Genomic DNA, 129,402 nt, shown 5'->3' with positions numbered 1-129,402 from the left:
CAAACTGTGAGTGACCACACCCCAAGATCCATCACGGTTAAAGCTCATTTACCCAATGTAAGACTCTGAAAGGTAGCTAGCACCGGACCTCAGACATCCACACAGAACAGGGTAGCACAACATTAATGCTTAACAAAATGACTTTTGTACAGAAGGCTTGTAATGAAATAGCTCCCTAACATGTGTAAGTGTCTGGTCTTGTGGAAATCTCAGCCATTTCTAAAAGCTATTTCCGCAAACCTATTAGATCAGAGGCCAATCTAAAATTGCAGAATATTCCCCAACAGAGGCACTAACTCTCTAGCTGGCTTTAAATCAAAAGTACTGAAGCAAACTATTACCAATAAGAATTATACCAAGTTCTTAAAGCGCTTCACGTTTCTAAAGCACTGTGTGAACGAGAACAGACTGATACCAGGGTGATCAAAAATGACAAAAGCTGGGGGGAGGAGGGGGTGCGCGCGCTCCGGCTGGCTCCGGGGAAATGTACACACCCCTTCGTTCCTGCGGGTGCCCCTGCACAGGGCTTCCTTTCTTGCCTCCAATAAGGCTCCCCTACCCCTTGGGTAATGTCCTTTTAGTAATATCCCTGGCATGAAGGAAACAGTTTCTCACCTAAAGGCAGGTCCTTCCTTAGGTGCCCTGCTAGGGGGAGAAGCCGAGCTGCTGCCCCTTTTGTTGAATAGCTTCTGCAGCAGAGTAGGAGCCATGCTGCTGCTTGCTGTTACCGCCGCCCGTACTCACAGGAGCCCCAGTGGGTAGCGCAAGCTCAGCTGGCTGGCGATAGTAAGAGCGGCGGGGGCAGCATCCCCGCTGCAGCGTGGCCGCCCGGCATTGCACGCAGGAGGGAACGGAGGCTACGGCTGGCTCAGCGTCCCCACTCCCAGCAAGGGAGGACACAGCCAATCATATGACTAAACCCCTCGCCCAGAGGCGCTGACAGCTCCCTCTCGCAGGACAAGCCCCTCTCAGCCCGGAATCCTGGGATCCGAACGCGCAACATCCATGGAACGTTCTCCATTGGATACTCGGGATTCCAAGCCTTCCCCCGACACGTGGTCAAGAGCCAGAGTTAAAGGGACACGAGCCCTGTTTCCCAGTCCTCTGAGGTTGGGGTGTTTGAATAAGGGGTTGGGCGGAAGAGGAGTAAGGATAGGATTTCTGATTCTTTTCAACAAATATTTTATCAGATTTCTCTCCCTTCCCAGTTCCCAGGGAGGTTTCCTCTCAGTGAAGTAAATTATTAAAAATTATGCACAAACTGACCTAACAAAAGAGAGGGTTTTTTGTTTTTGTTTTTTGTTGCTATTGAAAAATCTCTGGTTTATTGGGCGGATTTGCACATGTTCCCTAAAATCAGAGATAGCCCAAACCAAATCCCTGGATCCAAGAAGTCCATTGAATTTTGTGAATGTTCAGATCCAAGCTTTGCCATTGGGCCCTTTCTCTGTAACAGAACAAGTCCAGATCCTGAATTTGGAGACTTTGGGATTATTTTTTTCTTCTAGCCCTTCTCTCTGTAACAGACTGACAGAGATCGCTGATCCAAAGACTGAGGAAATGCCAGCTTATCTGTTTATCAAGGATCCAAACTTTGGCCCTCATTTGTTCATTAGGCATATACTTAATTTTACCATTTGAGTATTCCCATTGGGACTCTGCAGGATGGGGGCCTTTGTTGCTTTATTCATTTCTGCTTTTTCATGGTTTGTTTTGTTCACAGGTGAAATAATCTGATTACCTGATGCCACCATTCTGTTGGGGGTTATGGTGGGAGGGTTGTTTTGGGTGGTTTTGTTTGGCACACGTCTTATTGCCCACATTCTTTTAATTACTTATCCTTCAAAAATGGGTTAGAAAGGTGTGATATGCTACCTTTTTTGCATATAGCCAGCTCCACAGTTTACTACAGGAAAAGACATGGGGCTGATTTTTGGGGGGCAGTTTGGCCCAGTGTGGGCAATTGAAGTAAACAGTCCCTGCACTTCCCCAAAGAGAGGGACTGGGCCCTGGTGCAGTCTTGCACCTTCCTCCTCTTTGCACCCATGATGAGGCCACAGGCTAATTCTTGTCCTGACTGGTTTTCAGAGAGGTGAAGAGCCTTGTAGAAGGACTAGTGGTATGTGCATATGGGGTTGGGAAAAGCTTTTGAAGAGGATCCAGAAACATCTTCCCCATTTTTTGGAAACCTCATGCCGTTTAGTGCTATTCCAAAAGCAAAACAAAGTTAAATAATACAGGAGAACCTTTTCAGAAATGTCTATATGAGCCCAAGATGAAAGTCATTGTGGCTGACAGGGATATTTAATAGAACTGAGAGAGAAATAAGATGTTCCACAGAAAAGGAAATGAGATTTCTTTCTCTTGCCAACTAACTCTACCCCAATCAGTTCAAACTCTGTATATATACAGTTATGATATCTCAAGATACTAGGGCACGTAAGCAGCTGCTCCCATAGCCAACAATAGGCACTACTTGGATGATCTTTAATGTAGGCATCTAATCCCTGAATAGCGGACTATGTCTCTTCCATAAAGTTCTCAAGCAACTTTTGCTGTTGCAAAGACTGCGGGCTCTAGTCTATATGAGGGTTGATGCTTGGTACAAAACTGTTTCACAGTAGTTTGTGTTTGTATGTGTGACAGTGACGGCCATCTCAGTTTGGTACCAACATATACAGACACTGCTGGGCCCTTTCAAACTTCCAATGGCAATTTCTGAATAATTATGAAGTAAATGAAGCTGCACACTGAGCACCGGATTGGGGACCAACTTCCACAACCATCGTGCACTGTCACATGCTTTTCAGGCAAGGTGGACAGAGTTAGGAAGTAAAGTATAAGTGGCAAGAAAGATGGGTAGCTTCTTCACATACATATAGGTGCAAAACATGAGCAAGTAAAGTGGAACAAAAAATAGGCCACTTGCTGATAAAATTTAACAGGTTGTGAAGCAGAAGGGCTTTTCCAGAGACCAGGAGAATACGTAAATAGAAATGTGATAGATTAAAAATAAACACATATCCATAGAATCTATCTAGAGTTTACTATACACTCTGTTTACTATAAGAGACTATCTGATGACACTCTTCCGTCAGAAGAGAAGCTAGTCTTTCTGGAGGTAGCATCTGTGTCCCCATCAGTAAACTATGGCGCTGATAGGTTGTCACCCAAAACTTTTCGATAACTGGAGGCTTGGATAATCAAAAACCTGTTAAACTCTGCAGAGCTCCTAAGTTTCACAGGAGAGTAACTCTTCAGAACCTCCATTCCTACAAAGCTTAGGAGCTAGGTTCTGCACCTAGGACAGCGCAGGGAAGGAACCATGTCCCCTGAAATACATACCTGTCTTTCCCAGCCTGAAGCCTGGCACGTAAGAAACTTCCAGTTCTATTAGGGCTGATGCCTTTGGCTGCTGTCTCTGAATCCTGAGTACACCACTTAGGTTTCAGCTCTGCAGAGCTTCTAAACTATTCACAGTCAAAGCTAAGCTTTGCAGGATCTACGGAGGAGCTTAGGAGCTTCACAAAAGCTCAACCTATGAGTAAACTCAGAAGATATCTTTATCTTTAGTTAGTCCAGAGTTTCAATTAACCAGAGAAGAGTTTACAAAAAGCAATCTAATTGTTTGATATGGTGATGTATATTTTATAAAAGACTTTGAGGATGGGGCCATATCTTTTTATGTGTTCTGTAAAGCATACAGCACATTTTGGGCACTGTAAAAATAATGAAATACAATTTTTCTTGGCACTTCAAAAATACTGAATAAAATATGATCAATTTAGGAAATATCACCGCCACAAAGAATGTATTATATCATGCAAGCAGCTAGACAAGCTGCCAGCAGCAAAGAGCTGGGGACTGTAGAAAATAACTCCCCCCTTCCCGCTACAAAGTAGCTTACTCACTCTTGGTTGAATGGAGTATTATATAACATGCTGTTGCTGCAGCAACCTTTCCCACCCTCTTGGCTAATGTGGTAGCAAGGTGTGTTGCTATGATATAGATGAACAGTTTCACTGTCTTTTACGTAAAGAACATACCCAGTTAAAAGTGAAAGAATTTTTAAAGGGATATGATCCTCTGAAGTAATTATCTTAGCAGAGTGGTTCTGAAACACCAATGATGTATAGAATAAAGCACTTGTTCATTAACAGTCTCTAATATTAAAAATCAACAAAAAGGTTTATTAGATATGTCTTCTTTTAATCACTGCAATCTAAATATTGAATAGTGTGGTGGGGGTGGAGGAGAAAGAAACTAAGAAAATGCATAGCTGTAAAAGGTGAGCATTTATAATCTTCTGAAAGCCATCCCATCATTTATACACATTATCAGGCAGTCTCATTTTTTCTTGCACCTTTTTTTCTCTAGAGGTCAGGGCATCTGAAAACTGGTAGAGGATAAATGCATAACTTTCCCTTTAACCTTTTTAGCCCATCCTTCCTCTTTGAGTTTTACTCCAACATGCCATAGGGGGTTTTCTTTTTTAAATTACCTCACAAGTTTAGGATGTACCAGATACATCTGAATTCAGTTTAATGACAGTTTCTCTAAATCCTGCTAGGAGCCAAACAACCCCCTTTGTCAGTGAACTGCAAGGCAAGATTTTCAAAGATGTTTCCTTTTTAAAATCCATCTAGAAATGTCTTTCTCTCTTTTAGCACTTGAGTTCACATGGTACTCTCCTGAACCACTACATATTTTTCAGTTAGGGTTCACTCCCGCATCCTGCTAAGTGCTCTGCCTCAATCAAATGAGACACTTAAGCATGTGCTTAACTTTAAGAATGATTAATCCTATTAAAGTCAATAAAACTACTCACATTCTTAAAGTTAAACATGTGCTTAGGTGCTTTGCTGAACTGGGCCAGAGAGCTCAGCCTCTTGCAGAATCAAGCCCTTACAGCTTAAACTTTTCTTCCCTATATCAAATGCAGGTTCACAGTCTAATAAAGAATAAAGGAATGAAAAAAAAAACCTATATTTAATAGACAGAAATCCTAGTGTGTAACAATTTCATCATGATCAAAGACCCGTGGAGAAGAAGAGGAAAAATGCTAGGGTTATTCCTGAACTCTGATATTTTGTACAAGTTAGCTGTACCAACCAAGACAATGAGAGAGAATCTGTCTTATACAGCTTTTTTCCCCTGAATGCTTTTTGACAAGAAAGATTAATGAAATGTTTATTATAGAGGGCATTGTGTTCTTTCATCAGTTAAAGTGATGGTGCCCAACTGTAGAGTCTGAATGTAAAGTTTTAAACAGAGTTCAACTTTATATATTCTGTACAAAATGTTATCAACTAAAGAGAACACTAATTCCTTGAAATGTGTTTGTTTTTCTCTCGATGTAAATACCTAGTTCCACTCTAGGAAATTCATGGTTTATATAAGACTCTTACTGGTGTGAAAAATTCAGTCACAGTTAGTATCATGCCAGCTTTCATCTCCAAAAAACTGTGTGACAGGAAGTATCACCTTTGCTCCCTTTTTCAGGATGTGGAGGCTGATATTGAAATGCTTTCCCTTTTTAATGGAAAATTAGTATAAAACAAAGGAAAAATAGACACAATATGCAAGAAAAATAAGCAAGCCAAATAGTGTCCAGATTAAATCCCTTTCACCATAATTTTGACTATCTCGCCTACAGAAAGAGATTGATTCTGCTCACACTCCAGGAGGTTCATCACAACAGTACTTCCAGTTTGCTGGGGCAGGAACTGTCCTGCTTTATGGGGCCCGTACTGGGGTCTTATGGAGGTATTTGCTGGGAGGGGAGAAAGGAAGTTTGGGGATATATTATTAGAGGAACATGCATGGCAATGTAGCAATAACACTCATAACCTCTCTCCTGAAGTGGGGGGATATGGTGGGAGCTGGGATATTGAATGGGGAACAGGGCAAAGAGCTGGTTGGGGGGGAAATATGGTCAGAAATGAGACAGAGGGGGCTGCATATTTGTTTCCCTTTGCTGAATGCCTTCCCTTTGATACCTCCCATCCTCTGCATTGGGGTAGCCCTAACAGGCCTCCTACAGCTCAGAGCTCCCTAACTCTATCACAGCCACTTTCTTTCTGATGAAGTTCAAGAAATATTATGTAGGAGGTTAGACTAGTTGATCATAATAATGGTCCCTTCCAGCCCTAAAATGTATGGTCTATAATGAGGATTATTGTGATTAAATTATATATTTATATCCATCCCAAGTACAGATTCCTTAGTCAAGGAGGGTAGAAGAGCAGGATTTTTTTTAATTGGGTTGGTTGATGTATAAATTCTACGTGATGTAAAGAGGGCTCTTCTCTGACTGATCTTATGAGACCCATCAGAGCAAGACTTCTCTTCTTCAGATGTTAGCAATAATTGACTTGCTCAGGTGGAGAAAGAGTTACACCTGGATGAGAAAGGAAGGGCAAGAGGTTGTGGACAGTGGAGGGGAAGATTTTTAATACATATTGAAAATTTTAAGTGCTTATCCAATAGAAAGACTCTGATTTACTGCAGTGAGAGTTGGATTGGTCCCTTATTGCTATACATACAGAAAATTAAGCATTTGAAGTTAAACATGGATAAAGCACCTCAGCAAGTAAATCAGCTACTGCTTCATCTTCAAAATACTTCCAATAATTAATTTCACTAATCAACAGAGCTAATGAATATGGGCCTAGAGATGTAGTTCCTAAATTCTTATTTCAAATTAAAATAAGGCTCACAAAGGTCAATAGTTTTACTACTTGGAGACACCTTATGTCAATTTAAAATAATTATTTACTTGTAAATTTCATGTAGAATCTCATGCATTCATTTAATCAGAACATAATTCAGTATTCTTCCCAGAATCTATTTACCAATGTTCCACTATCTGTCAATGCATATAAACCGATATCCTAAGAGGTGGTGATCATACAATCACTGTACTGAGTAAGGATGATCTTGTGGTTAAGTTACTTGACTAGACCTTCAGATATCTTAATTCAAATCCCAGATCTACCTCCAGTCTTCCTGTATGACTATGGGAAAGACATTTAATTTCTCTTGTCTTTGGTTCTCCATCTGTAAAAATAAGGGCTATAATACTTCCTTTCTACCACTCTTTGTTTGTCTTGTCTATTAAGAATCTTAGATTATAGGCTTTTTGAGGCAGTGATTGTCTTTTTCTATGTCTGTACAGCGCCTAGCACATTGTGACCTATAGACACTATGGTAATATAAATTATAGTAACGTAATAATAAAGTATTGACCACATGCTAACTGGACCCACTCCCTCCCTTCCACCAGCTAGTGAAATACTGCAGGGACTGCCTAAATGCTCTCCTGGAAGACATTGTTAATGACTCTTCCAGAGGAAAAGTTACCAGCACCTCTCAGAAAAACTTTAGTCAGACCTCTGCTCAAAAAAATCTGTTCTGCACACAAGCATGTTGGCCAACTACTGCCTGGTTGAGATCATTTCTGGGAAAGATAAATGAGAAGTTGTTGCCATCATCACAAACAGCTAACCACTCACCTACCTGGACCTGAACATCACCTAGTTAGGTTTCAGCCCAGGTCGTGACATAGAAACAATATTAATTGTAATGGTCGGATATCTCCTTAGGCCAATGGATTGAGGCCAGATATCTGATGACTCAAGGTTTTGGTGTCCTTTGAGCATGTGAAATTACTGACACAGCTGCATGACCTGGCTTAGAAAGATGGAGTTGTCTTAGACTGGTTCCACTCACTCCTTTCCAATTGTTCCCAAATGGTGAAGGATGACTGTTCTTTCTTCCAGCTGTATGGTCCTTGTGGAGCTCAATACTCTTCTGTTCAACATTTATATAAAGGCACTCAAAATTATCATGACCCAGAGTCAACAGTACACCAGTGACAGACCGCTCTACTTCGTTTTATCTTTTGATCTTGGAACTACTGTCCCCACACTCTATTAGTGTCTGGCTGGCACATATTAAGAGATGGATGAGAGCCAGCTTGATGCAGCTCAAACCAGACAACATAGAGGTGATACTAATTAGTGGGGAAAGTGCTCTAAGGACCTGGTGAAATGTGAATGCTGATCTATAGCTATCTGTCCAGCCATTACAATGTGCTCTGCATTTAAGGGGTTTCACTAGAACATCAATGTCTACCCTGTATTAAGAAGAAAATTTGTACACCAGGTCCTCAAAGTTCTTTCCCAATCAGTATCACTTCCATCTTGTTTTATATTGAAAATATGTTCCCCAAGCCATGCCCCAGGATTTTAAAACTGGTAATAAATAATAAGATAACAAAAATGACTTTCCCCTCAAGCATTTTGATGTTAGGGTTGATTTTTTGGGGGCTCAGAACTCAAAGCATTGTTACTGTACAGACTTCACAAGAGACTGTCAAAGGGTGCAGCAAAAGACATTTTATCTAGTTAATTTTAATTTGGAAACAGTAAAAAAAATTAAACCCAATATAAAGTTAAATACTTCAATATACAACCACCCAAAGGTTTCCTAGTATATTGCTTACTAGAAATTTGCAGTCTTACAATTTAAAGTCCATCAAGCTGCCCAAAACTGGAGAAAGGATCAAGGGCTAAAAAGTTGTCTCCAACTCCAGTCCTGCTTCCAGAAGAGGAGGAGGGAAATTTAGCCATGAATTGTGAGATACCCCCAACCACTTGCTTGTCATGTGCATGCTTACATTTGGTTCTTGTTTGGACTTTTTGTGTAGAAATCCCCTCCTGGCCTTTTAGATGTGACACAGTTTCAGTAGCATCTCTGTGTCCATGCAGGATATTAATATTGTTAGGAGTGCATATCTTTACACTAGACTACTTTGTGACCTGGGGGCACCAAGGTGTCAATTGCCCCATGCTGGCAGAGAAATCAGGGACTGGTGGTCTCCTCAAACTGGCACAAGGGCCCAGATCCAAAAAGCCTAAATATCTTCGAGGCTGTGGGCCAATGTGACTGGCAGGAAATCTCAATGATTCAGTGAGCCAACGCACAAAAAGCAAAATCCTCTATCAGCAGAGGACGAGAAGCGCATCTACACGGGACGGGGTCCCCACGTCTCCCCCCGTTACTCAGACTTAAGCAAGCGTGAGAAACGAAGGACAGAGGGCACCCAGTGCAACGTTTGGTGTGTCCCGTCATGAGGTTGCCCCCACGCCCTCCCTAAAATAGGGGGCTAGGAGCAGCAGCTGCCAAGATAGACGGACGCTGCTCGTCTGCACCCCCGGTGCATCGGACAGGGAAGCCGCGTGTGCGGTCACATGGGCCCCTCTGGCTGCACGCTTCTCTGCGCCGACTAGCCTGGGAGAGGCTTACAGGCGGCAGCAGGGGGCGGGCCCGAGCCCAACGCCCAGCGGCCGCCGCTATTCTCCCGATCCCGGCGAAACGGAAGCCAAGTCAGTGCACGTGGCCGGGCGGGGAGGAGCGACCAGCGGAGCCGCCGGTAGCTGGAGCATGGCGCCCCCGTCCCCGGTCGCCAACCCCAGGGTCTTCTTCGATGTGGACGCCGGAGGCGAACGAGGTGCGTGAGGGCGTGGAAGGTTCCCGGGCAGGGAGGGCGGGAGGGGCGGCGGCGGCAGGTTGCCCTGGAGAACGGGCGCGAGACCCCGCGGAAGGCAGCTGGGCGGCCGCGGGGGCGGAGGGTTCTCGGCGGGCAGCCCCGCGACAGCGCCCCCGGGGCTGCGGCTCGCCAGCCCCCTCCCCCGGAGGGCGGGGTAGGCGGGAAGGGGCAGCGGCCGCGGTCCCTCCGCGCCTGGCCCGGGCACCCCGGCGGCCCTTGTGCCGCCCCCGAGCTGCTTTGTGCCTGTAGCGCGTCGGGCGGGGAGTCCCGGTTCGGGGAGCGGAGGGGGGCTGGTCCCGCGAGCTTGCCGGGGGCTCCTGTAGGGCAGCCCCCTCGCCTCCGAGAAGGGGTTTGTGGCTGTCACTGTGCAGGGCCTGAGCGCTGCCAGCCCAGCCCCCGGTCGCGGCCTGCGTGCTCCGGGGACAGCCCCGAGGGTCTCAAAATGTTCGGCTACGTGTGGCGCCCTATCTGGCTACAGGCTTAAGGAAGGCAGGTTGACTTACGGCCGCCGCAGTAATTATTGTGGTGGTGGCGGATGGCCATGTTACCCTCCCTTCTTCTGGCCTTGGTGCGCAGCCTCACCAGGAGCGCTTCCAGTGACTGAAGAGGGGAGCCCAGCTGCCCCCCGCCGGTGCGGGCTTCTCACCTTTCCGCGCCCAGCTGGGAGTGGAGGGGCGCGCAGCTTAGCGCTGAGACCCAGCAGCAGCCCAGCTGGGGAGCCGGGAGCCTGCTTTCTTGTCAGTTTCAGGGCTCCCCGAACCCCGAAATGGACAAGACAGCCAGTGTAAGGAATGCATAAATGACACAGATACTGTGTCACCCTAACTACAGTGTACCAACATAGACCTCTTGTGGAGGTCTTGGTGTAGTAGGGCACTTGCATTGGTGGGAGCAAGCCTGCAGTGTAGACACTTGACATAGGCCAGCATAAGCTGCGTTATGTCAGCCTAACTTGGGGTGGCCAACCTGTGGGTCCAGAGCCACGTGCGGCTCTTCAGAAGTTAATATGTATCTGCTTGTATAGGCACCGACTTGGGGGCTGGAGCGACAGGCGCCAACTTTCCAATGTGCCGGGGGGTGCTCACTGCTCAACCCCTGGTTCTGCCACAGGCCCTGCCCCCACTCCACCTCTTCCTGCCCCCTCCTCTGAGCCTGCCCTGTCCTTGCTCCTCCTCCCCCACCCGCTTACAGGCCACGAAACAGCTGATCAGCGGGGCTGCTGGTGGCGGGAGGCGCTGGGAGTGCGGTTGGAGGAGGTGATGGGGGGCTGCTGACATATTACTGTGGCTCTTTGGCAACGTACATTGGTAAATTCTGGCTCCTTCTCAGGCTCAGGTTGGCCACCCCTGACCTAACTCTTTAGTGTAGACCAAGCCTGGGCCACACAGGCAGCCAGCCAGCACTTACATTCTGTACAGCTCTGAGTGAGCCACATTGAATCCAGCAGCTTGCCAGCCATGATCTCAGACTGCTCTTCTCTGTACCAGACTTGGCTGATGTGACCCCTCATGCCTCCTGTCCTGAACTTTCCCAAGCCCCTGTGCTGTGCAGCATTGAGAGGAATACAATGATCTGTTTGCTCCTTTAAAGAGACAAATCCCACCAGCTTGCCATATTCACTGGCATTAACGTTTACTGTCATTTAAACACCTTGCCGTTGGTTTAGATCAATAGTAAAACATGTTTATTAACAAAAGAAGATAGGCTTTTAAGTGAGTTCAAGAATAAAAGTTGGAAATGGTTATAAGCAAATAAAAGTGAAAACACACATCTAAAAGTCTAAACCATAATTTAGCAAGGTACAGGCTTTGTTCAAGCAGGTACTTCATCTATAGTGAGATTCTAGAGACTTCAGTGCCCACGTTGGTTGAAGGACCTCTTTCCCAGCTTCCAAGAGCTGTGCTCCCATGTGTCTATCTAACGATGGACACAAAGATGGTTTCTGTCCTTGCTTATATCTTCCAGAGTGGCTGAAAACCAACCCTGCATGGCCACCCTGGTTTTCAGCCAAAATATTTTTGTTTTGATATGTCAGCAAAAGTAGTTATCTTCAATGACAATAAAAAAGAAAAAGCAGTTGAAATTTTCCATGGAAGCAAAACTCTATTTTCCCAACATGTTCTAACAAGAATACATGCTGCACAAATATGGTGCACTTTTAAGTCTATGTGAGTCCTGTGAGCATGTCCAAGGGCAGAATTTGAGTCATATATACGTGTGGATTGTTTTCTAATAGTTTTTAGACACATCTGTCATGGTCTCCCCCTTAACCAGTTCATGGTGCCAGTTTTTCACTGACTGTATCTATGGCAGGAGTGGGCAAACTTTTTGGCCTGAGGGCCACATTTGGGTGGAGAAATTGCATGCAGGGCCGGGGCAGGGGGTTGGAGTGCGGGAGTGAGTGAGGGGTGTGTGTGGGGGGTGTGGTGTGCAGGAAGGGGCTCGGGGCAAGGGGTTGGGGCAGAGGAGGATTGCAGGAGGTATGAGGGGGCTCAGGCAGGGGGTTGGGGTGCAGAAGTGGTGCGGGTTGCGGCAGGGGGCTCAGGGCAGGGAGTTGGGGTACAGGAGGGGTGAGGGGTGCAGCAGGGGGCTCAGGGCAGGGAGTTGTGGTGCCAGGTGCAGGAGGGGCTTGGGCTCCAGTCCAGCGCTGCTTACCTGGAGTGGCTCCGGGGTGGCAATGGCACGCACTGGTGCCAGGGCAGGCTCCCTGCCTGCCCTGGCCCTGCGCTGCTCCCAGAAGCGGCCGGCACCATGTCCCTATGGCCCCTTAGTGCGCAGCCCTTGCCTGTGGGTACCTCCCCCGAAGCTCCCATTGGCCACGGTTCCCCATTCCCAGCCAGTGGGAGCTGCGGTGGGCAGTACCTGGAAGCGAGAGCAGTGCACGGAGCCCTCTCCTTCTCCCCCCCCCCCCCCCCCCCGCCTTGGGGCCGCAGGGACATGGTGCTGGCTGCTTCTGGGAATGGTGCGAGGCCCACGGCGCCACAGGGGTGGCAATGCCGCAGGCCATAGTTTGCCCACCCCAATCTATGATAACAAACATTGTAGCTGTAATTCACTAGCTCTATCCATGGTAGCAGTAGGAGGGATATGGAAAATTGTATATTTTAAGGATTAGGTTAGTTTTAACAATGGCTTAAATACTGTTAATTCAATCATTAATTCCCCCCCTGCTCTCCACTCCTCTTCCACACTTACAGATCTGCTATATAAACATGTTTGTCTTGAGATGCTGGGCTCCTCCACTTGTTTTTCAGGATTGGACTGAAATGTGTGCGCACTCTTTCTCTCTCATATTCCAGTTGGTCGAATTGTCTTAGAATTGTTTGCAGATGTTGTGCCCAAAACTGCTGAAAATTTTCGTGCACTATGTACAGGAGAAAAAGGGATAGGGCCTACAACTGGAAAGCCTCTTCATTATAAAGGATGCCCTTTCCATAGAAGTAAGTTTGAATCATCTTTATTTTGTTGTTTTTTCCCATTTTCTGTTTAAGTTGCATAATATTAACAGTTGACTTCAAGTATTTTAAAACCAGTTTGATTTCAATATTGGGCGGATAGGGATGTGTGTGGATTTCTAACAGTGATCAATACTTAAGTTATGGGCTGATCTGGCTTTCATGGAACTCAGGGAGAGTTTTCTTGGACTTTCAATATTTAAATCCTTTTGAGTTAGTGATTTAGAAAGGAAAAAAAGAAAACGCAGAGCCAAGCTACAGTAGAAATATATTAAAAGTGATTTAGCATAACATATGGTATTTCTAAAATGAACTCATTAGCTATTTTGGTTTAATATAAGAGTTTTCAGTTCAGAAAAGTAATGGATTCGAGAATAGTAGAAATGCATTATTTATCCCTCTTTATTTTATCTTCTGTCTACCTTGACCATGTTTTTGTAGAGAGTGCATCAATAGCTGGTCGTAGGCTTGCTCCAATGGCAGTAGTACAGCTGTGGGAGTCTTTCCACTGACTTCATTGGGCTTTGGGTACGACCCAGTGTGAGCAAGGGATTTTCTTTGCTGCTGCTTACTCGTGTTTTTCTCCACAACAGCTGGTAGTGGAGGATATTAGGAAGGATTTTTATCTGTGGACTTTTTGTGGGTTTTGTGTGTACATGTTATGCTTTTCTAGGACATCCCACAGTCAATGCTGTAGGCTTCCTAATATGAAACTGCATTATAATAAATAAGAAATCATTAGTTGATGTGAAAAAAAATTTTTTTTATCCCAGCTTGCTCTGTTGTAATTGTGGACTTTTCTTCATATGTTGAGGAACTAGACTATTAAAGCTTTGGAAAATACATTGCTCTAAAACAATTATTATACTCTGGGACATAAGATTTTTGAAGTTATTAATTTTATTTTTTAACTGTCATCCAAGAATCTCAAAGTGCTTTATGAAAATGGGATAATAATTCTTTACTCATGTTACAGATGGAGAAATTGAGACTCAGGGAAGTAAAATAGCTCACCCAAAGTCACGCTATCCATGACAATCTGGAATAGAAACTAGGCCTTCTGACACCCTGACCCTTGTACTTTCACTTAGGTGATGCTGTTTGACCTTTGCAGATATAAATGATTCATTTAATGAACTGTTTTATTGAGAGTGATAAATAAGTTAAATGGTTTTCCTGTTGAGGTGTGAGAGTCAAGTGTTGTTCAAAAAGCTGAAAATGGATAATTCGAGGGAATCTGATAACTAAGAAATCTTGTTCACTTTTGTTTGGGTATAACTGACTCGCCTGACTGTTTTGCTGATCATGATTCCCTCTCTACGGTACCCTCAAGATTACTTCTGTTGCCCGTCCTTCTCTTGCATAAAATAATTGTAAAAATATGTAGATGCAAGTTATCATCAAACCATGCTATATACTAAGGATATATGGCTTATTTCTGGTATTGCACAATTATGTGCCCAGTAAGAAATTTGATTGATTGTTAGCCATTTTGCTTTTTCTATATTAAGCCACAAGAAGTTGTGAATTTCTGGTTGTAACTATGGAAGTGTTCAGGGGATTCTTGCTCATATAAGAAAGGAATTAAGGCTCATGTTGATGAAGTGGGGTTGGTCTTCACCCTTGAATGTAGTCCTGCTTAACATTCTTCCTGCTTTGACACCATCTCTTATGACTCATTTTCTACTTAATAGTTATTAAGAAATTCATGATCCAGGGTGGAGACTTCTCAAATCAAAATGGCACAGGTGGAGAAAGTATATATGGAGAAAAATTCGAAGATGAAAACTTTCATTACAAGGTAAAGTAGTTAAAAATGCTAAATGGAATCAGGTTTTGAAATTAGGGTGGTTTGGTTCTTATTACTCCAGTGGAATCTTACTACACGTATTATGATCCATGATGATGATGTCGGTCTATGAGGAGGTGAAGAAAGTTGTAGTAGCTTTACCTGTAAAATATTTCAGTTTTAGGGGAAAGACTATCACTCCTACAAAACAAGGGCAGCAGCACTTTAAATTCTCTTCATAATTTTAAAAATCATGAACAAAATGACATAATTAAATTGTGCATTGTGTACCTTGGCTGAAGGAGAGGAAATATTCCATAATAAAATTATTGCATTGAATATTAGAGGAACTTTATTTCTGGAGCAAAATTTCATATACAGTGGTTTTGAATTAAATAAATTCTATGGGTTTTGTCATCATATATTTGTGATTTTAAAACAAGGGATTTCTCGCATTTAATGTTGTAAATTCAGAAGGAGGAATCTGTTGCATCACATCTTTTCCATTTTTCCGTAAATACTGGATTAATGTCGTCTTTGCAGAATCCAGCAGAAGCAAAATTTAGGCAGGTTGAGAGAAAGTATTTACTTCCATGCAAATATCTTCCATAACAGGAAAATAAACATTAATAAAGACTATTTTATATTCATGTTTTTGCACTCCTAAGTTTGCGTTAGTTGGAAAGTCTTGCTGTAAAGAAAACTTTAAGTGTCTGAGGGTGTGGATTCCATTATAGGTGCACCTGCAGCTCATGCATGCAAGATGGGATTTTTTTAAATAGAAGTTTCCATGGGGGACCATGGTTACACCCAGTGTCTTCTCATGCTCCTGTGCAAGAACATAAAGGGTAGCATGACCATGACCCTCACTCAACTCCTTCTTACTACCTGTGACAAAGAGATGGAAGTCAGCAAGTGTCTGCCCCACTATTCCTAAGCTTCAAACTCGTTCCTTTTCAAACTTTTTGGTGAAGAAAAAGAGAAGAAGAGACCCCATCTACACCTCCCCATACAGCAGGGCTAGGCACCCTGAATCTACTGGTCTGGTGGATTCCAAATCATCCAGTTGAAACCCTTCCTGGCCTGTGACAGACTTACCTTACTGGTCGAAGGACACATTGAGGGGAAAGTCACATCCCCAATAAGTATGTGCCATGCTAATTTTTCTCCTCAAGGACTTGCAAGTTGAGGGATGTACAGCTGTAACTGCACCTACTCGAACAATTGATAAATGCCACCGTGGAGCCTACCACAGTTCCAAAGAATGGGAAGGTTCATCTTCAGCGAGTGCTCCATTGGGTAGACACTACTCCACAGCATCAAGCAGCGACAGGAAAGAAAACAGTCAAAAACTGTGCCAACCACATTGGCATTAGGGCCATCGACATTGGCACCAATAACTTTATTGGACTGCGGCTGGTTGACTCAGCACTGCCAAATAGAAGAGTTTCTCAATATGGGCAGCTCAACCCCAGTCTTGATACCAGAGATCCATGATACTTACTGCACCTCAGATAAGCCAGTCTTTCTCTCAGCTCCTTTAAAATCCACCTTAGTGATTTCAGCTTGTCACCTGCTGGAGCAAATCCTCCTCTGTCTTCTCTCACCCCATGGTATCAGTTCCTTAAAGGGCTACTATGCAATTCCCCACCAAACAGAGGATGCATTTGAGCATCTGTCAGTATTCTCCCTATGTTACCTCACTCTGAAGATGATCTTCCTAGTCGCTATCACTTGAGCCAGCAAAGTGACTGGTGCTTCAGGCTGAATCTCCCTGTATAACATTCCATAGGGACAAGGTGGTGCTAAAACCTCATCTGAAATTCATCCTTAAGGTGATGTCAGAATTTCCATCTGAACCAATTCTATCAAGCTACTTGTCTTCTTCCTGAAAGCACATTTGGCACCAGTTGAAAAGAATTGCACCTACTGGATGTGTCCAGGACTCTGCTTTTTTCACTGACAGGACCAAAGCATTCAGACATCCCCCTCCTGGTATGTTTCTGGTTAGAGGTGTTCCAAAGGCCAAGCCATTTCATCACAAGATATTAAAATGGATTACTCAGTGCATTTCTTTGTATTACCAGTCAACTGTTGTACCTCTCCCACCAAACATACAAACTCACTCCATCAGAACTCAAGTGACATCTTCTGCCTGTTTCAGAAGTGTGCCAGTATCAGAGATCTACAAAGCAGCAACATGGACCTTTGTCAAACACTGTGCTTCAAACTTAGCTACTAGGTCAGTTGCCAAGTTCAGGAGGATAGTCAGTATTCTACTGAGGCAGCTGAAACTCCTAATTTCCACCATCCTGAAGGGATACTGCTTGCCAGCCACCTACTGTTGGACCCATATTGACACATACTCCAAGAAGAAAGAATTGGTACTTACCCTACAGTAACTGTGATTCTTTGAGGATGTTCTTTTGAGGCCAGTGTGGATCCCATGACGTGCTTTCCATTCCTGCTTTCCAGAGTCCTCGTCTACCATGGGCTTTGAAGCGTGAGGAACTTGAGGGAGGGTTGCGGATGTCCAACCCTTTTTGTCCTCATACTGGAGCACAAGGAGCCACAGGTCACATGTATAACTTTGCAAGACAGTGGTATAAAAATCAATCTTACATACATGAAGTGCACATGCACCTACTGTGAGATCCAGAGCAACTATGACTTCTTGAAGAAGCACGGCTTCTGTAGGGTAAGCATCCATTCTTTTGTAGAAGACTTGAGTAAAGCCTATATTTCCAAAAAACATGAAACTTTTTGGCTGTGATTTAGAAAAAAGTATTAAAGAGAAAAAATCTGGATGGTGAAGCAAAATAATCCATGTGTTTACTTACAAGGAGTCAAAAGAATTGTAGGGGAAAAGTGTGTGATTATACAGCAATAAGTTTTAAATTATAAGGCCTCAGTCTTGCAAACAGCATGGAAGTAACTCAATTCACGTGAATAGGTGCATTAAGGTTAATGAGACTACTCATGTAAAATAAGTAATGCACAAGTGTTTGATGGATAGGGTTTCAGAAAGTATTTAACAATTTCCTATTAATTGCATTATTACTGAGTCAGTTACTGTATCTTGTTTTTTCAAATGGGACACAGAGAGCTGGTTTTAATGTCAGGAGATCACATCAGGCACCCCTCAACTGATTTCTCAAGTTTTGGTGTTTAGACAGCATGGAACTGACTGATGCAGTTAAACAGCCAATGCAACATTTCTTGTTAACTGATTGGGTAGTGTCAAGTCACTAAGCTTGCTTGCCACCAACTATGGGAAATACAATAAAGACAACTGTCCTCTGATGTCAGGGAAGATGAAGCCAGTTGCAAATTATGTGTGGTCCTCAGGCCCCTTGCAGATTGTCAATGTGGGCTTATTTGGGGTACATTGGATGTCCTGGTAGTATATCACTGTAACCTTGTAGAATAATCATATCTTACTTATATTTGCTTTGATGGCATTTTCTCGTACAGCATGATCGGGCAGGGCTGCTGAGCATGGCAAATGCAGGACCCAATACAAATGGCTCTCAGTTCTTTATCACAACAGTGCCAACCCCTCACCTGGATGGGAAACATGTGGTGTTTGGCCAAGTGATCAAAGGAATGGGTGTTGCTAAAATACTAGAAAATGTTGACGTGAATGGAGAAAAACCTGCAAAGGTAAGATCAGGACATCTAGGAGGACACTTGTTTCATTATATGGTGCCTTCTGTGAGAACTGTTTTAGTATTCTGTGAGAATTAATTTTAGTTGTGTTTTTCAGTATGATTCAAAATTGGTTTGCTTTTGTTAGAGCAAAACTAGAAAAAGTTTTTCTGAGCTTTGTCTCGCAGAACATATAACATTTTCAGATTAGCTTTTGTCTTCCATTGTGAAAATGACTTCCAGGCTAAAAGTCACAGGATTGGTAAAGCCGTTTACTAATCCTAAATAAAATATTTAGATCAAAGAAAGTATTAAAAACTGGGAAAGGGGAAAAAAATATTTTGTAGTTAATTATTCTTGATACTCTACATGTGTAAAACTCCTACAAATGTTAACTAGTTATTACTAATCAATTTTCACACCGCCTTTGGAAATGAGGGAGGAATGTAATGTCTCTGCACATTGAAGGTATGAGAAACTGAAACCTGTATAAATGAAGTTGTGACTTGCCAAAGGTTGCAAAAGGAGTTAGTGTTAGAGCTGGGTAGAACTGGAGTTCTTGGTTCCCATCCTGTGCTTAGAGGACAGGTACGGGGGGTGTCTAGCACAGGTCTAACACAGGAGCAGGCAAACTTTTTGGCCTGAGGGCTGTATTGGGTTTCTGAAATGGTATGGCGGGCTGGTTAGGGGAGGCTGTGCCTCCCTAAACAGCCAGGCATGGCCCGGCCCCTTGGGACTCCTGCCCCATCCAACCCACCCTATTCTCTGACGGCCCCCTGGGGATCCCTGCCCCAAACTGCCCCCCACCGCCCCATCCAACTCCCCGCTCTCCTTCCTGACTGCTTTCCTGGGACCCCTGACCGCCCTGACCCTTATCCGCAAGCTGGTCCCTGACCACCCCCTGAACTCCCCTCCTCTCTATCCAACTCCCGCCTGACCCCTTACCGCGCTGCCTGGAGCACCGATGGCTGCCGGTGTGGCTGCACCAGGACAGGCAGCCGTGCTGCACAGCACAGAGCACCGGTCAGGCTGCAGCTCTGCAGCTGCACTGTCACAGGAGCTCGCGGCCCTGCTGCCCAGAGCATTGCACCTGCGGTGCACTAAGCTGAGGCTGCGGGGAAGGGGGAACCATGGGGGAGGGGCTAGGGACTAGCCTCTTGGGCCAGGAGCTCAGGGGCCGGGAAGGACAGGCCCACGGGCCATAGTTTGCCCACTTCTGGTCTAACAGTATTGAGCAAACAGTTTAATTAGTACATTTAACATGGCTATGTTAGAAGATTAATGGCTCTTTGTCAAACATAAAATATGACCAAATCATAAAATATGACCAATTATTTTTCATCATCAATATCTCCTCCATAATATCTGAAAAATTACCCTTGTTGTTGGAAAGGAAAGCATGTATTTTGCTTCATTTTGCTACCACGCTATACAACCTAAAAACACACATGCTTTTCCTTTCATGTGTGGTAGCAAAGATGAGCAATTCAGTCATTCCTAGTGTAATGGCTTCTTGTGGTGTGATCTTGCTAGATTTTTACAAGCTAAGTGGTCTAAGCTTTGGATGATGCTTCCAAGAAACAGAGAGCAGCAACAGGAAGCGGTAGTGAATCAATGTGTGTGTCACCCTTCCACATATGGCCTTGTCGTCTTCACTGCTATAATAGGTGGGTTTTTCTACCTCAGTATCTAACATGCATGAGCTATCCTGAGGTAAAAACACAGTGAAAATTAGGCAATTTAGTTTTACTATGGGGTAAATAGCCCTATACTCCCTCCAATCCAGTGGTTGAACTTGATGAGTTTACCTTGCAGTAAAGCTGAAAATGAAGTTTCATAAGGATAGTTAGAAGCAGCTGAAGTAGGCTTCTGAAATCTGTAGTTTGGGAGTGACAGGAAGACACTTTCACCGATCTTTTGGCAATACAAAAGAACTAAAGCTTTCCGATTAGTGAATAGCAACATTGCATATTGTACGCCTCCTGTTTTTTTACAGTTGTGCATTATTGCAGAATGTGGAGAGCTGAAGGAAGGCGATAACTGGGGGATCTCCCCAATGGATGGCTCTGGTGATACTCACCCAGATTTCCCTGAAGATTCAGATGTAGATTTAAAAGATGTAAGTCGTTTTCCTTTGAAGATAATTATTTTTCCTGTGCAATGATGACATTTACATAACCTGAGATATATGGTGGTTGTTGTCAGGTTCACCAGACTTGAGTTTATTTTTAAGAAGTCTGTTAGGGCAGGTTAGAGGTAATAATGAGGAATTTTGTGATACTTCTTTTAGCTGCTCTTGTTAATGCTAACTATGATTTATTTTTTCCAGTGCACATAAGGCTAAAAACAAAACCTTCCACTTAAAAGGGTTTTTTTCTGTTCTTCCTTTACATCTGCTACTCAGTTCTTCATTGTGGTGCTGTAGTGACAAGTTTCCAGAGGCATAATTTACATAGGATTTCATAGTATTAATAGCATACTCTGGAGCTTATTTAAAGGTTTATTTAGTTCCTTTCCATAGTTAGAAAATCATCTCATTACCACATTTTTCACCCACAAAGCAATTTCTAGGCATGCCCTGTGTAGACAGACAACACTGCCATCGTATTTGGCAGGCAGTTAACTATCAGCCTTACTTTATGGATCTAGAAGTGGTATGAGGGAAAGACAGAAGTGTGTTAGTTGTTGATTGTTAGTTGGAAGGCCGATGCAGATCAAGTATCTATCTGTGTCTTGAACTGTGGGAAATAAAAGACAAAATACTCTCGGGAATGAGAAGTTCTTGGTTATATACCTACATCACTAACAAATCTCTGATTTTTTTATGGGTACAGCCAAAGCTTCTGTTTACCTGATCCTGGATTAAGGAGGAAGGAATGTTCATTCATGTAACTGCATTTAGGGGGAAACAATTAGATTAGTGATCGCATGTTCTCTATTGCTGTTATGTTTTGTTCTCTTGAAGTCAGTCCCCCTGATCCTAGAGGATAGGTCCACTAATGGCTATTAGACAAGATGGTCTGGGACGCAATCCCATGCTCTGGGTGTCCCTAAAGCCCTAACTGCCAGAAGCTGGGACTAGCCGACAAGAGATGGATCACTCAATAATTGCCCTGTTCTGTTCATTCCCTCTGAAGCATCTGGCACTGGCCACTGTCAGACGACAGACCAATGGTCTATCCGGACCAATATCCTGACCCAGAATGGCCATTCTTATGTTCTTATCCTCATGTACAACTCAATGGGAGTTTCATACCATTGATCAAGGAGAATGTGTTGCTCATATAATAGAATATTATAACAGTTGTTTGAATATAGTTTAATTTCAAAATTTGTGTTGTTTGGTGCATTCTGGCAATCTTTGAAAGAGAATTGACTTGGGATCCTACTGTTAAATATTAAGCAGTCCAAAGACTTGTTGCAACTTGGTATAAATTACATAATTTAATACTGACATTATATAGGATTTTTTTCTCTTCTTCTCAATAGATTGACAAGATTGTTTCCATAGCAGAAGATATAAAGAATATAGGAAATACTTTCTTCAAAACACAGAACTGGGCAATGGCAACTAAAAAGTACACTAAAGGCTTAAGGTAAGAGTTCCTGCTGCAGAAACCAAGGTGAGGCATTCTAATTAAATGTCCCTAGATTTGAATATTGACAGGGGGCTTAACGGTTGGCATAAGAACATAAGAGCTTCCATACTGGGTCAGACCGTGGTATATCTTGTCACAGTGATCCCTACCAGAGCTTTGGTGGGAGTATACCAGAACAGGACAATTATGGAGCGATCTACCCCTGGCGTCTACTCCCGGCTTCTTGGTAGTCAGAGGTTTAGGGTTGTCCCGAGCATACAGTTGTATCCCTGATCGTTTTGGCTAATAGCCATTGATGGGCCTATCCTCCGTGAACGTATCCAGTTCTTTTTTTAATCCAGTTATGCTTTTAGGCATCACAACATCCCATGATAATGAGTTCCACGATTTAATCGTGCGTTGTGTGAAATGTAATTCCTCGTTTTTATTAAAGCTGCAGCCTATTAATTTCATTGGGTGACACATATTTTTGTATTGTAAGAAAGGGTAAATAACACTTCCCTATTCATACTTTCCATGATTTTATAGACTTCTCTCTTATCTCCTTTAGTTGTCTCTCTTGTAAGGTGAACAGTCCTTATCTTTCTTGGTCTCCATACCCACTGTTTCATACCCTCCATAGCCGTTCCATACCCTTGATCATCTTTGTTGTTCTTCCCTGAACCTTGTCAGTTCCACTATTTTTTTTGTTTTGAGATGAGATGACCAGGACTGGACACAGCATTCATGGTGTGGGAGCATCATGCATTTATATGGTGGCATTGTGATATTTACTGTCTTATTTTCTATCCTTTCCCTATTACTTCTTAATATACTGTTAGCCTTTTTGACTGTGGCTGTGTATTGAGTGGAAGTTTTCAGAGAACTATCCAGAGTGACTCCAAGATCTCTTTCTTCAGTGGTAACAGCTAATTTAGAACCCACTGTATATGAATAGTTGGGATTATTTTTTGCATTTATCAGAGTTGAATTTCATCTGCCATTTTGTTGCCCAGTCACCCAGTTTTGTGAGATCTCTCTAGCTCCTTGCACTCTACTTTGGACTTAACTATGTTGAATAATTTTGTATCATCCTTACACTTTTGCCACTTTGTTGTTCACTCCTCTTTTCCAGATCATTAATGAACATGTTGAACAGAACAGGTTCCGGTACAGATCCTTTGGGGAGCCCCACTGTTCACCTCTCCATTGTGAAAACTGACCACATATTCCTACCATTTGTTTCCTCTCTTTCAGCCAGTTACTGATCCATGAGAACATTGTCCCTCTTATCCCATGGCTTCTTAATTTCCTTAAGAGCCTTTGGTGCCGGACATTGTCAAAGGCTTTCTGAAAAGCAAGAACACTGTATTGACTGGATCAACCTTATCCGTGCTTGTTGACTCCCTCCAAGAATTCTAATAGATTGAGGCATGATTTCCCTTTACAAAAGCCATGTTGACTCTTTCCCAACAAACCATGTTTGTGTGTCTGATAATTCTGTTCTTTACTATCGTTTCTACCAATTTATCTGCTACTGAATTTAGGCTCATCAACCTGTAATTACTGGGATTGCCTCTGCAGCCCTTTTTAAAAAGTGGTGTTGCATGAGCTACTACCTTCCAGTCATCTGGTACAGAGGCTGATTTCAAGATAGTTGACATAGTATAGTTAGTAGTTCTGCATATTCATGTTTGAGTTCCTTCAGAACTCTTCAGGGAATACCATCTCTTCCAGGTGACTTATTCCTGTTTATCAGGTTGTTCTAAAACCTTTTTTATTGACACATCAATTTGGGGCAGAGCATTCAACTGCAGAATTAATTTCCTTCCCCATCTCCAGCATGCTGGGTTTTTTTAGTGTTTTGTATAGCATCCATTGCTGCAGTATTCAAACATTTCACAACTAAACTGGATCTGCTTAGCTAAGTCCCTAATGAATTTCAGTGATCTCTGCTCTCTTCTGTTCTTTGATTACAGGAAGCTCTGACTGAATTGAACATATGTGAAATCATGTTTTGTTTTTTAAAAAGTAAATCTTGTGATGATGGAAACACTGTTCCAAAGAGGAAGGTCTTAGAATGTGTGTCTTAGAAATAGACGAATGGTGGAGTAGTCAGATTTCTTCTGTAGGATTATTTTATTGCCAGGCTGATCTCCTTACGTCATCTGATTATGCTTCCACCTTGCCTTTGTCAACTGCATTATCCCAGAAGATCTCAACTATCTTTGTGGTTCGTGCATAGAGATGAAGTCACTGATGTAGTTGAGTCCTGACTTTGAAGTTCAAAAACCGAGCCTTGAACTGGCTATGACAAGCGTTGCAACTGCATGCAGTATCTTGAGGGGAAACGTATTGTATTAGGCTCATGTATCACTGTGGGCCAGGGTTTGTATTTATGATTGCATTTTACTCCAAGAAGAAGGCTGCCACAGCTCTTCAGGAACTAAAACAGTGGGGGTCATTAAGGAGAATCACTCAAGTTGTAATTACCTCCAGAGAGGTACTACATCCTTTGGAGGTTTGCATATTTTGATTCAATCTGGGTTTCCAGTCTTGGAAGACAGGGCTTTTGGCATAAAAAGGCTGTGTTTAAACTGATGCATGGCCTTCTTTCTGATCCAGCAAACGGACAGGATCATCTGTCCAAGGGAGGCCCCACAACCCTTGCAGAAGGGTTGGAAGGACTTTGACTCGCTAAGGCCCCATAAGACTGATGGGTGACCTCCGGTAAGCTTTTAGCATGCACATAGGCATTTTCACTTTTTGTCTTCTCTGTAATGCTTTTACCTTAAGAATAAATGTGCTTGCTTCAAAAGAAACATGTGGTAACTTGTAACTGCTGGCAAATACAATGTGTAGAGCCAGTGGAGAGAAAGAAATAGCCTTTAGGTAGACTGGCTTGCTTGCCCTGAACTGTGATATCCCAGGGAGCTGAGCAGCCTTAAAACCCCAGTCAGAAGAGAGTGAAACAAGGGTTCCTGCCCAGGGACTGGTGCTGGCTGGAGACCTCAGACTTGGCTGGGAATTCCTGGAGTGGACTACGGAGCTGGGTGGGAGAGATGCAGGTGCAGTTTCTTCAAAACTATGACACTAGCATCACAAGGAAATGGGAATTATACCCCTCCTCTTTTCTCTCCACTTATTTTCTTATGGCAGTCTTGTTTGTTGGAGGTAAATGACTGCATTTTGCAAACTCTACAGCTTATATTGTTTACCTATACAGTTTCAAGTACAACGAGTTAAAATAATTCAGGCAGTGTAGCCAAATACTTGGAGAGGAGGAAGGGACAATGTTGTGTAAAAGATGATTATTTAAAATTGTGGTGTGTTGTTTTTTTTTTTGTACAGCCAATTGTAAGAAGCATAAGTTCAGTTTAATTTTTATATAACCATATAATGGGCATGGATGTTTAGAAATAGTAAACTAAGGTGGATAAGAGTTCATGTGACTGGTAGTTCTTGATATACTTTCAGCAAGATAGCAAAGGGCAGAAAAAAGTTAAATGTTGCAAGTTACAGTATATACACTAATACATACAATTTGTAAATTTGTTTTGTGCAGGTATGTGGAAGCTTCTAAAGCCATAGTGGAGGAATCAAATACAGCAAAGTTTAATCCTACTGTCTTGATCTGCCTTTTAAATATTGCTGCTTGTAAACTGAAGGTGTCAGACTGGCAGGGAGCTATTGAAAATTGTTGTGAGGTAAGCTAAATTTCATCTTTTGATTAGTAGAAAGTAATTTGGAAAATAAAGACAAGACTAAAAGCCTTTTTTTCAAAATCAGGTTTGTCGAGGCTCATTTTCCTATAATAAATTAAAGGAAGATAGGCAAGGCTTTAGTGCAAACCACTTTTAATATACAAATTAACTCATTTTTGGCAGGCTGTTTACTTGTTCAGAAAAAATAGTAGTGGAGTCACATCAGTAATATTTCAGAATACAAGTTGTTATTTATTGGAGCTAAATGCAAGCTGTGCATTTTCTGGGAGCACTCTTACTTTGTATAGAACAATAGATTACATTATCTTTCAGAAACAAGGAACCTTTTTATAAGTGTGTAGCATTCAGCAAGCTTTACCCTCACTCTTTGAATCAGATTTCTAGTTTTATTTTACAGGTTAATTGTAATGAATGGATAACTTTGGCTAAATGATAAAGGGAAGGCAGCAATTAGAAATGAAAAGGCAATATAACCAATTGAAAAAGGGGAAAATAGCAAACTGATGTAAACTGGAAGCGAAGTGCAGACATTAGACAAGAGAGAACGGAGGAATTCAAAGGCTAAGGCCAAATAGGAGTTAAGTTTTAGGAACAAAGGAACACCTAGCAACAGTTATAAGCCCATAACTATTTGGAGCTCAAATTGATGATGATGATGAAAAAAGGCAGAAGTGTTCAGTAACTGTTACATATTTGGAGAAAAAAGCAGAATGATGTACTCCTCACATAAAGATGAGGTATTTTCCAGACCATTAATAATTGAGGGTGTTAGACAAATTTTAGTAGGTTATTTTTATTGGTCCAATAAAAGATATTCCCTCACCCACCTTTTCTCTAACATTACTGCAGATAAACACTTTGAAATCAGCAGGCCCAGATAACTTGCACTCAAGCTGAAAGAGTCAGCTGAGGCAATCTCTGGTCAGCTGATCACTTTTGATAAATCTTGGATTGCCAGGGAAATTCCAGAAGATTGGAAGAATGCCAATATTTAAAACAGGCAAACAGGATGAGCCAGGTAACTGTAAGCCAGCTTGTCTGACATCAGTCCTGCACAAAAGAATGGAAGAGCTGATAAAGGATTCAATTGATAATAAATTTAAAGGATAGAAGTAGAATTAATGCCAGTCAGTATGGTTTTCTTGTCAAACAAATCTGATTTCATGCTTTGAGATTACAAATTTGGTTGATAAATGTAACTACATAAATGTAAAAAACTTTTGTAAGGCATTTGACTTAATACCACATGACATTCTGGTTTAAGAATTAGCAATTTAAAAATCAAAGCAAACATTAAACAGACTAAACTGTCGAGCTAACACGTCTCAAAGTAGCTGTCAATAGGGAATCATCATCAAAGGAGGGAGTTTCTAGTGGGATTCCATATGGCTTGGTGCTAAGCCTGATGCTAGTCAATATTTCCATCAATGATCTGGAAGTTAATATAAAATTGTTGCTGATTAAAATTTGCAGATGAGACAGATTAGCAAAATGGTAAATGATGAGGACAGGGTAGTCCTACAGAGCAATTTGGATTGCTTGTAAGCTATCCCCATTAAAAATTTAATATTGCCAAATGAAAAACTATACATCAAGAAATAAAGAATGAGGGGCTGTATCCTGGAAAGAGACTCTGGAACAGATTTTAGGTGTTACAGGGAACAAACAATGCAGCACTGAGCTCCTGGTATGATGCAGTGGCAAAAAGAACTAATGTGATCCTTCGATGGTACAAACAGGAGCAGTCGGAGTAAAAAGGGGTTTTACTTTTGTATGTGGCATTGGTGAGAATGATACTGGAATATTTCACTCAGTTCTGCAGTCCACATTTTTAAAAAACACTGAAAAATTGGAGGGGGTGCAGAAAAGAGACGAGAATGATTTGAGGATGTGAGTTTTGTTTATCAAAATGATTGAGAGGTGATTTGATTAGTGTACAAGTAGCTTGCGGGGGAGAAAATAATGAGTACTAAAGTGAGTACTTTAATCTAGCTGAGAAAAGCTGAAAGATTAAACCAGACAAATACAAATGAGAAATAAGGTCCAAATTATTAATAGAAGATGATTAACCATTAAAACAAACTACCAAGGGAATTGGTGGATTCTCCATCCTTTGTCTTAAAAATAAAAACTGTATACCTTTCTAGCCAATCAAGTAATTAGACTCACTGCAGGGGTAACTGGGTGGAATTTAGTGGCCTGAATTATTCAGGAGATCAGACTGGATGGTTTAATGGTCCTTTTTGTCATTAAATAATGGATTCATTGAGTATTTAAGTGGTTAGAAAATTTGCAGTAATCATACATATCTATCCTTTATCCCACCATCCCTGAATCTGTTGGGGTAGAAGGAGAATCTGCACCTGCTTATGGGCTCATTTCTGTAGACAGGGAATTAGCACTATTAATACTCAACAACATGCTAGATCAGAGGTAGGCAAACTGCGGGCTACATCTGGCCTGCAGGACGTCCTGCCCAGCCCTTGAGCTCCTGGCTGGGGAGCCTAGCCCCAGCCCCTCCCCTGCTGTCTCCCCTCCCCCGCAGCCTCACCTCATTGTGCTGCCAGTGCTCTGGCCCACTGCTCCTGCCAGGCAACGTGGCTGGCTCTGGCTGCTCTCAGCAGCATGGTAAGGGGGCGGGGGTTGGATAACGGGCAGGGGATCCTGGGGAGGCAGACAGGGAGCAGCTGGATGGAGTGGGGGGCACGGTCAGGGAGCAGGGGGGATTGGATAGGGGTCAGGGGTCCTGTCAGGGGGTGGGGGTGTGGATGGGGCTGGAGCAGTCAGGGGCCAGGCTGTCTGGGGAGGCACAGCCTCCCCTACCCAGCCGTCAATACAGTTTTGCAACCTCGATGTGGCCCTTGAGCCAAAAAGTTTGCCCACCCCCGTGCTAGATAAACCCTGGATAGTAATACTGCACTCTATTGATTGATTGTGCTTTCATTTAAAAGTTGATTTGTTTTCAGGCAGCTTACCCTTAAAATAGATGGGTTCATAGAATATCAGGGTTGGAAGGGACCTCAGGAGGTCATCTAGTCCAAGCCCCTGCTCAAAGCAGGACCAATCCCCAATTAAATCATCCCAGCCAGGACTGTGTCAAGCCTGACCTTAAAAACTTCGAAGGAAGGAGATTCCACCACCTCCCTAGGTAACGCATTCCAATGCTTCACCACCCTCCCAGTGAAAAAGTTTTTCCTAATATCCAACTTAAATCTCCCCCACTGCAACTTGAGACCATTACTCCTTGTTCTGTCATCTGCTACCACTGAGAACAGTCTAGAGCCACCCTCTCTGGAACCAACCCCCTTTCAGGTAGCTGAAAGCAGCTATCAAATCCCCCCTCATTCTTCTCTTCCGTAGACTAAACATCCCCAGTTCCCTCAGCCTCTCCTCATAAGTCATGTGTTCCAGTCCCCTAATCATTTTTGTTGCCCTCCGCTGGACTCTTTCCAATTTTTCTGCATCCTTCTTGTAGTGTGGGGCCCAAAACTGGACACAGTACTCCAGATGAGGCCTCACCAGTGTCGAATAGAGGGGAACGATCACGTCCCTCAATCTGCTGGCAATGCCCCTACTTATACATCCCAAAATGCTATTGCCCTTCTCGGCAACAAGGGCACACTGTTGACTCATATCCAGCTTCTCATCCACTGTAACCCCTAGGTCCTTTTCTGCAGAACTGCTGCCGAGCCATTCGGTCCCTAGTCTGTAGCGGTGCACTGGATTCTTCCATCCTAAGTGCAGGATTCTGCACTTGTCCTTGTTGAACCTCATAAGATTTCTTTTGGCCCAATCCTCCAATTTGTCTAGGTCCCTCTGTATCCTATCCCTACCCTCCAGCGTATCTACCTCTCCTCCCAGTTTAGTGTCATCTGCAAACTTGCTGAGGGTGCAATCCACACCATCCTCCAGATCATTTATGAAGATATTGAACAAAACCGGCCCCAGGACCGACCCTTGGGGCACTCCACTTGATACTGGCTGTCAACTAGACATGCAGCCATTGATCACTACCCGTTGAGCCCGACAATCTAGCCAGCTTTCTATCCACCTTATAGTCCATTCATCCAGCCCGTACTTCTTTAACTTGCTGGCAAGAATACTGTAGGAGACAGTGTCAGAAGCTTTACTAAAGTCAAGGAACACCACGTCCACTGCTTTCCCTTCATCCACAAAACCAGTTATCTCATCATAGAAGGCAATTAGATTAGTCAGGCATGACTTGCCCTTGGTGAATCCATGCTGACTGTTCCTCGTCAGTTTCCTCTCCTCTAAGTGCTTCAGAATTGATTCCTTGAGGACCTGCTCCATGATTTTTCCAGGGACTGAGGTGAGGCTGACTGGCCTATAGTTCCCAGGATCCTCCTCCTTCCCTTTTTTAAAGATGGGCACTACATTAGCCTTTTTCCAGTCGTCTGGGACTTCCCCTGATCGCCATGAGTTTTCAGAGATAATGGCCAGTGGCTCTGCAATCACATCTGCCAACTCCTTTAGCAGTCTCGGATGCAACGCATCCGGCCCCATGGACTTGTGCTCCTCCAACTTTTCTAAATAGTCCCAAACCACTTCTTTCTCCACAGAGGGCTGGTCACCTCCTCCCCATGCTGTGCTGCCCAGTGCAGTAGTCTGGGAGCTGACCTTGTTCATGAAGACAAAGGCAAAAAAAGCATTGAGTACAATAGCTTTTTCCACATCCTCTGTCACTAGGTTGCCTCCCTCATTCAGTAAGGGGCCCACACTTTCCTTGACTTTCTTCTTGTTGCTAACATACCTGAAGAAACCCTTCTTGTTACTCTTAACATCCCTTGCTAGCTGCAACTCCAGGTGTGATTTGGCCTTCCTGATTTCACTCCTGCATGCCCGAGCAATATTTTTATACTCATCCCTAGTCATTTGTCCAATCTTCCGCTTCTTTTTTGTATTTAAGATCAGCAAGGATTTCACTGTTAAGCCAAGCTGGTCGCCTGCCATATTTATTATTTTTTCTACACATTGGGATGGTTTGTCCCTGTAACCTCAATAAGGATTCTTTAAAATACAGCAAGCTCTCCTGGACTCCTTTCGCCCTCATGTTATTCTCCTAGGGGCTCTTGCCCATTGGCTAATTGTGTGTGTTTTGGCGCTCTTCATATTAGCGGAAGGCTTTAGAGCAGTGGTTCTCAAAGCCGGTCCACCGCTTGTTGAGGGAGAGCCCCTGGCGCGCCGGACTGGTTTGTTTACTAGCCGCATCCGCAGGTTCGGCTGATTGTGGCTCCCCCTGGCTGCGGTTTGCTGCTCCAGGCCAATGGGGGCTGCAGGAAGGGTGGCCATCATGTCCCTTGGCCTGTGCTGCTTCCCACAGCCCCCATTGGCCTGGAATGGCATACCGTGGCTAGTGGGAGCCGCGATCTGCTGAACCTGCAGACGCAGCAGATAAACTGGTCCAGCGCTCCGGGGCTTTCCCTCAACAAGCAGTGGACTAGCTTTGAGAACCACTGCTTTAGAGTACACTGATGAATACTAAACCACTTTTATTCATTTTGCAGGCACTTGCAATAGATCCAGCAAACACCAAAGCACTTTACAGACGGGCTCAAGGCTGGCAGGGAATAAGAGATTTTGATCAGGCACTGGTAACTACTTTTGTTGCTGTTTTTTTTTAAAAGGATCAATAAAGCATCTACTTATTTTTGTTTTTTTTATTGAAGGCTGATCTTAAGAAGGCTCAAGAGATAACACCTGAAGATAAAGGTAAACTGTCAAGCGAATTTTAGCAATGTGGCATATACTCTTTTAGGGCATGGCTACACTTGCAGTTGTAGAGCACTGGGAGTTAAACCAGCCTTCGGTGACCACAGCAGGGAAAACACTGCTGAGTGTTCGCACTCTCAGCTGGAAGCACACTGGCGTGGCCACATTAGTGGTTCTTGCAATGCCACAAAGAGCAGCGCATTGTCATCACTATCTCAGTGTGCAAGTGGCTGCACATGCTTTTCAAATGTGGGGCATGAGGTGCAGTGTGTATATGGAGGGAGAATGAGTGGGTTGGGGTTGGGAAATGACAGCATGCTGACATGCTCTCTTGTAAGTTCAGACAGCAGCTGACCTCCTCTCTCACTCACTCAAAGCAAGCAGTGTCTCTCAGTAATGGTTCCTTTGTCCTGGAGCAGATAAGTAGCCAGCTGTCAGAAAGCCAATCCCTCCATGTTTGAAAGGGCATATCAGCGAGTTCAAAACAATGACAAGAGTGGCCACTTGGTGTAAGGGGATTATGGGACATTTCCGGAGGTCAATCAGAGCACAGTAACATAACACCTCTTTCACACTTGTGCTGCAGTGCAGCATACATTATTCCACTTGCCGAGGTGGAGTACCAGCAGCGCTCTATGTGCCTTGCGTGTGAGCTAATGCGCTGTAACTTGCAAGGGTAGCCGCGCCCTAACAGGCTTTTACATAGTATTATGTTAGTTCTGCAAGAGATGAACTAAGACTCAGAATTTTTCATTTTGTGAGGTCCCTACTTCCTAGACATTGACAAAATATGAGGACATAGAATTAGTGCTGAAGTAACTCTCTTTCACACAGAGTCTGCTGCTGATAGCTGTCAATCTTCCACTTGTGTGTGTGGAGAAGTGTCTTCTACCTCCCTTGTTATAGAGGAAGAGGCATGCATCTCCTTGGGTCAGGGAGTTCTACTTCAGCAAGAACTAAGTGGGGTTTGTGCATCCTTTATCCTAAAAAATCTGAAGTTGCTTTCTGGTTTGATTCCATTCTCTGCTGCTTAACTGAATGTTACTCTTTGGATCAGGAATTCAGGCTCACTACTGTTTCCTACATCCATTTCTCTGAGCCTATTTATCCTATTTTGCAATTGAATGGAAAAAACAGTTGGGGAGGATTTTTCACTAGTACCCAGCTTGATAACTACCCCCTATGACTAGAATCCAGGCAGACACAGTTTAGCCTATGTAAAGCATAAAATAAAAATGGGTTATTGATATAGTGCTGTGGGACAACTATAGGAGGTGGAAAGTCATGTGTGTTTTTTTTTTTTAAACAGCTATCCAAACTGAAGCACTCAAGGTGAAACAGAAGATAAAGGCCCAAAAGGAAAAGGAAAAAGCAGCTTATGCTAAAATGTTTGCTTAAGTGAAGGTTTTTTCCTGTTAAAGTTTAGGCACTGAATGACTGACCCATACACTATTGTAAGCACTCCTACTATATGAGACAAGACACCGTAGAGGCAAGTGTTACTTCTGTTATCTGTCCTATACTGCAATCAATTGATTATTTCCAATGTTTACTATTTAAACTGGAGTTTCATACTAAAAGTAAAAATTTTGGTTTTCAATTGTTTTTATAGCTAAAGTGACTCTCGGAAAACAATAAGACACATACTTAACCATATTAGTTATTCTTAAGTTTACCAGATCATCAGTTTTAACACCCAGGAAGCAAGTTGAAGTACAGTATTCTCCCATTAGTTCCTTCACTAGAGCAGCAAGTCAGCATGTATACATCAGTACCACTATAAGTAGTTCTGTCTAAGACAAACAGTTTGTAAACACTATTCATAAACTCAGTTGTTCACTCAAAACCACGTTTTATGGCAAACTAGCTTTATTAAAAGTTTCTTCCTTTGAAACAGGAAGCTTGCTAAATATTTGCCTGTCTACTTAATGTAACCTTTGAAAGCAGTGATACAGTATTCCCTTGCTTGACTCATTTTCCCTAATGCAACTGAAAATTAACCAAAATTGCATTGATAGAACATGGTAGGAAGGAGCAGAAAACGTGAATTCACCATATTTTTACAGCTGTGGTTCAGGGTGTTTCCACTGAACTTTGGCAAGAGATCTAACATCAAGTTGTAAGTCACAGAAAACAGCACTTGGGAAAGCTGCACCACCGTCTTTGATCCAGTAAAAAGGCATATTCTTTCATAACTAAGGCTAAGGTCTGTCTGACTGCCTTGACTTTGCATTCACTATTTAACATAGTGGTTAATGAAATTTCTTACCACATAGTGGTATGAAATTCAGCTGGCTCAGTAACCTCACCCAATTAACGTTCAGTCAGCGATAGGCTTAGTTACACCATAGCATATATTTGTGTGAGGTTAAGACATGTCTGGGAAGAACATTAGATAGTTTTGATCAAATTTACATTCCATTATAAGCTGGCCCTCCTCCCCCTTCAGGTACTACCCAGTTAATATTCTGGCTTGGGTCTTTAATATCACATGTTTTGCAGTGGACACAATTCTGAGCATTTATCTGCAACCGTAACCCTTCTCCTGTTTCCAGGGGAACATATTCATAAACACCTGCAAAAGATGAGAATGATGTGTCACTGCAGTGGACAGATGAGTAAACAATTGAATGCTAAGACCTAGATTTAAAAGATTCTATTACAAACTCTTGCACTCTTCAATAACCATTACCTTACAAATGCTGTGACTACCATCTGGTAACTTCATTATGTAGTTCAGTTGTCTCTTGTACACTTGTATTGACAACTGCTTTGTCAAGAAATGCATTTTCCCCAAAAAATTAGTTCAGGAAGGACCTTGGGTCCAGTGTACCCCAGAAGGCCAACCCCCACAACTCTTCCCCTAGGCAGCGGAACCAGTGGAGTGTCTCCAGAGCATATGCAGGGCAGGGACAGGCTCCAGCTGCTGCTTCTGGACTGTTGATGCTGCCTGGTGCACAGAGGAAGGGGTCAGTGAACACACAGAAAACAGCCTGGATATGCCCTAGCAGCATGTGGAGTGAGTTTTGGGTAGAGAGTCAGCAGCTTGGTAACTATCACAGCCCAATCATGGGGAGTGTATAGCTAGCTGGGGGAGTGGGCAGGGGAGAAGCCAACCATGCTGCTGGAGAGGGACAAGCAGGGATATGGGTGGGTCCCCAAGAAAGACAAAATGCAGTTGGTAGTTATCTTAAATTGTTTGGGAACCACTGCCTAAAGGAACTAAAAGGCCTACTAGGCCAGGTCATTTCCCCTTCTGAAACATTTCAGTAAAAATATGTAAGTACCTTTCCCTTCACTTTGCAAAGCTGTTAGTTTATTCAACCATTGTTCATTTTAATTACCTACCTGCAGGACAGAATCTCTGTTCTGGCCCATCGTATATAGCTAAATTTTTGTTCACAGGGACACTGTCATCCTTCAGAGTCAAATGAGGAGGCTGGTCATGTTCATGATTTGTCCCACTTAGAGCCACAGAGGACAGGAGATCAAAACTGATTTTTCCATCAGGCTTTGGATATTCAATAGGAGTACAATCTTTGGCTGGCTTTAGCTGATCAGAGTCTGGCCCTAAAGTAATTTTGAATGAAACCATTAAGTTTCCTAGTGTGCAAATATTTAGTTGAAATTAATTTACAGTTATCCAAATCAAAAACTGTAATTTACAGTAAGGCAACTGGAGCTGAGACTCCCATTACCTTTGCAAAATGTTCTGTAGAATTCTTAGCCACAAATGGTCATGTTAGCTGTGTCTCAACAGAAAGATTATCTCCAGTAGTGTGGTGCCCCCAATCCCTCTATTGAACTACAGCAGGTCACTGATTCCATAGGACACACAAAACCACCACCTACAGACACTTACTTTCTACATCCTCCCTTTTAACATGACTTGAGTACTGACCCAATCCAACCTTGCTTAATGCGAAACCACAAGAGACCATAAGACAGATACAAAATGTACATGTGTATTTTCTCAAAGAAAATTACCTGGATGTTTTAATGTCCATGGTTCCATTCCTCTCAGTATCCAATAAAATATACCAGTATAAATCATTCCTCCATAGACACCCAGTACTCCATGGCAGGAAGGTCGGATATTCCTAACAGAATAGAGCTCTTTCCACACCCAGGATTTCTTCAAGTTTTCTTCATATTCAGGCACATCAAGTCCTAGTGGTAACATACATTATTTGTTAAATGCTTATAGCATGATTTCAGGGAAGATTAGGTCCTTGAAATAAGAATTTGTTGCAAGTTGAGAAGTGGTTATTAGCAATGGATTAAATCATTTTCAAAGCACAAAGATCAGGTTTTTTTTTAAAACTAGATTTAGACCCATTTATAATATAGTGAACCTAAATTCCTTTATTACCACGGAAGAAAATGAGAGCTTGTAATGAAAGCCAACTGTACACTTAAATGCTTCAAATGGGGATTCTTTTCTGAAATACAGCTCTAACTTTCTCAGACACTTTTTCCAGGAGTTTCTAGTATATTTGTACGTAAAATTATCAAAGCAGGTATGCTTAAATTCAGTTTTCAAATATTTATAAAACGAAGTGGTGCTACAGGTTCTTGTGTTCAGGAATGGGACCCCTTAAGTCCTTAAAACTTCTCTTGCCTGGTGATAGGAGAAAAGGGACTTTGGAATGGAAAGCAAGAATACACGAGACTATAGTGGTTCACCATGATGTTTGGATGGCAGATTTCTGTAGAGGCCTGTGATTTACAGGAGGTCAGACTAAATGATCTAATGGTTCTTTCTGGCTTTGAGCACAACTCTATGAATACTCTGAGAAATGTTAAACTTCCAGACAGAGGCAGTTTATCAAAATCATTTTGCCTCTGAAAATGCAAAATGACTGAACAAATGACAATGAAGACACAAATGACAATGAGGATGCCAGTGCTGTAAGTTCACTTTAGACTCTGCTAAGCTGTAAGCTAACTAGAGTAACCCACCTATTATCCGACCACCAAGCTTCAAAAGATTATATATACAAAACTTACAGCTATGCAACCATGAGCACTGTGATTTGAAAACTCCATCCTCAATGCAAGAAGTCTAATATTTTATTGTACTATGCTAAATGTAATTTCACTATAGCAGACCATCTTTTAAGTAAGGCCTGGAGAAGACAACTTATTAAAGCAAAACTCCATGAGGAGACATTTCCCCCAATTAGTAATTTTATATGGGAATGGATTCTGAAATACACGAAATAGAATTTACAGAACCATCTATACTAAAAGAGCCATTAATATACTGTGCAGTGTTCTGCCATAGGTTAGGGTGTCTGTTAAACAATTTATTACATGCATGGGAAAGCAGTTCTGTACCCACATTAGGAAACACTATTTTCCTGTCCACATTGACAGGAGGTCTACTATAAAACAGATCCCCATGACCATGGAAGAAAACAGTGCACTAAAATACTGGACTTGTTAGTGTAGATCAGGGGTGGGCAAACTTTTTGGCCGGAGGGCCACATTGGGGTTGCAAAACTGTATGGAGAGCCAGGTAGGGAAGGCTGTCTCCCCCCAAACAGCCTGGCCCCTGCCCCCTGGAACCCCACCCCCTATCCACACACCCCTGCTCCTCATCCCCTGACTGCCCCCCGGGGACCCCTGCCCCTTATCCAACCCCACCATGCCACTCAGAGCAGCAGGAGTGCTGGCAGCGCAGCACACTGAGGCTGCGGGGGAGGAGCTCAGGGGCTGATCAGGATGTGGCTCGCAGGCCATAGTTTGCCCACCTCTGGTGTAGATAGTCCCTAAATATCTTTTTTTGCCTGCTGTATTAAGGAAAAGCTGGAGAGTCCAGTTGCTAAAGATGCAGCAATAGTTTCTCACACTACATCTCTACTTACCACGTAATACATTTTTAAAATGAATAAGAACTTGTAGTTGTGGGGAAGCAGCTGTCATTAAAAAGTATACTTCGCTTAAACAATGTACAATTTTCTCTTAAACCAACTTAGAAGAGGTGGTTTATTTGGCTTTCAAATAGTTCCTTGAACTGAACACACAAGCCAGTCACAAGTTTAAATACGATCTTACCTATTGTCTTCGATTGGAGGTTCTCATTAGTTAGTTGGTTGAAAACAGCTTCTGAAGCCAACATGCCACTTTTCATTGCAGTGTGTGTACCTTTGATTTTAGGAACATTCATGAAACCAGGACTGCAACCAATTAATACTCCACCAGGGAAAGTGAGTTTGGGTATAGACTGTAGAGAAAAATTCAGTGAGATTAAAGATTTTTTTTTTTTTTTAAAATGAGCATGTATGATGGAAAACAAATCTGGCATGAGACCAGGTCCTGAGCAAATAAGAGATATCAAGGCCAGTATTGCAGAATGTCATGGGTTTTGTTTAATCAAATGGAAGCTCAAGAAAACAAATGTGATCTCATTACACTGTTCCTCTCAAAATGATTGCTCTACTGAATAGACTATGATAAGGTCACTCAACAGGTGCCTCCTCTTCCCCGCCACAGATCTTCTGCTCCCGCGTTTAAAATGACAATGCCTATGTAGCCTGAAAGCTTGTCTATTTCACCAACAGAAGTTGGTCCAATAAAAGGTATTACCTCACCCACCTACTCTCTGCTTTAATAGGTCAAGCTTCCGTCCTCTCATTGTAACTGTATCAGCCTAGCTCCCTGTTTAGTTCTCAAGTCTGCATCCTCTTTCTTAGTTGACAGATTGACTTTCCAGGCATTACTGAGTTTGGCACAAAGTCTCAGTTCCTTTAAGGAAAAAAAGTTGTGCAGAGACCAATAATGGAATGGTTTCTGGGCACATCTTTCCTTCTCCCTTTCTTTTGAGAAGTATAATATAATCAAGTAGTGAGGGTCACTTCTGAGAAGTTTGCCTGTGGAAAAGTAAACCTCTAAAGCCACATCCCTAAAATAACTAAATGATTCACATGTCAGTCACATGGAGCAAAAACATCAAGAAATTCCAATAAGTATATATAACCACATTTGGATTATCTTTGAAGATTATTTTTCTTGCTAAGTTGGAATGCTTACAGGAGGATAGTTACTAAAATTTGAAGATGCGTTACAGCATTCCTTCCTCTTTACAGGACAGTGTTTGTTTTATGTGCTGGTTACTCCCCTCAAGCTGCGAATTTGAGATTGCCTTCACAGTGAAGGCAACTGGGTTTGTGGGTCAGACAGGGTAATAGCAGTTTTTAAATCTTCAACTGGACATTTTCTCAGGTGATGTCCCTAAACACAGTTACACAGCTAAATACAGGTTTCAGAGTAACAGCCGTGTTAGTCTGTATTCGCAAAAAGAAAAGGAGTACTTGTGGCACCTTAGAGACTAACCAATTTATTTGAGCATGAGCTTTCGTGAGCTACAGCTCACTTCATCAGATACATACCGTGGAAACTGCAGCAGACTTTATATATACACAGAGAATATGAAACAATACCTCCTCCCAGGGTGGGAGGAGGTATTGTTTCATATTCTCTGTGTATATATAAAGTCTGCTGCAGTTTCCACGGTATGTATCTGATGAAGTGAGCTGTAGCTCACGAAAGCTCATGCTCAAATAAATTGGTTAGTCTCTAAGGTGCCACAAGTACTCCTTTTCTTCTTACAGCTAAATACGGATTTCATGGGATTAAATGCACTCGTTACATCCTCTACGTTCATGAATACCACTAGTACTGTATTATAACTAATTCTGCTTGGCATAGTACCGGGGACAATAAAAGTGGTTTCCTGGCTGACTTTTTATTAAATATATTTTTCCCGTTCCATCTGTCTTTTCCAAAATTTTGCAAATTCCCATATCTTCTTGCATCAGTGCAAACACTCTCTTTAGAGAGAACATAACGGTTAAGCCACTTCAATATAAATTATCACTAGATCTCCATTCATGTTTTGTGAATTCCACAAGAGACTCAAGCAGATAGTGCTCTGGCGCTATCAGGAGAACCCCAGGAGTACTCACAGTAGTGTTATAGATATGGCAATTTCCCTCCAATATTTTTGGGAGACCTTACTGTATTAAGTCTATGTATCACTGCAGGCCAGGAATTGTGAATATTTCCATGGCACTCATTGCCATGGGATACTGTGAAGGCCATAAGTATAACTAGGTCCAAAAAAGAATTAGATAATTTCATGGAAACTAGGTCCATCAGTGGGTATTAGCCAAGATGGTCAGAGATACAACCCCATGCTCTAGGTGTCCATAATCCTCTAACTGCCAGAAGCTGGGACTTAACAGGTGATCACCAGAAATTACCCTGTTCTGTTCATTGCCTCTGAAGCTACTGGCACTGGCCACAGTCAGACACAGGATACAGGGATAGGTGGTCCATTGGTCTGACCAAGTATGGCCACTCTTATGCTCTTACGACTAGGATAAGAAGCCTGAGCAGTGGAGACTGGGACTGGGTAGGCAAGGCTAATAGCATTGGGATAAGGAGCCAGAATGGGGAAAAGATAGGACTGAGCTATAGAGAGGTTGGGTTGGAGGGTGTAGACAGAGTATCTGTGCCCACTATTAAATGCTCCCTTTCAGAGTATGAAGGAAACTGGGTTTTTTCAGTGCGTTTTTTAAAAATTTAGGAAGTTACACACAAGCTACATAAACACAACATTTTTAAGGTTGCAAAGTCAAGCACTCAAAAGTTAGGAAATTCCAGAAATCAAGGTTGCTTGCTTGTGTGACCTTAATTTGCCCTCCTTGCGTGTATACATTACGATAAAGTCTTCAACGGCATGATCACATCCTTTGTTTCCCATGGAACCCTTGCCTCATTCAGTGCACAAGATGGACCTGCTCTGGGAATGAATCAGGGTTGTGTAGTAAAGGAGGTTGTCGTCTGTAGGACCCTCTGCCTCATTTGGTGCAGAAGGTGGAAAGTGTGTAGTGAATGAGACAGTGGGTTGTAGGAAGAGAAGGGACAGTCTCACGATTAAGGCAGTTGAATGCTGTCCTGAGAAAACTGGATTCTATCCCTGCTTCTGTCATATGTTCCTAAGTGATATTGGACAAGTCACTAAAACCAAGCTTTTAAAATTGCATATTCCTCAAAGACAGAAGAATATGGCCTTAAGTTTATCTATAGTATACAAATTTGGAACTGCCGAGGGTAATTTTGTACATATATCCTTCTATATGTATGAGGCAATATCTTCACCAAAAAGAGAGAAAAACTAAGAGCTATAATTCTACTCAAATATAAACATAATTCTGTACTCCATGTGCTAACTGGTCAAAGACTTCTACTATAGATATCGTCAAGGCACCATATATGTTCGTATGATTGCTCCAGACAATTACCATTCTTGTTCCTATGGACATTTATTTCCTACTGATCAATGCAACATTTTTAAAGCCAGCAAACACACCTTTAAATGGCACATGCCTTGAAGAGTGGAGTAGTTAAAAATTAATGATCAACTAGCAAGTTTTAACATACAGAAAAGTAAACTCCATTTAATGTAGATATAACACAAATTACATACAATAAACTAGGGGTCGGCAACCTTTCAGAAGTGGTATGCCAAGACTTCATTTATTCTCTCTAATTTAAGGTTTTGCGTGCCAGTAATACATTTTAACGTTTTTAGAAGGTCTCTTTCTATCAGTCTTTAATATATAACTAAACTAGTGTTGTATGTAAAGTAAATAAGGGTTTTAAAATGTTTAAGAAGCTTCATTTAAAAGTACATTAAAATGCAGAGCCTCCCCCCCGCCCCCGGGACCGGTGGCCGGGACCCGGGCAGTGTGAGTGCCACTGAAAATCAGCTCGCGTGCCACCTTTGGCATGCGTGCCACAGGTTGCCTACCCCTGCAATAAACCAAGCTTTGCACTAGGAACTACTTAATAAGTTACACATTATTCAGAACAGAGGAGAGATGTGTACAAAAGCAGGATATTCAGCTGAACTCATGGTGACCACTGGAGAATGTCTATAGCAAATGCCTTATTCTCTCACATAAATTGGTATAGCCCAGGGCAAAGAGGCACATCTGGCCACTTCCTCCTAGCAAAAATACAGTAATGACTATTTAACTCTCTCTCTTTACTCCTGTACCTATTTTGCTGTAACACAGACACAAGACATATCATAGGACATGCTAATTTAGTAGATAGCGTGGCATTTTCTCAAGGCCTGACAGTATTCATAGGAGTTGATCAATTCATTTTAGAAAGGCCAATGAGACTTCCTGGTGCTAAAAGGCATTGCTTTCTGTCCAGAAATTCCTTTTGTCCTTATCCAATCTTTTATTTCAATGGTCACTTGACGACAGACCAATTGAAGACATTTTAGTTTAGATATTACAAGTATAACTAGTTCTTGTTACTAGGGCCACAGGGAATTCAGGATAAATAGTTTAGTAGTGTTACAAAAGAAAATGCCCACACCCAAACAAAAACCCCAAACACACCCTTACCTGGAAACCACCTTCATTCAAGGCTCTAGCACCATAGCCAATCCTTTTTCCACCCTCAAAAGTGGGCTCCACACTGGGATGATGCTTCCATCTCTGGAACTCTTTAAATGGGCTCAAATAGGGATTTTGATAATCTAAACCAACCTTTAAAACAAAACATAAAACATGCCATGAATATTAAAATGTGAACATTTCAACAAAAGTTATTTTATACTCCTACTTTAAAGTGCCATATCAGCATTAAAACATGGTATGTTAGGTCCACTTTCATGTTACACCAACTTCATTATATTCAAGATGCAAGAAGCAGCCAAACTATATTCATGGCCTACGTCAGATCCATTAACACTATGCTCAGAACCAAGTCAGAGGACTTCGCTACAAGGTTGTCCCAAAAGTATCTAACCAAGTTGTAACCAGCTCCCATAACTAAGCCAAAGTCCATCCCACTGGAAATAAAATAATCATAATGAAACTGCATTTTTAAACAGTTTGCCTGAACAGTGTGGTTGAAACATAAAACTTCTTAAAAGTCATATCAAAACACTGCTCTGATCACTAGGTATTGCCCAGAGGCTTCTCCTTCGACCCTGGGTAAATAAGTAGTTAGTTTCAGCCACTCATTGATAAATTTTTCAAGCACTACTTTTACATGGCTTAAAGTTGAGTCAATTAACATTTCCAAATGAGTGAAGCATCCATATAAAGCACCAAGGGAACAATGATACAAAGACAGAATGAATGGATTAAGCTAAACTGCACAAAGTCACTCTTCTATGAAATACGAGTGGCTACATTGGGTGCTAGTGTGCAGTTGCTATTCTGTGCTTTTTCCTGATGTACACAAGACCTTAATACATTGATAAGTGAACTGTTCCCATCGCACCCCCAATTACCATTAACGGAATCTGTCTGTGCCTCCCCTCCATTACTGCACAGCCAAGGTCATCTTAGCAGTGGAGCTTGGAGAGGAACTGGGGCTAGAGAAGGAGTTGGTCTGAGAGAAGAGAAGGAATAAGGGCAGAGTTGGGCTGAGGGCAAAACAGGACTGGAGACGGAAAAGAAAAGGGGCTGAAAGAGGAGGGGTGGAGCAAGTCTGGAAGCATGGCGTTCCCTCCTCATCCCAAGTGGAGCCTGTCCTGGGCCCTGCCGCACGTCCCGCGCCCCAAATGTTCCTCCACACTCCTTAAAGGGGTGGCGTGCCCCACAGTTTGGGGACCACTGCCTTAATGCAAAGGCCTTGTTGCAATAGTCTGGTCTGGAGGTTATGAAGGTATAGAAGATAGAGGCAAATAAAGGGAAAATGGGATTTGGGGGGAAAGCTGTTTATACTACTTAAACAGGAGGGAATACATTTATCCATGATCAGCATGGTAGTACAAGAACCAAGTATTAACAAGATTCTGAAAAAGCTGATACAGTTTGCAAGGGTAATTGAGTACCTGATTGCTAACACACGCAACTGGTCATGCAAACTCATTTACAATTTTACTTGACACCCATCTTGCTCTTATAGGTGATGCAAGCAGCGATATTTGTAGTTATGGTTGCCTAGTACTTCCCATTATAGAAGACCCCATCTGGGCTGAAATTTCCAATGCTGGGTGCCTGCCTTAGGTTGAATTTCTTTGGGAAAATTTTCATATAAATGGTTTAGCATTTCTCAGATAAAGTTAAGGGAAAATACATACCTATGCATATGTTAAAATATTCTTACAACTGTTCATCAAGAAGTTCTAGCATTTCCTGCTTTAAAGCAGAAACTTAAAATTTTGTTCTAGTAGCAAACCATTACTTACCACAAACCCAAGAGCTACCAATGGTTCACCTTCATTTAAATGATAAAGAAATGATCCTCCATATGTATGTCTGTCCAAGGGCCAGCCCACAGTGTGTTCCACTCTTCCTGGTTTCCATTTCTTTTCATCAATAAGCCACAACTGGAATAGAGACTACTTTATAATGCAAGTACAGGCTGGACATTTTAATAATGCAATATAAAAACAAAACCCAACTAGAAATGATAGGGACAAGATTGCAAAAACATTACTTTGAATTTTCTACGCTGTGGCATATGATAAAGCTCATACAGCTGAAGACAGAGTAAGGGCAGGAAAATATGCTGAGATGATTTGTAAAGTGGCAATTCAAATACTTTCCTTCCTTAAAACAACTCACATCAGCAAATTCAATGAACAGCATGGTCCTTTGTCCCAGCCCCAGCACCCACCATTAATCACAGAAGAGCCTGCGTTTTGCATCAATTATTTTAATAACTTATGCATGAATGAATGCAAGAAAAGCACAAGCTTACACTGACTATTTATTTATTTAAAGGAAGCAAAAATGTTGGGCTACTTAACAGTGAAAATTCTTCTTAATAACTTCTATACTTGGGACCTAAAATAAGCTACTGTAATCACTTATTTGGAACCTCAAAAGCCAACCTTCTACTAAACTGTACTACTTGAAGTTTTGTAAAAGTTCATATAGTTTCACAGTTTTAAAAAATACAGAAATCTAAAAAATTATTTTGCAGATAATATACATAGTTTGGAGTAGACACTGATGGCTAAAGAACTCAAGTTAATATATGATCAAACTTTGAATATACTTTGTTTAAAACCAACCATTACTTTACCAGTGTAATATATTTGTACTCAGAAAAAACATTAAAAATATTTTCCAAAAATAAAACCCTAACACAATGTCTTAATTATACGCATATTGAATTAACACTGCAAACAATATGTAGCTAGCACAATTTTGACATCTGCTGTATAGGTCAAAGAAAGTTTCTAGCCATCACTTCACTGTAATGCAACAGGGCACCAGCTAGCTTATATCCCAACATGTCACAGAATAGTCACAAGATTGCTAGGGCTTGCAGACAGCTGTGCCTAGACAGTTTTCCAACTCAGGTGTACCTTTGTTCTCCCTTAATCAGGGACAGCAAGTACTGGGCTAAAAGTGGACCTTAAAAAGAAATACAATTTAAATCAATTTAAAGAGTGAATTTAGTTTGGAAACAAAACCAGATGGATAGTGAAGTGACCAGCACAGCTTCACAAAAATTAAAGAATACCTGCACTGTAAATGGAAAAAAAGAGGAAGGGCAACCAAACAAGACTACCTAGAATTAGTTACGATGTTCAAAAAAATAAAAATAAAATGGCAGCACAAAAGCAAACGAGTTAATGTCATATCAGAAGTTAAGGTGAGTAAGAAGGAAAAGTACAATAGGGACTAACCCTGCCTTGGCCAGGAGATGGATGTCACAACTTAAACAGGCCTTTTCACACTCCTTATTGCATAATACTAAAATGATTCAAAAGTTTAAAAACTTAACTCTAAGCTCTTGTCAAAATCCACCACTCGCTACTTAAGTGCGCAATCTAAAGCAAAAACCTCAGTTTTAGAAAGCAGTTTATACACACATTTTAAAACAGTCTAGTTTGCAGCAAGTCTTATACTTCAATCATTTAAGCTTACAAGTATTGTGATAAAACTAAGTACAGATACCTCTTTCAGTCCGATACCATAGCTCTGGGGTTGACATTTCTCCCTTAGATTGTATCTGTTGTACAATTGTTTGGCAAGATGTCCATGACAACCTTCTGCAAAGAACGTGACTTTGGCATGTAGCTCCAAACCTCTTTCAAAGATAGCCTGTAAAGCAGAGCACCTGTAGTCACCATGCTGTTTAGATAACATGGGTGAGGGAAAGGGAGACAGAGGTGCTGTTAAGGCACTTTTGGATCTTCCTGATTCTCCAGAGACTGAAGCAGCTGCTGGGCACTTGTCGATGTTACTGCAGCCTTCCCGGGCTTGCCCAGAAACTGCAGCACTGTGTGCTGTGGTCCCACCCCTGAAACACTCCTGCCACCCCACCACCATACTCCCCCTGTGCCAGAGAGTGTGTGCAGGGCTGTCTTCCACAGTTTTCATATCAGGACAATGATCCTCTAGCCAAATAGGGGGCTCTTAGAGCACATTTACACTATACAGGCCCTTTTACCCAGCATCAAGAGGCCAGACTGGAGGTCAGGACCTCACCCAGGTAGCTGTGTCACAGATCCACAGAATCAATGCTGTGCCCCCAGTTTTTAAACAGTCTCTTTGAGGAACCCCTTCAATATACCAGACCCTCAGGGGGTCCACTCTTCTCTCAGGGTAGGCTATGCAGCCTCACCATCTCCTGAGACAACCTCTAGGGCTTCAGCACTCTCACTTCACACTGTGAGCTCTGCTCAGCAAGTCCAACTGAGAGAGACTCCTAGTTAGAGACCTGTATGCTCTTTCAAGGGAATAACACATCTCATCCAATATTTGCAGTGACACTCAAGCTGCAATTTCAAAACTGTGGGGTTTACTAGTCAACTGGAACACAGCACTGGAAGTTAGCACACAGAAATAAAGATTAAAGCACAGTCCATTCTGGTCAGCCCAGTGCAATTCACCAGCCAAGCTTCAGTGAACTCCATTTTCAGGCTCTCTCTCTCTCGGATCACCTTAGTCAGTTCCCAGGTGAGCGTGCCTAGGCTCCTTACAGAAGCCAATTCTTCATTCCTCCATCTCACTCATCTCAGTCTTTTGTTCTTGAGCTGGGGCCTCTGCTTAGCTTCCTTGCTGTGTGGCAGAGAAAAATCTCTTCCTTCTATGTCCTTGTTTGCTAGGTGTCCAGATCCTGGTAACAGGGTTTTCCATTGTCTTTTTGGATTTTCCTCTGATGTGGGTTGGCCTGGGCCAGTCCTTTTTAATGACCCATTCAGTTCGCTCAGCTAGGCAACACTCACCCACACATCTATAGCTCTTTAGCCTTCCATAAAAGCAAGCTTAATCCTTCCCATCTTTCATTCGGTAGCCAGGCCAAGTATGAGGAAACTGAGGCACAAATAGGATTAATGAAAAAAAATATTACAAAAAATTCCTACTTTGTCACAGCATGTCATTCTGCTGCTGACCTTCCACTGCATGACATTTTGTCCATTGGTTGGATGGAATAGGATTTAGTATAAAACTTGACATCTTCTTAGCATATGCGCAATGTACCTCAGGACCAGGATTCATCACTGAATTTTGTGTGCTAGATGGATCATTAGCTTTCCCAGCCTGGGCCAGGCACTGACAGGGTGTGTGACGTGAACGCTGATCCATGCCCAGCAACATCTTCTTGGATGGATATTGTGATAGTCGACTATGATGAAGTGTCTCCAGTTCATACACGGGACTTTTAGAGATCAGTACCCTGGGGCTGGGTTCATAAGTGAAAAAGATGAAATGATCCAAACAAATTATTGCTCAAATCTGGTATGCTGAAATACACAATGAGATCTTACTAGGACTGGATATTAGCCGGAAAATAAGTCAACCAAAAAAAAGATCTGGTGCAAGATAAGTTTGGATATGTAGAATCCAAAACTAAATATGTTATTTTAGTAGTAATTGCCTTTGTTACCATAAAAGTGGTATTAATATGTTTGTAGATGTATTATATTATGGAAAAACTCAAATATTTTAGAAGGAATTAAATTAGGATTTAAAAAAAATTCTCCCAGGAGGTGGATTAATAGTTTTCTTTCAGCATTTTTGTCAAAAGGATATTATATATATCTCCTACCCGAACTCAAAAAAATGGTATTGAAATTTTTTATTTGACTTAATTTATTACAGTTTTCTCACAGGGCATTGGGGATGGAACTAAAAGTACTATGTTCCTTGTATACTGGCTTAGGGGTAGGTAAGTGCCAGTTTTTGCTGGAACTTTCCCCACTTTCTGCATTTCTGATTGAGAAGCAGAAGGTGAACTGTATTTACAGCATACAGATGACTAAGAATGGACTTGTTACTTCTGTTAATATGACTATGCATGCATATGGTGCAGTTTCACAGAAGCCATGTCCTTGCTAAGATAACGGCAGTTACATAAGTTATTTAATTATGGTTTCTAAGTGTAGACATCCTACATTATCTAGGTTTCAAATTTATAAATTTAAGTAACAAAAAATGTTTTGCAGTTAGCATCTTTCTCCTGCACCTATAAAAGAACAAATGCTTGTTTTATTGTATATTTATGCCATCGCCGTCACATATTTTAGTTAATTTGTACTATGGTTGTGTGTTGAGGCTCCAGTCATGGATCAGGGCTCCATTAGTTAGGCACTGTTCTATGACAAACAAAAGACATTCCTCGCCTCAAAGAGCTTATAATTTTAGTAAATTTACTGATCAAGGCCCTGATCTTGCAGACACCTGGACATCTTTAACTCCATCCATTGTGAGCTGTACAGCTGACTTCAATGGAACTATTCACCGAGCCTAAAATTAAAGACCTGTGCAAGTGTTCCGACAAAGTGGGTATTCACCCATGAAAGCTTATGCTCCAATACGTCTGTTAGTCTATAAGGTGCCACAGGACTCTTTGCCACCTGCGCAAGTGTTTGTAGAATTGGGACCCTAAACATTAAGATTAATAAATTAAACGAGTTAATAAAAATGTTTGTCAAAAGAGAGAGAAATTTCTGAATAAGTGGTGCAGTTTTCTTACAACTCATAGAAGACGTTCTGTTCTTTTCTACAGTTCCTAGGTCTGGGGCTCTTTACATCAGGAATAAAATCAGGCTTTCAACTACTGCAACAAATGTGAATATTACTGGTACCATCTACTGGTGAAAATATAGAATTGAAAATAATTTTAGCTATTTGGGGTAACAAAGGGAGGTGACAGTTGTTCTGTTTGAATTATTTCAAGACGAGAGTGTAGTAAATATATGATTTCATGGTCAACTATTTTAAACGTAGGAACCTCGGCCTCCTTATTAGCAGGAAAAGCACATTTTGAAAAGTGAACAAAAAAAAAATACTCCAAAGGAGGAAACACTAAGTGGATACAGACAGCTACCAGACAGGCAGGAGGATTCATCCAGTAAGCACCTTGCCCACAAAAGGCAGATGGGATGGAGTCAGCAAAGTACAACAAAATTGCAAAAAGGGCAGAAGGCAGTGATCAGTCATTAGAACAACAGTGTTTTGTATTTTATGAGTTACCAGTTGGACAGATCTCTCTCCCACTCACCTTCATGACTTCTTCCATTCAGTCGCCTCTTTCCTCCCACTTCATCCTTCCAGACGCCACCTCTGGCCAAACAGACCTCTCCAATTTTCATTCAAATCCCTCCTTAAACAATTCCTCCTTCTCTGAAGACTTTCCACTGATAATCCCAGGGACTTTTGGTTTGTTTGTTTGTTTTAAAGGTATAACACCAAGCACAACAATGAACACTAGAATGACATATGTAGCAACTACAGAATTGGACCTTTACCTATTAAAAAGATAAGTACTCACTTTAGGTGCTCCATCCTTTTGAATGCCTACATCATTAGTGGCAATCCCTTTCACACTGCCATCTTCATGAAAAAGAACCTATGGAAATATTCAAACATCATCTATTTTAAAGACCTGTCATTTTAAGCCCATTTCTAAAATTATTTCCAAATGCAGAAAACATGGAGGTTAAAAACCCAAACCTTTTAACTAAGGGCTCAGTCTTGAAAACAATGGGATTAATCATGTGCTTAAATGCTCTGCTGGATTGGAGACAGAGTATTCAGGAATTTGCAGAACTGAGCCCTAATTTTTCAAGCATTTCTGTGTAATATGGGTCTTGCTAAAAACCAGAAAATTAGTCTAAAATCTCTCACACACAAATAGTTATGTTATTACCTCAGCTGCTGCATAGCCTGGATACACCTCAACACCCAAAGCTTCTGCTTGCTCACCCAGCCAATTCACAAAGTGCCCCAGGCGCACTATATAATTCCCATGATTAGTCATTGGAAGGCCTGGGCAAAAGGGAGAAGTACACCACAATCTATTCATGTTTATGAATTAAAATATATACATATACACGCAGGAGATGTACATGCTTAAAATGTAATACTTTTAAAAATACAAAAGTTTGGTTCAATGCAATATACTAGTATCTTTTTGCTATGATTGCTATCTCTATACAGAGATATTGTGTGAGTTTTAATATGTACAATCTACCTACAGTATATACTCAATCATAAGCCGGTTCGTTTATAAGCCTACCTTCCCCCAAGATGGATAAGTAAAAATGGTAAAAACTGTATGACCCTTTCATAAGTCGATCCTATATTTCAGAGGTTGGCAAACTTCGGCTCCCGGACCGTCAGGATAAGCTGCTGGCGGGTCGGGACGTTCTGTTTATCTGGAGCGTTCGCAGGCACGGAGCCCCTCAGCCCCCAGTGGCTGCGGTTTGCCATTCCCAGCCAATGGGAGCTGAGGGAAGTGGCGCCACTTTCTGCAGCTCCCATTGGCTGGGAACGGCAAACCGCAGCCGCAGGGAACTGCGGGGCTCCATGCCTGCAGATGCTCCAGGTAAACAAAACGACAATGGATTAGATATTCAATTAAATGATTTCATAGAGTTTTAAATCATCAAATTTTGGTGTAGACCCATTTATAAGCTGTCAAGCTTCCTCCCCCCACTCTGAACTCTAGGGTACAGATGTGGGGACCTGCATGAAAACCTCCTAAGCTTACTTTTACCAGCTTAGGTTACAACTTCCCCAAGGTACAAATTAATTTTATCCTTTATCCTTGGAATAACCACTGCCACCACCAAACTCTAACTGGGTTTACTGGGAAATGTAGTTTGGACACGTCTTCCCCCCCCAAAATCCTCCCAACCCTTGCACCCCACTTCCTGGGAAAGGTTTGGTAAAAATCCTCACCAATTTGCATAGGTGACCACAGACCTAAACCCTTGGATCTGAGAACAATGAAAAAGCATTCAGTTTTCTTACAAGAAGACTTTTAATAGAAATAGAAGTAAACAGGAGTAAAGGAATCACCCCTGTAAAATCAGGATGGTAGGTACCTTACAGGGTAATTAGATTCAAAACATAGAGAATCCCTCTAGGCAAAACCTTAAGTTACAAAAAAGACACACAGACAGAAATAGTCATTCTATTCAGCACAATTCTTTTCTCAGCCATTTAAAGAAATCATAATCTAACACATACCTAGCTAGATTACTTACTAAAAGTTCTAAGACTCCATTCCTGTTCTATCCCCAGCAAAGCAGCATACCAACAGACACAGACCCTTTGTTTCTCTCCCTCCTCCCAGCTTTTGAAAGTATCTTGTCTCCTCATTGGTCATTTTGGTCAGGTGCCAGCGAGGTTACCTTTAGCTTCTTAACCCTTTACAGGTGAAAGGATTTTTCCTCTGGCCAGGAGGGATTTTAAAGGGGTTTACCCTTCCCTTTATATTTATGACATAAGCCGACCCCCGCTCTTTGATGCGTCACCTTTTTACCAAAAATATTTGGCTTATGAATGAGTATGTACAGTACTTATATTCCCATCATTATAGTTTGTGTACAAAGTTGCTAAAAAGCAGCTGATGCAGTATTGCTTGCCTCGCAACATATACCATAGTTTCTTCTTGAAAATATAACATAGCCCCGATGAGCTTTTTATAACTATATTAAACCTTAGGCCTGTTTTTTCAGTAAGTGTTCTAGCTTTTCAACAAGCTGTACCTGGAAGAATTGGCACTGGAATTCTGGAATTCTTTGTTAAAATCCCAAATTTGTCTTCAGTTACTGGAGTCTGAAGTGGAGCCTAAAAATAAGAAAAGTCATCACTGAACACTATTTTTGCTACTTGTCAAGAAGCAGACATTTTCTCTCCCTCCCAAGGAGCTAATTAAAGAACTAGTGTAGTATGACGCAAAGACATAATGGTCTTGTGAGAAAATTTCATGACAGAGAGGTAAAGCCCAGAGTCTCAGGCAGAATAATATTCAGGTAAAAAGTCAACAAAGTTAATACTCCTCAACTATTGGAATTCGCTTTTGGCATTGGGCTTCTCTCCCCGCAAACAAACAGTTCCTTTCTTATCCAATAATTTTTTACACAACAAACAAAGGAAGAAACTGTGCAATGAAAGATGATATTTATAAATCATCTTATTTAGAAATAATATACAGAGGTGCAGCATGGAGCTTGATACAAAGTTTGTTTCAAGTTAGAGATGAATCATGATTAAGCATTCATACCCCTCGCTCCTTCCAGTCCGGTAAGAGTTCTTCCAAAGCTCGTGGCTCAAGACAAGCACCAGAAAGTGTATGTGCACCGATCTGAGCAGCCTTCTCCACCAAGCAAACACGAACTTCTTTGCCATACTCATTGGCTAACTGTTTAAGTCGAATAGCTGCAGAAAGACCCGCAGGGCCTGCTCCAACTATAACAACATCAGCTTCTTCTGCAAATCTTTCCATGTTCACCCCTTTAATAGAGCAAAGTATGATATAGCAATTTTGTCCAATAATACAGCTCTCTCGCCATTCTCTTCCCGTCTCTCTCTAAAGTTTATTGTTTTGCTTTGTCATATCAGCCACCAAGTATCAAAATACTGTCACCTTGAACTAAGGTGGGGCTAATATTCAACAGGTGTGAACATAATGTACATGAGCAGCATTTTAATTGTGCTTTTGCCTAACGTTTGGAATATAAAACTAAGCTTTTGCTAATAAAGAGGGACACAGAAAGAACTTTAGATTCTAATCTCCAGTGCTCGTGCCATCCTAGAATGCTTAAAATAAGGGCCCAGATCTACGCTCACTTCTTAGGTGTGCTTGGTACAGCTCAGGAGAAAAGAGGGGGGAGAAGTGCCATTAAGCAACCTTTAACAGTCCTCCTTCTTCCCCCTGATGCTGGGAATGCTGGTCCAGTCCCAGGTATCTGCTGCTTTGCTCTAACAGTCAGGGGTCCCCATGAGCTGTTCTGGCAACAGGGATTGTTGTGACATAAAGAGGACCCAGTCACACCCACTTTCTCCAAGGAGCTGCTAAGGTTAGTGAATTTATAGATTAAGATAGTATAAATAAATATCTTATTTGCCCTATTTCATCATGATCAACTCATAAGACCACATTACAAAAGTAGAAAAATACATAGCCTGACTGCAATAAGGTCATAAGATAAATAAGACAGATATTAACTTTTTGGTTTGTATGTCTATAGCTACAAGATCGATTTACACATTTGCATCCTGAAGTCTCATACTTTCTTAGTTTAATTAGGAGCAAACTAAATATGATCAGTTCTGCTGCACTAAAGCTGACCATTGTAAGCAAGCAACCATAAAATGTTATCTGAATCTTTAGTATTGCACTTAACAGCATCTCTGTAAAATAACTATGCTGTTAACGTTTAAAAATGCCTGCAATTAATATAGACAAATCGTTTTCTTAACATGCAATTTTTCATTTACCTTCCCATCGTTTGTCTTTGTTCCGAGAATGAATAGTATAGTGTGTAGTGATTCGAGGCACAGAGGAAGTAGAAGCCCATCTTGCAATACACAAAGGCGGTAGAATGTCTTTCTTTACTGACTTTAAAGCACGCAAACAATGATGTGCTGTAAAAAAAAGGACAACTAGATTTGCTGAATCATGTAACTGTTGACATAGATAATAGTTAACAAAGGCTTGAACCCATGTTTGTTTGTTTGTTTGTTTTTTTTAAATCTTGAGGCTACTCAGTACAGAAAAATCCTAAACAAATTAATAAATCATGACCCTACTCTATGTTTCAGGATTAAAGATAGGAAGTTGACTGCAGTAGGTATCATTCCACCTGATAGTTCATGATACATTTTGCACCATCATACTCCCATTATCAGGAAATAGTAATAGGAAAACAGTGCCCACAACATGGAAAAAAGAGTTCTTAACATTACTTTTTAAGGCTATATCTACATTGCACTTTTGTCGGTAAAACTTTTGTTGGTCAGGGGTGTGAAAAAAAAAACATACCCCCAACCAACAAAAGTTTTACCAACAAAAAGAGCCAATGTGGACAGCGCTTTGTCAGTGGGAGATGCTCTCCTGCTGACAAAGCTACCACCGCTCCTTAGTGGTGGTTTTATTTGGCCAGCAGGAAAGTGCTCTCCTGCCAGCGATGAGCGGCTACACGACAGATCTTACAGCCTCACAGGTGTGATGCTGTAAGGTACACAGTGTAGACGTAACCTTAATTTCAGCTGTTAAATTTGGGATATATACCCTTCTAGCACCTCAAGTATTTATTTCCTGTTTTGCTAGGGTTTTCTCCTATTTTCTCGTTCCTGTGTTCCTTGCAGAGTTCGCCTGTAGTTTTATAACAGGCTTAATTTCCTCTACTTGTTTCTACGGTTAGTAATTTTAGAGAAAAGTAATTAAGTAGAGAGGGAAGAAACTTCTATGGCTGCCATATATGGCAGGCTTGAGGGATCAGAAAGATGAATTTCATATTAACAGAGTCTTTGTTCATATTTTAGAGCATCCACCGTCATAATATATTCATTCTGTAATATGAATGACCTCGCCGTCAGCGGAACCCTATTTGAACATCGTAAAATTCACAAGCTGACATGGTGTTCTCCAAATGGCAGAGATAAGAACCAGATTGACCATATCATGATCAGTGGCAAATGGTGACGCTCACTGATAGATGTGAAAGTCAGAAGGGGTGCAGATGTTAGCAGCGACCACCACCTTGTGACAGCCTCCATCAAGCTAAAACTGAGAAGTGTGGGTCCACCAAACAAGGGACATAGACGTTATGATATTGACAAGCTAAAGTCCCTTGCAATACAGAAAGCCTTCGCTCTGCAGTGAAAGAACAGGTTTCAAGCACTTGCAGACCTTGATGAAGAGGGGGGGAATGCAGATGAGGAGATCAACAAGAAGTGGGACAAAGTAACAGCAATTTATAAACAGAACAGTGAAGCCTGTCTAGGCTACAGGAAGAAGAGAAGGAAGGATTGGATTATACCCAGCACATGGAATGCCACAGAAACCAGACGAGTCCTGAAGAAAAAAGTTTTAGACACAAAATCCCAGAAGCTAACGGACAAATACCACGAGCAGTATAGCAAGGGTCAAACGCTTTGTGAGAGCAGACAAATGGCATTGATAATCTGGCAACACAAGCAGAGGATGCAGCTGCTTGTGATGAACCAGGAACCGTCTACAAAATGACACAGCTTATCTGTGGTAAATGGCAGACACAAACAAGCACTCATCAAGAACAAACAAGGACACCTACTAACAACCGAAAAAGAACAAGAAATGTGCTGGACAGAGCATTTCAAAGAATTGCTGAACAGGGAGCCACCTAAAGAGGAAGCAAACATCCAGGAGGCAGAAGAAGATCTTGATATCAACACAGACAGCCCAACTAAGGAAGAGATCATTCAAGCCATCAAATCTTTAAAAAAAATGAGAAAGCTCCTGGCAAGGATAACCTGAATGCAGAATTGTTCAAGGTAAATCCTAAATTAGCAGTATCAATCCTGACCCCTCTGTTTACATCAATCTGGAAGAGCGAAACAGTGCCAGATGAGTGGACCAATGGGCTTATAGTGAAGATACAAAAGAAAGGAACTCTCAGTGATTGTAATAACTGGCGTGGTATAACACTTGTATCTGTGCCAAACAAAGTATTGTGTAAGATCATAGTCCAGCGTATATCAGAGGCAGTTGATAGTGTTCTCAGAAAAGAGCAAGCTGGTTTTCGGAAAGGGCATGGATGCATAGACCGATCTTCACTCTACGAAACATAATCGAACAGTGCTTAGAATGGCAACGGCAACTCTACATAAATTTCATAGACTTTGAGAAGGCTTTTGATAGCATTCACAGGACCAGCCTATGATGCATTCTGCGGGCATATGGAATTCCTTTCCGTATAATTGTCATCAAAAGCTTCTGTTTCAACTTTACATGCAGTGTTGATCACAGTGAGCTCAGTTTTGAAATCAAAACAGGAGGATGTCAGGGGTGTGTCATGTCTGCAATCCTCTTCAACACTGCCATCCACTGGGTAATGTGGGGAACAACAGAAGACATGCCAAGAGGCATTAAATGGACACATCATCCCTTGAAGAACTGGACTTCACAGATGAGGTCACTGTCCTATCACATACCCAACACAATATACAAGAAAAAACAATTTGACTCAACGCATTCAGCCAACAAATTGAACTGACAATCAATCGCAATAAGACAGAAATCATGACCTTTAATACTGCCTCATCATCACCAGTATGGATAGAGGATCATGTTCTCACCAATGTAGAAACATTCACATACTCGGGCAGCACCATCAGCCAGGACAGTGGAACAAGCCAGGATATCTGGAACAAAATTAATAAAGCCAGGAACACCTTCAGGAGCTTAAATACAGTCTCAGAGTAGCAGCCGTGTTAGTCTGTATCCGCAAAAAGAAAAGGAGGACTCGTGGCACCTTAGAGACCACACCACACGATCCATTGTCTACGATACAACCGCATTTGCTCCAACCCCTCAGACAGAGACAAATACCTACAAGATCTCTATCAAGCATTCTTACAACTACAGTACCCACCTGCTGAAGTGACGAAACAGATTGACAGAGCCAGAAGAGTGCCCAGAAGTCACCTACTACAGGACAGGCCCAACAAAGAAAAGAACAGAACGCCACTCGCCATCACCTTCAACCCCCAACTAAAACCTCTCCAATGCATCATCAAGGATCTACAACCTATCCTGAAGGACAACCCATCACTCTCACAGATCTTGGGAGACAGGCCAGTCCTTGATTACAGACAGCCCCCCAACCTGAAGCAAATACTCATCAGCAACCACACACCACTCAACAAAAACACTAACCCAGGAACCTATCCTTACAACAAAGCCCATTGCCAACTGTGTCCACATAGCTATTCAGGGGACACCATCATAGGGCCTAATCACATCAGCCACACTATCAGAGGCTCGTTCACCCGCACATCTACCAATGTGATATATGCCATCATGTGACAGCAATGCCCCTCTGCCATGTTCATTGGCCAAACTGGACAGTCTCTACGTAAAAGAATAAATGGGAAACAAGTCAGACATCAAGAATTATAACATTCAGAAACCAGTTGGAGAACACTTCAATCTCTTTGGTCACTCGATTACAGACCTAAAAGTTGCAATTCTTCAACAAAAAACCTTCAGAAACAGACTCCAACGAGAGACTGCTGAATTGGAATTAATTTGCAAACTGGATACAATTAACTTAGGCTTGAATAAAGACTGGGAGTGGATGGGTTATTACACAAAGTAAAACTATTTCCCCATGTTTATTCCCCCTCCTCCCCCCGCTGTTCCTGTCAACTGCTGGAAATGGCCCACCTTGATTATCACTACAAAAGGTTCCTCTCTCCACCCCCCCTCTCCAGCTGGCAATAGCTCACCTTAAGTGATCACTTTCATTACAGTGTGTATGGTAACACCCATTGTTTCATGTTCTCTGTGTACATAAATCTCCCCATTGTATTTTCCACTGAACGCATCCGATGAAGTGAGCTGTAGCTCACAAAAGCTTATGCTCAAATAAATTTGTTAGTCTCTAAGGTGCCACAAGTCCTCCTTTTCTTTTTGTAAATACAGTCTGGAAATCATCAAAATACAAAACCAAAACCAAACTCAAGATTTATCAGAGCTGTGTACTTTCAACACTACTTTATAGTGCAGAATGCTGGGGAATGAGAAAGTATGACATGTCCAAACTCTCTTCATTTCATACAACCTGCCTCAGAAAAATCCTCCGTATCTTTTGGCCTAGAACAAATCTCAAACCAAGATCTATTGGCACAGTGCAGCCAAGAGGATCGGAGCACCATCATTGCCAGGAGACGCTGGAGATAGATTGGTCATGTGCTTCGGATGGAAACTGATATCACCAGAGTAGCAATCAGATGGACACCTAAAGGCAAGAGAAAATGAGGCTGCCTGAAAACAACATGGCGAAGAGCTGTGGAAGCTGAGCTGAAAAACCTGTGGCACGGCTAGGGAACCACTGAAAGACTTGCCAGAAACAGACAGGAGTGGAGGAAACGCCAGAGGCGTAATAGGAACATGATGATTATGATGACCATCATAATATATGAGCATCAAAATCAGGATTTATTCTTGCATATCCATAATGGACCCTGCTTCTGCCATCCCCAATTTTGGTCACTAAAGTTGGATTTTTAAAAACGTACAGTATACAGATGTGACCAGTTTTGCTGTAGCTCAGACACTAAAACATAACCCAGTAGAATAATAAAGAAATATAAGTTCAAATAATAGAAAAATAACCATAACATTTCAATGTCAACTAGCCTATTGTGTAAGGACAAACAATATTAGTTGCTTAATCCTTAAAAGGAAAAAGAAAGTTGAGCTAAGTTAGAACTCAAGAAAGTCTTAACTCTGAAAAACTAGTCAAAGTAGAGGGATGGGCTAGGCAACTTTCCCCACATTGCTCCATAAACTCAAAGTATAACTAATCGAACATTCTGGCTAGTCTTCTCCTAGGCCTTTCTTCACCAGAACTTTCAACCATCTTTGTGCAGTTTTGTGAGACCAGAGAACCTGAGTCGCTCAGAAAAGGCTAGGATTGATTGTTTCTATTTTTAAAAAGGCAGTTTTTAGTTTACTACTACTAATAGAGAGATTGGTATAACCACCAATCTTTGAAACCAGGTCTTTATTCATTAGGAAGTTATCTAGTCTGTTTATTCTTTACTTGAAGTTGTGATCTGTACTTAACAGGCAGCTGTTCAATCATAAAAACAAAATTATGACTTCAAATGAGCAATAGGCAGTCAGACTACATGAACTCCTAAGTAATCACATACTATTTTCATGCCAATATCCCTTGTAATAAAGCCACCAACCCAGAGCAGCAGAACTTTTTCCGAAGTTTTCCATTTTCCAGAGTTATGAATAGCACTGAAAGCATGATCATGTATACAGATGGTGACACAAACCATGTCAAAGTGAAGAAGCCTAAAATATAACCTTTTATCAGTTTTCAAAATGCACAGAATTCCTTTTGTGTTCTTTTTAGTCCAAACAAATGCTTTGGTGATCTTCATCTCTGTGATTAAAACAGTCCTCACAGACCCCACAATCAAAAAGTCCTAGAGCTAACAATAGTATGCACATACAAAAGAAAAACATATTGTAAGGAAACATTTCAATTTCAAAGTTCCAAAGACTTACAGTAAACATCAACATACAAACAAAAAAGGGTTACAAAAATTTAAAATACCTTCAATCTGTATTTAAGTTTGTTTCATACTGTACCTGAACATACATTAGTGAACGCTAGATGGGCAGTTAGTCCTTGGCTGTAGGCCTCAACAAAACTTCATGATCAACAGTAAAAATTTAGATTGGTTAAAGCAGTGTTTCCCAAACTTGGGATGCCGCTTGTTCAGGGAAAGCCTGTGGCAGGCCGGGCCAGTTTGTTTACCTGCTGCGTCCGCAGGTTTGGCCAATCGCAGCTCTGGCCTGACAGGTAAACAAACCAGCCGGGCCTGCAAGGGGCTTTCCCTGAACAAGTGGCATCCCAAGTTTGGGAAACACTGGGATAAACTATTCTTTGTTTCAAAGGTAAGGTTTACACATACAGTAAACCCTCAACTGTGCTTTCTAAACATTACTGCAAGCACAACAAAATCCTGATGGTGGTCAGAAGCAAATGCCCCCAGTATAAGTTTTCAATACTTAAAAAAAAGACCTTATTCAGAGAGACTATTATATCACATACTTATTATAAAGATAATATCCCCTTTTCACAAGTAATAACGTGGAGTATAGCCTGAGGACTATTTTCCCTACATCACTATGCAGAGGAATTGGTAAATGTAACATGAATGAATAAATATAGGAGAGTGCAAAAGTGAAAGAATAGTACCTTGTCCTGGTTCAAAAGATTCAGAATATTAAAAGTTGATTTACCTGGTATTATTCTAAATGAAATAAATAAATAAATCAAGCATTGGGTCATTTTGAATATAATGGAAATAAAAGGAATTCTGGACCCAATCTTGTTATGTGTCATGAAGCCAATGGCACATAACAGGCCAATGCCTGTGAGGACTCCAGGATCAGGTCAAGTTAGTTCCTTTCAGGCTAAATGCATAAGAGGGGACTTGAAATACTCAAAGTGTACTAGTTTAACTACCCAGATTCATGTAACCATTCAACATCTTGGGAGCTGGAGGGGGATATGAGGAAGAAAGGAGTTGGAGATTGGAGGGGATGGAGAAAGGAAGAAGATTTGCCTGTTACACCATGAAAAACTGCTATCTTAATAGTTTAAATCAGGCTGAACTTGGATTAGATTTTTACATCTATAAATGCCCTAGAATTTCAGACCCTATCTTATGGTCCCATATCTTCATATAAATATTGTGACGGGTTGGATCACAGAAACCCCCTTGGGACTGCCAACTAATGTGCTTTGACTACCTCTCAGTCTGTTTTCCCTACCAGCTTAGGACTTCAGTGCCCTGCCTGGTTTGAGCCAGACACGCTTGTCTGATGGTCTGAACCATGTCCCCCAACAGCTGCAGGCTTAACTGAAAACAGCTTAAGAAGCGTTCCTGTCTCCAACACTCAGATGCCCAACTCCCAATGGGGTCCAAAACCCCAAATAAATCCATTTTACCCTGTATAAAGCTTACACAGGGAAAACTCATAAATTGTTCGTCCTCTATAACACTGATAGAGAGATATGCACAGCTGTTTGTCCCCCTCCCCAGGTATTAATGCATACTCTGGGTTAATTAATAAGTAAAAAGTGATTTTATTAAGTACAAAAAGTAGGATTTAAGTAGTTCCAAATAATAACAGACAGAACAAAGTGAATTACCAAGCAAAATAAAATAAAACATGCAAGTCTAAGTTTAACAGTAAGAAAACTGAATACAGACAAAATCTCACCCTCAGAGATGTTTCAATAAGTTTCTATCACAGACTGGCCGCCTTCTTAGTCTGGGCACAATTCTTTCCCCTGGTACAGCCCTTGTTCCAGCTCAGGTGGTAGCTAGGGGATTTCTCATGATTGCAGCCCTCTTTTGTTCTGTTCCACCCACTTATATATCTTTTGCATAAGGCAGGAATCCTTTGTCCTTCTCTGGGTTCCTACCCCTCCTTCTCAACGGAAAAGCACCAGGTTAAAGATGGATTCCAGTTCAGGTGACATAATCACATGTCACTGTAAGACTTCAAGCCCTCATTCCTCCCAGCCTGACTCACAGGAAGGCCTGCAAGCAAACAGAGCCACCCACAGTCAATTGTCCTGGTTGATGGGAGCCATCAAGATTCCAAACCACCAATAATGGCCCACACTTTGCATAACTACAATAGAACCTCAGAGTTATATTTCACATTTCTAGTTTCAGATACAAGAGTGATACATTTATACAAATAGGATGACCACGCTCAGTAAATTATAAGTTTTGTAATGATACCTTACAAGAGACCTTTTGCATGAAGCAAATTCCAGTTACATTATATTCAGTCATTAGCATATTTTCATAAAATCATTTTGAGTGAAACATCACAAATATATATTAATTTTTAAAGTGTCACAGCTCATAAGCCATCTGAACTAGAAATACCTGTGTCATACCACCATAAACTAAGAATCCTCTCTCCCTCCCTCCACCTCCCAATCCCTCAGCCTGACTTTACAAGTGAAGAGAGACCTTAAATAAGTATCACTTGTTTCCTAAAATGCTTTGAACACTTATCAAATATTTCTTCAAAGTAGCAGGAGCACGATATCCAAGATAGAGAGGAACAATTTTTGTATTGGCACTTGTGAATAATACACCCAACCAAAAGGCAAACCAATATAACCTTTATATCACCACAGGGTGTAATCTCTTGGAACAGTGTAATGCACATGGACTACAAGTATTATTTATGTAGCTTAAGTCATACTAACTTAAATAGACAATCCAGATGTCACACTTAACTGCAATAGATTTAGGAGTGAGAGTCTCAAGCAGTATTTACTTTAAAACAGAGAACCTTACAGTTAGTAATGTATTGCAGAATAGAACATATTTCATAACCACAGAAACAACTGCAGGTACATTCCTTAAAACATGCAACCTTCATTTACCATTTGAGAGCGCTATGATAAGATTCCTTCTTGACTAAAGTTATATGAAACTAAGATATGCATTTGTTAATGATCTTTTAGGTCCCAATCCTGCACTGGCAAATGAGCAGGCAGACTCATCTGACCTTCCTGTATAGAAGTCACTGCAGGATTGGGGCCTCAGTGACTTGGTACTTCACTCATAACACCCATTTGCAAACATTTTTTTAAAAGGGAAGGAACTTGTATCCATATGAAACTCTTTGCTAACTGCTAACAAGGGGATTATTTTCATGTTCATTATTTAAATGATGGAACAAAGATGGAAAAGTAACTGTTATTTTCTCCTATTATCCATGCATTACAACACTGGGAAATCACCACCTAAAAAAAGAAAAAAAAAAAATGTATACACTATACATGGTACTTTACAGCAGATAACACACCAATCAAACAGATACATATATGGGTCAAGTCCTGCACACAATTATGCATGCAATTTTATTCATGTGAGGAAAGTTATATGAATTAATGTTCCCCAGATTGGACTCTCATATACAAACAGTTACTAGTGTGTTTTATCTGATGTATAGTGCTCACATGTGTATGTGGCTGTAGGATCAAACTCTACAAAATTAAGATCTGACTTTGCAAGACCCTGATCCTGCAAGAGTTCCACATGGGTGGACACGTACAGCACTGCAATGACTTCCACAGGGAGAAATTGTGAACTGAATACACAGTCAAATGAGGTAAATGAACTAACAACAATGGTTATTCTGGCCAGTACTCTGGGGTCAGTGTCCTTTCCGTTCTAACCACGTTAAATCACTACCTCGCACATCAAGCACAAGCAAGGGGCATCACAACACTGCTGATTCGTGTTCAAATATATCTGTTTTGTAAGAGTCACAAGGCAATGACCTTTGGTCCAGTTTTGTGTCTCGCTGTAAAGACAAGGGGAGGGGCAGCCGTGTGTGATGGGCACGGCCCACAATCATACTTGCTACTGGACAGGCCCCCTAGCTTTAATTTCATAGAATATCAGGGTTGGAAGGGACCTCAGAAGGTCATCTAGTCCAACCCCCTTCTCAAAGCAGGGCCAATCCCCAATTTTTGCCCCAGTTCCCTAAATGGCCCCCTCAAGGATTGAACTCACAACCCTGGGTTTAGCAGGCCAATGCTCAAACCACTGAGCTATCCTCGCCACTTTCACTCCCCTGTCTTACCCCCATTGCCATTCCCGCACACATGGGGGGGGGGCGCACAGCCCCCCTTCCCACGAGCAAGGAATCGTGGTAGCACGTTAACAGGGCAGAAGAGGAAACTGCTTGGGGAGCGGGTGATTTTCAGGCACCACCCGAGAGTCAGCCTGCAGCCCACTAGCCCCGCGGACCAGCAAGGTGCCCACGAGCGACGCCCCACGTTACCTTGGCTGGAGAGCGTGCAGAGCGGCAGCGGCATGGTGCCTGCCTGGGCGCCCCCCGGGGACGGGAACAGGGGGCGAACGCTGCCGCTGCCCGCTACGCACAACCCGCCCCCCAAAGCGCCCGGGGGTCCCCGCTCTGCCTTCCCCGAGCGCCCGGGCTCTGGAGCTCCGGGTCAGCCTGCCGCCGCGAGCCCACGCACAGCCCCGGCCAATGGCATTCACCCCACACAGCGCACACCCGCAGCTCTCGCCACCGCGTCCCCGTCCCACTGCGCCTGCGCGCCCGGCTACCTGCCGGGAGACGGAGTTCCCGCCCCACGGAGGAGGGATTACTACAGCTCCCAGAATGCCCTGCGGAAGGAGATGCGCTGGCCTGCCCTACAGGCAGGGCGATGTTCCCCGCTAGGGAAGAGTGCAGCACGGCGCATGCGCTAGCCCAGTTTGGCCGGAGAAAAGGAATTTCTTTATTGTCCCATAATTAAACAAAACTCCCGGGACGCGAGAAGGCGGGGCTGTATAATGGCATCCATGGCCGCCATAGCTAACGGCCTGGCGGATGCAGGCCGGAGCCGGGGAGGACGCCTGATACCGGCATGCATTGCGGCAGGAGAAAACTATCCCTCCCAGCATGCAGTGCGCCTATCAATGGTCTGATCCGTGTTCTCTTGAAGGTCCCGCGCTGCATGCTGGGAGTAGTAGTTCAAGTGGAGCTGCACTGCATATGGGGATAGTTGCGGACCACATTACCGAGCCCCTCCCTGCCCCGGCCAGCAGAACGGAAGTTGGGGTGGTGTATGCGGAGGGGGAGGGGATACGCTCTCACGGATCACCGGCCCTACTATGGGGGGCGGGGTCGCCGAAGGCTCCTGCTCCGCCCCTCGGGTAGGGGGCGGGGCGAGTGAGTTTCGCGCGCGCCGCAAAACCGGTTGATTGCGAGGGATCGTTTTGCGGCCGTTCGGAGCCGAGGCAGGGAGCATGGCTGAGGCGGGGCCGGCGCAGCCCGTTTCCCCCGTCGCGCCCCTCGGGGTCTCCCCCGGCGCCGGGCCCAGGAGAAGCCGGAGCGGCGGCGGCAGCGGGGCGCGGCCGCTGGAGCAGCTCAGTGACCCGCGGGAGCTGCTGGAGGAGGTGGAGATGCAGATCGATGACGTGAGTCTCCGCCGCGCAGGTCGGAGCCGGCCCCGCTGTGCCCAGCGCCAGGCACGCTGCCCCGGGTCCAGTGTCACCCCTTTCCCAGCCCCATGAGCTAAACCCTTTTAAACCGGAATGTGAGTGTTCGGGGGGGAGGGGGGAAATCAGACCTCTGCTCGTACCTGTGTAGACGAGGACTGATCCAAGACCTGTCTGTCGCCCTGCCTTGGTCAGAGCACGGGGAAGCCACCAGCCCGGGACCTGGCCATCCAGGAACGTGAGGCAGACCTCAGAATGGCTGCGCCCCCCTCCCGGTATCTCTGGACACCCCGTGTGCGTTTGGTGCCAAAACTATAATGGGGTTCAAGAAAGAATTGGATAATTTCATGGAGGACAGGTCCACAAGTAGCTAAGATCGTCTGGGATGCCACTCTATGCTTGGAGTGTCCCTAGCCTCTGATTGCTCAAAGCCGGGAGCGGGCAATGGGATGGATCACGCAGTGGTTGCCTGTTTCTGTTCACTCCCTCTGAAGCAGCTGGCATTGGCCATGGTTGGAAAACAGGACACTGAGCTAGATGGACCATTGGTCTAACCCAGCATGGTGGTTCTTATGTTCTTGCTGCAGGCCGCATTCTCGCTAACAAAGATCCTGGAGGCAACATCTGCTGTGTCAGCCCAGGTAGAGGAGCTCGCGACCAAATGTTCAGAAAATGCCCGATTCCTTAAAACGTGGCGGGATCTTCTGAAGGAAGGATATGAATCTCTGAAACCCAGTGACTGACTCTGTGCAAACACACACAGGAGGAAAGCTCAAGAGGGTACCTGCATGAGCTGAAGCTGAATCATCCCACAGCATTTCCAGTTTGTTACCCTTATCTTGCAATGCCAGGACTTGGCTCTCGGCCATACTGGGTTAAGGAATGTCTGTATAAATGAAGACTTAAACAACTTTTTTGTGCTTTTTTTTTTTTATAATATCTTAAGGGGGCTTTCATCAACTGCCCCCCTTCAAGGAAATGTTTTGTTCTGTGCACAAGCTGTTTCTGTGGATAAAATGTTGATACTGGTGCATGCATGAACATCATTCAGAATCTGTTGATAATAGCATATAGACTGTTTTAGTTTGGCTTGGGAAGAGGGACCAAGTCTGGATTTTTAAATTGTTGGTTTCCTTGCAGTTCTATTGATTAGCAAGTACATATGAAATGTACTAAATAAAATTTTCATTAGAGTAATGTTACACTTGTATTCAGATACCATACATAGAGAGATATCTGATACCTCTCTAATTGACCACCGTGGTTCTGTAAATCAAGAATTCCCCAAGTGTAATCACTTGCAGACAGCTATAGTTTTGTTAACCCCCATCGCCTTCAGGAATGTATATAAGCTTGTCATTTCCAAAATAAGTCTCTTTAAAATCTTGTTAATCAAACGAGACTACGTGTGAAACTTTCTGCCTTCACTTATACCTATACAAACTCCATTCTTATTCTGCCATTTAACAGGTATTAATATAGATATAAATGAGTCTAGAACTTGGTCTCTCGTTTTTAAGACTGTAGCCCAGCTCCCTCCCTACACTGACAATCATCTTAGCCAGTTTTTCAATACTTTTCTCCATAGTTGCATTTTTACAGATTATTTGATCACTGCAAACCCTTCTACACCTGATATTTTTATGTATTTTGGTGACTAAACTATATCTAAAGTGCCTTATTGTATGCTTAGATCATATTTTTCTTCCGATAGAAACTCAGCTGTATTGTGTATTAAAAGGTTGGGTTGCTATTTGAAGTATATATTTCAGTTTCAGTAGTATCTGTGCTAATTCTCCGTTTTCTGTAATCTTTGAAATAATATGCTGTATCAGAACTTGTTCTGCATTTCCTCCCATTTAACGAACTAGTAGGTTTCTGATTCAAACCCTATAATCTGGCATACCATTGTAAACAAGGATCGACTATCTAAAAGATTTCTAATTTGTGGTAAATATCTGGATCATAGCTACTGTACCCAGAAACATATGAAAAAATCAGCACTGAAATGAGTTGGGAAGCTATAGAAAAATGTAGTGTTGTGCCATGACTGAGTAGTCATTGATCCCTACTTCTTGGTGTCCCGTCCCCCACCCAAGAAAATCTAATTATTTATTTCTTTTACCTAAAAAATAAAAGACATTAGAACAAATATTGAACAGCTAATTATGGCAGCTTCTTTCTTCCTTCCTCCCATCTGTCAAAGTGTAGAGAAGGCTGTAAGTAGTACAGGTGCTCTTACTGTTCCTTGATTATTTAGCTAATCAACTTGATGCTCTCAAAGTGGAGTAAAGGAGAGTTTAATGTTGCAGACATTCTGCATTATCCAGAGTATCAAGTGAGGATACAAAATGAAATATGGTGTGTTTACTATTTTCATCAAGGGGAAAACAATCAGTTTGATCAGCAGGTAAATCTTTATTCCAAATAAATCAATATATACAGTAGCGGAAACATGATACTCATCTGTTCTGTATTTGATTCTAACATATTTCAAAGTTTTGTAAACAGTAAAGTGTGAGTCACACTATATTTTCCTTCTTGTATCTTTTATGAAGTTGAGTGCAAACATTAAAAACATCTTTTTGCTTTTTTAAAAAAAACTTCAAAGTGTAAATGCAGAAGAGCATTTCCTCCAGCTGTGTTATCTTGGGAACTCAGCTGGCCACAAGCCAGTTACTGAAAGTTTCCTTATCCAGTATCCCTTTCTTTCATAATATCAAAGTGTCTTTAAAAAAAAAAAAAAAAATCTGATACACACATATGGAGAATCTGCCTGATTGCTTCAGTTGGGATCCCCCAAAACTTAGCTCAACGTTGTACCATTTTTAAGTATTCATAAATCTGAATCATTTTAATTGGTGTCCAGTGCCCCATGCCTGACCTATGAGTAACTCTTCAGAAAAATACTGCAACTGACTAAAGTTTAGGAAGTTGCATAGCCATTCAGAGTTAACTTTTATATTTTTAGCAATCTGGTCATCTAACAATAGACTGCATACGAATTACATTTTAGAATTTAGAAAGGTACAAAGTAACAGTTTTAACCTTTTTGACTTTATCTGCCCAGCCCCAAAATGAAAGTAAAAATTGGACTGATAGTGGAATTTTATTCGCATACATATTTTTTTCCTATGGCTACTACTTCCTAAGGCTCTTCAAAAATGTATGTACTGTTAAGTTCACTCTCTGTTGTCTTTTTCTGATTAGACTTCTTGGCCATCACTGATGTGAATCTGTGTTACAGCTTTTTCCTTACTGCTATAAAACAGTGAGTCCACATCAGAGATGGCTGTGCAAATTTTACTGTGACTATTCAAAACATTTATCTGTATGAATTCAGTCTTGTGGAATGTGTGGTTGCTGATGTTTCAGAGGAGTCTGTATAAATAGCAGGCTTTGTTAACTCTGGTGTAATCTCTTGCATTGGCCACATCTCTACCCAGATAAATGATGGGCCATATGTTTTCTGATTGCTTTTGCTTCCTATGGATCTTCCTTGTTTGTAATTATACCAAGCCTGCTGAATCATTTCTTTGAAAGGTCGTGTGGTCAGAGTGTAGAGGAGAGGATTCAAAGCACTATTTATAGGCAGTATAAAAATCACCACCCAGGAAGTTATAGTACCTTGAGGAGGAAAAAAGAAATTTAAATATTCAAAAGTGTATGTACTCAATAACATTGTATTAGTATATGGTACTTTGTGCTAAAAGCAGTGTACAAATATTAACTGATATCTTCACAGTGGCCCTTAAGGTAGGTAGGTACTATACCATTTTACAGTTAGGGAATCAGAGGCAGAGAGTCGAAGGGACTTGTCCAAGCTCACCCAGCATGCCAGTGGCAGAGCTGGGGTTTGATTTCCTGACTCAGCTTTGTGCTCATTCCTTCAAACTACACTCTGTCTACTTCTAACAATACTTTCTTTTAGAATTACATTTTCTTAGGTAGAGGAGACTTGCACTTCTTAAAAAATGCATTTTCAGAGTAAGTTTCCTTTTCCTATGGGGACATTTGCTATACACATTTTTTGGTCAGACATTTGATATTTGACTCTACCCCTTTCAAAAGATAACTCTAACACCCTTTTTCTGAGTCCACTTTCCTGAAAGGCAAGAATTTCTCACTATGACATGTATTTATAACTAAAATTGATAGAGTAGTAATTTCTAAGCCTACTATTGCTGGTGGCAGCCTTTATACTAAACAAATGTCCTTTGTGATATGTAGGGACCTACCAAATTCATGGTCCATTTTGGTCAATTTCACAAATTGTAAATTTAATGATTTTAGCTATTTAAATCTGAAATTTCAGGGTGTTGTAATTGTAGGGGTCCTGACCCAAAAGGGAGTTTGTGTGTGTGTGTGTGGGGGTGTCAGTGTTATTAGGGGGGGGGGGGGGGGTTTGCAGTACTGCTACCCTTACTTCTGTTCTGCTGCTGATGGTGGTGCTGCCGTCAAAGCTGGGTGACTGCAGAGCAGCAGCTGCTGACAGGGAGCCCAGCTCTGAAGGCAGAGCCACTGCCAACAGCAGCACAGAAGTAAGGCTGGCATGGTATGGTATTGCCACCCTTACTTCTGTGCTGCTGTTGGATCATATTAAAGAAGTTCTGTATTAAAATCACAAATGAGTTTGATTCCCCATAGTTTAAATTCCAGGGTATTACTAATTAAGAGGCCTCTTGGTTTTTGGTACTGTTTCTCTCCCTCTCTGTGTGAAACTTGCAAGCTGCTAATTGTGTTAGTACATTCTAAGACACAGTCTGTTCTCAAAGCAATTCTTTGTAACAACAACTACTCACACAGAGAGAAACTCAAAACAATACTCTGTAAAAATAGAAACAGCACCCAGAGACTCCCAGCCCTTTTGTTGTATTCATCTCGCTTTGTTAACAGTTGTGATTAAAATAGAGATAGAGGATGTATGTGGATGGATGCTTGGTGTGGATAATAACTGAATAATAAGGGAGGTGCCAGTCTAAGAATCCAGTGTCCATCGGCTGAAGAAGGCGTCAAGTGGAAAATAACCAGAGGACCCCCACAGGGCAGACTGGAATCCACCCAACAGCCTCAAGAATGGGAGAACCAAAGAACAAGATAACATCTGGCAGCACGGAGCCGTCAGGAATGTGCCATCTGCTGATTGATTCAGCAACAGCATGATGAAGCAATTCCCATAGACTGGCATAGGAAGAAATTCCTTTAAAAATGGACTCTAGAAAGTGAGAACTTTGGGGTCTGATTCTGCAAACCAATTTCCAGGAGCATCAGATGTGCATCTGATGAGGCCCTGCTCCCTCCTCATGTCCAGGCCACCTGGCCAGTGGCTTGGCATGAGCAACTCTAGGGCTGGTAACTATGATAACAACCTTGCAGAACCTCTGTGTGTGTGTGTGTGTTTGTATGAATGAATGTGTGAATAAATATGAGATTGAATGGAATGTTATAGCTATAACTAACTGCTGACTATGATTCTTTCTGTATTCACAATAAATGTGGTATTTTGCCTTTTCCCCTTTAATAAGATCCTGCTGGTTTTTATTTTATTGGTATAACACTGCTGCCTTCAGAGCTGGGCCTTGGTCAGCAGCCACCGCTCTCCGGTTGCCCAGCTCTGAAGGCAGCAGTACAGAAGTAAGGGTGGCAATACTGCAATCCTCCCTAAATTAACCTTGTGACCTCCCCACTCCCCCCGCAACTCTCTTTTCGAAAGGAACACTGCAGCAGTGAACGGTTGAAAGAAACTACATCAAGCTAGACTTTTTTGTGTAGTCTTACATTGAGTTCAGACATCAGAGCCGCAACAGCTGTTATTGCAGCAATGTAACTGCCACCAAGAGCCATAGGATCAGAAATACCAGCTGTAATTAAAATTGTTTTCAAATTTTGTCCATTGTGCAATAATATATGATCATTTTTGAACTTTTTGAAAAGTTTTTGAACTTTTATTGCTGTGGCTAGAAAAAATAGACTTGGGGTGGGAATATTTAAGCTTTAACTGATATAACATAGGATTATTTTGTGTTAGCACTCTAGTTTGCATTTTCTAGCTGACTTTCACACAAGCCATTTAACTGAATTTTTTTATTTAGAAAAGAAACAAAAAACATACCTGGTATTTCTACGTGAAGTAAAGAAAGCAATTTCAAAATAAAGACGGGAATCCAGCATAGTGCATCAGTGAAAACAATGAAGAAAAAGCGTTTAGCAAGGGTCATCTCTTTTTTAATATGATTCTGGATTTCAGTTGCTGTGATGGTTGTTTGGTGAACACTGTAAAACATACTTCCATAGGAAAACACAATGATGATAAAAGCTGCCAAGTTTACACCTGTTAAGAAGTTAAGGGATGTTAGTGATTTAAGACCTGAATTAATATTTCCAGGCATGTAGCTTACTGGCAAATTGGGCAAGTTATAGGGCAGGTAGCAAAGGAGAATCTTGTATCCAAACTACTAATACAACTGGAATTTAGATAGGTAGGTAGAACTTGAGTCAGTCTTTATATAGGACACTGAGGTTAATGCCCCCCTTACTCAAAGTATATTTATTAATTATCACTAAATAGTGAACATTTGCCATCTAAACCATGTAGTGCATCTTGTAGGTCTGTGTTCTTTGGTTTCAGCGTTGCTTTACTGACAATCATCTACCCAGACACATTACAACCTCTAATCCCTGTACTATCTGAGCACCTGCTAACTACTAAGGAATTTTATGCTTACAACAACCCTCTCAGGTCAGTATTATCCCCTTTTTACAGATGGCTTATCGAGGCACAGGACAGATTAACTGACTTGCTCAAGGTCTCACAGGCAGTCTGCGACTGAACCAGGAACTGACTCTAGATCTCCTAAGTCCTAGTGCAATGCACAGTCCACTAGACCATCCTTTCGACCCTAGAAAGATGTGGCCTAGACAGGCAAAGATTGGGGACTCAATCCCTGATTAGCACATGCTCCAACCAACTGACCAGTGACTGGTCATCACACCATCATCAAACTAAGCAGCAAATGAGTAAGCTTGTGTATAATACTGAGATTTTAAAAATATTTTTATAAATTTGTGGGTTTCAGACTTTCACAGAGCGCCCATTTTCAAACATGAATAAATAAGGGGTTCAAATCTAATTCTTGGGTGCTGATCGTTGTACTTTAGCATATAAATGTCCACCTTATGCACTTATCAGAACATCCAAATATGGGATTTGGGCAGCCTAGTAAGGCTGCCAGCTTCGTTTGAAACTTGGGCTCCCCGTGTAGCTCCAGCTAACATATGTAAAGGAAGAAACATAACATACTTACCTAAAAAAATAACAACAGAATAAATCTGGCCTCCTGTACTTTCTGCCTGTTCTGAATGAAGAGGAAAACAGACCCCATTGGTGCCATAGTAGTTTCTGAAAAATTCCTTGTGGCTCAGTGGAATAAAAGCAACCACAAAGCCAATAACCCAGATGAGAATCAAAATGGAAATTGTCCTGCATTTTCCTGGCTTCAAATACCTAAAAGGGTAAACTATGCATATATATTTTTCCAAAGTCATGTAAGTCAACAGTAAAACTGACACCTCTGTGGACAGAATAGCCAATGATCCCACCAATTGGCAGTGGATACTATCCATCCACAACTGAGCATGCTTGTTGTATTCTCCACGATATTTAACATCAAAGGCTCCAATCACAAATAAATATATTCCCATCAGACAGTCAGCACCTGTAGAAATAGCATTTAAGAACATGAATAAATAGGGAATAATTTGGTTTATATATCTGAATTGTCCTTTATTTTACAATATATATGTATTAATAATATACTTAAAGTTCTACCAACAACTATAGTTAAGGTTACAAAATTCTCAATTCTAACTAGTTTTCAGTGACTGCTGCCTTTCTGAAATTTTCACCATTTGGGCTGACATATTTTCATTCTTGCTCTCTGCCCTACAATGATTTTTCTTTTAAGTTCATGCAAAAAACAGTTGTTATAAAGGATGAATAAAAATAACATACATTTCTCATTACAAAAATACTTCTTGCACCTTTTTATGAACAGTTCTAGTTCCAAAATGGCTAGAACACTGAAACTTGGTGTTCAAAGTGTTCACATTGAGTAGAAGTGTCTTTGCTAGTGTTACATACATTTAGTTTTGATTTGCCCAAGCTATGATCCTATGAAAAATCATATACTAGGCATGCACAATACAGATTGCACAGAGCCTTTTACTGAGGTTGAAAAGTTCTCAAGCAAGGCAGGCCAACTGCACATGTGTGACTGACTAAATTAGCTCCACAGTGAAAAGTAAAATATTGTGGGAGGGTTCATGCACACTGTTCAAAGTATGCATTAGGGAGTTCCTCTCCGAGCCACCTTAGGCATTGTCAGGATTAGAGCTGTGCAAAGAAAGACAATTCCATTTTGTGGAGGCTTTCAATATTTTGAAATTTGGTTTAATTATGATCTGGAACAAAAACCAAAAATTTTGAAATACTCCAAAAATGGGAAAGCCCTGGAGCCTGCAACTTCAGGCCAGTCCATGTGGCTGGTGACCCTGGAGCTGTGGACTGTGGAAGCCTTGGGATCCCTGGCTCAGGGGCAGTCCACCTAGCTGGCTGCCTGGTGTGGAGAAAGTAAATAAGGAAGTGTTATTTATTCCTTCTCATAGAGAAGAACTAGGGGGTCACCAAATGAAATTAATAATTAATTTAAAACAAACAAAAGGAAGTATTTTTTCACACAATGCACAGTCAACCTGTGGAACTCCTTGCCAGAGGATGTTGTGAAGGCTAAGACTATAACGGGATTCAAAAAAGAACTAGATAAATTCATTAGCCAGGGTGGGAGCAGGAATGGTGTTCCTAGCCTCTGTTTGCCAGAAGCTGGGAATGGGCGACAGGGGATGGATCACTTGATGATTACCTGTTCTGTTTATTCCCTCTGGGGCACCTGGCATTGTCCACTGTCGGAAGACAGGATACTGGGCTAGATCGACCTTTGGTCTGACCCAGTATGGCCATTCTTAGAGCCACAGACCCTGGAAAGCCGTAGAGTCCCTGACTCCAGGGCAGTCTGCATGAGTGGTTGCCCCTGAGTCCTGGACCTTGGAAGCTCTGGAGTCCCCAGCTTAGGTGCAGTCTACCTGACTGTCCCAGAACCATGGACCTTGAAAGCCCCAAAGTCACTGGCTCAAGGACAGTCCACCTGGCAGGCTGCCAAGGAGCTGTGATCCTAGGAACCAGTGCTGGTAGGCAGGATTCCATAGACCCGTCCCTGCTTTCCATCAGACCTTTGTCAAAAGCAGACAGCTTCAGCAGAAGTTTTAATTTCAATGAATCAGCATTCTCCAATGGAAAAACATTCTGTTGGAGAATTTCTGACCAACTCTAGACAGGAGAAGCTCTCTGTTGCAGACCTCCTTGGGTGCACCTGAGGGGGACAATATGCCAAACCCAAATGTTAAAAAAGCATGAATCAGCCCCCCCCCCAACCCAATCATGAGGGTTGGGGAGGGTTAAGAAGAAATTTGGGGTTCTTTTTATTTGCCTGACATTCTTTGAGCATGTAGGGTGCACTTGCTTCATGTTTTCAATCTTTTCACTGCAACCATAAGTACTAAAAATTTTTTTTAAAATAACAGTTGAGATTCCCATGCAATCTCTTTTTTATTCAGTAGTTGGGGATTTAAGGAAATGATTAAATATCATGAGACATGCAAGAAAGTTGTAAGAGATAGCAATGCTGAAAGTGAGAGAGACAGGGTTGCCCTGCTGTGGACCTCGTAAGGATTTGGGATAAGGGTTCCTGGAGTGTCTAGCGCAGTATTTTGGACAAGCCAACAAACCACAGAGTCCTGGACAGTGGGTATTTAGAAATGCTGCTGTCCTGCTTTATATACAATTGACAATTGCTTTCGAATGTGATTTATGTAATCTTATGAAATACCAAAGTTAAGGTAGACCTCTTTGTATTTAATTTATAATAAATGCAGTATGCAGTGTTGTAGCCATGTTAATCCCAGGATATGAGAGAGCCAAAATGGGTGAGGTAATATCTCTTATTCGGCCAACACTAGGTCCTGAAGAAGAGCTCTATGTAAGCTTAAAAGCATGCCTCTCTCACCAACAGAAGTTGGTCCAATAAAATATATTGCCCCACCCACCTTGTCTCTCAGACACAGGCAGGGAATTTGTAATACCATTGATCAATTACGAAGTCGTTTGTCAACAATTCTTGGTTTTAAAATTTAAAAAGAAGCTCTGACATTCAGGGTCACATTTTCAAAGTCAGTCCTGCATTTGCACACACAATCATTTGGTCATGTAAAGAACAGAATTTTCTCTTGCAAACAGAACTCACAGAATGTGTGTAAAATTGAGTTGTTACAACCGGTATGCAAATTGGATTGTTTTGAAAACAAATCCTGCTGGTGTGCACAAATTACTATATGTTCATAATTGTGATGAAGCTGGGTTAATGTTCCTTTGAAAATTTGGGTCTCATTCCTGTTCTTATTGAAGACTGTGATTTGACACTCAACTTCTATGGGAGTAATATCAGACACTTTGCCTTCAGTGTTAACCCACTCTCCACAGTAACTTAAAGGTAGAATCCAACAACCTTTGTGTTGTTTGAGGTATAGCATCTTCTATTATAATTCGGCTGAACTTTCTCGCTCTTGCAATCTAGTGCTCTGCTGTATAATAATAAAGTTTATAGCCAGACACACTAAAACCAGATTTTTATATTTGTTTGATACCTTTTATTCGGGGGAATACTCACAGCAGAGAGACATTATTGACATGGCATGGAGCTTGTTCTCAGATCTGATGTAAGGTCGCATGCAGATAACAAAGATATTTCCAAAGCAAGTGACAGCAGAAACAACCCAGACAAACACTCTCTGTATAATGCTAGCTAAGAGATTCTCAAAGGATGAAATCCCATCGGTATTTGGCTTACAGCTGCGCACATGAGGGGCATATCCACAATACTGGAATTTCTTAAAATATCTGGTTGAGGAAAAAAGAAAATGAAAAAAATGTTTCACTCTGATTATCAAATTGATGTGGCTTGGGATACATGTTTTTCACAATAATATGGGCATTTGTGGAACACCTAGTAAAGAGCCAAAGCATAAAATGTTTTATGGTAATAGAAAACTAGTAATAAAGGATTTTGATTTTTTCAGTATGCACACAAAGAAATGCATAAATTCATTAATGGATTCCAAGGCTAGAAGGGACCACTGTGATCATCTAGTCTGACCTCCTGTATAATGCAAGGCATAGAACTTCCCCGAAATAATTCCTAGAGCAGATCTGTTAGAAAATTGTCAGTGATGGAGACTCCACCACTCGCCAAGGTAAATTGTTCCAGTGGTTAATTACTCTCATGTTTAAAAATGTGAACCTTATTTCCAGTCTGAATTTGAAATAAACTTCAAGTCTGTATAAAACCTGTCAGGGTATGAACCGATTAGTTAGTTAATGTTTGTTTAGTGGTTTGATGCTTAAAAGCACAACATAAGTGTGCTAAACATTAGTAATAATAGTACTTTAAAAAAGTAATTATTTTAATTGAATCCATAGCGCACACTATAAAAAGATATGATTGTGACAGAGTGCAGAAGCAATAGCTAGTCCTCACTAAGCTGGGAGTTAAGCAGCTCTTGCCCTCCTTCCCCGTTCCCCAGTTTAATTACTTATGTGAAGGCATGTAAGAATGTCTGCAGGGGAATCAGAAAGCGAAGAGAGCCTGTAGAAAGTCACGAGATCTACACCCAGCTGCTAAGTTGGGGTATTTTCCCCCCTTTGTTTTACTTACTGATAAAGGTTTGATCATTCATGCTAATTATGGTTGTATTTTTTCATCAGCTGAAAGTGATCTGGTACATTCTGAGAGCCACAGAAACATTATTAATAATGGTCTATATCAGAATACATTATATATATACTAGCATACCTAAACTGGTGCTATTAATATTACTTTAAATCATTTATAGATCAATAAGCAAACCTAGATAGGGTCAGTACAATATCTGTTTACAAGGAACTGAACTTTGTTGTTTAGGAGATTTAATAATAATTTTAACTTTATCATTATGTTAAAATGAATCCTAACTTTGCCCCCATCACTTTTTCTTAATGATAATCTCAGCTTACCTGACGGCATCAATTGGTTTTTCAACTATTCACCAGCCAGAGAGGCAGTAAATGCAAGTTCTCATACATTTCTATTTTTAAACATTCTGCACTTTGTCAAGTTAAAAATTCAAAACATAAGGAGGAAAACTGGAATAATCTACTTACATGTGGGAGAGATTTCTAAGTGGTTTGAACATCCTTCTTTGGATATTTGTAATTTCAATGCCCTCCAGGCTGCTATAACCGATATATGAACAATCAAAAAAGGCAACATAAAATCAGTGGTAAAACACAACAAACTTATTGTGGGCACAATTGTGTAGCTTTGATTATATGAAACTATAGATGAATGAGAATTGCTTCTAGTCCATTCATATATTTGAAACTTCTGCAGTAGAAATTCTAAATAAAAAGCTAAAAAGTTAAATAAAACAAATTACAGTTAATTTTGATAATCTCACTGTCCTAAGAGCACACAGGAGCCTCTTTCAGTGCTCTCAGCACTTTCAGTTATCTATATTATTGCTTTGCCCTTCCAAAGTACTGTTCTATTGATGTTCTTCCATTATCTCAGGGAAAATAACAGTTCTAATAATAATATTTTACCATTCATATTGTGCCTTTCATTTCAGATGGTCCAAAGCACTTCGCTAGCTATAGTAACAACCACTGAATTCACCCAATGACTGGCATACTGATTTGACAAAGACTGAGAAAAATCACAGAAATGTAGGGCTGGCAGGGACTTTATGAAAAGTCATAAAGTCCAGCTCCCTGTGCTGAGGCAGGACCAAGTATATCGAGACCATCCTTGACATGTGTTGGTCTAACATATTCTTAAAAACTTCCAATGATGGGAATTCCACAACCTATATTGGAAACCCGTTCCAGAACTTAACTGCTCTTATAGTTAGAAAACCATTCCTAACGTCTAACCTAAATCGCCCCTCCTGCAGATTAAACCTATTTCTTCTTGTCCTGTCTCCGATGGACATGGAAAACAATGGGTCACCATCCTCTTTATAGCAGTCCTAAACATATTTGAAGATTGTTATCAGGTCCCTCCTCAGGCTTCTTTTCTCAAGACAAAACATACCCCATTTTTCAAGCTTTCCTCAGAAGTCAGGTTTTCTAAACCTTTCAAAATGTTGTTGCTCTCCTCTGGTCTTTCTCCAATTTGTCCACATCTTTCCTAAAATGTTGGCCACTCTTTCAAAAACTACCATCGGATTTTTTTGTTTTTATTTTTTCTTAATGTAAGAAAAAATTGCATTAATATCTTCAACTACAATGTTATGTCACTGAAGTATAATTTTATAGTATTATATTAACAGAATAATTACTTAATTCTTTCAGTTCAAACAGTGCAACAGTTAAATGTATAGTGTGTTTTCTAAATATATACTGTTGTTTTTTGATTTGCACTGAGATGAATTTGGGGCCTATCCTATAAAGATTTGAGTGCAAAGTCCACCTGAGTTCACAGAAGATCAAGCCACAGGTGAAGAACAGTATCTGCCTTAATGGTTAGTAGCTGTGAGGTAGTGGCCAGCTCTAAGGGTCTTTTAAGGCCTTTTCCTCAGGGCTTGTTTTATTGTCCACAGAATGATTGCTTTCCCTTCTGCTCCCAGCCAACTTTCTGCTTATCTCTGGTCACTGATGCAGAAATTTCTCATCTGCTTTCTTCTTCTTCTGGCACGTCCACTTGTCCCAGTGACCCAATCTCATCCCATCTCCTGATCTCCCTTACGTCCACTCTCAACCCCTCCCTTATTCTTCTTACTACTCACTCTCCTCTAGGCTTTCCCTTCACAACACAAACATGCTTTAGTGTCTCCCATTCGAAAAAAACCCAATCTTCATCCCACTTGCCAATCCAACTATTGCCCCATGTCCATTCTCCCTTTCGTCTCAAAGCTCACTGAACACACTGTTTGCAAGTACTGTCTGGAGTTCCTCTCCTCCAATTCCATCCTAGACACTCTCCAATCCAGCTTCTGCCCCTTGCACACCACTGAAATCATTGTTTCCAAAAGCTCAAATGACCTCTTCTTAGCCAAATCTCAGAACCAGTACTCCATTCTCATTCTCCTTGACCTGTCAGTTGCCTTAGACATAATCAACCATGTTCTTCTGTTTGAAATCTTGTCCTCCCTTGGCTTCCATGACTCCTCCTACTTCTCTAATTGCTCCTTCAGTGAGCCTCCTAATTCCCACTCCTACTTTCTGTGTGGGTTCCAAAAAAGCTCTGTCCTTGGTCTCCTTCTCTTCTCCCTCTACATCTGATGTTTGGATAACCTCATCTATAAACACAAATTCAACGATCATCTGTATGCAGACAACTCACAGATTTACCTCTCTACTCCAGACCTGTCTCCTGTCCAGACTAAAATCTCAGCCTGTCTCTCTGACATCTCTTCACTGATGTCTAACCATCAGCTCTGGATCAACATAGCTAAAACAGAGCTCTTCATTTTCCCCCTTAACCCCTCCTTTCTTGATCACCATGGACAACACCACCATCCTGCTTATCATTCAGGCCTATATTCTGGGTGTCATCTTGGACTCAGACCTCTCCCTTGGTCCTTACATCTGGGTTACGTCTAAATCTTATCAAGTCTTTCTGCATAACATCTCTAAATACAGTCTTTTCTATCACTGGAGTATGGGGTAGGTCTTTCTCAAGCTTTCCTGTGGAAACTCACTGTGTATAAATAATTCAATACATATTGAAACAGGGGGACTGGAACTCATCCCAGATGAGTGACTCTACAGTCCAGTGATTAGGACATTCACGTTTGCTCTATGGCCTAATGAATATTTAATTTATATGCAGTAGAACAGCTTCAACAGGAGAGATTGAGCATAATCTGCTCTAAAATACCTCATACCTCCCCTTGGAAAGGGGAGACCTAAATTCAAATCTGTTCTCCATCAGGGAGGAGTGGGAAACGGAACTGTGTCTCCCACATCCCAAGTAAATACCTTAATCACTGGGCTAAATGATAAAGGGGGGTGGGGCATCTCCTTCTCCACCAACAGGTTTGTTTAACTCTAGGAGAGGGTGCATGGCCGTGAATCCCAAGCAGAGTGAGCCACCTCCCTCCAGCCTGGAGTGAGGCACCTACGGACTTGACCACGGGGTGATATAGTGCACAACAAGCTGGGGGGTGTAAATCTACAGCACATTAGTCTGCCGTGCACTAAGTTGCCCTTTGGACTCTGATACCATGCACTAGAAGTTCCATTTCAGAGCGTGCTATGGAACTTTTAATGTGTGGCAGCATTGTTCACATGGAGAGTTAGTGTGCGACACACCAGTGTGCTGTAGATTTACACCCCAGCGTGAAGCGTGCACTAACTGTTCATCTAGAAAAGCCCTTACCTTCATGACAGTGGAATTGATTTTACCCTTTCTGGATATTTTTATATGATATCTGGACTGACTGGTCTCTTTTTGTGCGTCAAAATTTCCCCCAAAAGAAGCTGGAGAGCTCAGGAAAAAATATTTGAATACTGTAAGTAATTTTTTTCAAAGTTACATCTTTGAGGGACACCAATAAATACAATAGAGGAGTAGAGATACAAAGCACCTCATATATGGCTTGCTATTACACTTGTTCTGGAGAAACAATTTTTCTCAACAAGAATTGCAAAATCAAAAAGAAAATATCCATAACACATATATCAAAAGGACTAAATACTTACAGGGATTTGAGTTTTAGTAGGTAATCAAACTGGTTTGCTTGTATTTGCTGGATTGGGTTATATGAAAGGTTCCTGTAAATGCAAACAGTGATATCTAGTACTGTGCAGATTCCTTAAAGCTTGTTCTAAAGATAATGTCTAGCCACATTATCCCTTTGTTTTCAGTTCCTGTAATAGTGACTCAGTAAATAGTAATAGTAAAGCAGTTACAACTGTAAATAGTGATACTCCTCTACCTGACAACTTGGTAAACAAGAACAAAGAACAGACACTGATGCTTCACAGGAATGATGTTAACACAAGAAATTTTATTCAATGTTTTTAATTGCAGAAATATTTCAGTTGCTAAACTTTTTGGACTTTATATATTAAAAAAAGCTCCAAAGAATTTTTCATCATCATCATAGCAAATCCAAAGTGGCGCTGCCTCCTTGCAGATCAAGTGCCACCCAGACTTATCTCTAGCTAGGACTGCAAGATTACCAAAAAAATCACATATATTTAATACTCCTGAGGGCATTCTGCACCAAAAAATTAAAAAGCATGCACCCAATATATTAAAATTCTGCAAAATTCTGCAAATTTTATTTGTCAAATAACTGTGGAGACTCCAGCATGGCACTGGGGAGCACAGGCCACTGGCTGCACAGAGGTGGGAGATCACTGTGCAGCTTCCCCCTGGGACATGAATTCAGTGGTGAGGCTGCACCCAACCCTGAGATAGGACCAGGTCTGCCCCAGAAACATTCCAGGGCCCTGCCTCTCTGTGCCAGGTGCACCAGGTGTAGGCAGGCAGGCTCAGCAGTGCAGGATCCAGAGTGCGTGTGTAGGGGGGCTCAGTGGGCGGATCCAGGTGTGGGTTGAGAGGGTTCTGTGTGGGGCAATCTGGGTGCCAGCAGCTCAATGGGGGATCTGGGTGTGGGGAGGATCTGGATGCACAGGGGCTTGTTGGCGGGTTCTGGGTGCAATGAGACTCTGCTGAGGGGTCCAGGTGAAGGTGGTTGGGGGGTCAGCAGTGGGGGCTGGGTGTGTGGGGGATAGAGCTTGGCAGGAGGATCTGGGTGTGGGGGATCCATGGGGGGTTCAAGTTGCTGGGGGAGTGGGACTCAGTGGGGTGGAGATCCATGTGCAGATGGTTGGGGCTCAATAGGAGATCCGAGTGCAGGTGGCTTGTCGTAGTGGTCAGGTGCAAGGGGAGTGGGGCTTATTGGGGGGAGGGTGGTTCTGGGTGCGGGGAGAGCTCAGTGGGAGGGTCTGGGTATGAGGGGGGTCTGGATACACGGGGGTTAGGTGGATGGGGGAGCAGCTCCATGTACAGTGATTCCTCCCCTGGCAGCTGAGGAGTGATGGGTACAGGATGTGCAGGGGTAGGGGAGAGCTTGCAGAGCTTCCTACAGCTGGGGGAGAAATCTGGGGGTAGGTCTGACATGGCCCCAGATGCAGGGGAAGAGGAAGTCCTGTCCTCCCCAGCCCAGCCAGGACTAGCTGCTGAGCCCGGCATAAGGTAGGTGCCACTAGTAGGGTCTTCTCCAGTCCCATCCCCTGCCCCACAGTGATTTACCTCTCTGCCAGCTGCCCTGGGCACCCAAAACATACTGCTGGGGAGGGTTGTATGACCGCTCTTGTGGCTTCCCTTTGCTTCCCTGTCGGAAAGTCATTTTTCTGTGAGGAAGCAAAGAAATCTGTGGGGGGACATAAAATTCTGTGCATGCACAGTGGTGCAGAATTCCCTCAGGAGTAATTTCAAAATAAGTCACAGGTTTTTTCCTAGTCTCTAAAATGCATCTTTTTAACATGCATTTATGTGACTTGAGAAAGAAACTTGAGCACAGTAGAATAAAATAATATAGATTAGAATCAGGCACAACTACTCTGAGTATTCATATGTATGTGTGTGTGTGTCTACCTCAGAACTTTTTGCTGTCCTCCTGATGTCCCCTACAGGCCTACAGTGACTGCAGGACTAATGTCTTATACCCAGTCTCTCCAGCTTTATGTGCACCACTGCATTGGGCTGGCCCTTACCAAGGACACAGTGTGAGGGAAAGACATCAAAAGAATACCTACTCCTGATTAAAGGTATTTATGTAGATTTGTGATGCAACAGAATGAGAATTTCATTGTGTTGCATTACATGAACCCAGTTACAGTGCGACCTGATATAGCCGGGTACCGGATACCATACACCTTGTCGTTCACCACAGAAATACATTAAAAAGGTGAATGTCAATGGGGAGGATACAAGAATAAGAATTCTCTGAGGGATCCCTGTGATTACTGCACAGTCCATACTAATCCTCTCTAATGTGGCTCATGGTTTAAAAGTCACAATTTGGCCCTAAAGCAGGACTGAATGAGTAGAATCATGCTCTGAAAATGTCTTTAAATTTTGTGACTCCATCCCTCCTTGGAGATAAGCAAATATGATTGGGACCCTATAATTCCAAAGTGGTTTCCAGATTTTGTAAATAAACCACCCCACAGAAATATACAAACAGGTCTGGGCACTACATTTTTGGTTTACTCTCAGTCCATCCCTGCTTACATCTTTTTAATATTCCTCCACAAATTTCCTGGTGTTACTCACTTTGTGCCTTTTTCTCTCATGATCTGTCAACCTGTTCAGAGCCGTTATGTTTTCCAAGCACAAAGAACAAAACAGTCTAGATTACTTCTATTTCAGATTCAGGCAGACACCACACATGGGGCCTGATCCTGCAAACATTTGCTGTCGGGTGTGATACTTGATATGCTGAATGACTTTACTGTAGTCAGGAGTCCATGAAGTCAACAGAACTGCTCATGATAGGCACTATTATGCCCAGCAGCAGTGTTTATACATTTGGGTACAAAGATCAAACAAATATGAAGAGTGTTTTCTTTATTTTGTAATAATCTCTCTCTTGAATCTTGTTGCAGCTTTGCTGTCAAGCACAGAGGCAGATTTCTATATTTCAGGTTGTAATACATAGAAAATAGAATCATAGCAGCATAAACCACAGAAACTAATAGATTCCAGTAGAGCTAATGTGTCATTTTAACAGTAGATTCAATACTTGAGGAAAAAGTGTATTCCTAAAATATATTCTTAGGGCCAACTCCTGTCAAATGCTGAGATCCTGTTGAAGTCCATGAGATCTCTCATTCTAAATGGCATATTCATTTTGTGTAATGGAATATAGTTATTAAAAACACTAACAATATATTGGGCAGGAATAATTTTAAATAATTACAATCATGATACTATGCATCTTTGAGGCAATTATTTTTTACATAATCTTTTTTTAAAATTGCATTTCAGACTAAGTTTGGCATTTTCAGGTAAAACTCAGATATGAACATGACTTTCTTGGTTTTGCTTCCTGGACTGAATGACTGAAGCTATAGTTTTGAATGAATAATGTACAATAACACACAGTATAAGGAAGAGTTATTATAAAGCCTTACAGCTGTGAGAGCTCCTTCAGGTCCTTAAATAGATATGGAGGAAGTGATTCAATCTTGTTGCTAGCCAAGTCTCTGTGGAAACAATCGCAGATATAATATAATTAGTTGTTAGTGGTTTCTTTTCATTATGTCAAGAAGCATTAATAACGTAAAGAGGTCCATAACTTTGAGTCCCTTTGTCAACTCAAATTATAGGTTGTTATATAGGTTATCAGAAACCTGGAAAATAAAAGAATGATGTTAAAGCAAAAGGTGAAAGATAGAGACCTCAGACTATAGGAGACCATATATACTCACAGGTCTTATTATTTTTTACTTCACTTTTTCTTTGATTTTAATGATCTTTTCATTTTCTCTTCTTTGGTGCTGCTTCTTCTCTCCAGTTCCCCACCTCCTCCCCAATCGATTCATTTATGGTCTTGGACAGAAATATCAAAGGATTTTTCCTGCCTAAACTAACCAAACAATCTAATTTCTCAGTTAATAGGATAAGACCATTTCAATTATATTTACAGAGAATGTTTAGTCAGTTTCCACTTTAATTCCTTACTTATAGTAGTTAATTGATTTGGAATAAAATTCTTATCCATTGTGCAATTAAAATGGATTTTTAAAAAATGTCCTTATGGATACATTATCTGTTACAACTAGTTTTTAATAATAATATTTAGCACTTAATAATGTAGTGATAACAAAGATTAAAAATATGCCCATCCTGAGCAATAGGATTTGCATGTTTTGACATAATTTTAAAAATGCAACATTTAAAAAAATCCCAGCAGTTTCCACAAATCATTAAATTAACTGACGAGCAATATATCAAATCAAACTCTTCATGTCAATGGAGAGGCATCCAGTTACATGAGTAGAGAATTTGCCCCCTGACCTTTATCTATCACATGAGACAATCGTCTACCAATGTGACCAGTGTAGAATCAGTGCTGTAGACAGGCCCCTCCCCTGACTGACAAGAGTCAGGTAGATAGGATGCAACCAGATATTTTGAGGGTTGTCTTAGCACTATCTTCTCCATAATGTTAAGCCAAAATGGAAGATTAGATACTGGCCAGTAGTTGGTCAGACAGTTTGCATCAAATGAGAAACCCAAATCTGGGATGCGCCCACACGGTACAGATTCTTCTTTGTCAGCTGCTTTCCTGTTCACTGGTGGAAAAAATGTTTGGGGGCCCTGATTACATTACTGGCTTAACCTTATGCAGCTGTGCTATTGCTGGCATATGGGTGCTAGTATACATATCCTCTGTGACATGCCTTGTCCTTATTCAGGAAACACACTGCTCTTGTGGGCAGACTATGCTGAATGACTGTGGAGTTTGATGCTGTCTCTAAAGCTTGTTATATGAAAGCAGAATTACTGACAAATACATCTTCACAATTTAAATGATCTAAATTATTCAGCTGTTCTTTGATTTAAAAAAATCAACTTACAGTTCATCTAACTTCTGGAGAGAGGAAAAGCTGTTTTCATTTAAGGAGCTGATTTTGTTTCTTCTCATCACCCTGAAAGGATAAAAACAAACTTATGCTTCCTCAAATGTGTTTGTTTTCTGAGAAGACCATGATACATAATCAAGTAATTGATTACATTCTATATAATTTTTCACATTCTGAATTTAATTTACATCTTGTTTTAAACAATGTTTCATATCTTACTTAATTGCTCAGTACATTAAAGATATGCCAAGTAATTAAAAGTTCATACATTTTAATATTCTATGAACAATAATATTCTATACTGTGAATGTATAAGCATATATAATATATATATATATAATGTTATATGCTCTTTAGTTGCATTTGCATCTACCGACAACTAAGTTATTCAGAAATGTCAAATATCTTGACATTCTGTATGACATGTGACAGTATGATGGCATTAATTATTGATTATTTGAAAATTCATGACATTTTTGAGCATGTGAATGAAGCACATGTTTTATGCAAAAAGTGTGAAAGTCCAAATCCAAAATTTGATATTTCTGAGAAATTCAACCATCAAGGACGGGAGCCTACATTCTTTGTTCACCCAAAACCTCCCAATACACAAGGAATAATCAGGGGAGAGCCATGTAGGAAAGAGACAGCTGAGAGAAAGAAGTGAAGAGCAGATGAGAAAGTGACAACAATAGCAGTCCAGAGGCTCATCAACAGCACAAGAAGGGAGTGAAGGGGAACTGTGAAGATGATTGCAATGGCTCTGAGGAAGCTTTGGGGAAATTCTACAATGTCTCGGATCAGCAACCTGACCGAATGATATTATCCTTGAATCTGGTCAGTTCATGTGGTATAATTTTTTTTCTTTTACGTTTAGTTTCTAAATCTTGGTATTTGATACTATCAGTCAAACTCACTTAAATGGAGTTATGCTGCATTCATCGGTGGTGAATGTTACCATATGTCCATAGAATAGTTCTACTTTGTTGTGTATAATTAAAATTTAGCATTTTAACAATCTCCATCAGTTCTAAGCACCAACCAATATTTTGGACACTTGATGTCGCCCATTGTGCATAATGTAACAGATGTTCACCGTAAACACTGCTCATTCGGGCTGCATAGAATGTGCTATTACTTACAGTACAGTCAGAGTGCTGCAGGAGATGAAAGTGACATTTCTTAAATTATGTATATGATTGCCTTCAAAGTCCCTACGAGATAAAACCAAAACATTCTATCACTGAAAAAAGTTAACTTCAATCAGATAGTTACCTTGAAGTAATTATTTATTAAAGAGAAACCTCAGCAGAACCTAAGGACTGCACAAAGCATAATAATACTTGGATGTTTCATTTTTCAGCACGCCCCAAACTGCTTTAGGTGATAGCAGTGTCATTAACTCAGGTGGGTGAAAATCTGAATCCTGAACTCAGGTACTAGAGAGACTAACTCTTTTTGTTTTCAAAATCTGAGAGTCAAATTATGACTGCCCTAATGGCAGTGATCGAGTGGTCTCGAGGGGTGGGGGGTGGGGGGGTGGGGGAAGAACCCAGGGAGCCCCTTGTCTCTAGTGCTTCCAGCAGGATACAACTATAATTTAGCTGTCTGCTCACCATGACTGCAATATTCTCCTAGCAGAATTCAACACACCTCAGGAAGTCAGTCTAGTTAGGCTGGAATGAAATGGGGATTGTCTATTCTGTAGCATCATTCCCTTCCCTCGTATTACCTTCATAAAAAGTGTCATAGAATGACACTGATTTAAAGAAGACAAAAAGGTGTTGGGTTTTTTTTGGGGGGGGGGAAATAATGACTTACAGCCAATGTAACCTGGGCATGTGTTGGCAAAGAGGTTTATCAGGCAAACGCGCAAGAGAATTATTCATCAGCACTCTGGAAAAAGAAAAACAGTATCGCTAGCAATTGATGTCAAAACAATGCCCCAGCCCCTTTTACAGTTTTGTTTCTTCTCAGTACAAAACAGGCAGAATTTATTCATTTTTCATATTGTTAGAGATAGTAAAATGATTAAAAAACACTTCAGTGTATTTCATTATGAGCACTAGTGTGATCCTATTGTCTCTTGAATTACTAAATGATTGACTTGGGAAAGGGAAATCATAGAATCATAGAATATCAGGGTTGGAAGGGACCTCAGGAGGTCATCTAGTCCAACTCCCTGCTCAAAGCAGGACTGATCCCCAATTAAATCATCCCCGCCAGGGCTTTGTCAAGCCTGACCTTAAAAACTTCTAAGGAAGGAGATTCTACCACCTCCCTAAGTAACGCATTCCAGTGTTTCACCACCCTCCTAGTGAAAAAGTTTTTCCTAATATCCAACCTAAACCTCCCCCACTGCAACTTGAGACCATTACTCCTTGTCCTGTCCTCTTCTACCACTGAGAATAGTCTAGAACCATCCTCTCTGGATCTGAATCTCTGGATTCATCCAGCCCATACTTCTTTAACTTGCTGACAAGAATACTGTGGGAGACCGTGTCAAAAGCTTTGCTAAAGTCAAGAAACAATACATCCACTGCTTTCCCTTCATCCACAGAACCAGTAATCTCATCATAGAAGGAGATTAGATTAGTCAGGCATGACCTTCCCTTGGTGAATCCATGCTGACTGTTCCTCATCACTTTCCTCTCATGTAAGCGCTTCAGGATTGATTCTTTGAGGACCTGCTCCATGATTTTTCCAGGGACTGAGGTGAGGCTGACTGGCCTGTAGTTCCCAGGATCCTCCTTCTTCCCTTTTTTAAAGATTGGCACTACATTAGCCTTTTTCCAGTCATCCGAGACTTCCCCCATTCGCCACGAGTTTTCAAAGATAATGGCCAATGGCTCTGCAATCACAGCCGCCAATTCCTTTAGCAGTCTCGGATGCAACTCGTCCGGTCCCATGGACTTGTGCACGTCCAGCTTTTCTAAATAGTCCCTAACCACCTCTTTCTCCACAGAGGGCTGGCCATCTATTCCCCATGTTGTGATGCCCAGCGCAGCAGTCTGGGAGCTGACCTTGTTCGTGAAGACAGAGGCAAAAAAAGCATTGAGTACATTAGCTTTTTCCACATCCTCTGTCACTAGGTTGCCTCCCTCATTCAGTAAGGGGCCCACACTTTCCTTGGCTTTCTTCTTGTTGCCAACATACCTGAAGAAACCCTTCTTGTTACTCTTGACATCTCTTGCTAGCTGCAGCTCCAGGTGCGATTTGGCCCTCCTGATTTCATTCCTACATGCCCGAGCAATATTTTTATACTCTTCCCTGGTCATATGTCCAAGCTTCCACTTCTTGTAAGCTTCTTTTTTATGTTTAAGATCCGCTAGGATTTCACCGTTAAGCCAAGCTGGTCGCCTGCCATATTTACTATTCTTTCGACACATCGGGATGGTTTGTCCCTGTAACCTCAACAGGGATTCCTTGAAATACAGCCAGCTCTCCTGGACTCCTTTCCCCTTCATGTTAGTCCCCCAGGGGATCCTACCCATCCGTTCCCTGAGGGAGTCGAAGTCTGCTTTCCTGAAGTCCAGGGTCCGTATCCTGCTGCTTACCTTTCTTCCCTGTGTCAGGAAAATCTTCTGCAGACGTTGGGGCAGATTCATTGGTACACACTGGCTGCCTTGCATCACTGGAGCAGAACAAGTACCTGAAGCGTATGTATGAATCTGGCCCCATTTACCTTTTTGAAATTAAACCTAGAACTTGATCATTTTCCCATTGAATCAATAGGAGCAGGGCTGGGTCCTTGTTTATATTCAGAAGCATTTGACATTTGCATGGATACATAGTATGATTACTACCTAATTGGCCATAGTCTTTTCTCACATTGGTTTCAGTTGAGTTGCTTTGGATTTACACTGGTGGCCTTTTAAAATCTGTGTCAGGACAGAATAGAGAGGATGGAGGTGAAAAGACCCAGGCACTTCCCTAAAAACTGTTAGATTCCCAGTTATAAGATAAAGGAGGAGAATGCTACTAAATATTTTATTGTGATGGATATAAAGTAGCCTAAACTAGAACTAAAATATCACAAAACACTATGTACTGGAAAACATTATCAAATGATTTAAATGTGTGGGAAGATATTGAACAAAAGAAGGTTGGTAAAGATGTATAAGCATTTAATCAAATAAAGCTAGGTTTTACTAAGGAAACATTTTTTTCTCACTGTAAGTTTCCACAGAGTATGTGAATATCCAATGATATTGAAGTCACTGAGTCCAATAAACTTGGAAAAAGATACAATTTACTGAAAACCATAGTTTCCATGAAACAACTATATGCAATGTAAAGCTATTGAGAAGTTGATATCACTGTTCCCCTCCAAAATGGATTCAAGCAAATCTCTCTCTCTCTCTCCTTCCTCTCGCTTCATAGTTTGTCAGTACCCTTGTGTTTATTGGGTCCCAATTATCCAACTGATAGTTTGGGATATGATATATGACTGACTTTATAAGGCTGCTCCAGCTAATGTAAGTGCCTCACTATGCTGACTTAATAACACCACCTCCGCGCGCGCGGTGGAGAGTCACAGTTGATGTATTTCAGAGTAGCAGCAGTGCAATGAAGTGAGCTGTAGCTCACGAAAGCTTATGCTCAAATAAATTTGTTAATCTCTAAGGTGCCACAAGTACTCCTTTTCTTTTTACAGTTGATGTAGTAAGTCTGACACAGTGAGAGTGTACTCTGTGTTACTTACATCAACTGTTAATGGTCTCCAGCAGCTGTCCCTCAATGTCCCCCACACACCATTCTGGTCACCGTTGTGAACTCCGTTGCCCAGGGGTCAGGTAGACAGGAAGCCCTCCTTCTCCTTTAAAGCCCCACAAATTTTTGAAATTCCCTTTCCTTGTTGCCCAGCTTGCCAATTACACCTAGCAGCCCTCTATTGCAGAGCGTAACTTCCCAGCTGACCATGAGCCCTGTGCTTGCAATGCTCATGACAATAGTGGAGAGTTGTGCAGGCACCATGCTTCTGTCACCGAGGAGGGATGCATGGGTTTGTGGGATTATGAAAAGAAGGTGTGAAAATTATGGGATGCAGATGAAATTATGGAATGGAGAACCCGGTATCATGCAAAGTTGACTCCATGCTCCCAGTAATCCCTGTCTGACTTTTTCAGACCCATCAGGCATTGCAAAAACTTCCCAAAGACCCTGTACTCCATGGTGGCAACTTGCACAGTGGGATACCTACTCATGGTGCACTGCACTCTGCATCGATACAAGCACTCCTGGTAAGGACGCACACTGCTGACACAAGGAGCCAAATGTGCACACACACAAGTGATGTAATAACTGGGGCAGCTGTATGCTGACGTAATTTAGGTCAACACAAATTTGTAGTGTAGACATGGCCAAATGTAGAGAATCATGTGCATCCTGATTGGTTTCTTATGTGCCTTTTGAAAAGCAAGGACATAGAGCTCACTTCTAGTCCTTTTGAGTTTAGCGGACTAATACAGGACTCATGTACTTTAGCATACAAAAAGACTGAAAAAGCTAGGTTTTGGAGAGGAGTGGGGCTCAGTTCCCCCAAAATAAGCTCCTCTACTGGAGAGAGTTGACAATACAGCTTTACAAACAAATCTTATAAACACACATTAGTTTTTAATCTATTCTCTTTCTTAAGTATTGCATTTAATCCATATTTCAATACCTACAGGAGAATAAGTGAGTTGAGTCCATGAAATGTTAGTGGAGAGATCTGGTTGATCTTGTTATTTTCAATTATCCTGTAAATCAGAACAAAGTGTATATCAGACTGATACATTACTGGGTCTGAAACTGAACAGACATTAGAAAAGATAATGTACCCTGAAGTGGCATTATTCAAATACCCATTTGAACTACATAAGAATACTGAATTAGCATACTGTGATATATTGAGGTAGAGTACTGAAGCTTCACCAAATGACATGGGAACTCCTTTTCCAATGCAGTTCACATGATTATTTGAAAGATTTTTTTTAAACTTAAAAATAAGAGCAAGTTTCTTGTCAACTTTTAAAACAAGGTCATCAGAACTTTAACACCATACAGAGAATTTCTTCAAAGTATCAGTACATCAAAACATCCCTGAGACAATCCTGCAATTAAACATGCACAGTAAAAGTTTGTCAGTTATTTTTCATCAATCAGACAGATATGTAATTAATGCCCTTAAATCTCAATGTTATTTTTTTCAAATCCCACGGTCAGAAGAAGCAGTAATATTGTCAGGATTTCATATTATGAATGTCATTTCCTCTGTGGGATGTGAAGCACCATATACAGGCAAAGGACTGTCCAAGAAATTCCATTCTGAAGTGCTCCATTTCGGTCACTTTGGAGTATCTGATTTATTTTATGTATTATTTTGTGTTAAGCAGTTACTTATTTATAACTGTGCATACTACTGAAAAATAAGCTACAACAGAGCCATGGAAGTTCTAGGGCTCAATTCTGCTTCCAAAGTCACTGGGAGTTTTTATGTACTGGGAGTAGAAGGATTCCCTTAATTATCATGCTGTATACAAAGAAATGTTACATAGATAAAAAAAGATACAAATATTTCTTTGTGTTGCCTTAACTATTTCTTGAGAAAATCTATCCAAAACTAAGAACTGTACGTACAGCCACTCAAGCTTATGCAGATCTTCAAAGACACCAGGCTTTAAAAAGGTTATCTTGTTGTGACTCAGATACCTGAAACAAGATCAATTAAGATAAAAAACAATAGACTCTCTAATCAATGTTAGAGGAGTGAAGAAGAATTTTAAGATTTTCTTTTATTATTCCTAACAGTATTATTAAATTACATCCTCAAGAGATTCCATTGTTAACAATAAAAACATTTATCCTTGTGTGACTGTGATCACATATTGACCCTTTGTCTCTTTCAGGATGCTAGTGTTTGCCATGGTAGCAGCCTGGCATTCTGATTAAAGATATGGCTGCATGGACAACAGTGAAACTACGTCCAGTTAGAGCTTTTTGGCAATGATCATCTAGAACATTTTCATCATCTTTTCTATTAGAAAACACAGTAGGCTCTAACTACCCTCCTTGCATCAGAAGCATTTAGGGCCTGCTTCAGCTCCCACTGAAATGAATGGCAAAACTCCAATTGACTAAAATGGGAGCAAGTTCACAGGTCGTAGGTCATTAGGCATAGGTTTTAGATACTGGAATAACTGAAAAAGACTGAAAAATAAAGAGTGGGACTGCAAATTGTCTGAAGTAGTAGTAATAATAAACGATCATAAAAAATTAGGGTGAAAAATACAAAGAATAAGGGTAATAACAGCTTTGGAATTTATCTTTTAAGTGATTTCAGTACATGGATTTATTTTTTTGTACAATCTCACTCATTGGCCAAAACTATTTTTAAATTGGAAAAGAGTCATCTTTTGTAAAATCTGCTGCACAATAAGAAGCAAGAGTCCTTTCCTTATGTAATTGCTTCTCTACAGAAAAATAAGAGTTTTCAATTATCTCAAATTAAACATGGCAGCCCTACTGTTTTCATTCCTGGCTCATAATTCCATAATGACTCATTCCAGGATAGCGGGCATTTAAACAGCAAATTTTGGAGATAGGGACAAAGTACAAGATCCATGAAATACTTTAAGAGTACTTTCCTGCCAAATAACCTTGCTACCATTTGTCCAAATCCTCTGAAGTTTTTAGTGAGAATAAGCGCTGAGTGAATTGAAGTTCAGAATTTGGGCCATTTTGGAATTATCTAAGGTCCACAATGACCGAGAGAGAAATGTATAGCTGTTTTCAAAAGTTCCCCCATTACACATTGCTTCAGCATTGCAATGGTAATACTTACAGTTTTGTCAGGTTGTATAATCCTTTGAAAGCATGTGCCGATACAGTTCTGATTTTATTATTCTGAAGATACCTAAGAAGATATAATAATGACAACAATTCATTCTGTAAAAATGCAAATGCAAAAAGATCCCCAAACTTATCAACTAAATTTCAAACTAAGTACATATATTATTTAAAAGGATGCTGTCAAGGTGGCTAGGCCTTAAAATTAAACTCTCACGGCAGTTATTTCACATGGCTGGTCTTATCTTAAAGATTTCAAAAAGTGTATTTAAATTAAAAAATAACACCTTGCTGCAGTGATAATTCAAAATCAGCCAAAACAAACACCTGACTTGCTTTGCATTCATTGTAAATGAACCAGTGCATGCATGCTGCCTCCTGATTTCATCCCTAATCCTGGAATCTGATCTGTGTAAGGAGGAGACATTTATGCTTGTGCAGAGTCCTACTTTGTCAACAGGCATGCATGGGTGCAGGATCTGCCTCTGCAGATAAGACTACAGAACTGTTATAATGGAGTGCATGCAGTGATTTGTTTATATTGATGTATATAGACAGTTTTGGGGTTGATGTCATTCTAATAAGGCCTGCAGCAAAGGTTAATTACAACACTTTGCTGGAATTTCTATTTATAATATGGGTCAATTGTCAAAGGGTTGCATTTTCGGTAATTTAATCAAAATGTATTATGAAACTTGCTGATTGTTGCTAACAAAGTATTATGCATACTTCCCCACCCCGCTTTTTGCTCCATCTCCTTTAATTAATTAAATTAATGAATTGAGGCAGAGGTGAAAGTAAGCCAGTACACCCCAGTACAGTGTACTGGTAAGAGCTGGTGCGCCGTACCGGGACTGGCTTTCCCAGATGGCAATTTAAAGCCCTGGGGTAGCAGTGGCAGGGCTGCAGCGGGGATTTAAAGGGCCCCGGAGCTCCAGCCGCCACTAGTGTCCTGGCCCTTTAAATCCCCGCCGGAGCCCTGCTACCAAGGGGAGCGGTGGCGGGGCTCTGGAGGGGATTTAAAGGGCCGGGGTGGGGTAGCGGCTGCCGGAGCCCCAAGCCCTTTAAATCCCTGCCTGAGCCCTGCTTCCCGAGCCCTGCGGTAGCGGTGGTGGGGCTCTGGCAGGGATTTAAAGGGCCCCAGAGCTCCAGCCACCGCTACCGCTCCGGCCCTTTAAATCCCTGCCTGAGCCCTGCTGCCCAAGCCCCGAGGTAGTGGTGGCAGTCGGGAGCCCCCAGGGCTCCTCAGTGATTTAAAGGGCCTGGGGCTCCACTGCAGTAGCGGCAGCTCGAGCCCTGGGCCTTTTAAATTTTCCCCGAGCCCTGGGGCTCCCAGCCACCTCTGCAGCTGATAGCTCGGAGGTGATTTAAAGGGCCCCGGGCTCCCAGCTGCCACTACTGCAGCTGGAGCCCCGGGCCCTTTAAATCAATCAATACTTACCGGTACGCCAGAGTCCTGAGCAGGGGGCATGTCCTCAACCGGAAGAGGCATGGCCTTAACCAGAAGAGGCAGGGCCTTAAAGCCCCGGGCCCTTTAAATATTGATTTAAAGGGCCCGGGGCTTTAAGGCCCTGCCTCTTCTGGTTAAGGCCATGCCTCTTCCGGTTGAGGACATGCCCCCTGCTCAGGACTCTGGCGTACCGGTAAGTCCTCTAACTTACTTTCATCCCTGAATTGAGTTTCAAAATATTACATACGGTATCATTAGTTTTGGGGATAAGATGTTAGACTTGTATTTGATTTTAAAAAGCATGCTTCCCTTCTCTATACAATATTTTCTTTGTTGTAAAAAAAATAAACGTTTTCAACAAAATCAAATAAAGGATTCAATCCTGCTCCTGTTGAAATCAATGGGAGATTTGACACGGATTGCAAAAGAAACAGGATTGGATCCAAAAAGGTCTTATCAATTTGTGAGAAATCCCTTAGCAAACCCACACTTGTGAATCAGAAGGAAATTAAAGGAATTAAATTCTGTAAGCAAGTGTTTCATGTATACGTTTCATTTAATGAAACAAGACACTTTGTTTTCAGAACGTTTTTAGTTTGAGATCTAAACTGTACTTAAATTTGTGAACACAAGGTGGTGCTGGACAACCTCAGAATTCAAGTTAGAATCCAAGAATGCTCTAAGAAAAATATTATATGTCTTGAGCTGGCAACAATGATAAGTGGTCCTATGCTTTCACACTTTATTTCTCAATTGTTCCTTATTTTTCATGATTCACCCTCATAAAAGGACTGGGATTTTTTTAAAATAATGAAATGTATACAGAACATCTATAGTAATATACAAGAAATCAATCAAAAGGTTTTGGTCACGATATAAGCCATTTTGTGGTAGTAATCACCAGCAGTCATCACCAAAAGGCTCAGAAATGTGATTTAAAAAAAAAAGGTTCTCAAAGACATGAATGAGTCTTTTTATGACAAGGAATGCCTTTTACTTTGCAAACTTTCAGAACACTGAATGAAACTGTATCCATTTTCTTTCATTTCTTCTGATAGAATTGCTGTCTATTATAAATTTAATTTCTTTAAGACACGATAGATGTTAAGATCCACATTATTATTAGTTTTCTAATGTACAAAAAAAATGATAAAAATGTCATGTCCAGAAAGTTTAAGCTGTAAAAAAGGGATGGAAGCCACATCAGGCTATTTGAACAAAAATAACTTACACGATTGAAAATTTCAGCTAAAGGTAAGAAACAGTAGATTTTTTTAGTATTATCAGAGTTTTATCAGTAAGCCATAAAATTGCCTTATCACAGTTTGTTCTTATTTAAGATTTTAGGTTAAAATGATTCCTTACAGGTTTTTAAGATCCTGGTACTTCTTGAAACTATCAGCAGAAAGCTTTCGTAACTGATTCCGTTTAAGGGACCTGTAATAAAAATAAAATTATTCTGTAAGTACACTAAGTAGGCCAAATTCATCCCCAGTATAACTCCGCCAACTTCATTTTGATCTAATCAATTTGCACCATGTTTTAGTTGGCAGAAATTTCTATAATAAGTTAAATATTTCCAGTAAGGTTACCCTTATATGCCAGTATGTGTATGTGTGTGGTTTGAAAACTAAATGGAGAAGGGATTTTTTGTTGTATACCCTCCTCCTGCCTCTGCATCGTATTAGATCACTGGAATCCATTTATGTCAATGGAGTTAAACCAGGGATGAGTTTGGAAGGAAAGGGTGGTTTAGAAGGGGGAAGGGTGTCACTTATCTTACATTTCTGGGCAGGATTTTGGTTTGATTTTTATAAGCACTGTTTCCTCCACCCCTTTCTATATATAAACTCATATCAGCTGCACATTATGCAGCAGTTGAAAGATGAAATTAAAGTGGCAAAGCTAATCTTACTGAAAGAGCTTAAGGGTCTGTCTACACCAAAGCGGGAGGGTGTAATTTCCAGCTTGAGGAGACATAGCACAAACTCTGATCAAGCTAATATGCTAAAAACAGAAGTGTAGCTGCAGCAGGACAAGTAGCGTGAGGGGCTAGCAGCTCGAATACAGAGGGTTATGTATTCAGGTGGTTATCCCCTCCTGCTGCTTGCGCCACCGTGGCTACACTTCTATTTTTAGCATGCTAGCTCCATCATAACTGGTGTGGATATATCTTCTCTAGCTGAAAATCACACTTTCTGGCTCCAGGGTAGACATACCCTAACAATATAAGCCCTGTAGACCCAGGAATGAGAACTGCATGGTTGATCAAGAATCTTCCATAGGGCAATACATAAAATTACAAGCGGTGCTCTTGGATCAGCATTGTAGGATAGGTTTCAGAGTAACAGCCGTGTTAGTCTGTATTCGCAAAAAGAAAAGGAGTACTTGTGGCACCTTAGAGACTAACCAATGACTTTGAGCATAAGCTTTCATGAGTTACAGCTCACTTTATCGGATGCATACTGTGGAAAACACAGAAGATGTTTTTGTAAGGAGAGTGATCACTTTAGACATTGTAAGGAGAGTGATCACTTTAGATAATCTATTACCAACAGGAGAGTGGGTTTTGGGAGTGCGGGGGTGGGGAGAAAACCTGGATTTGTGCTGGAAATGGCCCACCTTGATTATCATACACATTGTAAGGAGAGTGATCACTTTAGATAAGCTATTACCAGCAGGAGAGTGGGGTGGGGGGAGAGAAAACCTTTTGTAGTGATAAACACCTATTTTTTCATGGTCTGTGAGTATAAAAACATCTTCTGTATTTTCCACAGTATGCATCTGATGAAGTGAGCTGTAGCTCATGAAAGCTTATGCTCAAATAAATTGGTTAGTCTCTAAGGTGCCACATTGTAGGATAGTATTTTTCCCCCTCAGAGGGGAGGTAGATTTTTCATCCTTGAGAAATCTTCAGTGTTCCCTTCACTTCCACTAACATTCTTACTCAAGTTCTCACATAAGAGCTACTATCCTTCTGGCCAAAGATGACTGGAAGGGACTCACTTTGGGTCCTTGTCATCGCTGCTCCTTAAATCAGTTTGAAGGGTGGCTGTTTTATGACATGAGGCACTTAGGGCTAAATTCGCCACCTTTGCAGCACTCTGTGGACCTTCTGACCTAGGGAGCAAGAGACTGGGACTGAGACTCTGACCCAAGTCTCTTGTATTACAGAAGACAATAGTCAACAGCTGGGAATCACAGGGTGAAGCCATTTTAATTACGCAGAAAATGAAATCCTGTGAGAATAATTAAAAATGTGTTTTTCCACATGGGCCTCTCCATGTCTCTGCTTGAGCCCTGAGAACTCATTTTTTTCCACCTACTTTAAATGCATTGTACCTCTCTCAATGATGCATATCATAGCCACTGCCCTTCCAGTTTAAGATTAATCAGGATTCCCTTCACAGCTCACTAATGCAGCACTCCTTAACCAGCAGGGAGGGTTATTGTTAAATGCTGTGAAACAATCCATTTCTTGGAAGTTGAGTGAGCTGTCTCCAAAGGCACACTCATCCTCTGCTGACCTCATGAATGAGGGATAAGTACTAATAAAAACTGTGTCTCTAGCACCAAACCACTAGCCTGGCCTTCATGCTCGTTTTTAAACTGAAAAATTAGCAGGCACAGTATTTCCTTCAAGATGTGGATGAAACTTCCACATATAAAGACAGAATTTAAAACTGTCTAGAAGAAGAGTTGGCTCTGGCATTACCTGATCATGGATTGTCATTAGTTTATAACAAAATTTGAGGGCTGGGAGAGCTTGTTAAAATAAAGTGATAATGCTATGACTTCTATTCAGGAGTAAAAAAGGGCAATGTCTTACAGCACTAGATTGATCAGAACGTGCAGGCAAATGAACAACAGATACATGTGATGGATTTAAGCAGCAGCCTACAACTTTATTAATTTAACAGTGGGGAGGGATGATATGTGGCCACCCCTCATTCTCATGTAACACACAGTGTGGGGCTACAGGGCTCCCACCAGATAACCAATAGCTCAGGGTATACATGCTCAGTCCTACCTTTAGGACTCAGTTTGCTTCTGAAGCCTCTCTGCCCCCCCCTCGTATGAGGGGCGAACAGAGGTTACTAAGGGCAGACCTCAATCTACACAGATTTCAGGTCTCCCTTATTCCTATAGGCAAAAGGTCGACCAGTGACATTCCAGGTCTCATTTACCTCTGGGAGCCGGCCATTTATCTGCACTGGACACTGGCTGCAAGTTGTGATGATCTAAGTGCTATCTTCTTAATGTTAAACTTTAAAGTCCTGCTGCTTGACCCAGCTGTGCCTCCATGGGTACATCTACACAGCCAGCAGCAGCCCACGGCAGCAAGCCTCAGGCCCCAGGTCAGCAGACTTGGGCTCATGATACCACGCTAAAAACAGCTGTATATACAGCACTTTGAAGTTGCAGCTCAGTCTCTGATGCCCACCCCCTTCCGCTTCGGAGCCTGAGTTCCAGCTCAAGTTGCAACATCTAGACAGCTACAATTAGTGCTGCAGGGTGAGCCCAACAAGCCTGAGTCTGTTGACCTGGGCTCAGAGGCTCACTGCTGCGGGCTGCATAGACAATCCGTAAAATGCCATGAGGAAGGTGAAAAAACCCACCAGACCCCTACCTGTTTGGTCCAATGGGAAAAATTCCTTCCTGTTATGGGCTAAGGGGAGGGAGGGCCATTTAGTTCTTGCACAGCCCCTACTCCCCCGCAATGTATTTAAATTCTCCAGCTAGCAGGAGCAACAGGATTATGAAAAGCCTTGAAGAATTTAAATAGATGGGTGGAGGAGCAAGAACCTCATAGAATATTAGAGTTAGAAGGGACCTCAGGAGGTCATCTAGTCCAACTCCCTGCTCAAAGCAGGACCAGTCCCCAACTAAATCATCCCAGCCAGGGCTTTGTCAAGCCTGACCTTAAAAACCTCTAAAGAAGGAGATTCCACCACCTCCCGAGGTAACCCATTCCAGTGCTTCACTACTCTCCTTGTGAAAAAGTTTTTCCTAATATCCAACTTAAACCTCCCCCACTGCAACTTGAGACCATTCATTACTCCTTGTTCTGTCATCTGGTACCACTGAGAACAGTCTAGATCCATCTTCTTTGGAACCCCTTTTCAAGTAGTTGAAAGCAGCTATCAAATCCCCCCTCATTCTTCTCTTCTGCAGACTAAATAATCCCAGTTCCCTCAGCCTCTCCTCATAAGTCATGTGCTCCTAATCATTTTTGTTGCCCTCCGCTGGACTCTTTCCAGTTTTTCCGCATCCTTCTTGTAGTGTGGGGCCCAAAACTGGACACAGTACTCCAGATGAGGCCTCACCTGTGCCGAATAGAGGGGAACGATCACATCTATCTGCTGGCCGTGCTCCTACTTATACAGCCCAACATGCTGTTAGCTTTCTTGGCAACACTGTTGCCAAACTCACTGTTGGCTAAACTTATCCCCCAGTCAATGAGAAGGCAGCAGACCTGAGGAACCCTGCTTGCTGCCACACATGCACTCTTACATCCCCCACACCCAACCTTCCGGGCACCATGTTATGTCACCTGCATTCCGTTCAAGATCGATCCCCAGTTGACTACACGTGGTAGCACATAGTAGAAGCATCGTGGATACCAATGTGAAATGGTCTGAATTTGTCAGACAGGAAACTGTTGCTTGGCTATCTGCACCTGCTCTCAATCTAATTAATGATGAGCCCAGAGCTGCATCACCACAGAGTCTGACTTGGTGTCCACACCCTGTTGACAAATGGCAGCACAGCAAACCCAAGACTTCAAAAATCAGAAGATAAATCTTCTAGGTTTGAGTTTATTTCTAACCTGAAATACACACAAAACCTACCTCCCAGAGCATATGCCTCTGTGCCCCACATGTCCATTAAAGAAACCACTGCAAGTAGGTTCATGTCCTGAAAATAGCAAGAAACTTTACAGAAAAATTCCTCAGGTGGGGATGTTTGATGCTGCATTTTGTTTCCCAAGTGGGAAGCACAGCTTCACACTTGAGTGTGTAAGCCAGGACCAAAGGCCAGGCCACCCTCCAGATCTCTCTCAAATCTTAAATCTTGTTGTACTGACTTCTTATCGTGAGATAGTGAGCAAAATCCCTACCTGTAAGCCCCTATTCATACAGGCATTTCCCTGAATTTCAGGTTATTGGTATAAGTAAAGGCTACTTGCAGGAGTAAGCATTTCAGGATGAGGTCCTAAGCATGTGTGATTCACAGAGTTATTTCTCTTGCAGTGTTTCTTGCTGCTGGTGAAATTGTACTCATTTGAGGCATTATTGCAAACAACAGCTGACTGCAGACTTACTATATTTCACACTTTGAACTGTGTTTTAATTTCTTTTCTCTTATTTTATGCAGGTATAATCTGTGTTTAAAAGCACTTTACTACAAGGCTTGTCAACACAGAATGATATTGTACTTTCAGTTTACACCAGTTTCAGTTAAACCAAATGGCTCTAATTATAAGGGTATAATTATGAGATAGTCTGCAGAGTTGATATTCAATGTTGTTCATATCAAGAAGCTGCTTGTTCTGCTCTACTTACATCAGAGTTACGTTTGAAGAGACTGAAGGGACAGCGCGTAAATTGGCACCCTCACAGTCAAGCTCTAGCCCTCGGCACAGACATTCTGCTGGCACAGAATCAACCACTGAATGAAGAGAAGATAGCGGTCATGGCAGAAGGTAGGTGATGGGATGGGGAGAAAAGAGATGGTAGAAAAATGGGTTTAGTATAACAACATGTCAGAGCACACTAAACAGAACTGGATAATGCTTTAATTTAAGGTTCTCAAGTACACATTTAATTTAGATCTAGTAACACAGTGACTGATATAAATACAGATAATTAAAAGATTGGTAATGACTCCTGAATCCAGTACAATAGCATCACATTTAGAACACAACTTTGAGCTTGATATTTTGATTGTGGCCTGATATGGTGGGGAGGATGTTTTATCTGTCTTGGGTCCTATAACCCGGGTGCGGTACTGAGATGGTGGTATGGAGTTTAGAAATAGTTCTAAGTTGCTAGTTAGATAATTTTTAGTAGCAAGTAACGGAACCTTGATATCTGCCTGATTTGCAAATGCAAACAGGTTTTGTGACCATAAGCAGGTTGTGGTACATGAAGGACCAAAATGTCAGTGGTTTTACTGGTAGGTGTTGGCCCATGTGCAAAAAAAAAAAAAAGCGCACCATTGCATGCCCATATTAAAGCACACATGTAACTACATGCATGAACAAGCATCTAAATATCTAAATATCCATGTGTGTACATACATTTAGTAATTTTGTACATAAATACAGACAGGATTTTGCACATATAGTACATGGAGCATGTACATTTTAAAAAATATTGACTCACAAAATTCTATCATTTGCTCTAACAAATGACTGTCACAATCACGAGCTTGTCCATGGTGTTAGGTTTAATGGCACAATATTGTCTCATGTAATGGAAAGCGTTGGATGTATAAAGAAGAACAAAAACATACATTTTGAGAAGATTTAGCAAACTTGCAGAATGGACAGCAGATTTTTTTTTCTATATTTTAAATTTCACATAAATGGCTACATTTTGAAAAATGGAGGCTTAAGGGCCATGCCCAAAAATGCGAGCACATGATTTGTGCTGCAGAATTGTGATTTCAAGGACCAGTTTGACAACTGCACATTGTATTTGTCCAGGCAATCGCCTGATTTACATGCAACTGTGCTCTCACAGAGAGATTTCCCTCTTAAATTTTGGTCCTAAACAACGAGATTAATATAGTCCCTCACAAGAATGGCCAAACCTTTCCATTTTTTTCCAGCTCAGACACTACAGGCTTGTCTACACTTGAAACCGCTACAGTGGAACAGCTGCCATCTGCAGCTGCACCACTGTAGTGTTCAGTGTAGACACTTCCTAGTCTGATGGGAGGTGTTTTTCCATCAATGTAGGTCAACGTAGGTCACTGGTGTAGGTAATCAACCTCCCTGAGAGGCAGTCGGTAGGTAGGTCGATGGAAGAATTCTTCTGTCAACTAGTGCTGTCTACACTGCGGGTTAAGTCAGCATAACAAGGTCACTCAGGGGTGTCAGTTTTTCACATCCCTGAATAATGTAGCTGGGTCGACCTAACTTTTGAGTGTCGACCTGGCCTAATTTAGTGTTGAATTATCTATGGATAAGAATTGTAAGTTTTTACTTGCAAATGAGCAGACCGAATCTGAATAAAATGCGCATTTAGGAATCTTAATTTAGCTTTACTCAATCTTTATACAACATATTTCACATCTGGCTCTTCAGTTAAGTCAGTTTGCACAAAACCACATTTTGATTAAAACTGACAGGCAATATCAAGATGCTTTTTCCTTTTAGTCCCTGTAGTTTGTACCGTCATTTATTCTTTGCACAGTTACAACCCTGATAATTTCTGTTTGTTTTGTTAGATTCTTCTATAACTGTTAGCATTTCCAAAGGATAAGGTATTAGGAAGTAGAGATTACTGCAGTGAGGGAAGGCGATCAAGCCTCTTGGCTCAGGAATTGAATTGTACAGTTCAGAGCCACTCAATAATAGATCTTTTACTTTTCAACAGTTTCCAGTGTGGAAAAAGTTAATCAAAATTTTTTTTGACAGAGTACTTGTGAAAAAAAAAATCATATCTGCTTCTCTTCATTCCCCATGATGTGAAGCTACCCGCTATACCTCCTTCTGTGGCTGGGATGCAAAACTCAATTATTGTGTCTTCTCTTAATCCTAGCTCTGCACAGAGCAGATAGTGAGGAATGAACCTATCTAATAAAGCATGACCGCACTGGCAAGAATGATGGGCAATATACTACCTCAGTTTAATGACTGTAACTCTCACTGAAGTCACTAAGGATTTAGTGCAGAATGTGGTATGATAATACAGTAGCAGGACCTCTGGCAATTGGCTGATTTAATCTGTTACTGAAATTATCACAAGAAAACGACAGGTACAACCCAAAAGACTTGATCTAAAAACTCCCAGATTTGAATTTGTTCAAAATCTGAATTTTCCATTTTGGTGCCATATTTACTGATAATACTTCATAGCAAATCAAAATTATATTAGGAACCTGTATCTGTTTCCTTTTCCTCTTTGCAGTATCTGAATGGCTTACAAATTTCAAAAGACGCATGTAGGATCTGAGGTTTTCCCTCTCCCAGGAGGAAGGGATTTTTAAAAAATATTTATGTATGTATACATTTTGATGTGTGGATATTGTAGGAAAGCTAGGCTGATAATTTTTTTTTTTTTTACATTTTGTTCTGAAAGATGTGGGGTTTAAGTCAGTCCTCTTTGTGCATCTCTCTAAGAATATATATTGTCCTCATAATTGGTTTATCTGTGATGTTTCTAATGGAGGAATTAATCTTTTTCAGAGAGCAACTTCACTGTAGCCTGAAAGTCACTATTAATGGACTTAAAATTTGCATAAATGCATCGAAACTATATGAGATTTTCAATCTATTTCACTATAAATGGAATGACATTGCATCTGAATATGTTGTAAGAATATTTCCCAGAAGGAAGTATGTTGCACTCACTGTACTAATCACATGAATAACTCCTGTTAGTACTTACAGCACTCTGATGTCTTTACCCCAAAAGCATGTGAGGAAGTCATTTCATTGTATTTTGCAAAATACTTATCAAATTGTTGAGACCATCCATTGTTGTCTCCTAAGAAGAAATCAGAGAAGGCATGTTATATCAAAACAAAAACAAAACAAACAAAAAAACCTTCAAAACATTTCCCACAGGTACGATAGATAACAGGAACTTCATTAAATTTGGTTGTACAATCCTTTGCACACACAGACACACACAGGTTAGGAATTATGTGCATTTTGCAGGAAAAGTTTGTTCTACCTTACAGAATCCCAGCATTTTGGTGTGACTTTTGTGACAAAGAAAAAAAAAAGTCTTAAAAGCCCAATTTTCCCTCAAGCAAAGCTAATCATGTAACAGAATCCTAAAAATGAGAGGTAAAAAGAGACCTATGAGGTCATCTGTTCTTCTTTCTACCAGTGCAGGCTTATCTCCCCACCGTATATTCTCAAGTGCTTTGTCCAGCTTAGTTTCAACGACTCATATGATGGGACTTCCACAATTTTTTTTGGAAGACTGTTCCACACTGTAATAGACTGCATTGTGAGGAAATGTTTTCTGATATCCAGCCTTAATTTCTCTTTGCTCAGTGTCTAGGTCAAGGTTATATGTGCAGTACTTTTGGGGACAAGTTATGAGACATATTCAAACCAACAAGCATAACCTAAGTTCACCATACACTTTAAAGCAGCATTCAACACCACTGTCTGAAACTAGTTACTGTGCAGCTCTTTCAACGTCTTCCCACAACTAGGGACTTCCAAATATGGTGATGCCATGCAACCATGAGAGCACTGTTTCTTTGGAAGACTTTCACATATAGTTGTAAATAATGTTTTCTGGTCAAGTCAAAACCTAATAAAGAAGACAGAGGCACACTGCTAATAAACAGGAAATGGAGTTGACTTCCCTGTTAAAGTTGCTTGTGTCAAAGTTTCCATTCTAAGACGGATTTTGACTTTTCTTTAACTTTGTCAAAAAACTCCCTTTGGCCTAAAATTTTTCATTTGGATCAATTTGGACCAATATCACAAACGATGCCACTAATTATCAAGACAGCAGCCACTAGCTGGAGATTCAGAAATGTCAATGGTAATTTAAAGTGTTACTTCTAAATGCAACTATGTCTTCACTGTTAGAAACACTTCTTGTGTTATGAGCTTTACAATGATTATTCTTAGCCAAATGATTGCAGTTTTGTTCTAAGAGTCATGAATCTCCATGAATGGACTCTCTTCCTCCCAAATTTTATAATTTAGTGTATACTTGATACCATTCATTGTGGAAGCATTTAATAAAGCTTTATAATCAAAGGGCCATGGCTACATTTATCAGTTTGGTAATATTGAAAAAGGGAAAAGACCAGAGGTGAAATTTATTTACCCAGATATAATTTTTCCTTCTCTGAAGTGGGGATCTGAGTTATTCCTCCTCATCTTCCAACCATGGAAGTGCCTTATTTTTAACCTCCACTCTCCCACCCATCTTTCTAGTTTCACAATGCAGTGCCAACAGGAGGAGTTCAGAAAACTGATTACTGGCCGAAAATGATGAATTCCATTTCATAAATGTTTTTGATGTTTTGACATGTTTCATTCCAACATAGAATGACAGTTTTAATTAAAAGGAGAGAGTATAACCTCAAGATAGCCAATAGCTCAGTGATTAGGGCACTCACTTAGGATGTGGGGGACTCAGGTTCAAGTCCCTTCTCTACTTGATCCAGACAGTGGAGTGCTCTAACCTTGGGATATAGAGTTAGTCTCTTTCTGGCCTGATGAATGTTTACTTATTTATACAAAGTGAACAGCCTCAAGTGGAAAGATTGAGAGAGAGACGAACTGTAGAACCCAGAACTTAGGGCACTACGTTCAAGGCCCTGTTCCAAATCCAAGAGAGGAAGGACCCACATGAGTGTCCTAATAACTGAGCTATTCTATGGTGGATTTTTTCATTTGCTTGTTTTGACCAGAAATTCCATTCTAGACCTGAGAAACCTCCTGAACAATAGTCTGATACATTTCTGTAAAAAGTTTTGGTTTTGACTAATCCATATTTTCTGATGAAAGAATATTTATTCATAACATTCCCAAGCTGCTCTGCTGATTACCTCTATAGTACTCCAGTTAACTTCCTGAGCTGAGAAAATGAACTATACATTCTGATTAATAAATATTAGTAAAGATTAGCCATCTCCAGGTAGGCTACCATTATATTAATTATAATTATATTATATTATATCCACTTATTCATTTATTATACAAAAATGGAAAAGAAGACTTAAGACAAAGCAAAACCCCAACATTGCTGCTGTTGGAGTCAGCCCTGACTGCCATGTTTCACCTGGGCCTGGAGCACCAAATAGATAGGGAATACTGGCTTGGAGATTTTGCAAAGCCAGCTCCTGCTGCTGAACTTCTACCCCAAATAGGACAATGCTAGCCTGCCACATTGCTGTAAAACAGGCAAAGCAGTGTTCTATTGTGCACTTGGGCCACAGTCAGGAGCCCTTTTGATCTTAACTGGACTTGCTATATGTCCACTTTTTCTCTTCAAATACCATTTTCCTGCAGACAATTCTTCTCAAAAATCCTCTGTAAACCAGGGGGATACCAAGAAGAGGGAGGAGAATAATAAATGAATAAATATTAATAATAAAAACAATGGGAAGGGCTCTTGCCTTGAGAGAAAGGCCTAGAGGAATCTCCTGCCACTTCAAGCAGAAGTGAAATACTGGGAAGTTAGAGAGGTACTCAGGTCTCTGAATCATAGAACCATAGAATATCAGGGTTGGAAGGGACCTCAGGAGGTCATCTTGTCCAACCCCCTGCTCAAAGCAGGACCAATCTCCAACTAAATCATCCCAGCCAGGGCTTTGTCAAGCCTGACCTTGAAAACCTCTAAGGAAAGAGATTCCACCACCTCCCAAGGTAACATATTGCCGTGCTTCACCACCCTCCTAGTGAAAACGTTTTTCCTAATATCCAACCTAAACCTCCCCCACTGCAACTTGAGACCATTACTCCTAGTTCTGTCATCTGGTACCACTGAGAACAATCTAGATCCATCCTCTTTGGAACCCCCTTTCGAAAGCAGCTATCAAATCCCCCTCATTCTTCTCTTCTGCAGACTAAATAGTCCCAGTTCTCTCAGCCTCTCCTCATAAGTCATGTGCTCCAGCCCCCTAATCATTTTTGTTGCCCTCCGCTGGACTCTTTCCAATTTTTCCACATCCTTCTTGTGGTGTGGGGCCCAAAACTGGACACAGTACTCCAGCTTCACAGCTTCACTGACTGACACTGCACTGTTAAGCTAGGAAGAGAGTTTAAAAAAAAATTAAAATGCTTCCATGCTTGTAAAATGAGGAATAACCCAGTTATAATAGATCACAGAGCACCAGGGAGAAAATGCCAGGCACCATTTCATTTTAGGATGTGGATTATAAGTGAATTGAAGTGTTGGCTAGCAGCATGACTTTTATAAATATTAATAAGGTTATAGGTGAGGATCAGACGGGCTTCCTCTATAGTCGGTAGAGGTTAGTGATCATTATATGTTATAAATGTTTCCTGGGCCACTATGGGCCCTCCATGATATTCTTTCAATGTAGAGACAGGCTTTTGGGAGTAGGTGCTGTGTGGGGATTTCTGTTGTGGTTCAGAGGACTGTGAATGGAGGATGCATTTATTCTGTTCAGGATATAATAACCATTAGGTGATAATGGCTAGTGGCCTTTTGCCTGCATGATTTATGTTGTGGTAGGAGATCAGACAGGATTATCTGTTGAACCTTATTTTGTAATAACTCCTGAGCACTTGGTTGCCAAACTGAGCATTGACTGGATAAGTAGCAGAAAAACATCATTGGCAAGATTTTCAAAGAGTTCCACACCCAATCTGGCCACTTATGCAGGTGCCTGAAGAGGAACAGAGCTCTTTTGAAAATCTGTCTCTAGGAGGCCATAATTCCTGTCCCCTAGTTAAGGTTGTAGTGAGGCTTCCCTTATTACTACTATTTTTGAACCCATTCCTCTAGGAGAGACTCCGTTGACTTTTATTTGCAAGATCAGGGTCTTAAATGAGGGTGGTTGAGCCTACTATACAGGACTGGAATCTGCTGCTATTACTGGACTGTATTTTACCGAGAGGAGGGATGATTGAGATGGGAGATTAAAAGGATCTTTTTGTCGATGATTTTAAAGAGGTATGTCAGTTTTGCATATTTCTGGTGCACTGTCACAGGCATGGTGGCCCTGCAGCACACCTGCATCAGCTTCTTCTCACCAGGGTTTTCTACCTCTTCCAGGGATTCATGGGATTCAGCCCTCTGGATAGGTCACTCTCAGAGTTCAATCCTTTTCTGGGGTAATAAAAGTCTAAACAAACAAAAGGTTCTTCCACCCCCCCCTTGAGCCACTCTTCATCCCACCCTCTAGGCTCAGTTGTCAGCCCTTTCTGGGCTTTCCTTAAGTCTCGCTGCCTTGGGATAGAGTGCTAACTCCGAGACAGCTTCCCTGGAGCCTCTCGCACACTCTCAGCCTCCCTCAGTGACCTTGTAGTCTTCTCTGTTCTGGGACAGAACTCTAACTCCCAGGCTGCTTTGCTCCACTTCTTCCACACCCTCCTCTAGGGCATTTCCCAAGAGTCCAACTTCCTTCTTACATTTCCTCCTCTATACACTGTTCTCTGCCCTTTTATGAGGCCCCACAGTCTTTTTTTTTCCCCCAGGCCATCACCTGACCCCAATTAGTCCTGTCCCTTAAGCAGGCAGGCAGCTAATTATGGAACAGATGGGGCTAATGGAAGAGGACTAGCCCCAGGCCTCTTGCACTTAAAGGGACAGACCACGCTGTTATATGCACAGTTGTACTAAGTAAACACTTTTCACTCAGGATGCAGTCTCAGAATACTTTTGGGCTTCCTAAACACAGCAGTACCAGCATAGGAACACTTGGTAAATTAACCATTTAGTTGGATATTTTGAAATATTGTTGAAAACCATTTGTTCTGGTGTTAAAATATACAAACAACCCTAACACCCTGCCCTCTTCTAAGCCAGCAAAGACATAGGGCCAGATTCTCAACTACATCGGGGAAGCTGTTTGCCTCTCTACTTCTTAAGGCCAAACAGGTAGATATGCTTTATCCCATTTGACAGTGTTTGAGAAATTTTGCCAAATGGCAAGCTGCCCACTGTGGAGTGCGTATGTGTATGGAATGGTTATAGACAGTCAAGAGGCAGCCATGCATGAGTGCAGTGTAATAAAAGGGGAGGGTTCCAGTCACAGATAAAAAGGAAGTCAGATGGGCTCCCATACATATTACTTTGCACTGGTACAGCTCGGATTTCCTAAGCTTTCTGGTGTCAACTGATTAAAAATACTGGGCTTTTCTTCTGGCTTTTCTGGTCCTGGTTTCTACAGCAGTGGAGAGGCATGGAAACATTTAAAAACAAACACACACATAGGAAAAAAGTTAGCCAAACTTTTCTGAGCTTCAAACAATTGGTCTGATTTAGTTTGGTTAAAGTTTTGGGACAAAATGTGGGACAGCTTTTATTTTAGCCAAACTGTTTTGCCTAATCATAGATACATACCCTTTGTAAATAACTATATTTAATAGAAGGACTAAGTCAGGTACAGCATGTCAGAGACATAAACTCTAAATGACCACCATGTGACTTATGTTGTTTGAGTCTGATCTTTTTACACACCAGTAAGAAGAGGTTCTTCAACAACTTTCAGAAATGATTAATTATAGTACTGGCCCACTGATTACAGATGCACATTTTGGGAAGTCCAGTTCAGATGACATGATTTTCCTGAGCCAATTCTAAAATAGGTTCTATTGGGTGTACTTCTGGCAAAGCGTGCTTTTGAGACAATGGGACACCAGCATATCTTCTCCGATGTGGAATAAGTGAAATAAGTAATTGACAATGTCTTACCCTGGAACACTGCAAATATCTATGGTCCGTTAGATGGATTTACATTGTGTTGATTACCATTTATGTATTAGTGTCATAGAAGATGAATACGGACACTAATTCTGACAAATTACAGATTTGAATAAATACATATGACAAATCCATGAAAATATCTCCCAAATCCAAGAAAATATCAATTAAAGATACACAATGAATTGTTTAGAATGGAACTTACAACATGAATTCTGTATACAAGAATTCCTGCTCTTTGAACTGTAGCCTGATAGGTATCTGTAAACAGGCACTATACTTATTTTAAGGTGTCAGGCAACTGCCTGCAGATCTAAAAGGCCTCATACCAGCATGTGATTTTGTCTTTGCTATGGCTGGTGTGGGATATGTTCCTTTCTGATAACCATTTCAGTACATTTTCTCCTACTATTAAGAAATGCATCATGGTATTTCATGGTCAGAGATATCTTTAATATGGTCAAAGTTGCTCCATACTTACACCTTTTCCACTATTGACCCACAATGATAAACTCCAATAATTTGGTCCTGAGCCTGTAGCCTTACTTGCATTGAGTGAAATTCTAACTCGATTGACTTCAGTGGGGCCAGGATTTCAACCTTGACTTTAATGGGACTACTTTCATAAAGACTGCAGGATTAGACCCTCAGATTATACACATTAAGGCCTGGCCCATATTAGAAAATATGCACTAGTTTAACTAAACTGACATTAAACCAGTCTAGTGGGCAAACACATAAACTGATTTAAATGTATCTACATTAACCCTCACTTAAATCAGGTGAACTTAATTCAACAAATTTCTGACCAATTTAAGCAAGAGTTAGGCAGGTCTGAGTGCATCTTCATTAGGTTTCAGAGTAACAGCTGTGTTAGTCTGTATTCGCAAAAAGAAAAGGAGTACTTGTGGCACCTTAGAGACTAACCAATTTATTTGAGCATAAGCTTTCGTGAGCTACTGCTCACTTCATTGGATGCATACTGTGGAAAGTATAGAAGATCTTTTTATACACACAAAGCATGGGTGTAAATGGGTGTTTACCACTACAAAAGGTTTTCTCTCCCTCCACCCCACTCTCCTGCTGGTAATAGCTTATCTAAAGTGATCACTCTCCTTACAATGTATATGATAATCCAGTGGGATAATTCCCAATTTCTTGGAATTCATTTGCAAATTGGATACAATTAACTTAGGCTTGAATAGAGACTGGGACTGGCTAAGTCATTATGCAAGGTAACCTATTTCCCCTTAAAGAAAAGGAGTACTTGTGGCACCTTAGAGACTAACCAATTTATTTGAGCATGAGCTTCCATGAGCTACAGCTCACTTCCTCGGATGCATACCGTGGAAACTGCAGCAGACTTTATATACACACAGAGAATATGAAACAATTCCACGGTATGCATCCGATGAAGTGAGCTGTAGCTCACGAAAGCTCATGCTCAAATAAATTGGTTAGTCTCTAAGGTGCCACAAGTACTCCTTTTCTTTTTGCGAATTTCAGAGTAACACGGCTGTTACTCTGAAACCTATTTCCCCTTGTTTTTTCCTACCCCACCCCCAAGACGTTCTTGTTAAAGCCTGGATTTGTGCTGGAAATGGCCCACCTTGATTATCATACACATTGTAAGGAGAGTGATCACTTTAGATAAGCTATTACCAGCAGGAGAATGGGGTGGGAGGAGAGAAAACCTTTTGTAGTGGTAAACACCCATTTACACCCATGCTTTGTGTGTATAAAAAGATCTTCTATACTTTCCACAGTATGCATCCAATGAAGTGAGCAGTAGCTCACGAAAGCTTATGCTCAAATAAATTGGTTAGTCTCTAAGGTGCCACAAGTACTCCTTTTCATCTTCATTAGGGGGCTTGCAACAGTTTAGTACTGATTTAAATCAATTTAATTAAATCAGTGCAACTTTTCTAAAACAGACAAGCCCTAATTTACAAATGATAAATATCTTCTTAGTACCAGTACTCCTCTGATAAATCTTGTATAAGCATGAATTCTCTCTCTAATTTATATAGTGATCCTTTTAATCTGTATAAAATGATTCTGTTTTCTATTCTGTTCTTCAGTACAAATCTATTTACAATTTATGAACTAACTATGGTGTGAAAAAATAAAATAACTTAATATTTGAAAAATATCCTTTAATATAAAAGCTGCTGTTACTTAAAGGTTCCCCCACTGGTGTGTCTGTTCTCTGAAGATCAAAACAGACATAAAATCAATTGAAGTATGTCATGACTGACTGTGCATGTCTATTATGTATTAACTGTTACACATCATTATTAACCTTTGTTCATAACGTTTTTAAAAAATCACTGGATTTTAAAAAATGGACATGGCCAAATTCTGCTGTCATTTTCACCAGTGTAAATCTGGAATTACTTCAGTGTGATCATTCTGGATTTACACGTGTGTGAGTGACAGCAGACTGTGGTACGACTTGCATATGTGAAAAGATTACATAGGAGTCTGATATTCTGATCTTTCGTCCGGTGTTTGCCACTAAGTATCTCTCAACTTCCAAAGGTTTATTTTTTGCTCCATAAGCATATACGTAATTTCCAACTCAAATGACAAATGTAGGTTCTAAGGCTGGATAGTTTCATGTAATCTCAAATCTCTGATTTTAATTTATATTATGATGGGGAAAATTATTGTCTGGGACAGATGTGACACAACTAACAGAACTGTAAAAATAATTATTCTTATTTTTGGTTGAACATACAAAAATGGCAAGCTTGTGTGTGATGTGATGAAGCAGAAACAAAAATCATACAAATATCTCTGTCCCATATGGAAAATTGAGTAGTGTTTAATAAAAAATAATAACCTTTGCATAGATGTTTTCAAACATCCCAATCAGGTTTATATACCCATTATAGAAATCTACAGGACAGTTTAGAGAATTTATGGAAATTACATAATTCTCTGTTAAATTGTATAGGCTTTTTCTACTAACATTATTACATTTCTATATAATTATATTGGTTTAATCCTATTCAGTTTTACAGGACCTTTTCATAAGAGATGTAATATGCAGTAAGTCTTATTAAAGAGAAAAGGCCTATGAAGGGTGCTGAGCACCTGCTCAGAGTTGGTAAGCTAGGTCAACATTTTTACAAGTGTCTTTGTAATACACTTGGGAGAGATTTTCAGTGGGACTAGGGTACATTACTCCTTCAGACTCCTTTGAACATTCCAGTCTATGTCTGCCATCAAATATCTGATTTGATGATCTAAAGATAGCACTAAGAACTGCCACATGGGGGACCTAAATTTAGGACCTGAGCATGGTCCCTCATTCACAGGACTGTAAAGTCCAGGAGCATTCTAGTAGTAATACAGGTAATCATAGAGGAATCACCTTGCATCACTTTCTCTCTCTTCCCTCTGCTTCCTCTAGGGAGTCATTTTAAATTTAACCTGAGTGCTTGTGTTTGTTTCAGTGGCCTGGAAACAAGTGGCTATGACACCATATTTTCTAGAGAAGAGAGTACACACTGCAAACAATCACAGCCTAGCTGCCAAAAAACAATGTTGCTGAATTACAAGGAAATTTGGCCAGCAACCATATTTCTAAACACTGAGAAGGTTGCTGTCCTCAGTACAGTTCCGGCCACCCAATTAAATATAATGACCCTGTTTATGAAAAAGGTATCATTTACATAGTTAAGTTGTGTTCTTTCTACAGTTCTCTTATAGAGCCCAATAAGTGGAGCGCTAGCCAGATGAGTAACAGTAGTCATTATTTTCTTAATTCAATGTTCCATTCATAATGGAAAAGTCCAGTTTACCCAACTACCAGTTGGTTTGTACCTACAGGTTAGGCACAGTATGGACAGATTCTTGCATAAAAATAAAATGTTTTTAGAAAATGCTTATTTTTAATAAATAAATAATAATATTTTATATGTGTATCTATTAAAATACCATCCTGAAGGGTTCTCAAGTGATTTACCTATATATATACATATACACGTGTGTGTGTGTATATACATACACATATACATCCACACAGAAGTCACTTCAGCAACCATTTCTGAGCTGGAACACAACAACTACGTAACAGTGCAAAGCAACATTCTCCGACAGTTTTAGACCTTAAATTCTAGAATTAAAGTTCAAGGAGAATGCAGGTAGATGTTTACAAGAACTTGTAAACTGAAAGAAGACAAGATGCTGGGTGTAACATTCCCACTGTTGTGAAAAGTGGCACGAGAGCTTTCCACAAGACAGGTGATCAGAGCCTTGGTTTTACATCTCACCTGGAAAAGGGCACCTCCAGTGCTCCCTATCACTGTGCTGGGTACTTATTCAGTACCGTCTTTGAAGAATGTTTCATCATGAATAACAAACAGTACTTCTTGAAGCCTCTGGACTTTCCCCATAAGTCTCCCAGTTCACATAAGACATGATCCTGTGCTCATTAAGTCAATAGTAGTCTTTCCATTGACTTCCATGGGCTTTGGTCCAGGCCCATAGGCAACAATATTTTGTGAGAAATGAGGTGATAACAACCAGGGTGGCATGGTTGCAGACTTTATATTGGTCTAAGCATTCACATTTTGATTTAAAATGGTAGAGTATTAATCAAATATGTACTAACAGTAATGACCTTTCTAGTTGTTTTTAACCACAATATGTATCTTTGGGTATTACTAAGCCAGGATGAAAGTTACAAAGCATGCAACATTCATAAAACAGAAAAGGCAGAGAAATATGCATTCATGTGATTTTAGAGCCTGTAACTACACTAAAGGGTGCTGATAAAGAGCACTATGTATAGAAGGGACAAGCCAACGGGTTTTGAAATGGAACTGTGGAAAATGCCACATAACATTTGCACTGAAACTCACAAGTATCATTTTAGGGCCTCAGCTTCAGCATTGCTAACTTCAGTAGGAAGCAGGAATGCTAAATATCTTTCTAGATCATGCCCTCAGTAATGAAAATTGTATGTACTGAAAAAAGATAGGATTTAAACTATTTTACAGTAGAGATGGGCCAAGAATGTTTTGTTTTGATTCAGATAAGGATAGTTCAGGTTCAAAGCTGAAGCAGGCTAAGTTTCACGCTCGTATTAAAAAATGTTGAATGTTTGTGATCTGTTCTTACAAAGTTTTTATCTTATGATGGAGGAAAATCTCATGAGACCAGCCATTCTGATTAAACTTCTTCCATATTTAGCTGCATATGAACTGGATATAGAAGCTAGAGCCTTTCCAGTTTTGGACCTAACCCAGACTCAAAACAACTGAGGTAACTTCACATGCAGGGATTTGAATCAAAGTACCACTGAAATTTGGTGGAAGCAGGTATTTGGATTTCAGACTCATTACTATATTAAAGCCACGGTGAACAAACCATTTAGATTATCCAGGAAAACTATTGGTGTATTATGGTTAAATGTGGATGACAGATATCAAGAGATCACAGAGAAAAAATTTAGGGGAATTCAAATCACACAGCAACATAAAACTTTACCATGCTAGGAGCTGTTCCAGAACTACAGCTCTTGCTATACCAGGTAACTTCATTTTCCAAATTACAATCAACAAGAATGGAAGGTTAGATATGGGATGGTAACTTGCTGCATCTGCTGTTTGCAATGGGGTTATTTTTTACATAAATCAGGAAAGATGAGCTATTATAATGGCTTTTAGAAAGTCTACACTTAATCAAGTAAGAATGAGAATAATGAGAGTAATCACAAGAATCAACAAATCAAGGTATTCAGAAGTGTTTTTGTAAACTTAGGAAGCTGATTGAGACAGTACTGGATTGGTAAGTGTTATTGTTGTCAAGAACAGTTTGGATTCCTGGGGTAGGTAGGTTCATTTATCATTAGAAAAAAGACAACACAGATCCAAGAGACAGTGTGTAAATAGTTCTTATTCCCCTTGAACAAAGAAGGTAAGATAATAAAGCAGAAAACTCCACACAGCTCTATATTTGTGATCTCTGGCCAAAACTGTTTCTCAAACTCTTTTCAAATTATTTTGGTTTTGTGATAATCCCATCTCCAACATACTAAATGCCTTTGTCCCAAATCCATCACTCAAAATCAAAATTCTTTATTAGGATATATATATATATACATAGAGAGAGAGAGAGAGAGTGTTATATAAGTAAGTTATATGTTGTTAAAGAATAAAGGGAACAAAAGACTTCATGTCTTTATCAGAGGTAAATACAATACAATAAGCATCTCCCCACAACCGGGCTTTACATGTGTCAAGGTTCCTCCCCCACTCTGAACTCTAGGGTACAGATGTGGGGACCTGCATGAAAAACCTCCTAAGCTTATCTTTACCAGCTTAGGTCAAAACTTCTCCAAGGTACAAAATATTCCACCCTTTGTCCTTGGATTGGCCGCTACCACCACCAAACTAATACTGGTTACTGGGAAGAGCTGTTTGGACACGTCTTTCCCCCCAAAATACTTCCCAAAACCTTGCACCCCACTTCCTGGACAAGGTTTGGTAAAAAGCCTCACCAGTTTGCCTAGGTGACTACAGACCCAAACCCTTGGATCTGAGAACAATGAAAAAGCATTCAGTTTTCTTACAAGAAGACTTTTAATAAAAAATAGAAGTAAATAGAAATAAAGAAATCCCTTCTGTAAAATCAGGATGGTAGATACCTTACCGAGTAATTATATTCAAAACATAGAGAACCCCTCTAGGCAAAACCTTAAGTTACAAAAAAGATACACAGACAGAAATAGTTATTCTATTCAGCACAGTTCTTTTCTCAGCCATTTAAAGAAATCATAATCTAACCTACCTAGCTAGCTTACTTACTAAAAGTTCTAAGACTCCATTCCTGGTCTATTCCCTGCAGAAAACCAGCATTAGACAGACACACAGACCCTTTGTTTCTCTCCCTCCTCCCAGCTTTTGAAAGTATCTTGTCTCCTCATTGGTCATTTTGGTCAGGTGCCAGCGAGGTTACCTTTAGCTTCTTAACCCTTTACAGGTGAGAGGAGCTTTCCCCTGGCCAGGAGGGATTTCAAAGGGGTTTACCCTTCCCTTTATATTTATGACAACATGCGCTCAAGGTTTAATCCCCTTGTTCATTTCGGATTCATTGGCAGATTGCTCCACAGCATGATGGCGGTCTCTCTCTTTTCTCTTCAGGTTAAATGCCAAGAATCGTGGAGGCCCTTGGTCTAACAGAGGGATCCATTTCCAACTTCAAAGAAAGTGCACGTGGATGTATGGTCCCACGTTTTAATAGACCAGATTTAAAATCATGACATTTCTATGCACAGAAAAGCTGTCCCTGGCCCAGGATCAAATTCTGTTAATCCTGGGACTCAGGCACATATAATTTTGGGGAGCAATTGCACATTTTGTGGTAGGTAGAGAAAACATTTATCTAGCAGGCTGTTATTAAGAAAATGGTGGCTGTTTGAAGCAACTCAGGGGTGTGGGATTTTAGAAAATGATTCAGGAGCCTGATTAGTGGATAGAGGGCAGGTGAGGCGGTCAAAGATTCATCAGACATTTATTTATGACATGACCTTGCAATTTGTCATAAGGTTCTGCCATGTATTACACAGCTATCACTTAAACACACATACACTCCCATTAAGCTGATGAAACACACATTGATTCTATAAGAAACTAAGTGACAAATACTAAAGAAAGTAGGACCAGAAGCACTGTTGTTCTGGTCTAGCATTAGTAATTCTAATTTCATGAGATTCATCCTTAAGTAGACTGACTGCACCAGTGGTGTTTGGGTATCTTCCTTGAAATGCAGTTGAATAGTTAAATATTGATCCTACATTCTACAGTCCTCTCCTATATCTTGAGTAGTGTATTAATAATTGTGGTATTATATAGCAGTTGCTCTTTTGTACTGATTTAGTGTGTATGAAATACTGTAAATCTGTTTTAAGTATAATGTCTAGAACGAAACTGTGCTGGGAAGAGAACGGACAGTATTTGTTGTCATGTTGTCACTATCTTTTATCTTAGTTTCATCCAATATTCATACTGCACTGATATTCAAGTGAAATCCTGTTCTAATACTTTAATTCACATAGCAGCACATGATTTTTTAAATTGCACAGCAGCTAACCATCAACAATTCATACACATCAATTAGCTAAATAACAGAACATATTCAATAAATTCTGTTCGGAACCTCCATTCCGAAATCTCAGTTACAGAAGCTGCAGGGCCAAGCCTTGTAGTCAGAAAACAGAAAAAGTTTTTTTTTTTTTTCTCCTGAAAATGGTCGTCTTTTCTGGAAAAGCTGACTGAAGAACCGGAATGTAGGACAATTTATCAAACTTGTTGCGCTGCCTGCCAACTTGAGTTTTAATTAAACTCATGCACAGCAGGGTGCTGGAATTATTACCACTTGCACACACTTCCTGTGTTTGTTACTAGTTTCACCGGCAGCTCCAAATAAAATACAACATGTAGGTCAAACTGTTCAGCATCACCCTTAGCCTTTTAAAAAGGAACTAAAAGCTTCTGGAAACAGCTGGCAATGGGCAAAATAGTCTTGACCATAAAATATCTTTGGAATGCTCTGAGCTACTGTGTTTTAACATTAGAAAAACGTAACATAAACACTATTAGAGTTAAATCATCAGGATCTTGCAGCAATAGGGGCATTGAGCTAAATTAATCCCTGGTATTACTACTCTGCCTTTAAAGGAGTTTTTACACTAGGGATGAATATGGTCGTATGAATACAGATATGTCAAGCAATTACTTCCAGTGTATGAAACCCAATGAATATTTTACGATTTATGAAAAAATTATAAAAATACACTTAAAAGAAAACACTTTCAAGTTCTAATGCAGAGTGCATGAATATTTACAAAACATTGCAATTTTTTTGCAGGGTTATTATCTGGATCCTATTTGTTTACATTTTTTTTTTAAGTAGAGTTCATCCCCATTATTATGGAATGTTTCAGCAGAATGAAAGTTAGTCTCCACACCAGCCATCTGGGAGCCCTCAACATTCTCTGAGCTGGACAAGCACACACTGTAATGAACCTAAGGCCATCTAGGACCAGCAAGGCAACTCAAAGCCATTTATTGCTGACCCCAAGCGTTCAAAAATCGTGACAAACTAGGTTACTATACTTCCAGGTTTCCCTAGACATGACCTCCTTTTTGTTCAGTTGCCAACCCTCCAGGATTGGCCTGGAGTCTCCAGGAATTAATCTGTAATTATATGATGAAATCTCCAGGAATACAGTCAACCAATATTGGCAACCCTACCTGTGCAATATTCAGCTGGAGGCAGCATTATTTATCTTTATTTGGATGACTAATATCTCATCATATATTATTTTAAAAAATTAATTTGTGTCATTCCCCCATAAGAGGGGATATGAAAGTAACTGGAAGAGGCTCATAATGTTCCAGTGTAGTGGAGGAGAGCTTTTGTGTAGAGCTGGCTGGGGACTGATGGTTCTTTTCACAAGGAATTTTGATATTTTTGAAGCTTGCGCTTGTTCCACATTTCAAACAAGAAAAATAATATTTTTGAAAGTTGTTGAGAAACAAAATTTTGATTAAATGTCTGTCTTTAAACTGAAAATGTCAGGTTTTCAATTCATCACTCTCTGTAGAATTGATCAGGGAGTCCACCCTGAACTACAGAAAACATTCCATCAAAAAAAATATATATTTCAGTTTCAATGGAATGATATTTTTTGACTGAAAAAGTTTACTTGAAAATGTTTCTATTTGTATGCTTTTCTTCTTCCTCTCCAAAGAGAGATGGCCTTCTGTTAGTTTTCTTTTAGCATTCCAGCGACATAGCAAACAAGCATGTCACATAAGAAAAAACCTGTAAAATGTTTATAGTCAGAGCCATTTACAACATCTTTCAAGCTTCTGTTCACACCCTTCAGAAAGGGTAAGAAATCTGAGACAGAGCCCATAAACAAAATCATAATCCCTGAAACATCAAAGAGGTATATTCCAGTTCAATACAATATCTCAATATACTTTTATAACCTAAACAGAGATTATGTAAGTGTTAATTTTCATCTGATTCACCTATAAATTCTTCATATACAGCCCTGTATTAAATCTTCAGTTTTAAAACACTCATTTTATTTATACAAGATTTTTAAAGTACATGTTATTGGGGGAGGTGGGAGTGTGTGGCTCAGCAGATTAATAAGGGGGATATAGAAATTTTCACCTCTGTCATTGTGACACTGGCAGACCAGCCAACCTATGTATGACCCATAACAACTTTTAACATGAGGCATTACAATTGTATCAGGACAATTCATTTGTATATGAATTTCAAAGAGATGTACTAGACCAGCAATCACTAACCCATAGAATCATAGAATCATAGAATATCAGGGTTGGAAGGGACCCCTGAAGGTCATCTAGTCCAACCCCCTGCTCGAAGCAGGACCAATTCCCAGTTAAATCATCCCAGCCAGGGCTTTGTCAAGCCTGACCTTAAAAACTTCCAAGGAAGGAGATTCCACCACCTCCCTAGGCAACGCATTCCAGTGTTTCACCACCCTCTTAGTGAAAAAGTTTTTCCTAATATCCAATCTAAACCTCCCCCACTGCAACTTGAGACCATTACTCCTCGTTCTGTCATCTGCTACCATTGAGAACAGTCTAGAGCCATCCTCTTTGGAACCCCCTTTCAGGTAGTTGAAAGCAGCTATCAAATCCCCCCTCATTCTTCTCTTCTGCAGGCTAAACAATCCCAGCTCCCTCAGCCTCTCCTCATAAGTCATGTGTTCTAGACCCCTAATCATTTTTGTTGCCCTTCGCTGGACTCTCTCCAATTTATCCACATCCTTCTTGTAGTGTGGGGCCCAAAACTGGACACAGTACTCCAGATGAGGCCTCACCAATGTCGAATAGAGGGGGACGATCACGTCCCTCGATCTGCTCGCTATGCCCCTACTTATACATCCCAAAATGCCATTGGCCTTCTTGGCAACAAGGGCACACTGCTGACTCATATCCAGCTTCTCGTCCACTGTCACCCCAGGTCCTTTTCCGCAGAACTGCTGCCTAGCCATTCGGTCCCTAGTCTGTAGCGGTGCATTGGATTCTTCCGTCCTAAGTGCAGGACCCTGCACTTATCCTTATTGAACCTCATCAGATTTCTTTTGGCCCAATCCTCCAATTTGTCTAGGTCCTTCTGCATTCTATCCCTCCCCTCCAGCGTATCTACCACACCTCCCAGTTTAGTATCGTCCGCAAATTTGCTGAGAGTGCAATCCACACCATCCTCCAGATCATTTATGAAGATATTGAACAAAACCGGCCCCAGGACCGACCCCTGGGGCACTCCACTTGACACCGGCTGCCAACTAGACATGGAGCCATTGATCATTACCCGTTGAGCCCGACAATCTAGCCAGCTTTCTACCCACCTTATAGTGCATTCATCCAGCCCATACTTCCTTAACTTGCTGACAAGAATACTGTGGGAGACCGTGTCAAAAGCTTTGCTAAAGTCAAGAAACAATACATCCACTGCTTTCCCTTCATCCACAGAACCAGTAATCTCATGATAAAAGGCGATTAGATTAGTCAGGCATGACCTTCCCTTGGTGAATCCATGCTGACTGTTCCTGATCACTTTCCTCTCATGCAAGTACTTCAGGATTGATTCTTTGAGGACCTGCTCCATGATTTTTCCAGGGACTGAGGTGAGGCTGACTGGCCTGTAGTTCCCAGGATCCTCCTTCTTCCCTTTTTTAAAGATTGGCACTACATTAGCCTTTTTCCAGTCATCCGGGACTTCCCCGGTTCGCCACGAGTTTTCAAAGATAATGAAACATTATCAGTACATACATTTGCAGTAATAGAAATCAAGGGCAGACGGTAAATGTGTTGGTCTGTGTACTTGTATCTTGTTAAAGATTTCACAATGTAACCAAATTAGCTTGTAGATGCTAATTCACTTTTATGTCTTAATTGACTATATATTATGTGCGCGACTGGGTTTAGTCCACCCTAAGATCAAAGATGTGAGACATTGCATGAAATTAACAATATTTTATATATATATATATATATTATCTTCAGCTTGTCTATGTTATAATGTATGACCAGCAATTGCCTTATGTTAATCAATGTAACTGTATTACCTGTGTATGCATAGTAAATAGAACATTAACTTCAAGGTGATGGGACAGTGCGCACTCAACAAAGAAGAATCCTCAGTCACATGGTTTGCTCAAAGCACTTGAAAAAACCTGCTTTAGCTATAAAGAGAAACCCCAGGCCTGATCCTTTCATCTCTAGTCTGCTGAACTTTAAATAGGGAAAGTTTAAGCCATGGGACTGAGATCTTCTAAGTAGTTATTTGGCATACACTGGAGAATACATGGAAAGACTCCAACAGACTTTACATCTAATCTGCCTTTGGATTCTGACCTGTTGGGATAATTCCAAAGAGACTTTTGCAAGCCAGTACATATAATATCACTGCTGTGTTCCTGATCTATAAACACTGAAAATCATTTGTATGTATATGATTCCTTAACCATTCAATACCTCTCTTTTTTTCTTAATAAAACTTTAGTTAGTTTATGAATGATTGGCGGACAGCATGATATTTGTGTAAGATCTGAAATATATATTGACTTGATGGTAAATGTCTGATCCTTCGGGACTGGTAGAACTTTAAGTATGGCGAAAAGGGTTTTCAGTAACCTCTCACTATATTAGACCAGTGTGTCTGGATGGGAGCCAAGGGCTGGAATACTGAAAGGGGACGGTGTTTGGCTTCGTTAACCAATGTGGAGCTACAGAAGCTCTTTTGACACTGAGTTGGTGAATCTAATTATAGAATGACCTACTAGTTTTTGAGGATTGTCTGCTCTGTTTCTTACAGCCTGCTCTGAGGGTGGCGTTCTCAGCCTGGCCCATCCCAGGCACCCGGTCACAGTCATCAATTCAAATCTGTCTCAGGGAATAGTATGACAACCCTTTCCATCTCCCATCCCTGAGAAATGCGTGCTTCCTGAAGCTTTCATGCTTTTTACAGGTCCTCTGATTCATCTACCTCTAAGGTTTGTGAATGCATGAATGCAGACAGCTATTCAGGGTCTCTGAAGACAATCCTCTCTGCAGCCTGCCCAACTATTACCTATATATCTTGGTAACTTACATGCTGCTACTTTGGCTTACCAGAACCATGCTGAAATATTAAACAATTAAAAGATTAATCTTTTCTCTTTGACAATGAATGTTCTTTGTCAACTGCAAGCTCTAACATGTTCTTTTCCCTCCATAATTAAAGATTTTTGCAAGAATGTGTCTCCAGAGCTGTCCCTAGGGTACGGCCCATTGGGGCAACTGCCCTGGGCCCCGTGCTTTGGGGGACCCTGCTCTTTGTGAGGAGACAGGCGGGGAGGTGAGGCGAGAGGCAGGGCAGGCGGGTGGGGAGGAGCCCCCTACCAACCTCCCCCTCCCTCCCAGCGCCTACCGCTGATCAGCTGTTTTGTCTGGAGGTACAGGTGGGGAGGAGTGAGGGCACAGCACGCTTTTGGGAGTGGGAAGGGGCAGAACTGGGCGGGGAAGAGGCAGGGTGGGGGTGCGAAAAGGCAGGGCGAGGCCTTGGGGAAGGGGTGGAGTGGGGGGCAGAGCCTGGGCAGAGCTAGGGGGAGCACCGGCAGATAGAAACTCAGCACTTATGTCCCGGGCCCCTCACCCCCTAGGGATGGTCCTGTATGTCCCAGCTGGTCCCTGATTTGTTTTGATGAAATAGGAGAACAGATTTTCTACAGAAGTAGACATACCCCATGTTCCTTTGTTCTGACCCATCAGGAAATGTTGCTGCTTCTTTAATTGTTTTAAAGTGAATTTAATGTTCATGAAAGGTGCCAAGTTGATAACTCTGGATTTCTTTATCTACTCACAGAACACGTATTGCACAGGTGACTGCAGTGCAAGTTGCCCTACACTTCATCATCAATATGCATTAGCTCTGAAAGTTCATCTCTGAGTGTCTCACCTCTAAGAGTGAAAGAAAAGTTCACACTCGCTTAGCATTTAATCTTTGGCCTCTCTGCTGAGAGTGCCTATAGGACACAAATTATTCTCGAGTCAATTTGACAGTGAAATCTTTTTTTCAAGACCACCTGTCTTGTCTACAGTGCAGGGAACACCTTGTATCACTATTCATATTGTTCTTCTTGTTAAAGATCTTTTTTGCTATGCTGGTTCTCATAACTGAGTTCTTCAGAGCATATATTAATTCAAACAATATTTCTATTTTCAGCCTTTTGGAAATAACTTTTTATTTATTTGTTTCAATTTTGAGTGAATTTCATCCTCCTGTATGTAAGAAACAAATAGCACTGCGTTATGGGGTTCTCACTCCCTGCAGGAGGCACCTTGTCTTGGCTGCTCTGAGGATTAGCTTTCTTCCAGGTCCGATGCCGCCAACTGCGGTTTCTCCACCCATTGTTCTCTCTCACTCTGTAGCCCTTCTTTCATTCCAGGAATCGTAGAATCATAGAAGATTAGGGTTAGAAAAGACCCCAGGAGGTAGCCCAACCCCCTGCTCAAAGCAGGACCAACGCCAGTTAAATCATCCGGGCCTTAAAAACCTCTAAGGATGGAGATTCCACCACCTCCCTAGGTAACCCATTCCAGTGCTTCACCAACCTCCGAGTGAAATAGTTTTTCCTAATGTCCAACCTAGACCTCTCCCACTGCAACTTGGAACCATTGCTCCTTGTTCTGTCATCTGCTACTACTTAGAACAGCCTAACTCCAACCTCTTTGGAAACCCCCCTTCAGATAGTTGAAGGCTGCTATCAAATCCCCCCCCACTCTTCTTTTCTGCAGACTAAATAAGCCCGGTTCCCTCAGCCTCTCCTCATAAGTCATGTGCGCCAGCCCCTAATCATTTCCATTGCCCTCCACTGGACTCTCTCCAATTTGTCCACATCCTTTCTGTAGTGGGGGCCCAAAACTGCATGCAATACTCCAGATGTGGCCTCACCAGTGCCGAATAGAGGGGAATAATCACTTCCCTCAATCTGCTGGCAATGCTCCTACTATATACTGTTAGCCTTCTTGGCAACAAGGGCACACTGTTGACTCATTTCCAGCTTCTCATCCACTGTAATCCCAGGTCCTTTTCTGCAGAACTGCCACTCAGCCAGTCGCTCCGCAGCCTGTAGCACTACATGGGATTCTTCTGTCCTAAGTGCAGGACTCTGCACTTGTCTTTGTTGAACCTCATCAGATTTCTTTTGGCCCAATCCTCCAATTTGTCTAGGTCACTCTGGACCCTAACCCAACCTTCCAGCATATCTACCTCTCCCCCCAGTTTAGTGTCATCCGCAAACTTGCTGAGGGTGCAATCCATCCCATCATCCATATCATTAAGGAAGATATTGAACAAAACCGATCCCAGGACTGAACCCTGGGGTGCTCCGCTTGATACCGGGTGCCAACTAGACATCAAGCCATTGATCACTACCCGTTGAGCCTGACAGTCTAGCCAGCTTTCTATCTACCTTATAATCCATTCACCCAATCCATACTTCTTTATCTTGCTGGCAAGAATACTGTGGGAGACCATATCAAAAATTTGCTAAAGTCAAGGTATAATATCACGTCCACTGCTTTCCTCATATCCACAGAGCCAGTTATCCCATCATAGAAGGCAATCAGATTGGTCAGGCATGACTTGCCCTTGATGAATCCATGTTGACTGTTCCTGATCACTTTCCTTTCCTTCAAGTGCTCCAAAATGGATTCCTTGAGGACCTGCTCCGTGATTTTTCCAGTGACTGAGGTGAGGCTGTAGTTCCCCAGGTTCTCTTTCTTCCCTTTTTTAAAGATGGGCACTATATTTGCCTTTTTCCAATCGTCCGAGACCTCCCCCAATCGCCATGAGTTTTCAAAGATAAAGGCCAATGGCTCTGCAGTCACATCAGCCAACTCCCTCAGCACCCTTGGATGCATTGCTTCCGGCCCCATGGACTCGTGCATGCCAGCTTTTCTAAATAGTTCTTAACCTGTTCTTTCACCACTGAGAGCTGCTCACCTCCTCTCCATACTGTGCTGCCCAGCGCAGCAGTCTGGGAGCTGACCTTGTCTGTGACGACAGAGGCAAAAAAAGCATTGAGTACTTCAGCTTTTTCCACATCATCTGTTACTAGGTTGCCTCCCCCATTCAGTAAGGGTCCGACACTTTCCCTGACCTTCTTCTTGTTGCTAACATACCCATAGAAACCCTTCTTGTTACCCTTCACATCCCCTTGCTAGCTGCAACTCCAGGCAGCCTTCCTGATTACACCCCTGCATACTCAAGCAATATTTTTATACTCCTCCCTAGTTATCTGTCCAATTTTCCACTTCTTGTAAGCTTCCTTTTTGTGTTTAAGCTCATCAAAGATTTCTCTGTTAAACCAAGCTGGTCGCCAGCCATATTGGCTATTCTTTCTGAACATCAGAATGGTTTGTTCCTGTATCCTCAGTAAGGCTTCTTTAAAATACAGCCAACTCTCCTGGACTCCTTGCCCCCTCATATTAGCCTCCCATGGGATCCTGCCCATTAGTTCTGTGAGGGAGTCAAAGACTCAGCCTTCCAGACAGGTCACTATGTGGTTTCCCCTTTCGGGCTATAGAGTCTCACTAGACCCAATGTTCAGGAAATGCCACTCTGTCAGTGGCTAGTAGGTGAACCCAGGCCCACCCACTACTCCGAGTTCTAGCCCAGGGAACCTATAACATGTGGCCAAAGTCTGTTCAGTGCTGCTCATTTTTTACAATTTTTTTTTTAGAAGCCACCTCACCAGTGGCTTCAAGCCACTATTTCCTAGGCTGCTTCCTGCCCACCGGCTCTCTTCTCCACCCTTCCATTTTCAGGGTAGGCCCTTACCTCAGGGCCAGGCTCCTACTCCTCCTACTGTGGGTTCCTTCCTTCTCTCTCTAATACACCAGAGAGTGGCTGCAGACTTCTTCACTGCAGTCCTTTCCATTACCAGCTTTCTGACTTTATATTAGCTCAGCCTACACTTGCTCAGGTGAGCTTCATCCTCCAATCAGGGGTTGTTCCTCCAGCCTAATCCCCTCATATGGGGTCTATCACACTAATTGGCCTTTTCTCAGCTTTCTTAACCCTTTCAGGGCTGGTGTGGGGTGAATGCCCCATCACACACTGTCTTAAGCCAGGTACAATACAAACACATCCTATGCAAGATTCTCTCACACAAGTCTACTAAAACATCTGTAGAAGAGTGGACTCATCACTAGAGCACCTTCTTGTGGCTGAGCATGGTGTAACAGGCTCCTTCCTCTCTAAAACCTGCTGCTAATGGTCACTCCAGCCCTCTCTGTCTGGAAGTCTCTCTCATTGTGACTCAGCCCTCGGTCTAGGTCACATTTTCATTCCACACTCTCCAGGATAACAGAAAGTTTGACAAACAGTCCAGTGTCCTCACAAAGGTTTTCAGCCCTGACTCTGGGCCCATGATGTTCACACTCTTCTCTTAGGGCTCCCTGTCATCCTTGTCCCCTTCTCTGGTCTCATACTACCTCATCAGTAGCTGGTAAGAAAACTAGGTCCATGCTCTACACTGGGTTCCAGTTTAAGGACTAGAGAGTCAAGGTCTGTTCTGTCAGACTCCTCGCTGCTTCCTCCTGGGACTTCTTACCATAGCCTCTCTTTTAGGCCTTCTCCCCACAACTTCTCTAGGTTCACCCTTCTCTCAGGGCTAGGCCTGTTGGAGCTGTCCCCTGGAAGTCCCCCCTCAACAAAATCCCAAACTAAATGTACAAATATAACCCCCGTTATACCCTCCCTCAGGCTTGAACTTTCATCCCTCTCAGTTGAGCACTTCCAGGGCTCTGAAATCCAGATTAGCAGGTTTTACCACTAGAGCCTGCTTTCTCCACCCCAGTGGCTGCTCTCTCTCTCTCCTAGCCTCTTGCCAGGCTATTCGATTTACAAGAGGATCCCAGGCCCAACTTTCCCTCTAAGCTTTCTCCTTGACACTCCCATCCCAGAAAGTGACTGCAGAGCTCTTCACTCTCCCTGCAGCCCCTTTGTGTGCCAAACTTCCTCTGTTTAAACTTACCACTCAGTTCCTTTCTCAGATGGGACTCATCTTTAATTAAGCCTGGCCTACTCTCCAATTTCAGCCAGATAGCGTTGCCTGGTGGTGGCCCATACTAACGCTTTCAGAGCCTGTGTGGGGTAAACACCTCACCACAACACCCTACACCTGACCCCAAGCATCCTTATTATTCTAATCCTGGAGTCTCACTTAAGCAGAAGGTTTCCATCATATCAAATGCTGCAAAGCTGTGTGGACTATGGTGAGATCAAATTTATTTTCAATTGTGAATAGGATTTCAGTACAGATGTCCAGAGTCTGAAGGCACACTATCCACTGTACTGACTAGCTCCCATTTTTTAAACCAGTGATTTGTGATCACATACACTAAAACATCAAAGTTGTTAGTGAACCGCATGTATGCACATTTGGGGAGAAAACACACTACCTTGATTTCCAAAATACAAACCTCTCCCCTTCCCCCCGCCCCCAAAATACTCATTGGGATTGGATAGATGAGTTAATTTTTGTCATAGATTCACAGACTTTAAGGACAGAAATCATCTAGTTTGACCTCACCTAATTACCTCTGTATTGAGCCCAATAACTTGTGTTTGACTAAAGAATATCTTCTAGAAAGACAAGACATAAAAGAATGGAGAATCCACCACTTCTCTTGGTAGTCTAGTCCTTGCAGCAAGGTCAAGAATATTTGTTAAATGAAAACTTTCTTTTTTTAAAAATGCTCTATTTGCATACTCCAATTCACGTTTTATTCACATTAACATTCTGCAAAGTGACATTAACTAGGCAAAAAAATTCACCTCTTCAATGAGTCAAACCATTGCCAGAGTACTTCACTACAGAAGTCAGCCCTACTGATAACTAAGTGGTGGGTGCACCTAAAAAGGTTCAGTGGTTTTGTTTGGTTAATGCTGACTAAAAGGTTACAGAAATTATCTGAAATTTTTGGGTCTGTAAAACTGGATGGTATTTTTGTGAGTTTTTCAGGACTTTGCCTGTCCAAGTTCCACCAGGAAATATCACAGGGACAACTTTTTCCGTGGTAGAGAGAGTGTTTCAGACTACCATGAAGAAGTCGAAGTGAAGGCCAAAAAAAAAAAAAAAAAAAAAAAAGAAAGGAGGGGGAAGAATTGGGGAAAAAAACGGCATCTGAATTTTCTTAAGCTTCAGCAAGGAGTCTAGTTT

General features: G+C 41.4%; 4 protein-coding genes across 8 annotated transcripts; 2 read left to right on the top strand and 2 right to left on the bottom strand.

The window, feature by feature from the left end:
- The first annotated feature begins 9,395 nt into the window (after positions 1-9,395).
- PPID (peptidylprolyl isomerase D) lies at positions 9,396-33,388 on the top strand. Of its 2 annotated transcripts, XM_077815418.1 has the most exons (10): positions 9,396-9,514; positions 12,853-12,993; positions 14,703-14,809; positions 18,272-18,460; positions 20,442-20,564; positions 21,935-22,041; positions 25,589-25,730; positions 31,274-31,360; positions 31,436-31,478; positions 32,788-33,388. In XM_077815418.1, the coding sequence occupies exons 1-10, from the start codon at positions 9,448-9,450 to the stop codon at positions 32,874-32,876; spliced, it is 1,095 nt and encodes a 364-aa protein (XP_077671544.1). In that variant the 5' UTR covers positions 9,396-9,447; the 3' UTR covers positions 32,877-33,388. The 2 variants fall into 2 exon arrangements, with proteins under 2 accessions (XP_077671544.1, XP_077671545.1); XM_077815419.1 differs by lacking the exon at positions 31,274-31,360.
- A 138-nt stretch (positions 33,389-33,526) lies between these two features.
- On the bottom strand, positions 33,527-63,573 carry ETFDH (electron transfer flavoprotein dehydrogenase). Of its 4 annotated transcripts, none has more exons than XM_077815414.1 (14): positions 63,330-63,573; positions 60,732-62,283; positions 53,213-53,359; positions 51,996-52,225; positions 51,478-51,559; positions 49,632-49,750; positions 49,254-49,331; positions 45,431-45,577; positions 43,708-43,848; positions 41,909-42,052; positions 37,539-37,707; positions 35,466-35,648; positions 34,827-35,048; positions 33,527-34,053 (listed from the first exon to the last, which is right to left on the bottom strand). In XM_077815414.1, the coding sequence occupies exons 4-14, from the start codon at positions 52,215-52,217 to the stop codon at positions 33,890-33,892; spliced, it is 1,671 nt and encodes a 556-aa protein (XP_077671540.1). In that variant the 5' UTR covers positions 52,218-52,225; positions 53,213-53,359; positions 60,732-62,283; positions 63,330-63,573; the 3' UTR covers positions 33,527-33,889. The 4 variants fall into 4 exon arrangements, with proteins under 4 accessions (XP_077671540.1, XP_077671541.1, XP_077671539.1 ...); XM_077815415.1 differs by having other exon boundaries at positions 60,732-61,054; XM_077815413.1 differs by lacking the exon at positions 60,732-62,283.
- A 567-nt stretch (positions 63,574-64,140) lies between these two features.
- On the top strand, positions 64,141-67,502 carry C4H4orf46 (chromosome 4 C4orf46 homolog). Its single transcript, XM_077815420.1, has 2 exons — positions 64,141-64,474; positions 65,083-67,502. Exons 1-2 carry the CDS (start codon positions 64,304-64,306, stop codon positions 65,236-65,238), a joined length of 327 nt encoding a protein of 108 aa, XP_077671546.1. The 5' UTR covers positions 64,141-64,303; the 3' UTR covers positions 65,239-67,502.
- Positions 67,503-67,818: 316 nt separating this feature from the next.
- RXFP1 (relaxin family peptide receptor 1) lies at positions 67,819-104,205 on the bottom strand. Its single transcript, XM_077815417.1, has 16 exons — positions 104,148-104,205; positions 101,094-101,199; positions 95,893-95,964; positions 93,073-93,144; positions 91,869-91,940; positions 90,917-90,988; positions 87,069-87,143; positions 86,390-86,461; positions 85,242-85,313; positions 83,793-83,864; positions 80,346-80,417; positions 76,803-76,874; positions 75,274-75,503; positions 71,800-72,210; positions 70,608-70,826; positions 67,819-68,122 (listed from the first exon to the last, which is right to left on the bottom strand). The coding sequence occupies exons 1-16, from the start codon at positions 104,188-104,190 to the stop codon at positions 67,821-67,823; spliced, it is 2,034 nt and encodes a 677-aa protein (XP_077671543.1). The 5' UTR covers positions 104,191-104,205; the 3' UTR covers positions 67,819-67,820.
- Positions 104,206-129,402: the final 25,197 nt, after the last annotated feature.

The sequence above is a fragment of the Eretmochelys imbricata genome, chromosome 4 (assembly GCF_965152235.1).
Source record: "Eretmochelys imbricata isolate rEreImb1 chromosome 4, rEreImb1.hap1, whole genome shotgun sequence".
Lineage (NCBI taxonomy): Eukaryota > Metazoa > Chordata > Testudines > Cheloniidae > Eretmochelys > Eretmochelys imbricata.
Note: the sequence above shows the minus strand (reverse complement) of the source record. Positions and strands in the feature narration are given on the sequence as shown.

Coding starts and splice junctions, on each gene's coding strand:
- PPID (XM_077815418.1), top strand. CDS start 9,448: ATGGCGCCCCCGTCCCCGGTCGCCAACCCCAGGGTCTTCTTCGATGTG. Junction 20,565..21,934: donor CAGATGTAGATTTAAAAGAT/GTAAGTCGTTTT, acceptor TCTTCTCAATAG/ATTGACAAGATTGTTTCCAT. Junction 22,042..25,588: donor AAGTACACTAAAGGCTTAAG/GTAAGAGTTCCT, acceptor TGTTTTGTGCAG/GTATGTGGAAGCTTCTAAAG.
- C4H4orf46 (XM_077815420.1), top strand. CDS start 64,304: ATGGCTGAGGCGGGGCCGGCGCAGCCCGTTTCCCCCGTCGCGCCCCTC. Junction 64,475..65,082: donor TGGAGATGCAGATCGATGAC/GTGAGTCTCCGC, acceptor TTCTTGCTGCAG/GCCGCATTCTCGCTAACAAA.
- RXFP1 (XM_077815417.1), bottom strand. CDS start 104,190: ATGACTTCCTCACATGCTTTTGGGGTAAAGACATCAGAGTGCT. Junction 93,145..95,892: donor TACCAGGATCTTAAAAACCT/GTAAGGAATCAT, acceptor ATATCTTCTTAG/GTATCTTCAGAATAATAAAA. Junction 72,211..75,273: donor GTCAATAATGTCTCTCTGCT/GTGAGTATTCCC, acceptor CTATTTCTACAG/GTGCTGACTGTCTGATGGGA.
- ETFDH (XM_077815413.1), bottom strand. CDS start 63,363: ATGCCGCTGCCGCTCTGCACGCTCTCCAGCCAAG. Junction 35,049..35,465: donor ATGGACATTAAAACATCCAG/GTAATTTTCTTT, acceptor AAATTACTTTAG/GGCCAGACTCTGATCAGCTA. Junction 34,054..34,826: donor ACAGAGATTCTGTCCTGCAG/GTAGGTAATTAA, acceptor CATCTTTTGCAG/GTGTTTATGAATATGTTCCC.